Source organism: Odocoileus virginianus, chromosome 31, assembly GCF_023699985.2.
Source record: "Odocoileus virginianus isolate 20LAN1187 ecotype Illinois chromosome 31, Ovbor_1.2, whole genome shotgun sequence".
Classification (NCBI taxonomy): Eukaryota; Metazoa; Chordata; class Mammalia; order Artiodactyla; family Cervidae; genus Odocoileus; species Odocoileus virginianus.
The window spans coordinates 11056695-11200873 of NC_069704.1; the positions used below are offsets into that span (position 1 = coordinate 11056695).

The 144179-nt window shown below is 37.6% G+C and overlaps 3 protein-coding genes across 7 annotated transcripts in view; 1 reads left to right on the forward strand and 2 right to left on the reverse strand.

Annotated features, from left to right (window-relative positions):
* Positions 1–18678: 18678 nt before the first annotated feature.
* Positions 18679–109175, forward strand: SHOC1 (shortage in chiasmata 1). Of its 3 annotated transcripts, none has more exons than XM_070459287.1 (29): positions 18679–19122; positions 19637–19710; positions 22189–22268; positions 24392–24515; positions 29575–29662; positions 37277–37461; positions 49182–49344; positions 49544–49640; positions 50586–50736; positions 51429–51530; positions 52594–52702; positions 57225–57319; positions 57959–58195; positions 60828–61244; positions 64000–64125; positions 65113–65289; positions 66490–66594; positions 71075–71253; positions 75572–75644; positions 80194–80263; positions 81678–81856; positions 84817–84934; positions 86313–86424; positions 88600–88721; positions 96337–96430; positions 103632–103763; positions 105347–105496; positions 106181–107141; positions 108982–109175. In XM_070459287.1, the coding sequence occupies exons 3-29, from the start codon at positions 22224–22226 to the stop codon at positions 109080–109082; spliced, it is 4512 nt and encodes a 1503-aa protein (XP_070315388.1). In that variant the 5' UTR covers positions 18679–19122; positions 19637–19710; positions 22189–22223; the 3' UTR covers positions 109083–109175. The 3 variants fall into 3 exon arrangements, with proteins under 3 accessions (XP_070315388.1, XP_070315390.1, XP_070315389.1); XM_070459289.1 differs by having other exon boundaries at positions 52597–52702; XM_070459288.1 differs by lacking the exon at positions 18679–19122 and having other exon boundaries at positions 19129–19710.
* Positions 109176–113986: 4811 nt separating this feature from the next.
* On the reverse strand, positions 113987–120086 carry GNG10 (G protein subunit gamma 10). Of its 2 annotated transcripts, none has more exons than XM_070459294.1 (3): positions 119925–120086; positions 116192–116323; positions 113987–114935 (listed from the first exon to the last, which is right to left on the reverse strand). In XM_070459294.1, exons 1-2 carry the CDS (start codon positions 120003–120005, stop codon positions 116198–116200), a joined length of 207 nt encoding a protein of 68 aa, XP_070315395.1. In that variant the 5' UTR covers positions 120006–120086; the 3' UTR covers positions 113987–114935; positions 116192–116197. The 2 variants fall into 2 exon arrangements, with proteins under 2 accessions (XP_070315395.1, XP_070315394.1); XM_070459293.1 differs by lacking the exon at positions 113987–114935 and adding an exon at positions 115119–115496 and having other exon boundaries at positions 119925–120074.
* A 5707-nt stretch (positions 120087–125793) lies between these two features.
* Positions 125794–144179, reverse strand: part of DNAJC25 (DnaJ heat shock protein family (Hsp40) member C25) — a 21085-nt gene continuing 2699 nt past the window's right edge. The window contains exons 2-4 of one of the 2 annotated variants that reach the window (XM_070459290.1): positions 133196–133366; positions 130402–130872; positions 125794–129025 (exon numbers count right to left, since the gene is read on the reverse strand). In XM_070459290.1, the coding sequence (XP_070315391.1) occupies positions 128903–129025; positions 130402–130872; positions 133196–133366 (765 nt within the window). In that variant the 3' untranslated portion in view covers positions 125794–128902. The remainder of the gene's footprint in view (positions 129026–130401; positions 130873–133195; positions 133367–144179) is intronic. The other variant, XM_070459291.1, reaches the window with a different exon arrangement.

Sequence of the window (144179 nt, forward strand, 5' to 3'; positions counted from 1 at the left end):
CCTGGCATGATTATTAACTTTCACTTAAATTCTTTGAAGTGTCAGGTTTAGAGAAAAAACTGTATGGTCACTTTATTTATAATCTAATCTTCAACATTCTGGTTTCATGCCTATATAGTATTTTTCAACTATCAAGGATTAGAGTTCAGCAAGTCAAAATTTTAATTTACATCTAACCTTCCTCACACATGGGTGTTTATAGAAATGTTGGCACCATTCTAAGAAGATCTGACAAACATTCTAGAATTAGTTGAACTAACAGAAGGTCAACAGCTTTAGCAGAACTTTTGAGATCATGTACTGTCCTTTCATACAAAATGTTGTTTTATTAGATTGTCAGATGAAATCCACCGTCAGATTCTGTACAGGGCTATGTAAAACTCTTTTATTTTAGCCATGCCTTCACACCTAATTGGTTGAGATAGGATGATATATGAGTTGAGAATAGTCCTGTTCTTTATGATAGATATATCTACTGGCATAGAATGGGATTGGATTAAAGACCAGCCAGACACAATAGATTAGCAACAACAAAAAAGTAAGTAGTAGACAGTTGGCTTCAGCATCCTTATTAGATCAGACTTACCTGCCTGGCATCAGCCTGTTATAGTTAGGCAGTCCTCACAAGGCAGTTAAATCTTTCAGCATCCACACTGTAGCCTAAGGGGCATTGTACAGGAGACAGGGATCAAGACCGTCCCCAAGAAAAAGAAATACAAAAAAGCAAAATGGGTGTCTGAGGAGGCCTTACAAATAGCTGTGAAAAGAAGGGAAGAGAAAAGCAAAGGAGAAAAGGAAAGATATAAGCATCTGAATGCAGAGTTCCAAAGAATAGCAAGGAGAGATAAGAAAGCCTTCTTCAGTGATCAGTGAAAAGAAATAGAGGAAAACAATAGAATGGGAAAGACTAGAGATATCGTCAAGAAAATTAGAGATACCAAGGGAACATTTCATGCAAAGATGGGCTCAATAAAGGACAGAAATGGTATGGACCTAACAGAAGCAGAAGATATTAAGAGGAGGTGGCAAGAATACACAGAAGAACTGTACAAAAAAGATCTTCATGACCCAGATAATCACGATGGTGTGATCACTCACTTAGAGCCAGACACCCTGGAATGTGAAATGAAGTAGGCCTTAGGAAGCATCACTTTGAACAAAGTTGTGGAGGTGATGGAATTCCAAATGAGCTATTTCAAATCCTAAAGATGATGCTGTGAAAGTGCTGCACTCAATGTGCCAGCAAATTTGGAAAACTCAGCAGTGACCACAGGACCGAGGCCACTGAAAAGGTGGCCTTTTGAAAACTGAAAAATGAAAACTGAAAAAGGTCAGTTTTCATTCCAATCCTAAAGAAAAGCAATGCCAAAGAATGCTCAAACTACCGTACAATTGCACTCATCTCACACACTAGTAAAGTAATGCTCAAAATTCTCCAAGCCAGGCTTTAGGAATATGTGAACCGTGAACTTCCAGATGTTCAAGCTGGTTTTAGAAAAGGCAGAGGAACCAGAGATGAAATTGCCAACATCCATTGGATCATTGAAAAAGCAAGAAAATTCCAGAAAAACATCTATTTCTGCTTTATTGACTATTCCAAAGCCTTTGACTGTGTAGATCACAATAAACTGTGGAAAATTCTGAAAGACATGGGAATACCAGACCACCTGACCTGCCTCCTGAGAAATCTGTATGCAGGTCAAGAAGCAACAGTTAGAACTGGACATGGAACAATAGACTGGTTCCAAATAGGAAAAGGAGTACATCAAGGCTGTATATTGTCACCCTGCTTATTTAACTTATATGCAGAGTACATCATGAGAAACGCTGGGCTGGATGAAACACAAGCTGGAATCAAGATCACCAGGAGAAATATCAATAACCTCAGATATGCAGATGACACTATCCTTATGGTAGAAAGTGAAGAAGAACTAAAGAGCCTCTTGATGAAAGTGAAAGAGGAGAGCGAAAAATTTGGCTTAAAGCTCAACATTCAGAAAACCAAGATCATGGCATTTAGTCCCATCACTTCATGGGAAATAGATGCGGAAGCACTGGAAACAGTGGCTGACTTTATTTTGGGGGCTCCAAAATTACTGCAGATGGTGATTGCAGCCATGAAATTAAAAGATGCTTGCTCCTTGGAGGGAAAGTTGTGACCAACCTAGACAGCATATTAAAAAGGAGAGACATTACTTTGCCAACAAAGGTCTGTCTAGTCAAGGCTATGGTTTTTCCAGTGGTCATGTATGGATGTGAGAGTTGGACTACAAAGAAAGCTGAGCACCAAAGAATTGATGCTTTTGAACTGTGGTGTTGGAGAAGACTCTTGAGAGTCCCTTGGACTGCAAGGAGATCCAACCAGTCCATCCTAAAGGAGATCAGTCCTGGGTGTTCATTGGAAGGACTGATGTTGAAGCTGAAACTCCAATACTTTGGCCACCTGATGTGAAGAGCTGACTCATTGGAAAAGACCCTGATGCTGGGAGGGATTGAGGGCAGGAGGAGAAGGGGACGACAGAGGATGAGATGGTTGGATGGCATCACTGACAATGGAGTTGAGTTTGAGTAGTAGTAGTTTGATATACTTATTTATCTATAATTCATAAATGACTCATGTTAATGCACTTTGCATTAAGACATGTCTCAAAGGTAACATAAGACTTAAATGAAAATGTAGCAAAGGATTTAACATAGGGATTGAACCACTGTAGATATTTTATAAATGGAGTTTTTCATCCTTTATTTATTTACCATTTATTCTATTGTCAACTACAGATTTGCATTCCTTGAATAAAATCTGTTTGGTCATGGTACATTCAACTTTTAAAATGCTTTTAAGTTTGCTGAAAAGTGAAAGTGGAGTTGCTCAGTCGTGTCCGACTCTTTGTGACCCCATGGACTGTAGCCTACCAGACTCCTCTGTCCATGGGATTTACCAGGCAAGAGTACTGGAATGGGTTGCCATTTCCTTCTCTGGGTCTCCTACCTTGCAGGCAGACGCTTTACCATCTGAACCACCAGGGAAGCCCTAATTAAGTTTGCTAGTATTTTATTTAGGATTTTTGCATTTATTTCATTATTAAGATTGGACTGTAGTTTTTTCTTTTCTTCTGCTATTCCTCATTAATTTGGTTTCACAGAATTAGCCTCACTGAATGAGTTATCAAGTTTTCCACCTTTTTCAATTTTCTGTAAATAACAGTGTCTTAAAAGTTTTCATAGAATCCATGTTTAAAAGAATTGGACTTGATGCCTTTTTCAGAGGTAGAACTTTGGTAGTGTTTCTCATTTCTTCGGTTACTAATGAGTTCAATTTCCACCTCTTCATGTATTTTCATGATATATTTTTCTTAGATAATACTTTATTTTGTGAAAAGTTTCTCTTTATGAACAAGTTAAACTTTGAGTATTCTCACAAATTTAAAGTTTTTGGATATTCACATTTTTCTGTTAATTTCAGGGTTTGTTTGTTTGTTTATTTTTTTGTTTGCTTGTCTTTGCATTTTTCTGCTATTTTCTCTTTCATCAGTTTTGCAAGATGGCTGTTTGTTTTGTGAGTTTTCAGTGAACCATCTGAGACTTCCCTGATGGCTCAGTGGTAAAGAGTCTGCCTGCAATGCAGGAGATGCAGGAGTTGCAAGTTCAATCCCTGAGTGGGGGAGATCCCCTGGAGGAGGAAATGGCAACTCACTCCAGTTCTTGCCTGGAGAATCCCAAGAACAGAGGACTCTGGTGGGCTACAGTCCAAACGGTCACAAAGAGTTGGACATGACTGAGTACAAGCAGGCATTTAATGGATCAGCTATTGATTTTTAATCTATTTTACTTGATCTTTCAAAAGCATTAGACATATATTTTCTGTTTCATCACTTAGCTCTAAGTGACATAAAATTCTTTAAAAAGAAACTCTGGGAGCGATGAGTGGCCAATATGGTGGACACTGAGCTTACCTCCTCTCACTGGCATGTAAAAGTTATAGCTACTCTTTCCCTGGTGGCTCAGTGGTAAAGAATCTGCCTGCAATCCAGGAGATGCGGGTTCAATCCCTAGGTCAGGAAGATCCTTTGGAGAAGGAAATGGCAACCCACTCTAGTATTCTTGCCTGGAAAATTCCATGGACAAAGGAGCCTGGAGGGCTACAGGGTTCACAAGAATCAGACAAGATTTAGTGAGTAAACCACCACCACAGAGCAATTATTGATGAGAAAGATCAGAAAGCTAGCAGAAAAGATCTACAACTAGAGATATAAAGAAGAAACCATAATGAGATGGGAAGGAGGGGTGGAGACAGAGAGTCAAGATCTATATCCACAAACAGGAAGATAATAACAATAGCAGAGGTTCTCCCAAACAGACAGGGTTCCAAGCCCCATATTGAACTCCCCAGGTTGTGGGTTCTACACCAGGAAGGCAAGCCCCAAGAACATCTGGTTTTGTAGGCCAGTGGGGCTTTATTTTGGGAGAGCCAGAGGGCTGTGGAAAATAGAGTCTCCACACTTAAAGGACACACACAAAATCTCATAAGGTCTGGGATCCAGGGCAGAGGAGTAATCTAAAAGAAGCCTGGATTAGACCCATGTGCTGACCTTGGAGAGCCACCTGAAGAAGCAGGAAGCAACTGGAGCTCACTCTGGGGATATAGACTCTTGCAACAGCCATTTTGGGGAGCTTGTTCTACCACAAAGGCACTGGTGCTGGCAAGCACCATTTTAGAATCCTCTGTCTGGCTTATTAGGGCTGAGACCTGGCTCAGCCTACCAGCCTGTCAGTATGTATGGGGCAACTTAGGCCACACAACTAACACAGCCCCATCTACCAGGAGGCTGGATGGCTTAAGACTTCCTGAACTCACAGTCTCCCCAGTACTAGAGCCATCCACCAAAGGACCCAGGACACAGCCCCACATACCAATGCACAGGCATTAGCCCTAGTGCCATAGGGCCCTGCAACCAGAGATCCTTAACCTAGCATCACCCAAGAGAGTGACAGCACTAGCCCCAGAACCTGGCCTCATGCAGGCCAGAACAAATGGATAAGTTCCTTGAAATGTACAATCTCCCAAGACTAAGCCAGGAAAAAATAGAAATATGAACTGACCGATTACCAGTAATGAAATTGAATCAGTAATCAAAGACTCCCAACGAACAAACGTCTAGGACCAGACAGATTAAGAGGGACTAACATGGTGTTGTAGGTCAATTATACTTCAAAAATGAACAAACAATCACATAGAAAAAGAGAACAAATTTGTGTTTACCAGTGAGTAGCAGGGGGTAGGTGGAAAGAGAAATGGACGAAGGCGATCAAAAGACACAATCTTTTGTATATAAGATGAGTAAGTTCTAGGGATATAACATACAACATGATAAATATATTAACACTGTTTTGTGTTATATATGAACATGGTTAAGGAGTAAACCCTAAGTGTGCCCATCATAAAGAAAAATATCCAAAAAAAAGAAAAATATCTTTTTTTTATGTCTTTAATTTTATGTTTATATGAGATGATGGATGTTCACTAAAGTTATTGCAATAATTTCTTGATGTATGTAAGTCAAATCATTATGATATACAACTTAAACTTTAAAAAGAGAGAGAGAAAGAAAAAGGGAGAGAGGAAGAGGAAGGAAGGAAAATAACAGTAATTTACAAGAAAGCAGGGCCCTCTGGAGGCTAAAATTTCAGTTTAGTGTTTTATTGAGACCGTACTCTATAATCAAAACTAATAAAGTAGAAATCAAAGGAAGATAACAGGGAAAAAATATCTCATTTGTAATAACAATGTATAAAGCACTAATTTAGTATGTAACATGAAATGCATACAGTATATAAACACATAAAATACTAGGCAGTACTTATGTGGTACTTACTATGTGCTATATGCTGTTTTAAGCACTTTTAATATATTAACCCATTTCATCTTCATAATAACTCTGGGAGACACTATTATTATTGTCCCCATATTATAGGAGGAAAAAATGCGGCACACAAAGGTGAATAGGCTACGTGATAAGTTAACAGGACAGCTAAGTTTGGTACCCAGGCCATCTGATTCCCGCATCCGTACTCTAGAGCACTATGCTTTACTAAAGGCTGCATGCATATAAACACACAGAAATTGTAGAGTTGTAAAAGTACTGGGAGAAATAAGAGAAAACTTGAGTAAATGGAAACCATATCAGGGTCTCTGATTTTGAAGATTTCATTTTAAAATCTGTGAATTCCCCAAAACTAAACTATAACTTTTTATTCTATCTCAAGCACAAGTCCAGTTTTTTTTTTAAAATGTGGGATCTTGACAAAATATTTCACAAGCTCATTTTTAAGAATAAACTTTAGAGTATCCATGAATATTTTTTTAAAGAAGAGTAGTAAATGAGATTGCCAGCCAGAAATTAAAACTTTAGTAATTAAGACAATATAAATAAATAAATAGAAACAGGTCAGGAGTAAACCATCAATAGAACAAATGGCAAATGTAGAAAGTCTATATATTTATACATATATAAGAACTTGGCATATGGGAGTATATAATTTAAAATCAGAAAGGAAGATGAATAAATAACTCACTAAACTATATAAGAAAAACATTACATTAGTGCTTAATTGCTCAGTCCTGTCTGACTCTTTGCGACCCAATGGACTATAGCCCACCAGGCTCCTCTGTCCATGGGATTTCTTAGGCAAGAATTATGGTAGTGGGTTGCCATTTCCTTCTCCAGGGGAGCTTACCAGAGATTCTAAATGTAAAGGATGACATGATTAAAACAGTAGGAGAAAACACACTTGAATCTTTGGAATGGAGGTTACCTTTCTAACCATGACCCTAAAAGCAGAAACAGTAAGAAATAAAATGATAAATTTGGCTACCTAAAAATGAAAAGCAAAAACTGAAAAATTATTCTCTCAGTTTCTTCCTACCTGATGATTTTAAATAACATTTTAAAACTTGTTTGTTAAAGGTGTGTGGCACTGGTGTTTCTAAGAGGATGACACAGACTTCAACATAATGTTGCTTAAGATATATTATCAGAATGGGAGGGTTTGTTTTCCTTCTGCCTAAGTGAACAATAAATACCATGTATGGGGATGATTGACATCCTAAACTGCTCTTATTCCTGGTGGCCAATAAATCTTTCATGATTCTCAAACTGAAAGAATATGTTCTTAATAGACACTCATTCATTCAGCACATATTTAATAACTACTCAGACCAACATACAGTGCTAGACTATATGGGAGGAGCCAAACTCAGAAGCCATTGATAGTGTAGTAAAAAGAACACTTTACAGGAGACTTAACTCTTGGGCTAGTGCTTAGGACAGTTTTGTCCTTTGACAGGTCTCTTGATCTCTCCAACCCTCTGTTCACTTATCTTTCGTAAAGTAAAATAAAAATTGGTAAAATAAAATAAAATAAAAATTGGAGAACTGCTATGCAGATTAGAGTCAAAGAAACAAACATTTATTGAGCTCCTACTCTTTGCCAGGTTCTTAGCATATATAATAGAGTTTCTGTAAAATTCTACACAAAATTATATTGCTATCATAACAAGTTCCCTGCTCTAGTGGATGTAAAATTAAAGGGGGGGGGGGCAAAATAGCATATATATAATTAGTAATAGCAAAATTTGAAAGTGAGGAAAGCTCTACCAAGGAGAAAAAAGAAAGGATCAGAGAAGATTACGGAATTCATCTGGGAAGCTTGAGCTGGACTTGAAAGGTGGGTGGGTATTTGGGCCTCTAAAGTTGTATGAGAAGGATTACATAGACAGAGGATAGGATATGAGTAAGAGCAAACAGAGGAAACGAAAGCAAAGAGAATATAAAGAAGACAACAGTACTTTAACAAGAGTATGGGATAGATGAAGGTCAGCAGTGACTAGAAAAAATTTGGAGTCAGATCACACAGAATCCTGAAGGCTGAAATAAGGAGTTTGGACTTTATTCCTTAGGGAAGGAAAAGTTCAGTAAGACGTATACCTTTGACATAATACTGCTGTGGAGTTGAATCCTGGCCCTGTGCTCCCTAGCTATATAATTCTGACATCACCTCACCTCTCTAAGAGGCTTCCTGGGTGCCTCAGCAGTAAAGAATCTGCCTACCAATGCAGGAGACATGGATTCGATCCCTGGGTCAGAAAGATCCCCTGGAGGAGGATATGGCAATCCACTCCAGTATTCTTGCCTGAAAAATCCCATGGACAGAGGAGCCTGATGGGTTACAATTCAAAGGGTCACAAAGAGTCGGACATGACTTAGTGCCTAAACAACAAACAAATCTTTCTAAGCCTCAGTTTCTCATCTATATGATGGAGATATTACTAACTTAAGTCAAGTTCCAAGCACAGCATCCTGTAAATAAAAGATGCTTGATATGGCATAGTCATAATGCATAAGCACTGGTTGACTACTAAAGGGCTCTGATGGAATAGTAGACATAATCTAAATTCTACAGCACTGTGCAGCCTAGATCAGAGGCTAGGAGAACAATTAGGAGAAAACTACTGCAGTCTAGGAGTACCAGGGGATACAGAAAAGTTAAAGAAGGATTGAAATCAGTTTCAGAGAATATCTTAGGATAGAATATAATTAGGCAGATTTTGGACACAGAATGAAAATACAGTATAGTGGAGAGAATGACAGGAAATAAACTAAAAACTAAATTCTGGAGGAGGTGAGTGAGGATGAGAAAAAGAATCCAAGGGGAATAGTAGTCTTTGCCTGATTTCTTATCTGTTTTTATTCTGTGATACAGAATTCATTTTTGTATGTAGCATAACTTGGGGAATAAGGTAGGGCATAAATATTGAATGAAAATAGTCTTAAAAGAGAAATATTTATCCATAGAAAGAAGAGAGTAAGAAAATGCCAAATGAGGCTACAAAGACATTTTGAGACAAAAAGACAAAAGTAAAGGAACACAGCTTCTAATTCAAGAAGAATGTGACATCATCTGCAAGGAACACAGTAGGTTTTATATATATGACTATAAAATTGTAGAAATAGTTTAGTTAGTTTAGATCAAGATTTCTCAATTTGGGCACTATTGATATTTTGGACTGGATAATTTATTCTCTTTTAGGGAAGTGTGCGACTTACCTTTCCTTTTTAGAATATTTAGCAGCATCTTGGCTTCTGCCTATTAGATGGCTGTGGCACACCTTCCCCAAGTTGGGACAAACAAAACTGTCTCCAGACATGCTTAAACGCCCCCTGGAAGACAAAAATACCTCTGGTCTAGGTGTTGTTGGGATATGATTAGGGGCCTAAAGATATGGACATTGTCTTGTTTGAGGCTATTTCTCACATCTAGAACATTGCTGGCACATACTCTCTAGATAGGTAGGTAGATAGATAGATAGAAAATGATGGGAAATAGTAACTGATAATTGGCATTGAAACACTAGATGAAGTTGCATAGCATATATTTATATTGGAACCAATGAGATCATTTTATAGTTTTCTTATTTTTCCCTCAAATTATGGAGCGACCAAGTACAGAACAGGTGAGACAGAAGCCAAAAGAGGGAATTATTTAACGGAGAAGCTGGTCAAATAGTGTTAGCTGTTTTTTGCTTCCAGCTATTTTTCTTTTTGTTATTTCTATAAAAGGTAATACAAGTTTATTAAATGCCAATTAACTTTGTACATACTGAGCACAAAGTAGGTGTTAAAAAATTTATTTGTTAAGTTAATCTATATCCTAAAGCACAACATTGGGTCTAAAGTTATAATATGAAGTGGTATGAAAGTTAAGTTGAGGAGTAGGATAGAGATAGGTTTAAAAAGTAGACCTTAACTACATCTTCGTTACTAAAAACAAAAGAAAACCTCATTGAAATAAATGATACAAAAATTGATTATTTGCTAGTTCTGGATGGTGGGAATATCTATGAATATTAGATATTCAAATAAATAGAAAAATAAATAAACTAAAATAAGAAGTGGTGAGAACTGCTGTTTATAAAATCTTTTGACTTATGGGAAAAGCTTACCCTCAGTTTTCCATAAAATTATTTTTCCTGCATATGGAAATGTAACTATTAATATAATATCCTTTTTATCAAATCTAGTTAAATGCCTTATCTCCTCTATTTTTAAAATATACAGTATAAATACAATGAAGGATACCCCAAACAACATTCAGTTCAGTTCGGTTCACTCAGTCGTGTCCGACTCTTTGCAACCCCATAGACTGCAGCACGCCAGGCTTCCCTGTCTATCACCAATTCTCAGAGCTTGTTCAAACTCAGGTCCTTCGAGTTGGTGATGCCATCCAACCATCTCATCCTCTGTTATCCCCTTCTCCTCCCGCCTTCAATCTTTCCCAATATCAGTGTCTTTTCCAGTGAGTCAGTTCTTTGTATTAGGTGGCCAAAGTATTGGACTTTCAGCTTCAGCATCAGTCCTTCTAATGAATACTCAGGGCTGATTTCCTTTAGGATAGACTGCTTGGATCTCCTTGCAGTCCAAGGGACTCTCAAGAGTCTTCTCCAACACCACAGTTCAAAAGCATCAATTCTTTGGTGCTCAGCTTTCTTTATAGTCCAACTCTCACATCCATACATGACTACTTTAAGACTTCTTTTGGAGAGAATAAGAGAAGCAATGGTTTTCCCACCTTTTATAAGGATGACACTGACTATCATAGATATCTGTGACATTTGTTGTAACTAATTATAGCTTGAATTTGCAAATTCAGACCTTAGGAAGTTATTTATTTATAAGTTGGTTCATTTTTTGTTAGGTACATAGTAATGCTGTGATGCCTTTTGTGGTTCAAACAGCTAGATTTCCACAGTTGTGGTTAATCTGGTGAAATATCTCAATGAGTTATCTAATCAATTCTTCTTTGTTAAACTAATACAGCATTATCTCCTTTTTATATTCCCATACCTCTCAGGACATTAATTTTCTCAGGGAATAACTAGTTATCGATGTGAATGTCTTGTTTTCCCTGCTACGTTGATAGAGTAGCATCATTTTCTCTCTCCAGTTAGCATGGTTCCTCCACATAATGTGTGCTTCAAAATGGTTGATGGATAAATCAGTGACTGAACAATTACACCTCACTGGGTGGAAGACTTGTATTCTGGACCTAGCTGTGTAATTCTGGGCAAATTTTAAACTCACTGGACCATAAGATACTGTAACTAAGTAGGCTTTCCCAGGCAGATTTCTCCCCCATATCCTCTCTGAAGTACTCAGATAACAGTAGCTGATGCACATTCCCTGAGTTGTTTTATAGATGCTAAAACCACCCCCAAATGGAAGAAATTAATTACTTGATGATCATAAGCATGCAGCCCCCAAACTACTGGTGCCTAAGGATCAATAATGTTAACCCATGTGACATCACCCTGTTACCCTCAGCCAATCAGAGAACTGTGCACAAGCGGATCACATGCCTTGAGGTGTCCCTCCCGCACCTTGCCTTTTAAAATGCCTTGCTGAAACCCATGGGGGTGGGGGGAGGTGGGAGGAGTTCTGGCTTTTTTGAGCGCTAGGTGTCCTGAACAACTTGCTTGGTCACCCTGCAATAAATGCTGCACTTTTCTTCACCATAACCTGGTGTCAGTAGATAGGCTTTACTGAACTAAGGCAAGTAAGTAAGGATCCAAGTTTGGTTCGCTAACAATATGAAAGGTGTTAGGGTGAACGTTACCCAGGCATATGTTAAAGTATAGAGTTAGTTTTTTCATTTTCCCCAAGGAAATGGACACCAGCATAACTGTTTACACCGCCTGTGCCTCCTTTGGAGAGTATGGAGTCAAGTATAAGCGTGGATAAAGTTTTCATCTTGGCCTGAAACATAACTTACGTGAATTTTCAGTGTACGAAAGAGACAGGGAGCATGTGCGGTCTGAGACGGCTCATACTTAGAAAAACGTTCAGAAGTTGGATATGTGGAACAGAAAATTACTGACAGTGTCTCCAGAGACAAAGATTGCAAACATAAGCTACAATAACATTTGGCTCTATGTGAAAACAAAGTAAACTACATGAATATGAAAGGTTATATTTCTCTTCTATACTTGTGAAAATGTCTTTACATGCTGATACTACCACAGCTCTCTTCTAGCACTATTACTAGTTTAATTAGATGACATATGTTGTGCTAAAATGTTTGGTCTCTATTTATGTGAAGGAGTTCCTTACTGATCAAAAGATAGTATGTGAGGCTACACCCATAAATTTGCAAATGTGAGACAATAAGCTACTTATGCAACACATTTGTGCAATGTTATTTCATTCCATATATCCAGATTTTCTCCATGATCAGTTTCAGACTAATTTGCAATTCTGTTTCAAGATGGTTATCCGCCATATTCATACCATGCTCACTTTGGCTGGTGTGTGTGTGGCTGTAATAATTCATACACATTAGGTGCTCTTGTAAAAACACACAAAACCTAAAAATGAATAACAAACAAAATCTTGATAGCTATTATTTCAAAATAGCCTGGTGCCAGATTTTAAGTGAATTAAATATTCATTTCAGACCTTACTCCAGATGGAGCACTGTACTAGTTACAAAGTATATAATTAAGACAAGGTCCATGGTCTACCATCTCAAGAAGCCTGTGGTCTGTTGGGGAAGCAGACACAAAACAAATTTAATGCAAAGCATGAAAATTTCCTAAAGTGGGATGTTGACAACAACTCCAAGGGCAGAAAAGGTAACAACCAGTTCCAAGATTGTGCTTCCCTGTTGGCTCAGTGGTAGAGAATCCTCCTGCCAGTTCAGCAGACACAGGTTCGATCCCTGGGTTGGGAAAATACCCTGGAGAAGAAAATGGCAACCCACTCTAGGATTCTTGCCTGGGAGATTCCATGGACAGAGGAACCTGGCAGGCTACAGTCCACGGGGGTCACAAAAGAGATAGACATGACTCAGTGACTAAACAACAACAATTCCAATATTAACAGTGGGAGGTGGAAACATCTGAACTGAACCTTATAGAATAAATAGGGTTTCAACATGTGATTAGAAAACAAAATAAAAGAGCAGACTTCCCTGGTAACTCAGAAGGTAAAGCGTCTGCCTACAATGCCGAAGACCCAGGTTTGATCCCTGGGTCGAGAAGATCCTCTGGAGAAGGAAATGGCAACCCACTCCAGTACTCTTGCCTGGAAAATCCCATGGATGGAGGAGCGTGGTAAGCTACAGTCCAGGGGATCACAAAGAGTCAGACATAACAGAGCGACTTCACTTTGCTTTGCTTCAGCGTGTGATTAGAAAACAAAATGCTGGAGAGGGTGTGGAGAAAAGGGAACCCTCTTACACTGTTGGTGGGAATGCAAATTAGTACAGCCACTATGGAAAACAGTGTGGAGATTTCTTAAAAAGCTGGAAATAGAACTGCCATATGACCCAGCAATCCCACTTCTGGGCATACACACCAAGGAAACCAGATCTGAAAGAGCCACATGCACCCCAATGTTCATCGCAGCACTGTTTATAATAGCCAGGACATGGAAGCAACCTAGATGCCCATCAGCAGACGAATGGATGAGGAAGCTGTGGTACATATACACCATGGAATATTACTCAGCCATTAAAAAGAATTCATTTGAATCACTTCTAATGAGATGGATGAAACTGGAGCCCATTATACAGAGCGAAGTAAGCCAGAAAGATAAAGACCATTACAGTATACTAACACATATATATGGACTTTAGAAAGATGGTAACGATAACCCTATATGCAAAACAGAAAAAGAGACTCAGATGTATGGAACAGACTTGTGGACTCTGGGAGAAGGCGAGGGTGGGATGTTTCAGGAGAACAGCATTGAAACATGTGTATTATCTAGGGTGAAACGGATAACCAGCTCATGTTGGGTACATGAGACTAGTGCTCGGGCCTGGTGCACTGGGAAGACCCAGAGGGATCAGGTGGAGAGGGAGGTGGGAGGGGGGACTGGGATGGGGAATACATGTAAATCCATGGCTAATTCATATCAATGTATAACAAAAACTACTGTAATGATGTAAAGTAATTAGCCTCCAACTAATAAAAATTTAAAAAAAAAAAAAAAAAAAATAAAACAAAATAAAACAGCAGGAACAAAGACTTGGAAGTGGTAGGGTGTGGGGGATGTTCAGAGAATGGCCAGTGGTTCAAGGTTCCAATGTAAATGGGGTTGAGTAAATAGTTGTTCCATGCCAAGGATTTCAGATTTTATCCTGTATGTAAAAGAAAGATGAAAGAGTATATAGCAGAATGATATTCTCAGTAAGTTGTTTTAGAAATATCATCCTTGGGGACTTCCCTGGTGGTCTAGTGGTTGAGACTTTACCTTCCAATGCAGGGGTTTTGAGTTTGATCCCTGGTGGGGGAGCTAAGATCCCACATACCTAGTAGCCAAGAACAAGAAATAAAGGACCAAAACATGAAATGGAAGCAGTATTGTAACACATGCAATAAAGACTTAAAAAAAAAAAATCATCCTGGCAACAGGGTACAGAATTATCTGAAGAGATGAAAAACAACTTCAGACAAGGATTTGTGAGCTTATTAAAGATTTTTTCCTCATTTTTGCCTTTTCATTGCTTCCATACTGGGCCTGGCATATAAAGTTATGTTCTCAAAAACATTAAACATTATTGCTACAGCCTCAATAGCACAGCATGTGAATCCAACAATGAAGCTTAACATCATCACAGGAGATTTCCACAAAAGTGTGGAATTAATCTAGATAGAAGGGGAGTTCCCCCCTTCCTTTATGGCTTATCAACTTAGTTTATATTCAAGTGTGTCTAAGCATTTATTTCCTCCTAGATTCAAAATAGTAGTGGTGCAAATAAGGGTGAATTAAAACTTACAGGGAAAACTAATTGTCCTAAGATTCTCTTATATGCATAATTTTAGAAATGATGCAGAAACATTAGCAACTAAGATAAAATATAGATGATTCAGATGTAAAATCCAATGTAGATATAAAAGAAAACTTTTAGAAATTTCCAAAGATAAGCAGGGAGAAAATCTTTGCAAAACATATAGCAGACCAAGAACAAATATTCCTTCTAAAGGGTATATGGCCTAGCTAAAAGCCTGGATTCTGAACCAGAGTACTTGGGTTTGCAATTCTGTCTCATACTTTTTAGCTACTCATTCTTTTAACACTACTCATTAATAAATTAATTAGATACATAAGTTTTCAGTGTCCCAGTTTTCTTATCTGTAAATTGGGGTTTGCAATATGGCATCTAGTTTATAAAGAGTGGCAAAAAGTTTGTAAAAGTATTTGTCACATAGTGAGTGCTCAATAAAAGTCAGCTATTTTAAAATTATTATTAATGTGGCAGAGACTACTATGTATGTCCCCAAATTTGTTCTCTCCTTCTTATTTTAGTAAAAGAATCTCCAAGTTGTGACTACGCAGATGACAGTCCAGAATAAAACCTGAATTTTCTAACCTTTATTACATATAGGAATTACCATGTGACTAGGGCATGGTCAATGTAAGCAGAGATGTCACATAGCAGCTTATGGGAACCTTCCTGAAGAGACAGCTAGATACGTACCAGATTCTCAAACAGAATGAAATTGATAAGGGTCAGTGAGAATATAGGGCAACAGGAACTCTCAAATGTTGCTGGTGGAAGCATAAATTGGTACAATCATTTTGAAAAACAGTTTGGCATTATTGAATAAAAATGAAGATATACACATTTCTCAATAATCAAGAAATTCATTCCTAAATTTATATCCTAGAGAAAGGTATATACGTACTAAGATAAACATACAAGGATGTTGACAGCAGCATTATTTGTAATTTCCCAAAAATAACAATTCAAAGGCCCATCAATAGTAGAATGTATAAACAAGTGAGGTATATTTATATGATGGTAGCAATTCAACAATGAAATTTAAGTAATATATATACATACAACAACACCCACTGAACAGAAGAAGCAAGAACCAAGCTAACACAAACAGTAAGATTTGAAAAATAGGCAAAACTGTATCATTTAGAAGTATGTACTTGGGTGAAACTCTAAAGAAAAGCAAGGCAATGATTATCATAAAGTCAGGATTATAGTAATCTCTAGATCTAGGAGGAGATTTCCTGTAGGGAGAATTGTGATTAGAAAAGAAAACAGAGAGCTCCTGAAATTCTTGTAATGCTCTGTTTCTGAGTGGAGTTTGCATGGATGTTCCTTTAAAATAATTTTTAAACTATACATTGTCTTATGGATTCTTCTATATGAACATTATATTTCATGATTTGAATTACAGATTATATAAGGAAACATTGTGCCCTTGGTCTCTCCTCTTTTTCATTCCTTCCTCAATCCTGCTGCCTGAAAACACAGATACTGTCACCTGAGACCATGAAAACAAGGATCACAACCTAGGAAGTTCAGTGTAATGAGCTGGAAGGTAAGTCCCTGAAGACTTTGTGGGAACAGCTGCCATATCAGTTTTGAAACGTTTGCTTCTATATGTCATTTACGTGAAAGAGAAGTAAATTTTATATTATTTTGGAATTTTCTGTTTTTTACATAGCTAGATTTGATATTAACTAATATACCTATATTTTAGATCTTATAAAAGACAACCTACTCAATAGAAAAATTGCCTGAACCTACTGCATGACACGAGGAACTCTACTCAATGCTCTGTAATGATCTAAACAGGAAGGAAATCAACAAAAGGGGGATATATACATACATACATACATATATACACACACACACACACACACACACACCTATAGTTGATTCACTTTGCCATATAGAAGAAACTAACATAACATTGTAAAGCAATTATACTCCAATGAAAATGAATTTTTAAAAAATTGCCAGATCGCATCCACACACATAATCCTTAGGCAACTAGGTCTTGGAAGAAGAAATACAAAAGGGCTCATAAACTTCTAAAAAATACTTAATCTCAGCAGCAATCAGAGAAATGCAAATTAAAACAAGATAGTATCTTTCATGCATCAGATCAGCAAATATATTTGAAAGTGAAAGCCACTCAGTCACGTCCAAGTCTTTTAGACCCTATGGACTATAAAGTCCATGGAATTCTCCAAGCCAGAATACTGGAGTGGGTAGCCTTTCTCCAGGGGATTTGCCCAACCCAGGGATCGAACCCAGGTCTCTCGCATTGCAGGCAACTCTTTACCAGCTAAGCCACAAGGGAAGCCCAAGAATACTAGAGTGGGTAGCCTATCCCTTCTCCAGAGGATCTTCCCCACCCAGGAATTGAACAGGGATCTCCTGCACTGCAGGTGGATTCTTTACCAACTGAGCTATGAGGGAAGTCCAGCAAATAAATTTAAAGAGCAATATATTCATTTCTGTTGCATATTTAGGAAAACGGTTTCTCTCAGGCACTGTTAACATAAAATGCCACAATTTTTGGAAAGTAAACTGGCAACATCTATTAAATGTGAAATGCTGCCATTATGTGAGTCAGCAAAACAACACAAATCTATACCATAGAAATATCAGTAATAATATTCAAGATCATGTGTCCAAAAATTCTTACAGCAGCATTATTTTCACAGTAAAAAACTGGAAACAATCTGTTAAAATCCATTAGTAGTAGAATGTTTGGATAAATTATGGTATATCCTTCCTATGAAACATGTGACTGTTTAAAAATGAGTTGAATCTGTTTATCTTGAACAGGAAGGTTGTTCAAGATGTATTGTTTAGGGAGGAAAATAAGTTACCCATTTTTAAATAGTTGGCCAACCTATTTTGCATAGGTATGTCTGTATAAATTGGTATGAACATGCAGGAAAGTGTGAATATACACCCCAGATGTTAACATCATCTACCTGGGAGTTGGGGATGGTAATAAAGACTACTTTTTCTGTATCCATCTTTGGATAGTTTCACTGGCTACACTGAGTATAACTATATGTTACTTTTGTAATCTTTGCAAAATTATTCAAATTAAAATCAGTTCTAATAAAAGATATAGAGCCAAGAATGCAAATAATTAATGTATCTCAATGCCAGATGAACATCTTCACACTTTATTCTTGTTGAACATTAAAACATAATGCTGTAGCAAATTGTACCAACCTGTACAAAATAGAATTAAGGTAACCTATTGTGCCTTAACCACTCACCTTTCATTGGTATTTCAATAATAACTTAAAAAGAACTCATGTATTAGGAAAATAAACAAATGTAAATGCTTGCAGTTTTCTGGGAAGGAATCTAATGCCAAGCTATGTCACAGGAAGGAACTCAGAAGTTACGAAACAGAAAGGGTTAAGTCTTCTTCCTTCTTGGGTGGGTCTAGAAACTTCTAAAAGAGTCTGTTGGTGAAAAGGTGGCTGCTAATCGAGATATAACTATGCATGCTCAGTCGCTTCAGTCGTGTCAAACTGTGTGACTGTAGCCCGCCGGGCTTCTCTGTCCATGGGATTCTCCAGGCAAGAATACTGGAGTGGGTTGCCATGCCCTCCTCCAGGGGATCTTACAGACCCAGGGATCGAATCCGTGGTGTCTCCTGCGTCGGAGGAGGATTCTTAACCGCTGAGCCACCCCAGAATCAAGGCATACACTTTGCGTTTCCCAATTATAACTCGTCATCTTCCTGCCCTTCCCCGAATGTTGCTCGTCCACTGAGGCACGACCAACACCTAGTCAGGCATGTTTAGAGTCATGCTTGCCTCCTCCCTTTCGCTTTCCTCTTTCCCTGAATGTGGTTGCTAAATCCTCTCAATCTGCCCTCCGGGACGCTTCTGCCCTCGTGCTCATCAGGCCGTACCACCTCAGGAGCAGCCACACCAAAGAATCCCAGACTCTGAGTAGTCGCCGCAACTTCTCACACAGGCTCCATCGGGATTCCCACCACCATCTTCACTGTCACCGTTCAGCCTGTGCGGTGAAAATGTGCTCACCCTTGAAGACCTCTGCGTTAACCATGTTCCTGCTTCGGCGCTCACCTTCTGAAGCCAGGACAGCAGAAGGACCCGCTGCCCGAGTGACAGGATAAGGTGGGGCGTGGCCTGGCCTGGCTAGCCAATGGAAGCACGGAGTCCAAGGTCAGAGGTCACGCGTCCGGTGGGCGGGAATTTTCTCTTGTGAAGAACGGTAGTAGGCTATTTCCTGAGAGGCTGGAGAGAGGCGTTAGGCAAGGTATTCTTGAGCTGAGAGGAAGACAAGATCTGGATGGGGCTAGAGTATGGCAACTTTCTGGAAAGCAGATCTGTGAGGTCCGGCTCACATGGTCCTGTGGGGACAAGACAGAACAAGAGTCCACTGAACCTGACTGGGCGAGAACAGAGGATGTGAAAGGAACAGAAAGGCCAATACGCTTTCTAACCAGTAATTAGGCTGCGTAAATTAAACAACTTGAGAATATACGTGAACCTTACCTCCTCTGCCATTTGACATGGTGAAAGTGTGGTCTTTGTGCAAGGAAGTAAGGGGAGAAGTCTCCCGATGCCTGATGCTGTGGGAGATTACTCACCAGTGTGTGATCTTAAGTAGTCCTGAGAATAATATTCCACTCCATATTTGTACACTATAAATATATACAGTTTTTATTTGTCAATTCTGCTCAGTAAAGCTGGGTGGAAAAAATCTTGAAAAACCTAACTTCTCTAAGATCCTGACCTAATGATTTGCATGCATTTTCATTTTGGCCCAGTGACAGGAGGAAGCATTTTCATTTTGGCCTCCTGACAGGAGGACGCACAAGAGAGATAAAATTTTTAGAAACAGGTAAGGAAAGCTACTTCAGGAATTACTGCAATTCGAAAGATGAGTTTTTAAAATACTTTCTCTCTAACCATGATTTGCTTGTTTTCCCCCTTGTCTTGGATTTTAGAAGTAAGCCAGTTTCTCTCCCTTCCTATCCACCCACCACTATGGATGGATTCAGATATCTGTAATGCAGTGAAATACAGTTGATAGATATTTTATAAATGTAATTGGCAACGTTTTTTTTTATTAGTATATGTCTAGCATGGACTTAAATGGTTAACTTCAATACAACAGTAATTATTATTTAAGGTAGTTGATGGGAGTGATGAATCTGACATTAATGGAATATAGGCTTCATAAGAAAGGAACATTTAAGAAAAATGCCAACAATAACTTGAATGGATAAAGTAAGTAAAGTTGTGATTTTTAACTTTTTCTGGTTCAGGCACAATCAGATAACTTTTTTTTGGAAGTGTAGTATCAGGAAGTAGAAATTCTAGAATCAATATTTGCTTCAGATATCAGTGATACACTGTACGGAAAAGGTACAAAAGTACAATGGTTGGAAATATTTCCAGAGGAGTAATCACCAGTTAGAAGATGTTATGTTGGCATTGTTTAGCTAAGAGCAAAAGAGGGCACTGACACTCTATGTTCCTCACATTTGTTGATATCAGAATCTAACAGTATTTAAAATATTCAGATAGCTTATGGGGTTTGTTTTCATTGGAGCACTTACTGTAATATTCAAAATGTCTTCTGATTCATTAATGAAATGAAATAATTTTATTCTATATTAAGAAGTCAGCTCTTAGGTTTTTAATCCAGTAGTTGAGTAATTAAGGATGTTCACTTGATAATAACTGAAAATAGGAATAGTTCATAACCAATTAATATAGATGAGTCCTGGTGAGCCCTTTTACCATTAGGAAATAGGTAAACCTCAAATTTAGAATGATAATAAAACCAAGGCAAGACCATTTGAATTAAAATGATATGTTTCATTCACTGAAAGCTTATTGACAAACTACTAGTGTATGAAAACTAGTTTATATCTGAATTCCTCAATATTTTAAATGATTGATCAAAATGCTAAGAACTTTCTGATAAACTGGACTATGTCCTAGAGTAAATTTTCTAAGCTGTAATTCCTCTGATCTTGTTACCATCTTAGACTTATTCAACTTTCAAAAGCTTATTTATTGGGACTATCCAGGACTAATGGATGTATTATTACTATTACTATTATGTATAATACAGTTCAGTTGCTCAGTTGTGTCCAACTCTTTGTGGCCCCATAGACTGTAGCATGCCGGGCTTCCCTGTCCATCACCAACTCCCTGAACTTGCTCAAACTCATGCCCATTGAGTTGGGGATGCCATCCAACCATCTCATCCTCTGTCATCCCCTTTTCCTCCAGCCTTTAATCTTTCCCAGCATCAGGGTCTTTTCCAAAGAGTCAGTTTTTCACATCAGGTGGCCAAAGTATTGGAGCTTCAGCTTCAACATCAGTCCTTCCAATGAATATTCAGGACTGATTTCCTTTAGGATTGACTGGTTTATCCATCCCAAACTATTAAATAGTTTAATAGTTTAGCTATTAACTGGTTTATCCATCCTAAGCTATTAAATAATTTATTCATCCTAAACTATTATGTATATGATGGATAAACAGCAAGGTCTTACTGTATAGCACAGAGAACTATATTCAATATCCTGGGATAAACCATACTGGAAAAGAAAAGGAAAAAATTTTACTTCATTAGGTGAATTTTTTGATTTACTAATAATGACCCAATGACCTAAAATAATATACTATAGTTGCTTTATTCCAAATGGAGTAACTAATAGGGAATTTAACTTAAGGCTTTTTATTTTCTTGGGACTTCCCTGGTGTCTCAGACGGTAAAGCATCTGCCTACAATGCAGGAGACCTGGGTTTGATCCCTGGGTTGGGAAGATCCCCTGGAGAAGGAAATGGCAACCCACTCCAGTATTCTTGCCTGGAAAATCCCATGGATGGAGGAGCCTGGTAGGCTACAGCCCATGGGGTCGCAAATAGCCTGAAATAACTGAGTGATTTCACTTTTTATTTTCTTAGAGAGTGGAATTTTCCAAATTCTACTCCACTGCTTCAGCACAGTTTTGCCCTTGGTTCACTTAAGAAATGCAGTTATCATGAGAAAACCATGCTATTAGTCTTGTGAACCTCAGCCTCTTTTGCAACAAAACGATGATATTAAATATATTGCAATCCACCAACTAGGATTGTATGGATAAAATAATATGAAAAATATGTGAATAATTTTATACCAGTGTATATATTATTTTCATATTAGATTTAAATCATAGTAATGTTATTTTCATAGTTAAACTTTTATCATTCAGAGCCTTTTTAAAAAATGAATGAACCAATGTTTTGTGACTAAGAATGGTTTTCTGCTCCCAGCTTTGCTATTCTACCAAATATTTCTTTTTAATTTTTGTATTTCCAGATGTGAAATTTGTACTGCTTTCAAAGAAAGAAGATATGTTTCCAGCATTCAAATATTGTGCAATAGATTATTTGAATGAGGTAGGGTGTTATTAGGTCATGACCTGATTACTAAGAATTATGATATGAAAATGTTATCTACATGCACTGTATATTATGATCACTTTTTAATAGTCCTTAGAGTAATCCTTAGTCCTACTTTGAAATTCACTAAAAACTACTTTCCAGTTTTAATATACCTTAAAAACACTATTTGGGGAGGAAATTGTTGCCAATTTAATGTGAATTTGAAGCTGTCAATGGGAAAAAAGTGGAAACTGTTAGCAAGTTTGGGCTGCTTTTATGGATGATCTTGAGTGATTTTTCTCAGCAGGAATGGGGAAAAATAATTCCAGTTATCTCTATGATAAAATGACTGTAGCAATATGTATTAGTCCCTTACTACTTTAATTATATCATTTGATCACTTACTCTTTTGATGGATTATGTCATTTTGATGACCATAACTACTCCATGAGGAAGATACTATTATTACACAGGTTTTACAGTTTTACAGGTTAGACAAATGTGTCTAAAGAAGTTGAATACCTTGTACAAAGCTGAAATTCAAACAAGGTACATTGTTAAGAAACTAATTAGAATAATTGTCACACACCAGTTCATAGTTCTTGCCATCTCATTATTCTATCATAACAGAGAGGCAAATGTATCATTGCATGGGAGGCGTATGTACCACATACATGTTAGGGAGTCAGAGGTCATTGTTATACAGATGTATTTATGAATGTATTATCCACTTGAAAAATTAGTCTATACACAAACTTCCTCAGACTTTTATTCTTGCCCATGGTATCTTAGTTTTCCACTGGTGTACCACACCCCCATGATACAGTACAAATATACTAATCAATGGCAAATCTTGCAAAATATACAGGGTTTTGTAAAGTTCATGAAAACAGTGTTGAAGAATCACTCAAATAACAGGTAAAGCTATTATCAGATGAAAATTTGACAAAATCAGATCAGATAACAGGTAAGACAAAGAAAAAGGTTTGAATATCAAAGGAGTCAGAGATGCCTTGGGAAATTTTGATTAAATCCTCAAATATTTTCTAGAAATATCTTGTTTATGATCACAGGTGAAGTAATGACTAGTATCACACATATCATCTTATAATACAGTTTTGAGGAAAATTATAACAAAGCACTTATAAGCTAATTAGAAACAAAATTTAATTAAAATAAATTTTAATTTTTATGACTTTATTTTGTTTTTTAGGTAATGTTCCATTTGATGATGAACCTTTGACTTTTGACTATGAAACTTTGGTCCTCATTATTTATGAATTACTTAACTCATCTTTTCTTCATACTATTTATTCTTAGATAATTGGGCCTCTTATTTAGTATGTTATTAAGCCTTCGGCAAACATAAAACTCTTAGGAAATAATGAAAGAAACTATCATTTGTCCAAATACATAGAATAATGAATTCGTGAGAAGTTGGGAGTCACTAAGGAAATTTGCTTAAGATGAGCTTTGAAAGGTGAATAAAATTTTGACAGCTAGAGAAGAGTAGCAGGGCACTTTTCAAAGGCATCCTGTTGATGGGGAAGTGATCACTAAATGTTAAGAGGGTAGTGATTGCTCTATTTAAAGACTACAGTTAGTATTAAAGAGCAATGGGAAATAAAGCTGGAAAGTAAAGACAGAACCAAGCATAGAGAATTTTTATTTACATGCTTTCTTAACTGATTTAACATCCTTTTAAAATTTAATTATTAAATTGTTTTAAATTGAGTAACATATTTGCTGGATATCACAAGTGAAACAGTACAAAGATGTAGAAAACAAAATTTAAGATAGCCATATTATACTAAAAGTGAAAAACAGCACTTTGCTAAATGGTGTATAAATGATACGATCCCATTTTTTTTTTTTTTATGAAATACACACAGACATTTCAGCCTAATCTAGAAAACAAAGTATGTAGGAAAATATACCAGACTAATTGGTATCACTAGGGACCGTGACTTCCTCAGTTATGTGGTTCTGTGTTAGATATTTTATAGTGAACATGTATTACCTTTAAATGAAAATAATATAAATTTGAAACAATAGAGAATTTTAATATTATGGAATATGACAGATAAATATTTTTAATTCAATATACATTAAAATATTTCATAATCTTTCTTACACAGAGTGTGGTTAGAAAGAAGTTGTGCAAAGATGCTTTATTGCTTCGGATCCCTTCATGTTTATATCAAGATGACAATTATCCTGCAAGTGTTACTGATAATAAGTTTAGGAGGCCATGGACAAGAGGTATGTTTTATTTTTATTTTTTAAAAATCTATTTTTAAAAGTATTTCAGAGTTTAGCATAATAAATTATTAAGAAACTGCACTGTTTTCTCATTATGTAAAAATGTATTCATATCAGACTTCCAAGAAGTTTATAAATTAATATTTTTATGTGACAAAGTATTTAGGTGACAAAGCAAGGAATTGGAAAGCTTATACTAGACATGAATAAAGCAAATAAAAGATATGTAAATGATGAAGTCTTAAAATATTCTGACATTCTACTATTTGTATTACAGTAGGATCTTGCCCAGCTGTATGAAGGCTACTCTAATTTGTAGTGATACACCGACTATAAAACTATTTTTTAAATGAATATGTATGAAGTATCATCTTTTGCTTTGGAAAGTGTCGAGTAAGATGAAAATAGAATTGACCACTAGCTTAATTAAATGCAGATCGATAACCTTGATAGGAGTGGTTTCCCTGGAATATTATGTATGAAAACCTGATCAGAGTATTTTGAGAAGAGAATGCACAGTGGGATGTGAGATGGTGGACATAATGAGCTCTTTTGAAGAATTTTGCTATGACAATACATAGAAAAATGGAGATGCACTAGCTGAAGGGAGAAATGAGTTAAGAGAATTTTTTTAATATGTGAGATTAAAAATATATACATGCATGATAAGGAAAGAGACTATGAAATGTTTGTTTGCCAAAGGAAATAATCTTGGTAAAAAGAGAGAAAATGATGATGCAGGAAAGAAAAAAGCTAATAAAAGAGAATAGAACCAAGAGCACAGTTGGAGGAGTTGGTGTTAGAAGCCAGGATGGTTCTTCTACTGTGATAGAGATGAAGGCAAAGATTGTAGGTACTTATGCCAGTTAGATGTTAGAATTGGTGGTGGAAGATGAGGTTGTTCTTCTCTACTTATATTAATTTTCTGACAGAGAGTGGGTAGGGGGATGAGTATCAAAAATTTGAAGGGAGGTGTCAAATGTCTTAAAGAATGAGAAAATCCTTTTTATTAAAAGGATATTAAGATGAATTACTATTATCATCTGTCAAAGTTGGATGCCCATTTAAAATTTATGGTCATAATTTGAAGTGAGCTCATTCAGAATGTCTGGGTGAATTTTTTTTTCCAAATAATTTTTAATTGTTCTAGTGTACATATACGCATATGAGTTCCCGGTGGATCAGATGGTAAAGAATCTGCCTGCAATGCAGGAGACCCAGGTTGGATCCCTGTGTTGGGAAGATCCCCTGGAGAAGGGAATGGCCACCCACTCCAGTATTCTTGCCTGGAGAATTTAATGGACAGAGGAGCCTGGCGGGCTACCCTCCATGGGGTCACAAAGAGTCAGACATGACAGAACGACTAACATTTTCACTTTTAGTGTACATATACAAAGTGAAGACTAGGGGTTTTCTAAGTTGGTATAAGGGAAAGAGAGGCAAGGAACTTGACTCTTTGTAAGAGAGTGATTATGAGGCTGTGGAAACTAAACTGTATGAGAAAGGAAATGAGGACATGAGAGGGGATGAATATTGTAAAAATGATAGGGTCAGTGGACTGAATGTCTCGATCAGGTTGGAAACAAGATCAACAGTAGTGTGTGCTTTCATGCATGCTAGGTCGCCTCAGTCGTGTCTGACTCTTTGCAACCCTATATGCTGTAACCTGCCAGGCTCTTCTGTCCATGGGATTTTCCAGGCAAGAATACTGAAGGGGGTTGCCATGCCCTCTCCAAGGGATCTTCCTGGCCCAGGGATCGAACTCACATCTCTTATGTCTCCTGCAATGGTGGGTGGGCTTTTACCACTAGCACCACCTGGGAAGCCCCATCGATAGTAGTTTTCATCAAACTGCTTCTTTTAAAGTACAGAAGGGAAAATGAATTAATTATTTCTCTTATTTCTTTTTTCTTCTTTTTAAAAATGATAATAACAGCCAAGATTTATTAGGCATTTACACCATATCAGGCACCATTCTAAGCAATTTACATGTCTTAGCACATTTAATCTTTACAACACTATGAAAAGGTCATTATTATTCCTAATTTGCAGATAAGGAAACTGAGTTAGAAAGAGGTTAAGAGATTTACACAAGACCATACAGTTAGTAAGTAGCAGTATATGTATTAAAATCTAGTTAGGGTGATTCCACACCTGTATTCTTTTTTTTTTTTCCCCAGACCTGTATTCTTAACCACTAAACTTTTATATTTTTCAGTGAAGCACAGACTCAAATGTTCAGTGATTTGTTCAGGGTAACAAAACTAGTAAGAACCAACACTTAGGTATAATGCAAGTCCTTTGCCTCTTCACTGAGTTGCTTTTGCTGACGCAAGCATCTGACATGGTCCCTCTCCTTAAGGAACTGAGGTTCTACTTTGGGAGACAAGCTATAGATACACATAAAAATTTAAAATATGACCATATATGATTAAGTACTGAAGTGCGTGCTACTGATAATATTATGGCCCTTCAAAGGGAATGTATCCAAGTGAGCTGGTTTTATGAGGAGTCACATGAGCTGTGGAACAGGATTGTCTGGGATGGTAGTGCTGTATAAGCAAAAGAAAGGCTGTAAAAATGAGGATACTATGTTCAGGTGATATTGTTCCATGATTGAGAGGGTTGTTTCTTTGTTTGTTTGTTTGATGGGAGCTGTAAAAATCAGAGGGATCGGGTAGAGGGAGGTGGGAGGGGGATCGGGATGGGGAATACATGTAACTCCATGGCTGATTCATGTCAATGTATGACAAAACCCACTACAATATTGTAAAGTAATTAGCCTCCAACTAATAAAAATAAATGGAAAAAAAAGTATTTGGAGTCTGGTATAACTTTGAAGAGATCTCTAGTCTTTCCCATTCTATTGTTTTTCTCTATTTCTTTGCACTAATCACTGAGGAAGACTTTCTTATCTCTCCTTGCTATTCTTTGGAACTCTGCATTCAGATGGGTATATATTTCCTTTTCTTCTTTGCCTTTAGCTTCTTTTCTTTTCTCAGCTCTTTGTAGGCCTCCTCAAGACAATCATTTTGCCTTTTTGCATTTCTTTTTCTTGGGAATGGTCTTGATCACTGCCTTCTATAAATGTCACAAACTTCCATCCATAGTTATTCCAGCACTCTGACTCTGTCTATTGAATCTAATCCCTTGAATCACACTTCCACTGTATAATTGTAAGGGGTTTGATTTAGGTCATACCTGAATGGTCTAGTGGTTTTCCCTACTTTCTTCAATTCAAGTCTGAATTTTGCAATAAGATGATCTGAGCCATAGTCAGTTCCCTGTCCTGTTTTTGCTGACTGTATAGAGCTATTAAGAAGAGATGGCAAGAATACACAGAAGAACTATACAAAAAAATATCTTACTGACCCAGATAATCACAATGGTGTGATCACCCACCTAGAGCCAGACATCCTGGAATGAAAAGTCAAGTGGGCTTTAGGAAGCATCACTATAAGCAAAGCTAGTGGAGGTGATGGAATTCCAGTTGAGCTATTTCAAACCTAAATGATGATGCTGTGAAAGTGCTGCACTCAGTATGCCAGCAAATTTGGAAAACTCAGCAGTGGCCACAGGACTGGAAGAGGTCAGTTTTCATTCCAATCCCAAAGAAAGGCAAAGCCAAAGAATGTTCCAACTACCACACAGTTGCACTCATCTCACACTCTAGCAAAGTAATTGTTCAGAATTCTCCAAGTCAGGCTTCAAAAGTATGTGAACCATGAACTTCCAGATGTTCAAGCTGGATGTAGAAAGGGCAGAGGAACCAGGGATCAAATTGCAAACATTCATTGGATCATTGAAAAAGAAATAGAGTTCCAGAAAAACATCTACTTCTGCCTTATTGACTATGCCAAAGCCTTTGACTGTGTGGATCACAACACTGTGGAAAATTCTTAAAGAGAAGGGAATAACAGACCACCTTACTTGCCTTCTGAGAAATCTGTATGCAGGTCAAGAAGCAACAGTTAGAACTGGACATGCAACAACAGACTGGTTCCATATTGGGAAATGAGTACATCAAGGCTGTATATTGTCATCCTGTTTATTTAACTTATATGCAAAGTACATTATTATGCAAAATGCTGGGCTGAATGAAGCACAAGCTGAAATCAAGATTGCTGGGAGAAATATCAATAACCTCAGATATGCAGATGACACCATCCTTATGGCAGAAAGCAAAGAAGAAATAAACAGCCTCTTGATGAAAGTGAAAGAGGAGAGTGAAAAAGCTGGGTTAAAACTCAACATTCAAAAAAGGAAGATCATGGCATCTGGTCACATTATGTCATGGCAAATAGATGTGTAAACAATGAAAACAGTGACAGACTTTACTTTCCTGGGCTCCAGAATCACTGCAGATGGTGACTGCAGCCATGAAATCAAAAGATGCTTGCTGCTTGGAAGAAAACCTAAGACAAACCTAGACAGCCTATTAAAATGCAGAGACATTGCTTTGCTGACAGTGGTCCATCTAGTCAAAGCTATGGTTTTTCCAGTAGTCATGTACGGATGTGAGAGTTGGACCATAAAGAAAGCTGAGCACTGAAGAATTGATGCTTTTTAACTGTGGTGTTGGAGAAGACTCTTGAGAGTCCCTTGGGCTGCAAGGAGATCTAACCAGTCAGTCCTAAAGAAAATCAGTCCTGAATATTCATTGGAAGGACTGATGCTGAAGCTGAAGCTCTAATACTTTGGCCATCTGATGCAAAGAACTGACTCATTTTAAAAGACTCTGATGCTGGGAAAGATTGAAGGCAGGAGGAGAAGGGGATGACAGAGGATGAGATGGTTGGATGGCACCACCAACTCGATGGACTTAAGTTTGAGAAAGCTCCGGGAGTTGGTGATGGACAGGGAGGCCTGGTGTGCTGCAGTCCATGGGGCCACATAAAGTCAGACACAACAGAGCAACTGAACTGAGCTGATAACTTTAAAAAAATTACATTTGTGAACAAATAAAGGTAACACCATAATGTAAAAGGTGAATGTTTGGCTTCCTTGTGTTGTGTAAAAGAAAATTCCAGAAGCTAATATTTACCATTCTCCTTTCTAGTTTCAGCTGTTTCAATTTTGGGAAAGACAGATATCTCAGTCTTGGATCAATGGAAAGCAAGTCTCACTGTGGACGACTTCCTTGAGAAGTATGTGTCCTTAACCCCAAATTTCCCTTTTACATCTAGAAGATGAATAGTAAGTTCCTCAGTTACCTAAGAGAAAAGATCCTTTCATTTATATCCTCACAGGTTTTCTTCTTTTATCCAAAAAACAAGTCCTAGTCTGAACCACAAAGAAGAGTTTAATCAAAATTATTTACAACCTCTTTTTTTAACCTTTCCCTCATTTATCACATATTAACAGTTTTCTGTGCATTTGTTTTGCAAGAGACAGAAATAAAACCAAGATGCTATTATGCTTTTAACAATAAGTGAAATTTTGGTTGAAAGTATCTGTAGAAAATCCTTGATATTAAAATCAGTCTTTTTATCCTTGTAGTATAAATGCAGACTTAAGGCTATTTTCTAACATACTTTGTCAAAACATTATTTATTAGTAGTCTAGTCACTCATCAAATATTTATCAGATACCATGTTGTGTGCTGGATACAGGATAAAAAAAAATTAGATACAGTCACTACTCTCAAAGAACATAAGAAAATAGAGAATAAGAGATTTATAAATAAATAGTACAATAGAATGTGGGAAGTACAATGACACAGATAGGCATGCAGAGCATAATATGAGGAAGAACATCTAACCCATTGTATGTTGTTCAGGTAGACACAAAATAGAGATCTTAGTGCAAATGTAAATAATTTACTGTTGCATCACTTCATGCAGAGTTCTGATCAGACCCAAAGGATTTAGTTATTTTTCAAATTTTCAAATTTTAGTAATTTGTTTTCCTAAGTTACAATTTGAAAGAAACAAATGACCCACTTAAATGTGTCCAGACTCTAAGAGAAGCCCAATATACTATTTCTGTCATCTAGGAATTTAAAATAAGGTTAGGAGGATAATATATGAACAGAAAAAACTGACAATGTTAAGAATTAAATGATAATGTAAAATGACCCTCAAAAGGTCTATCACAAGGTATAAGGTCAATGCAAAGTATCTATCACAGGACTAAACTCTAGAGCAGGGAGGATGCAAAAAGGTGTAGTGGAAAGAGCCTTGTGCTGTGAACTAAAAGATGTGGATTTTAACTCTTCATTTGAAAAGTTAAGTACTAACTAGTCAATGAGCCGTTTTCTCTCTGACCCTCACTTTTTATTTATTTATTTTTGGCTGTACTGGGCCTTTGTACCAGTAGGCTTTCTCTAGTTACGGAGAGCAGGGACTACTATGTGTTGAGATTCGTGGCCTTCTCCTTACCGTGACTTTTCTCCTTGCAAAGCACGGGTTCTAGAGCCTTGATGCAGTAGTTGCGGCACACAGGGTTAGTTGCTCTGTGGCACGTGGAATCTTCATGGACCAGGGATCTAAGTCCGCTGCCCTGGCCCGTGGATTCTTAACTGCTGGACCACCAGGGAAGTCCCTGACCCTCATTTTCTGATTAAGTATAAAGATGATGGGTCAGTGCTTCTCAAACTTTAATTTACATATGAATCATCTGAGGATCCTGTTAAAAATGAAGATTCTGATTCTGTCAGTCTGCACTGGGGCCTGAGATTCTGCATGTCTAATACACCGTCTATGGGGACATGACTAAAGTGACTTAGCAGCAGCAGCAGCAATATGCTCCTAAGTGTGCTGATGCTACAGGTCCAAGAACCTCGTTTGAGTAACAAGATACAAGATAATCTCTAAAATCTCTCTTCTCCCTATGAGTTAGATTGGTAGAGCTGTGTGTTTATAAGCAGGAGAGATCAACTTCATAAAGAAGTGGGAATTGAGCTTGTGTTGGACAAAGGAGAAACTAACTTGAAAGAAAGCATTTCAAAGGAAATAGTACATCTGAAGATACAGAGGCAAGAACGTGCAATAAGCACCGATCAGGCTACTCTGGTGCACACACAAGACTCTTGTATGAGAGAAATTCGAGGCCCTGAAGGAATGGGCACCCTGTCATGTCTGACCCTCCATTCATTTTATAGTACCTTCAAGATAGAACCCATGGCAAAGAAGATGGAATCTGTGGCACCACCTAGGATAAAATTCACATTTCTCTGCCTCCCTACAGCCAAACGTAGCCATATGACTAAGCTCTTCCCAAAGAATAAAAGCAAAAGGGACTTACACAGTTTCTGGAGAATGGCTTAAAAGGAAGCAGCGTGTTTTTCTCCTTCACGTTTTCTCCATCCTGATGTTAGAATGCAGATGTTGGCTGCAGCAACCACCTTGGAGTAGACGTGATAAGAACTAAGTCTAGGAATGACAGAGTGGAACAAAAGGAGTCTCAGTCCCTCATAAATGGTGAAACTACCTTACTAGCCATGACCTTACAGCTTCCTTATGTGTGTGTTAGCCATCATTAGTTTCAAGTTTGTCTCATGAAATAGAATTTAATTTTTAATGAACTTTATTTTTTAGAGCAGTTTTTGGTTCAGAGCAAAACTGAGCAGAAGGTTTAACAGTCTTTCCCAAATTGAAATTTAATTTTAAATTCAGGAGCTTTGTTACATAATGGAAATTAAGATCCAATAGGTTAAGGGTTTAGCCCTATGAAACTGCCCCTGCACCCTATGCTTCAGAGGCCATTTGCAAGGTTATCACCTGTGCTTCTGACTGACCAGCTATAGATCAGAGATTCCAACAACCCCCTCCTTGGGTTCAATCAACTTGCTGGACTCATAGACTCCAGCAACTATGAATTCTAGACTCATAGAATTCACAGGAATATTTTACTTACTGAATTACCAGTTTACTATAAAAGGGTATAACTCAGAAACAGTCAGATGGAAGAGATAGATAGGGCAAGACATGGGGAAAGGTCATGGAACTTACATGTTCTCTCCCATCACCCTGCTTTCCCAGCACCTCCATGTGTTCACCAACCTGGACGTTTTCTTAACCCAGTCCTTCTGTGTTTTTACAAAGGCTTCATTACATGGGCAGGATTGATTACATGATTGGTCACTGGCAGTTGATTCAACTTCCAGCCCCTCTCCCCTTCCTGGAGGTCAGAGGAGTGGAACTGAAAGTTCCAATCTTCTAATCACATGGTTGGTTCTCCTGGCAACCAGTCACCATGCTTAGATGCTTCCCAAAAGTTACCCTATAAACATAGCAAAAGTCAAATTTAGCACTTAAGTCCAATGACCTTAGGAGCTTTGTGCAAGAAATGGGTATGAAGACCAAACATATATCTCTTATTGTAAATCTCAATATCACACACATATATGTGATCCTTTGTGACCAGCCTCTTTTACTTGGCATAATGTTTTCAAGATTCACCCCTGGATCAGAAGATCCTCCGGAGAAGGAAATGGCTGTCACTTCAGTATTCTTACTTGGAGAATTCCATGGACAAAGGAGCCTGGAAGGCTACAGTCCATGGGGTGGCAAAGAGACATGACTGAGTGACTAACACTTTTTTATTTTGTAGCATGTATCAGCACTTCACCTTTTATGATCAAATAATATTCCATTGTATGAATATACCACATTTTATTTATCCATTCATCAGTCGATGGACATTTGTTTCCACTTTTTGGCTCTTATGAATAATGCTGCTATAAACAGTTGTTTTTCGGTAAGTATGTCCAACTCTGCAACCCCATGAACTGCAACATGCCAGGCTTTCCTGTCCTTCACTATCTCCCAGAGTTTGCTCAAACTCATGTCTGTTGAGTCGGTGATGCCATCCAATCATCTCATCCTCTGTTGCTCCCTTCTGCTCTCACTCTTTCCCAGCATCAGGGTCTTTTCCAATGAGTCAGCTCTTTGCATTAGGTGGCGAAAGTATTGGAGCTTCAGCTTCACCATCAGCCCTTCCAATGAATATTCAGGGTTGATTTCCTTTAGGATTGACAATCTCCTTCAAAAGCATCACTTCTTTGGTGCTCAGCCTTCTTTATGGTCCAACTCTCACATCCATACGTGACCACTGGAAAAGCCATAGCTTTGCAGGCAGTTTCTTTACTCTCTGAACCATCAGGGAAGCCCCATAAACAGTTGTGGACAAGTTTTTATGCAGACATAAGGTTTTATCTTTCCAGTAGTGAAATTGCTAAATCGTATGGTAGCTTTGTAAATACTTGTTTTCCATGCAGATGTGCCATTTTATATTCCCACTAGCAGTGTATGAAGGTTACAATTTTTATCTTGCCAACACTTGTTATCTGTCTTTTTAATTATAACCACCCTAGTGAATAGCTCATTGCATGTCTTTGTAGTTTTGATTTTCACTTCCCTGATGGCTAATGATGTTGAACGTCTTTCCCTTTAATTATTGTCTGTTAGTATCTCTTCCTTGGAGAAATTACTATTCAAGTTCTTTGCCATTTTTAAATTATGTTATGTGCCTTTTTATTAATGAGGTTTAAGAGTTCTTTATGTATTCTAGATTCAAGTCTCTTATTAGATATGTGATTTGCTAATATTTTCTCCTGTGGATTGTTTCCCTTCCTTGATGGTATCCTTTCAAGCAGAAAATTTTTGAATTTGATGAAGCTCAATTCATCTAATTTTTCTTTTGTTATTTGTACTTTTGGTATCAAATCTAAGAAGGCTTTACCTAAACTAAAGTCACAAGAATTTGCTCCTTTATTTTCTTATAAGGGTTCGCCTGTGATTTTTTTTAAGACACAAAGCAGTTCATGAAATGTTTCAGTTATTGGTGGGTTATGCATTTCATCATTGGCATCTCATTTCACATAGAATAAAATCCGTGTTCTTACCACGTCGTCCAAGATCCAACATGATCTTGTCCTTGCCCAGCTATCTCACCTTACTCAGTTCCAGTCAGCCTGACCTTTCTGCTTTTCTTTGGCTACGTCAACCTTGGTCCTCTACTCTGAGCCTCTGTACGGCTTGCTCTTTACCATTATTTAGGTAACTGTAGCTCCTCAGAAGGCCGTTCACTATCTACTGTCTCTAAAACATACCTTTTGTTATCCCTCCGGCTATTACTTGATGTCCTAATATCTCATTTTATTTCACTCATAAGAGTTTTTCACCCCCTGAGCTTACGTTTTCACCTATGTGTTTGTTTATCATCCCATTACCATGTAAAACTTTACGAGGACAAGGACCCTGCTTTCTTCACCACTCCACTCGGCGCCTAAAACGGTGCTGGCACATTGTAGACACTCAGTAAATATTTCTTTTGAGTTAAGAAACTAGTGAACGGGAGTGGATGAATTTACCCAAAAAAGAATGACATAGAAAGAAAGCAAAGATGATGCAGACTGAAAGCCCAGGAAACATCAGGATCTACATGTTAGGCACAGGAGGAGGTACCAGTGAACAAAATATAGATAATATTGGACAAGGAGGGAGAAAGAAAACCTGGAAATACCAGACTTTACAGATCACTTGCGGTGAGGGAAAGAGAATTGACAGAATTTTCTCAAAACTTCACCAGGCTTCTGTGGTGGCTCAATGGTAAAGAATCTGCCTGCCAGTGCAGAAGACACGGGTTCAATCCCTAATCCAGGAAGATCCTGCATGCTGTGGAGCAACTAAGCCCATGTGCCACAACTGGTGAGCCCACGTGCCACAACTACTGAAGCCCACACGCCCCAGAGCCTGTGCTCCGCAACAAGAGAAGCCCGTGCACCACAACTACATAGTAACCCCTGCTCACAGTGACTAGAGAAAAGCCTGTGCAGCTGCAAACACCCAGCACAGCCAGAAATAAATAAAAAAAATTATATTTAAAAAATAAAAAAACTATAGTACCAGTTCCTATTGAGTATTGTCTCTGTCAGTCATTTTTTTTTTTAAGTAGCTGTCTAAGCACTAAATTTAGAATTCTCTAAAGATCCACATAGGAAACTGAATGAGCTAAAATATTTTCTTCTGGTACCTTGTATATTTATAAAGAATAAAGCAGAAACTCTAGAGATTTTTCTGCACATGATTTTAAGATATGGCATATTCATTATTTTCTCCAGTTCACTAGGGAATTATATTGATCTTAGTTCTTTCAGTCTGTGTAGGGTTATTAAGGCTAAATATTTTAGGATATCATAAAAATATATATTAGAATATGTAGCCAAATTGCCAATAGTATATTTATTTATTGGAAAATTCAGTAGAAAGTTCTCTTTTAAGTTCAAATATCCTGATGATATAAACAATGATGGATATATCTGGGTCAGTCAGGAAACAAGCAAGGTACAGGTAGGGTCAAGGGAACCAAAAAAAGTTCCCAGGACTCGCAATGCCTGGAAGTTATTACCACCCTAAGCTTGAAGGAGAAAGGGGACTGAAGTAGCCAACACAGTAAGAACTGCAGCTACAAGAGAGATGCTGTCTGATTAAAGAAATAGCTGTTGGTTGAAGAATGCAGCTGTCCCTCCAAACTGTGGCCCCAAAGGGAAAGATTTGGGAAGAATAATATTTCAACCTATTTATTTTCCTACTTTTGATCTTCTGCCAATGCTTCCATTGGCTAAATCCAACCAGAAGACTGGGCAAGGGAGTTTAGTTGGTTCATTGAGATCCGTCTCCTAGGATGTAGAACAGAATATAAAAGGTTGAATAATGACATGGAAAAGCAGACATTGACTATCCAGCACAAGGACATTTTGGCAATGCCTGGCAAAGTCTAAAAATCTATGTGCCTTTAACCTCATCATTTCCATTTTTAGGAATTGCATTTTGAGAAAACAGATAAGTACACAAAGATATTCCTTGCATTGTTGCTCATAATAGCAAACAAGTATAACAAATTTAAATTTCCAGTAACAGGGAACTAGTTGAAAAAATTATTTACCTATACAACAGGATCTTGTTCATCACTCAAATAATGAAGTGAATGTACATTGATTGACATGTAAATGTTCTCAGGCTTCATTGCTTAGTAGAAAAGAACAGGTTACAAAATACTATGTATATGAATCCACTTTTGTTTAAAAATATTCAAAAATAATTGAGAAAACACATTTTTTTATTTTTTTATTTTTTTTTTGTAGAGAACTGTGTTTACTTTTTTTTCCATTTATTTTTATTAGTTGGAGGCTAATTACTTTACATCATTACAGTAGTTTTTGTTATACATTGAAATGAATTAGCCATGGATTTACATGTATTCCCCATCCCAGTCCCCCCTCCCACCTCCCTCTCCACCCTATCCCTCTGGGTCTTCCCAGTGCACCAGGCCCGAGCACTTGTCTCATTTCCCCTGAAATCAGGAACAAGACAAGGGTGCCCACTCTCACCACTACTATTCAACATAGTTTTGGAAGTTTTGGCCACAGCAATCAGGGCAGAAAAAGAAGTAAAAGGAATCCAGATAGGAAAAGAAGAAGTGAAACTCTCTCTGTTTGCAGATGACATGATCCTCTACATAGAAAACCCTAAAGACTCTACCAGAAAATTACTAGAGCTAATCAATGAATACAGTAAAGTTGCAGGATATAAAATTAACACACAGAAATCTCTTGCATTCCTATACACTAACAATGAGAAAACAGAAATTGAGAAAACACATTTTTTTAGTTGATCTCTTGAATGATGGATCTGTGGGTAATGTTTCTCTATATCTGTTGGAATTTGGTAACTTTCTACAGTGAACATGTATTATTTGTTAATAAAGATGTTTTAAAATAAGACATACACAAAATCAGTAATTTTCATATATCATAGAGAAACAGTTACAGGAATGGTGACCCAGCTTAACTGTGAATTTGAGGAAATTGTCCCGAGTTCAAACCCAAACTCCCAAACTGAAGCAGAGGAAGCCAGCTTGTATACCCATAAGGAATATAAGGAATTCTTTACACTTGTCACCTGCTTAGAAAAATGTCCATCACTTCAAGCACAGAAACAAGGTAAAACATTTGTTATTTCCATTGCTATAAAACATTTCTTACTAATATATAAATTTTCATTTCAGTGATTTTTTTGTTTTACTGGATTTTTAATTTTTTTTATTTTGCTAAGGATATCCACCTGCAAAACTGAAATTCAAAGCTTTGCCTCATTAGTGAAATATTTCCTTTCGTATTAATCTCCTTTTTGTAATTTAGTTGTTTTTGGAGTTTAAGTGTGCTGGGCTTCAAAAGAGCCTCAGAGGTTTCATCATAGGTTGCTCACAACGTATTGCTATAGTGATATTAGCATCTCTGTAGCAATCTGATGACATGACAATCTGGTATAACATTAACTTATTAGATTATTAAGTGATAGTTATATTTTATTTCCCCATTTATTCTGAAGATTTTCAATCTTACCAAATTAATGTGAAATCATAATTCAATGTGGAGGTAAAATAGTTGCAGTGTTAGGTCAGGAAGTTCACTCAGTTTTTATGAATTTACTGTAAGTAATACTTAAAGATATGTTTTATCCAAATTATATTCTAAATCTGATGTTGTAAAATGTTTATCCAATGTGAGTGGCAAAAAATTATATTTTTACTTGCTTTTTTTTTTTTTTTACAAAGAACTAGTGTTTTTTTTTTTTTTCCTTTTCTTTACTGATTTTTTTTCCATTTATTTTTATTAGTTGGAGGCTAATTACTTTACAATATTGTAGTGGTTTTTGCCATACACTGATATGAATCAGCCATGGAATTTCATGTATTCCCCATTCCGATCCCCCCCTCCCACCTCCCTCTCCACCCGATCCCTCTGGGTCTTCCCAGTGCACCAGGCCTGAGCACTTGTCTCATGCACCCAACCTGGGCTGGTGATCTGTTTCACCCTAGATAATATACATGTTTCGATGCTGTTCTCTTGAAACATCCCACCCTCGCCTTCTCCCAGAGTCCACAAGTCTGTTCTATACATCTGAGTCTCTTTTTCTGTTTTGCATATAGGGTTATCGTTACCATCTTTCTAAATTCCATATATATGTGTTAATATACTGTGTTGGTCTTTATCTTTCTGGCTTACTTCGCTCTGTATAATGGGCTCCAGTTTCATCCATCTCATTAGAACTGATTCAAATGAATTCTTTTTAATGGCTGAGTAATATTCCATGGTGTATATGTACCACAGCTTCCTCATCCATTCGTCTGCTGATGGGCATCTAGGTTGCTTCCATGTCCTGGCTATTATAAACAGTGCTGAGATGAACACTGGGGTGCACGTGTCTCTTTCAGATCTGGTTTCCTTGGTGTGTATGCCCAGGAGTGGGATTGCTGGGTCATATGGCAGTTCTATTTCCAGTTTTTTAAGAAATCTCCACACTGTTCTCCATAGCGGCTGTACTAGTTTGCATTCCCACCAACAGTGTAAGAGGGTTCCCTTTTCTCCACACCCTCTCCAGCATTTATTGCTTGTAGACTTTTGGATAGCAGCCATCCTGACTGGCGTGTAATGGTACCTCATTGTGGTTTTGATTTGCATTTCTCTGATAATGAGTGATGTTGAGCATCTTTTCATGTGCTTGTTAGCCATCTGTATGTCTTCTTTGGAGAAATGTCTGTTTAGTTCTTTGGCCTGTTTTTTGATTGGGTCATTTATTTTTCTGGAATTGAGCTGGAGGAGTTGCTTGTATATTTTTGAGATTAATCCTTTGTCTGTTGCTTCATTTGCTATTATTTTCTCCCAATCTGAGGGCTGTCTTTTCACCTTGCTTATAGCTTCCTTTGTTGTGCAAAAGCTTTTAAGTTTCATTAGGTCCCATTTGTTTATTTTTGCTTTTATTTCCAATATTCTGGGAGGTGGGTCATAGAGGATCCTGCTGAGATTTATGTCGGAGAGTGTTTTGCCTATGTTCTCCTCTAGGAGTTTTATAGTTTCTGGTCTTACATTTAGGTCTTTAATCCATTTTGAGTTTATTTTTGTGTATGGTGTTAGAAAGTGTTCTAGTTTCATTCTTTTACAAGTGGTTGACCAGTTTTCCCAGCACCACTTGTTAAAGAGGTTGTCTTTTTTCCATTGTATATCCTTGCCTCCTTTGTCGAAGATAAGGTGACCGTAGGTTCATGGATTTATCTCTGGGCTTTCTATTCTGTTCCATTGATCTATATTTCTGTCTTTGTGCCAGTACCATACTGTCTTGATGACTGTGGCTTTGTAGTATAGTCTGAAGTCAGGCAGGTTGATTCCTCCAGTTCCATTCTTCTTTTTCAAGATTACTGTGGCTATTCGAGGTTTTTTGTATTTCCATACAAATTGTGAAATTATGTGTTCTAGTTCTCTGAAAAATACCATTGATAGCTTGATAGGGATTGCATTGAATCTATAGATTGCTTTGGGTAGTATAGCCATTTTGACAATATTGATTCTTCCAATCCATGAACACGGTATATTTCTCCATCTTTTTGTGTCCTCTTTGATTTCTTTCATCAGTGTTTTATAGTTTTCTATGTATAGGTCTTTTGTTTCTTTAGGTAGATATACTCTTAAGTATTTTATTGTTTTTGTTGCAATGGTGAATGGTATTGTTTCCTTAATTTCTCTTTCTAACAATTTCATTGTTAGTGTATAGGAATGCAAGGGATTTCTGTGTGTTAATTTTATATCCTGCAACTTTACTATATTCGTTGATTAGCTCTAGTAATTTTCTGGTAGTCTTTAGGGTTTTCTATGTAGAAGATCATGTCATCTGCAAACAGTGAGAGTTTCACTTCTTCTTTTCCTATCTGGATTCCTTTTACTTCTTTTTCTGCTCTGATTGCTGTGGCCAAAACTTCCAAAACTATGTTGAATAGTAGCGGTGAGAGTGGGCACCCTTGTCTTGTTCCTGATTTTAGGGGAAATGCTTTCAATTTTTCACCATTGAGGGTGATACTTGCTGTGGGTTTGTCATATATAGCTTTTATTATGCTGAGGTATTTTCCTTCTATTCCTGCTTTCTGGAGAGTTTTAATCATAAATGGATGTTGAATTTTGTCAAAGGCTTTTTCTGCATCTATTGAGATAATCATATGGTTTTTATCTTTCAATTTGTTAATGTGATGTATTGCATTGACTGATTTGCAGATATTAAAGAATCCTTGCATTCCTGGGATAAAGCCCACTTGGTCATGATGTATGATTTTTTTAATACGTTGCTAGATTCAGTTTGCTAGAATTTTGTTAAGGGTTTTTGCATCTATTTTCATCAGTGATATTGGCCTGTAGTTTTCTTTTATTGTGGCATCTTTGTCTGGTTTTGGAATTAGGGTGATGGTGGCCTCATAGAATGAGTTTGGAAGTTTACCTTCTTCTGCAATTTTCTGGAAGAGTTTGAGTAAGATAGGTATTAGCTCTTCTCTAAATTTTTGGTAGAATTCAGCTGTGAAGCCATCTGGTCCTGGGCTTTTGTCTGCTGGAAGATTTCTGATTACAGTTTTTATTTCCTTGCTTGTGATGGGTCTGTTAAGGTCTTCTATTTCTGTCTGGTTCAGTTTTGAAAAGTTATACTTTTCTGAGAATTTGTCCATTTCTTCCAAGTTGTCCATTTCTTCCAAGTTGTCCATTTTATTGGCACAGAGCTGCTGGTAGTAGTCTCTTGTGATCCTTTGTATTTCAGTGTTGTCTGTTGTGATCTCTCCATTTCCATTTCTAATTTTGTTAATTTGGTTCTTCTCTCTTTGTTTCTTAATGAGTCTTGCTAATGGTTTGTCAATTTTTTTTATTTTTTCAAACAACCAGCTTTTAGCTTGTTGATTTTTGCTATGGTCTCTTTAGTTTCTTTTGCATTTATTTCTGCCCTAATTTTTAAGATTTCTTTCCTTCTACTAACCCTGGAGTTCTTCATTTCTTCCTTCTCTAGTTGCTTTAGGTGTAGAGTTAGGTTATTTATTTGGCTTTTTTCTTGTTTCTTGAGGTAAGCCTGTAATGCTATGAACCTTCCCCTTAGCACTGCTTTTACAGTGGGTTTTGGGTTGTTGTGTTTTCATTTTCATTCGTTTCTATGCATATTTTGATTTCTTTTTTGATTTCTTCTATGATTTGTTGGTTATTCAGAAGCGTGTTATTTAGCCTCCATATGTTTGAATTTTTAGTAATTTTTTTTCCTGTAATTGACATCTAATCTTACTGCACTGTGGTCAGAAAAGATGATGGAATGATTTCAATTTTTTTGAATTTCCCAGGGCTGGATTGATGGCCCAGGATGTCATCTATTCTGGAGAAGGTTCCGTGTGCACTTGAGAAAAAGCTGAAATTTATTGTTTTGGGGTGAAATGTCCTATAGATATCAATTAGGTCTAGCTGGTTCATTGTGTCATTTCAAGTTTGTATTTCCTTGTTAATTTTCTGTTTAGTTGATCTATCCATAGTTGTGAGTGGGGTATTAAAGTCTCCCACTATTATTGTGTTACTATTAATTTCCTCTTTCATACTCGTTAGTGTTTGCCTTACATATTGCAGTGCTCCTATGTTGGGTGCATATATATTTATAATTGTTGTATCTTCTTCTTGGATTGATCCTTTGATCATTATGTAGTGTCCTTCTTTGTCTCTTTTCACAGCCTTTATTTTAAAGTCTGTTTTATCTGATATGAGTATTTCGACTCCTGCTTCCTTTTGGTCTCTGTGTGAAATATTTTTTTCCAGCCCTTCACTTTTAGTCTGTATGTGTCCCTTGTTTTGAGGTGGGTCTCTTGTAGACAGCATATATAGGGGTCTTGTTTTTGTATCCATTCATCCAGTCTTTGTCTTTTGGTTAGGGCATTCAACCCATTTACATTTAAGGTAATTATTGATAGGTATGGTCCCGTTGCCATTTACTTTGTTGTTTTGGGTTCACGTTTATACTTTTCTGTGTTTCCTGTCTAGAGAAGATCCTTTAGCATTTGTTGAAGAGCTGGTTTGGTGGTGCTGAATTCTCTCAGCTTTTGCTTGTCTGTAAAGCTTTTTAGTTCTCCTTCATATCTGAATGAGATCCTTGCTGGGTAGAGTAATCTAGGTTGTAGGTTATTCTCTTTCATTACTCTAAGTATGTCCTGCCATTCCCTTCTGGCCTTCTGGCCTGAAGGGTTTCTATTGATAGATCAGCTGTCATCCTTATGGGAATCCCTTTGTGTATTATTTGTTGTTTCTCCCTTGCTGCTTTTAATATTTGTTCTTTGTGTTTGATCTTTGTTAATTTGATTAATATGTGTCTTAGGGTGTTTCACCTTGGGTTTATCCTGTTTGGGACTCTCTGGGTTTCTTGGACCTGTGTAACTATTTCCTTCCCCATTTTAGGGAATTTTTCAGCTATTATCTCCTCAAGTATTTTCTCATGGCCTTTCTTTTTGTCTTCTTCTTCTGGGACTCCTATGATTCGAATGTTGGGGCATTTCACATTGTCCCAGAGGTCCCTGAGGTTGTCCTCATTTCTTTTCTTTTTTCTTTTTTCCTCTCTGCTTCATTTATTTCCACCATTTTATCTTCTACCTCACTTATCCTCTCTTCTGTCTCCATTATTCTACTGTTGGTTCCCTCCAGAGTGTTTTTTATCTCATTTATTGCATTATTCATTTTTAATTGACTCTTTTTTATTTCTTCTAGGTCCTTATTAAACATTTCTTGCATCTTCTCAATCTTTGTCTCCAGGCTATTTATCTGTAACTCCACTTTGTTTTCTAGATTTTGGATCATTTTTATTATCATTATTCTAAATTCTTTTTCAGGTAGATTCCCTATCTCCTCCTCTTTTGTTTGACTTGGTGGGCATTTTTCATGTTCCTTTACCTGTTGGATATTTCTCTGCCTTTTCATCTTGTTTATATTGCTGTCTGGAGTGGCCTTTCTGTATTCTGTTGGTCTGTGGTTCCTTTTTATTGTGGAGGTTTCCCCCAGTGGGTGGGGTTCAACGATTGGCTTGTCAAGGTTTCCTGGTTAGGGAAGCTTGCGTCAGTGTTCTGGTGCATGGAACTGGGTTTCTTCTCTCTGGAGTGCAATGGAATGTCCAGTAGTGAGTTTTGAGTTGGGTCTATGTGTTACGTGTGACTTTCAGCAGCCTGTATGTTGACGCTCAGGGCTATGTTCCTGCGTTCCTGGAGAATTTGCGTAGTATGTCTTGCTCTGGAACTTATTGGCTCTTGGGTGGTGGTTGGTTTCAGTGTAGGTATGGAGGCTTTTGGATGGTCTCTTATTACTTAATGTTCCTTGTAGTCAGAAGTTTTCTGGTGTTCTCAGGTTTGGGGCTTAAGTCTCCTGCCTCTGGATTTCAGTTTTATTCTTCCAGTAGTCTCAAGACTTCTCCAACTATACAGCACTGAGAATAAAACTTCTAGGTTAATGGTGAAAAGATTCTCCACCTTGAGGGACACCCAGAGAGGTTCACAGAGTTACATGAAGAAGAGGAGAGGGAGGAGGGAGATAGAGATGAGCAGGAGGAGAGAAAAGGGGGACCCAAGAGGAGAGAGACAGATCTATGCAGTTCTCTGTTCCCAAAGTGTTCTCCGTAGCCCAGACACCCACAGAGATTCACAGAATTGGATTGGGTAGAAAAGGGGGAGGGAGAAAATAGAGGTGATCTGAGGGAGAAAACGGAGAGTCAAAAGTGGGAGAGAGTAATGAACACACTCCTGAGTAAAAATGGGTACTGAATATTGGATTCTTAAATGTCCAAAATTGATATAAAATACTGAAAAACAAAGATTAAAAATCTATAGTAGCAGTTAGACTCTTAAAAATACAATATCAAAAACAAAACAAAAAAATTTTAGAAATATATATGTTCAGTTTAAAAATAGGGCCTCTTCCTTTTTTTTTTTGCAAGGTTATAGTGAAATGAAAATGAAAATTAAGGAGTAATAGAGGAGTGATAGAGGACTTTAAAAGAAAATAAGAGACAAAAAATAAAAGAAAAAAAACTTTTTCTGATTAAAAAAATAGTAAAAATATATGATAATGAAAATGAAAGTTAAGGAGTAATGGAGTTAAGGAGTAATAGGGAATTTTAAAAGAAAATAAAAGAGAAAAAATTTTTAAAAAAAGAAAAAATTTCTTTTTAATTAAAAAAAAATTAAAAATATATCTAGGAATTTCTCTGGAGCTGTTGCGGTCAGTGTGGGTTTGGTTCAGTTTCAGATAGCTCCTCATCCCAGCTTACACTTCTCGATATCTATAGGCCCCTTCCGGTGTAGTCGATGTTACCTACAGGGATTTTAATCTGTTGCACTGGTCACTTCTGTAGCAGTTCCCTTTGTTTATTTGGCTTCTGTTTGCCAGTCTCTTCAGTGTCTAATTTCCGCCCTGACACAGGCGGGCGGAGGTGGTCTCTTGTTTAGGTTCGCTTGTTCAGTCCTGCTGCGGGGAGGGAGGGGCGCTGCAGACAAATGTCACCAGCCTGTGTGGGGAGCACTCGCAGTGTTCTGGCCACATTGGGTTTGCTCCCGCTCATGGGTGTGTGCTTTCCCCATCTACACTACCCAGGCTCCCGGCTGCTCTATATGGAGCAGGCCCTGCGTTGCGTGCGGTTCCAGATTTTGGGTTCTCCACAAAAGCACGGACTCGGTTGGGCCTGTGTTTTGTGCCTTCCCCGCCCCAGCAGCTCAGGCAGCCAGGAGCTTGACGGGTGCAATCTCCCTGGTGCGATGTGCCTTCTCCCCTCCTCGGTCCCAGCCTCAGTTTCTGTGCGCACCGGTCGGGTTCGCCTTGTGTCTCTGCTGGGGAGCTGGCCTCTAGCCACGACCCTCTCGGTGGATGTCAACCATCCAGAATCTCAGGAAGTCTTTGGTTAGAAACTGGAGGCCTGTTTGCAGTTTGGTAGGGGGGTGCCGTCTCTGGGGCCGAGTTTGCCCCTTTCCCCTCCCCACTGCCTCTGGCTAGCTCTTCTCTGGAATTGCTCAGTCCCTTTGTTCTGCGAACGGCCGGCAGTGTCTTCCGGCCGGTTAATTTTTCTCTCTCTCTGTCTTGCTATCCCACAGTTTAAGTTGCTATCTCGCGTTAACTCCCTCCGATTGCCCTCAGGGCATTCGGACCCAGTCCATACCCTAAGCAATGCTGCCCGCTCCTCTCCGCTCTGCCCCCACTTGCTGGTGGCGAATGCGGGCGTCTGGGGTACTTTTCTGCTGGCAGTTGCTTTTAGACATGTAATCTGTGGGTTTTATTTATTTTTCCTCCCAGTTAGGTTGCCCTCCGAGATTCGAAAACTTCCCCCAGACCCGCCAGTGAGAGGGTTTCCTGGTGTTTGGAAACTTCCTCTATTACAACCCCCTTCCTGGGATGGGTCTCCATACCTAGCTCTTTTGTCTCTCTTTTTATCTTTTATATTTTGTCCTACCTCCTTTCGAAGACGATGGATGAGCTGCTTTTCTGGGCGCCTGATGTCTTCTGCTAGTGGTCAGAAGTTGTTTTGTGAAGTTTGCTCAGCATTCAAATGTTCTTTTGATGAATTTGTAGGGGAAAAAGTGGTCTCCCCATCCTAGTCCTCCGCCATCTTAGCTCCTCCCCCTTTACTTGCATTTTTAAAATTACTGGTGTTCAGTGTTCATTTGCATATTTTTATTTTGTGGAATGATTCTTTTTTGTCTCTTTTTCTATTCTTGTATTTTATCTTTATATATCAATGGTATCAATAACCCCGAATATATTTAACTTGAACCTAACAATTCCCTTTATGATTTCTTTCATTGTTTTTATACTTAGAAAATTCTTCCTTAGAGTAAATAAATATTTATCCATATTTTTACTTAAAGTTTCCTTTAAGATTTTATATGATTAAAAGTAAAACTTTTTAAAAATCCCAAATGTTTTGGCAGTGGTCCCAATATTATTTGGAGAATCCTCTTTGCCTTCCCCATTGATTAGAAATGTCACTTACATTATATGCCAAATCCTTATCCACATTATAGTTTGTTTCTGGATATTCTAGTATGTTTTACTGACTAGCCTATTATTGTGTCAGTATCATACAGTTTTAACTATTTAATATACGAATATATCTTGTATTAATAGTCTTCCCCCCCCCCCCACTCTCACATCTGTATTCTTCCACATTTACTTTGTGATTACAAAGTAATCTGATTAGTTTTCCAAGATTCCAAGACAGACTTCTTGAGAAATTGAAACCTTTTAGTTTTTACCGTATTTAACCTTTTTTAGCCAGGAAAATGGTTTATTTTGCCTTTTCTTCAAGTTTTGTTGTTTTTGTTTTTGTCTATTGGTAATGATCCTTGGTAACATTTTACAGTATCTTCCATATACATTCTGCACACTTCTGGTGTTTATTTCTCAATATTTGTATGTTTGTGGCCATAATGAACACGTTTTTCCATTAATTTTTGGCTAGCTTCATATATATATATATTTGAAAACCACTTTTTTATAATGTTTTATCAGTTTAGTGAACTCAATTGTTTTCATTTCATTGTATTGGGTTTTCTGCCAAGAATAACTCTATCCTCTTTCCTGTCAGTAGATCTCTGTTTTTCTTTTTTTTCATAGCTAACTAGCCAAAATTTTGTTTCCTTTTGAAACTTAACACTCCTTTACAACAAAGGAAAACAGTCTCCTCATATCTGTATTGGTACATATACCAGGGTAATAAGGTAAGAGATCCAGGGAATGCATATAGTCATAAGACTATAAGGAAGTAGCACCTCTGTTAAAACCTTTGTACAGGTAAAAAGAACACAGGTTGTGGTGTGATGCTGCCCTCAGGTGGCTCAACAAAACAGAGTGGTTGGAAAAAAAGACCTCAAAACTGATAGGGATGACCCAGAGGGATGGGATGGGGAGGGAGGTGGGAGGGGGTTTCAGGATGGGGAACACATGTAAATTCATGGCTGATTCATGTCAATGTATGGCAAAAATCACTGCAATATTGTAAAGTAATTGGAGGCTTCCAACTTAAAAAAAAAAAAAACCGATATGAGATGTCCCCATGGACTCCCGAAGTACTAGGATGAGCCTTTAGGAAGGAAAAACAGCTAGAGGATCAGTGTTTCAAAGTGGAAAGTGGAGATGGGGATATAAATGAATGATTTTTGAGTCTTTACTATTAATATGACTTCATTACTATTTACAGAATGGATGTACAAATGAATCTTCTTTAATTATTTCAGCTAAAGCCTGCTTAGACATGGTGGCATATCATGAGACATTCTCAGCCACAGGATTGTCAGGAACTTAACAAGTTCTGATAAACAATCTCTTAGGAGGCTAGTGTACCTAACAATTTCTCTTTTGGTACTTTAAGTTAGCACCAGGCAGAGGCATGGTCCTGGCCTGCCTACTGGACACTGTATATTTATTATGTACATGTGTACCAATGATGTATCAAATAGTTGGTCATGGGAGACCTCACTTCATACTATCCTTCTCTCATACCATTTAAAATTACTTAACTGAAAGGCCACTGCCGAGAACAAGAGACCACTGCTCCCCCTTCCATCCCTGGACCTAGAAACTGCTAAAGCACTGATACTGTTAGCTAAGATTCTAAAGTGACCCAAACATGACAGAGTGAGGATAGAGAGGAGAAACCCCCTTTCAGCAGTTAGGTGTTAGCAGTCGTGTTTTCTAACATGTAAGCTGTATCACACTTCTCTAGAAGATACTTTGCTATATAGCTTTCATTGTAATTAATTTTATAACAAATGTGTTTGAACGACTTTTGAGTGCTAGAATCAGAGTTGGTCTCATTTGTAGGCTTTTTAGACCATCTCCATTCCCTAGTATGAATCTCTGGAGATGAATTGGAGACCTTACGAGATAAAATCATGTAGAGAAGAAAAGACTGGGATCAGCAAAAGTCAAATGCTTTTATTTCTTTATAGTCTTGTTAAGGCTAACTGGCTAGTTTGAGGCATAAGACCACGAGGTAACTTCCTCCATTGATTACATTAATTTTACTGGGGAAAAAATCTGAGCCTTTACAACTCTTTCAGGATATCTGGTTACTACTCACTGTACTGTACTGTACTGTGCTTAATTGATTGCTCAGTTGTGTCCGACTCTTTGTGACCCCATGGACTGAAGCTCACCAGGCGCCTCTGTTCAGGGGATTCTCCAGACAAGAATGCTGGACTGTATAGCCATTTCCTTCTCCAAAAGATCTTTCCAACCCAGGGATGGAACCCGGGTCTCCTGCATTGCAGGCAGATTCTTTACCATTTGAGCTACCAGGGAAGCCCCACTCAGTGTACTGAATGTGAATTGTGAAAGTGTTAGTCACTCAGTTGTGTCTGACTCTGTGACCCCATGCACTGTGGCTCACCAGGCTTCTCTGTCCATGGAATTCTCCAGGCAAGAATACTGGAGTGAGTTGCCATGCCCTGTACTAAACCATGTTAAATTTTTTTGAGCTTCTACCTCTGTACCAGTACCATGCTACATGGTTTATTTGCACAGTACAATGAAGAATTAAAGAATTTAAAATTTGTTTGACTATTATGTATAAAATAAGCTACAATGATACATTGTACAACAGGGGGGGATATAGCCAATATTTTGTAATAACTATAGGTAGAGTATAACCTTTAAAAATTGTGAATCAGTGTATTATACACCTGTAACTTACATAATATTGTACATCAACCATTCTTTAAATAACTAACTAAATAAAATGTGTTTGTAAACCCCAACTGTATCAATGGCTGACTACAGTAATTATCTAGATCCTTTTGTATAACTTTTAGATTTGTTCTTATTCTGTTATATTTCTTATTTATTTTCAGATTTGTCTATTGATGAAGAAATAATTTTTGTAAGTTATTTGATGGCCTATAAAAGTCACCTACCAACTTTGCACACTCTGTTGAGTAGGCTAAAACTATTTTTAGTAAAGGATCCCTTGCCAGATTTCAAAGCACAGATCTCCACAGAAGCTAAATTTTTCAGGTACTTAATTGCCCAGTGTCGTAAATATTTTTAAGAGGATAAAATATTCTTTGTATGTTCACAAGTCTAGATGCTATCAATCACAGTATTTTATTATTACCTCAAGTCTAATTTTAATCACTATGTATTTTGACTAACTACATTTGGTATGTACCTTGCTTTTAGTAAACACTAATTTAATGTTTTATTTTTTGTTAAGGGAGTGTTTCTCTTTTCAAGGAGATGTAAAATGTTTTGTGAAAGAAGATTTTTACATGGATAAAGAGGACTTTTGTCAGGAGAAACTGAAAGATACAGTAGGTTTAAATGAAGCTGTAGTATTTGCTTTCAGTAATTTTTAAATTAAAGTTAGTAAGTCATACTTTTATAAGTTGTGGTAATATACATTGGCCATCTACTGTTGTCAAGTTAAAAAACTCAATAATGGGTTGAACATGTATCAGTGAAAGAGTCAAATATACTTCAGAGATAGCAGTCTAAACCTTGGCTATGCATTGAAATTACTTGATAAATTTTAATAAAATTCTGAAGCCTGGATCCTATTCAGATGTATTCTGATCTAATTGGTCTGGTGTGCATCCCAGGTATAGGGAATTTTAAAACCTCTCCCAATAATTTTAATCAATATACCTGGTATAGGACACTAAGAGGTTATATATACATGGGGCTTAAGACATTTAAACGTTTCCATTTTTTACCAACAAAAACTTTAACACACAGGGTAAAAATATTAATTCACCTGTTAGCTCCTTTTCTCCAGTCTCTTTCTTCTTCCCCTGTTAATTCTGAGAGCTATGCATATATAGTCTCACATGTTAAAGAATCCAGTTCTGTTGGAATGAGAGAAGTAAATTCTATGGAATGCAGTAAAGATCCATTCCATTCCACCTACTCCTTTTACTCCATTCACCAACTCTCATTTGCTGCAGTGATTGATTTAACTTAGAATTTTGAAATGTTATTAACACAAAAGAAAATATTTCTGTATCTAGGGATATTGTACATCACTAATGTAAACAGTGGCCATGCAGGATTTTATTCAAACAGAAAATTGCTTGTAATATATTATTTTTGGCTGCTACACTTATTTTAAAATAAAATGTCTGCAGAGCATTAAAGTTGTTGAGTGTGGATTTAGTTATTAAATTATACCAATTAAGCAAATGTATCTTTTTGTGAACTCAGAAATATTTGTTTGGAAAGCCTCACTAAAAACTTGTCTTACCTATATATTATTTTAGTCATCAACTTTGCTTGAATGTGAATTGTTAGTACCTATAAGCCACAAACAAGAAGTTGATATTCCATCACTCTCAGAACCGAATGAGTCATTAAACTTAATGCCAGAAATAATAAATTATGCAGATGAAAATGAAAACCTTTCCAAAACAGGTGAGAATTAAATGGGTATGTTTGGGTATAAAAGGGCAACATTTGGCATCGTGGTGATAGAAATGTTCTGTGTCCAACTTCAGTGTTAGTATGCTGATTGTGATGTTGTATAAAGTTTTTCAAGATGTTACCTTTTTACATGAAATCTCTGTGTATTATTTTTATAATTCCACATGAATCTGTAATTATGTCAAAATTAAAATATAATTTCAAAAGGCCTCCCCAAAATCTATTACTTGTTAGAACTTCTTAATAATGTTTGTTACAAAAGTTCTTGTTCATTAAACCTTTTCTGAACCTTCAGATTTTTAAAAAGTTTCCCTGGTGGTGATAGTTTAGTCGTTCAGTTATGTCTGGCTCTTTGCAACCCTATGGACTGTAGCCTGCCAGGCTCCACTGTCCACGGGGTTTTCGAGGCAAGAGTGCTGTTGCTGCTTCCTTCTTCAGGGAAACTTCCCGATCCAGGGATCAAATCCGGGTATCCTGTATTGCAGGCGGTCTCCTGCATTGCAGGCAGATTCTTTACCAAGTGAGCCACTAGGGAAGGGTCCTACTTGGCTCTGATGGTGACTAAATGACTCCTCAGATGAGCCACTGAGCAATGAACAGTTCACTAGGAATGAACAAGATTACAGAAAACCAGTATCATAGTATTTTTGCTGATACTAGACTTCCTTTTTTTGTCTTTTCAGATCTTACTATCAAGCATGGAGTTGACCTTGAGGATATAAAATGCAGCTCCACAGAAATTTTGACCATTCAAAATCAATATGAACCAGAGTACAGGCAACCAGGTAGAAATTTTGAATAAACCACTGAGTTTATCAGGGGATATCTATATATGATGTAAAAGTACAATACATTCACATATAAGTCTACTAAGAGACAGTTTTCATGTTTAAAACTTGATTATTGCAAACCAAGTTCTTTTATCTATCCCTTACATTTGTTCCTATCATTAACATCCTTCTAGCATCAAAACTGAATAATACATAGAACAGAGTTACAAAGATTGAAGAAGAGGAATGAAGGAAATAGCATTAATATTAAAAACAGAAATCTTACAATTTTTAGTTCAGTAATAAAATTTTACCTCAGTATTAACAATCTAGTTTTGTAAATTTAACTTTTTAATCCCCAAAGCAAGCCTATCATTATTGTTAATATTACTATCCTACCAAATTTGGAAGGTCAGAATCATCTTTTGGTCCAGTGTGATGCCAGACTATGTTGCTTTTGAACTGTGCTGACAATACTGTTATTTAGTTACATTTTTATCTGGATCAAATTAATCATCTATTTGGAAGTTTGCTGTTTTATTTATGAGAGTGATAGAAACACATTGGCTCCATATCATAAATGATGATTATTTTTTCAAACCTACCCTATAAAAATATAATTCTGTGCCAGCCCACCTAGTCTCCAGACTTTTTAAGGTGAAGAATTACTCTCTATTAATACTGTTTGCTTAACATCACCAGTATTTAGTACAGAGATAAAAATAGCACTGTGTCCTAAGTACTGACAGTATTAGTTGTCAGAATTTAAAACATTATTACACATAAAGTCTTAGAATTTATCTTAAATGTTAAATTTAATAAAGTTCAGTTATCATTGTATTTTTTAAAAATCACCATTATCATAGCTGAGACACCATGTGATATATGTGTAGTCCTTTATATAGATGGAAATCTGAAACAATTATTTTGTATTTCAAATAACCCAAATTTATTTCGGTTGAAAATGTTTATTGTAACAGAATGATTGGACATAATAGTTGCTTACAAAAGTCACGAATTATACATATTTATTCAATGTTTATATAACGTGATTTTTATTAATTTTTATATATTCCAGTAGAGTTAGAAATGCCATTAACTCCTCTAGACATAACAAACCACCATTCTTCAGTGAATTCATTATGTGCAGAACTTCAGACATTTCCATCTTCTCCTGTTTGTAAAATGTAAGTAAAGATTGTATCTAGAACTCAGATTGTAATTCAGAAGAAGCAATCTTTAATTGAATCTCTCCATATAAAGTCAGTTTCCAAAATATTTCTGTGAAAAAAGTGTAAGAGATTAAATGGTGTTTATAATAAGAAACTGATGGGAATATACAAATACATATGTACATAACTGTTTTTATATGCACAGAATATCTTTAGAAAGACACATGAAAATCAAGTAATGTTGGTTGAGCCCAGAAAGGAACTGGGCAAACTGGAAATATATAGGAGCTAGTAAATGATGGAGCTAGGCTCTTTTATACTTTAAGTATTTTGAATGTGAATATAGCACCATCAAATATAAACAACTCAAAAAATTTAATTTTAAATTTAAACCATCTGCTTAGAAAATTGCCAGTGGATGCTTACCAATGACACTGCCTCTGTTGGCACTCATTACCATGAAATACAGTGTAGTAGTATATTGATTTGCTAGGGCTGCCATAACAAATACCATAGACTGAGTGACTTAAACAATAGAAGTTTATTTCTTCATAGTCTAGAGGCTAGAAATCTGAGATCTGGATATCAGCAGGGTCGGATTCTTTCTGAGTCCTCCCTCCTTGGCTTGTAGAAAGCTGTCTTCTCCCTTTGTCTCATGTGGTCTTTCCTCCATGCTTGTCTATGTCCTGAACTCTTCTTCTTAAAAGGACACCAGTTTTACTGGATTAGGACCCACCCTAATCGCCCCATTTAACTTAATTACCTCTTTAAAGGCCTTACCTCCAAATATAGTCATTCTAAGGTACTGACAGGGCTTCAAGATATGAATTTGAGGGAGAACACAATTCAGCCCATAGTAAGTAGTTAATAGCCCTGAAGTACAGCCAGATTGTCTGGCTCTGTCATTTACTAGCTCTGTGATCTTAGTTGCCCTGTGCATCACTTCCCTATCTATTATATTGGGGTAATAATAGTACATACTCTGAGTTCTTAGTTGTGATTGGCTAATCTGCCAGAGGAAAATGCTATTGGATTACTGGAAGCAACTGGAGCATCTCATCACTAGCTGCTCAGGCTTCTACTAACGGTCTCAGGAGAGTGTCGCAGCATAAAATAAAGAGAGCTGACGTTGAGGGCACCAATTATCTTCATCTTCTGGCAAATAGGGATTTCCTTTAGGAGCAGTAAATTTGTTTTAGAGCTATGCAGAACTCTACCATGAACTGCTGCTGCTGCTGCTGCTGTCGCTTCAGTCGTGTCCGACTCAGTGTGACGCCAGAGACGGCAGCCCACCAGGCTCCCCCGTCCCTGGGATTCTCCAGGCAGAACACGAGTGGGTTGCCATTTCCTTCTCCAATGCATGAAAGTGAAAAGTGAAAGTGAAGTCTCTCAGTCATGTCCGACTCTTAGCGACCCCATGGACTGCAGCCCACCAGGCTCCTCTGTCCATGGGATTTTCCAGGCAGAGTAATGGAGTGGGGTGCCATTGCCTTCTCCGTACCATGAACTAGAACTGCCCATATCAGATATGAGCTCTAACAAAATAGCATGGGACAAATACAGAAACTCCCTGTAATTTGTTTAAATATTTTAATCCTTTTTGTTAAAGTGCAAGATGTTTATTTGCAGGGCCTATATTTCTATTTGTGTGTATTCTTTTATGCTTTTACTTACTCCATATACCCTTGTTATTGTTGTTAACTCTCTAAGTTATGTCCAATTCTTTGCAACCCTATGAACTTTAGCATACCAGTCTTCCCTGTCTTTCACTATCTCCCAGAGTTTGCTCAAACTCATGTCCATTGAGTCAGTAATGCCATCCAACCATCTCATCCTCTGTCCCCCTGCCCTCAATCTTTCCTAGCATCAGGGTCTTTTTCAATGAGTCAGCTCTTCACATCAGGTGGGCAAAGTATTGGAGCTTAAGCATCAGTCCTTCCAATGAATATTCAGGGTTGATGTCCTTTGGGACTGACTGGTTTGCATCTGTTAAGGCAGTTTGTCAACTAGAAATGAAAACTAGCTGGAATTAATATAATCTTGAATTTCTCATAATGAAAGTATTTATTTAAACTGCAGTAAACTCATTTTAATCACACATATTTTATATCTACTTATTGTTATAATTCAAACATCTAATGAGAATTTATGAAATTAAGTCTTATCTGGGCTTATGATTTGCCAGTTAGAACAAAAAGACTTTTAAATTAGCCAAAGATTTTAGGGCCTTTTGAAACATCTTTAAGAAACTGTCTCATCACTGGCAAATCATTTCCATTGGTTCATGAACATAAAAACTTAAAAATCTCTTTTTAAAAATAAATTTACACATTAACTGTGAAACTGAAAACAAAGAGAACAAATATTTTTAAAAAACAGAAAGGAAAAATAATATGTAATATTATTGTACTTTTAACTTGCTTTTATAGCCCTAATTTCCTTTGTTTCAGAACACAACATTTTGGCTAGAGATATAACCAGTTAACAAATATTTTTAGTTCCTACTACATGTAAAGCTCTATGCTAGATTTTATGGTGCTAAAAAAATGTGTGCATGGTGTTAAGCCTTTTTTCTACACTAACTGATTGCTGAATTGTGAATATATTTTGATATATGACCAAAGAAAATACCAAATTCAGACATGTCTTTAGAAAGCTCAATTAAGAATGAGGTCATTTGTCTATATTATGATCTTCTTCTGGACTTGGTTTGCCTAAATATTTATCCTTCCTTTTACTTTAAGATAATCACCTACAATCTGAGGTGTCAGGTTGTCAACCGACCTTGGCAAGGTTTAAGAACTGTCTAGTTTCTCAAATATTACCGCCACATGCAAGATTTTTGGGTTATGTGAGTAAATTGGGTGATTTAGACTTAAGATCTAGTTGTCTGCTACTACCCAGAATTGTCAATTGAACTAGCAGTACTTATAATTAGCATGTTCATGTGTGTTCTGTGGGGCTTCCCTGGTGGCTCAGATGGTGAAGAATCTACTTGCAATGCAGGAGACCTAGGTTCAATCCGTGGGTCAGGAAGATCCCCTAGAGAAGGGAATGGCTACCGGCTCCAGTATTCTTGCCTGGGAAATCCCATGGACAAAGGAGCCTAGTGGGCTACAGTCTATGGGGTCACAATATGAACGGAGAAACAGAATACAACCACTTCTTACTTAGGAGGGTGTGGGAGTTTGGGGCATAGATTAAAGGGTTTGTGAATTAATGGTCTCTTCCCTGTTGTTATTCTTGTTCCGTCGTTTAGTTGTGTCCGACTCTTTGTGACCCCTTTATTTCTACACTAACTGATTGCTGAATTGTGAGTATATTTTTATATGTGACCAAAGAAAATATCTTTGGACTGCAGCATGCCAGGCTTCCCTGTCCTTCATCGTCTCCCAGAGTTTGCTCAAACTCATGTCCGTTGAGTTGGTGATACCATCCAACCATCTTGTTCTCTGTCATTCCCTTCTCCTCCTGCCCTTAATCTTTCCCAGCATCAGGTGGCTAGAGTATTGGAGCTTCAGCTTCAGCATCAGTCCTTCCAATGAATTTTCAGGACTGATCTTTAGGATTGACTAATTTGATCTCCTTGCAGTCCAAGGGACTCTGAAGAGTCATCTCCAACATCACAGTTCAGAAGCATCAATTCTTCAGTGCTCAGCCTTCTTTATGGTCCAACTGTCATATCCACACATGACTACTGGAAAAACCATAGCTTTGACTAGATGGACCTTTGTTGGCAATGTCTCTGCTCTTTAATACACTGCCTAGGTTTGTCATAGCTCTTCTTCCAAGGAGCAATCGTCTTTTAATTTCATGGCTGCAGTCACTGTCCACAGTGATTTTGGAGCCCAAGAAAATAAAGTCTGTCACTGTTTTCATTGCTTCCCCATCTATTTGCCATGAAGTGATGGGACTGGATGCCATGATCTTTGTTTTTTGAATGTTGAATTTTAAGCCAGCTTTTTAACTCTCTGCTTTCACCTTCACAAGAAGCTCTTAAGTTCCTCTCCACTTTCTGCCGTAAGAGTGGTGTCATCTGCATATCTGAGGTTATTGATATTTCTTCTAGCAATCTTGATTCCAGCTTGTGCTTCATCCAGCCTGTGCTTCATCCAGGCGTTTTGCATGATGTGCTCTTCATATAAGTTAAATAAGCATGGTGACAATATACAGCCTTGACATACTCTTTTCCCAATTTTGAACCAGTCCATTGTTCCTACTACCTACTAATTTTTGACCTCATACCTACTAATGAGATGTATTTACTGATTTACACTGCTTGTCATACATACTTCCTTCTCTCCTCAATACCAAAAATGCACAGACACATCATTCATGTACCCACAAAACTAAAGGACCTGAACTAAACATTAGGATCTTTTACTTCCTGAAAAGGTAAAGGAGACAGAAATTTTTTATAGTTCTGGTCCTCAGCCACTAGAAGCTCCAGAAATTCTGTTTAGAATGGACTTGGGTCCATTGTTATATTGTATATATATATATTATCTAATATTAAACTTTAACTCTTGTTTTTCAGTAATTTGCTTACTGCTGAAGAATCAGCTAACAAATACCATATGCTATTGCAGTTAGAAAGCTGCCGAAGCTCTCTGAACTCATTTTTCATTAGAGGTAAAAATTGATTTTGAATGATAAATAAAAAGTATAGATGAAAAGGTACAATCAGTAGAAATGTATTGTTGTTGGACATGCTCCTCTGTCCATGGGATTCTCCAGGCAAGAATACTGGAGTGGGTTGCCATTTCCTTCTCCAACTCTGTCCCTACTTAAGCTATAAAGTAATGGAAAGCTCTGTGCCACAATATCTAAAATGATAATTATCATAAAATCTGATAAAACATATCTTATTTAGGCTCATTATTATGAGAAAATTTCTGATTTAGTAAATCTTACATTAATCCTTCAAAATATTATTGAATGTATTAATTTAGTAATTACTAAAATGGTCAAACAAAACAAAGTTTTATTTCCTGCTAAATAGTAGAATAATTTTAACTTCATGATATTTCCATAGATTGAAATAAACCTTTATGTGACTTCTGTTGCTATAATATTTTAGACTTTTACAAATATTAGCATCTTGAAAATGAAATACTAGATATGTTTGTTTTATTTCTACTCTAATTTGTAAAAATCTACTTTATAAGAAATTTCTAGTGTGGCTCTGTTTTTTTGTTTTTTTGTTTTTCATTTTTTTGCCCTGTGGATTGTTTCTCATATTTGTTGTTTGGTTTGTTTTGATTTTTTAAGTGCCAAGAACTGAAGAGCCCAACAATCGATATTCACCCACAGATTTGAAAAAGATATTTTCTGTTGAAGAAGAAAAACTTGTGGTTAATCCTATAAATGCAGAGTGGTGGAAAGAAGCAAGACTAAATCTGACAGAAACTTTGGAACCTCTAAGTACATATTTGTGTCATAATAATTTATCTTCTGATGATACTAAACTGGAGGAATTTTTACCTACAAGTGTGCCTCAATTAGAATGTAAGTATAATAGTAAATATCACTTCTGTAAATATTTTCAGAATGAGAAAATGTTAGATATTGGCTTTCCAGGAGGCAATTGGGAAAATACAACTAAATTCCAACATTTAATATAGCTCTGGCTCTGCCAGAATTTATAAATTTGACCTTCACTAAGCTCCATTTTATTCCTTGAAAAAATGATGAAGTTTGACAAACTAATCCTTAAGTCTCTTTCTGTTCTAAAATTCTGTAGTCTCCGCTTTAAATCTCTAGACATTTTCAGTTAAAGAGACCTTATTTCCTTTTATAAATGATAATTTCTAGCCCATTTTCTGTTTACATCAGCCTAGGTGTAAACCAGCACCATTATTTTTCAACCTGACAGCTGAGTTTTAAGTGTTCATTAATGTCTAGTAATCTCTTTTCAACAATAGAAATTATCCTTTGATACCAAAAGGTTTAGTCATTAGGCATTTTTAAACTTGATACAATTTAAGTATTTTATTTAGGAATTTTATATCTATGGATTTTTTAAAAGATTTTATTCAGGAACTTTTTCTAGTATTTTATTTAGGAACTTTATGTCTATGTTCTCCCAAATTCCTGGAGCATATTTATGATCATTACCTTGAACTCTTTACTGAGTAGATTGCTTATCTTCACTTAGTTTTTTCTGGGGTTTTATCTTTTTCCTTCCTTGGGAACATAATCTTCTGTCTCTTCTTTTTGCCTAATTCACAGTTTTTATTTCTATGTGTGGGGTAGTTTGGTTATGTTTCCTAGTTTTGGAGAAGTGGTCTTTTGGAGCAGTTGTATATGTCCCAGCAGTGCACTCCCTTCTGGCCACTAGAGCTCTATGCGCTAGCTATATGCACTAAAGCTATATGCGGTATATGCACTATGCACAGCCCTCTGTGGGCTGTGTAGGCACTTCTGTTGTGGCAGATTGACTAACGTGAGTGGTCTGTTAGGTGTGGCTGACCCCTTGTCCAGTTGGTTGCCAAACCCTGCTTTTGTGTGGAGTCTACTGGCCACTAGTGGGTGGGGCTGGGTCACAAAGTGGCTGGCTGTGGACCTGGGGACCCCAGGATTACTGTTGACCTACTCATGGGTGGAGCCAGGTCCCAGAATGACTAGTGGCAAAGCTGGGAGTCCTGGATCTAGTGTCAGCCTGCTGGTAGGTGGAACTGGTTTTCGACACGGTTAGCTGTAGGGTTTGAGGCTGGGATCAGCCAGATAGTGGGTGGGTTTTATACTCTCAGGTGGCTGGCTGAAGAGCCCAAAGTGTCCCAGAGCTGATGTTAGCCTACTGATGGGCTGTGGTAGGGCTCAGATGATCCAGGACTAGTGCCCACCCACTGGCAGATGGAGCCAGGTCCTGGGGTCTCATAGCTGACAATGGCCTCCTGGTGGGCAGGGTTGAGGCCTAAGAGATCCTTGGCTGTTGTCCAGCCACTGGTGGGCAGGTATGGTTCCTTGGCCTTCTGGTAGACAGAACCACATCCCAGGGTGGCTGGGGGCTTGGGGGGCCTGCTGGTAGGTGGTACTGTGTCCCCACACAGCTAGCTCCTGGGCCTGAGGAATCTCAGTACTAATGCCCAAAAGCTGGTGGGTGGGGCCTGACCCAGTGCTAATAAGCTAGAGGGAGGATTTCAAAATGGCACTTATCAGCACTAGAATCCTCATGGCAGAACAAGTGTCCAAAAGACAGCTACTGCCAACATCTGTGTCCCGGGGGTGAGCTCCAGTTGCCCCTGCCTTCTTGGAAATCTTGCCAAGATCAGCTGGTAGGTCTGACTCAGGCTCCTTTCAAAGTATTGCCTCTGCCCTGGGTCTCAGGGCGAGTGAGATTTTGTGTGCCTCTTTTGAGAGTGGGGACCGTTTCTTACAGCTCTCCTGAAAGAAAGCCTTAAGCCTTCAAAGTCAACTATTCTGGGGACTCGCCTTCCTGGTACATGACCCCAACTATGGAAGCCAGATGTGGGGCTCTGTAAATGAAATTCTGGTTCATCCCCTAAAAGGAATCTCATACCCATTAGCAGTCACTCCCATTCCCTGTCTTATAGATTTGTCTATTCTGGATGTTCTATAGAAATGGAATCATGAAATATGTGGTCTTTTGTGACTGACTTCATTTAGCATGTTTTCAAGATGTTTCCATATTATAGCATGTGCATACCTTAAAATTAAGTGTTAATCAAGTATCTTTTCAAATTTTTAATTGGTCTTTTAAAATGTTAAGTTATAAGAGTTCTTTATATATATTGGAAATAGTCTTTTTTAAAGTGTGTGTATGGAAAGTATTTTCTTCTGGTCTGTGGCTTTCTTGGTACATAAGTTTTTGACCCTTACCTTTGAATAACTGTTACCTCTAGGGCTGTGAGTAGCTGTAAGCCTATTAGCAATGGTCTGGAATTATTTCTTGGCTCAGTAACCTTAGTTCCAGTAGTAGGAAAAGAGGTGCTGAATTTTTATCCTTTAAAAAATTATTTTATTCAGAGAAAGCATTGATTTTAAAAGCAGTAAACAAAGTCCTCTTAAGGATCACATTATATTAATAAGAACCTAGAACTAAAGGTTATCTTAATACCCTAGTAGAACACCCATTTGGGCATGAAAATCATTGGATATTTTTATTTTCCATCTTCAGCATGGTTAGAACATGAAGATTGTTCCTTTCCTCTTACACTTATTAATGAGCAATCTACAAATGATCATTTATCACCTCCACAAAAGACTCCATCTCCAACTAACGAAGTGTCAGACTTGCATCTTTCTGATGAATGTGTCTCTGTTGAAAGACCAAGAAAAGAAGAAAAACCAAAGAATGACCTAGAACTAGGTTATGGAATAATCCAAAATAAAGAAAATAAAGATCACTTGGAACTTGACAGCCCAGTACCATCTACTGAATCATCTTCCTCTTCAAAAGTTGAAAAAGCATCTTTTAAACATGGTAAAAAATGGGAGAATAATTTGGACCTTTTGAGTGACTTTATTATGCTGCGAAATAAGTATCCGACTTGTACCTCAAAGACTGAAGTCACAGACAATGATGGAAAAGATGGTGGGTAACTTAGTTATAATTTGGTGTATGTATGATAGTTTCAAGGATTAAACAGATAATTTATTATAGAAAGTAAAGAAATAAAGTTCTTCAGGTAAAACATGTTATTCTTCAAAGAAAATATCATTGATTCATCACACATTGTATAAAGAGATGGATATAGTATATACAGGTATAAATGTAGATATGTATTTTCCAAAAAATTTAAAAGCACATTTGAACTTGTAAGAAAAGCCACTATTTGTAAAAAACACTTTCTACAACTTAGTCATACAGATTCATAGTATTTCTAACTTTTGCTGATCTTTCTGCCATTCTTTTTTCTCTTTTAGCTCACAGTTCTACATCAATGTTTTAACTTATATTTTAATAAGTACTTAAGAATCTTTTGTGCATTTGATTGCTTATTACTCCTTTTAACTTTACCAAAGAGTTTCTGTTTGACTTGTAACTGTTTTGCATTAGTTGCTTATACACATATCCAAGTAGTGTATGTCATATCATTTCACTCCTGGTTAAAAAAAAAAAATTCTAGAATTCTAATACTCTAGAATGTGTTTGACATAGGTTACCCAAGTGAAACAAGTACAAAACTATTTATGAAAGTTAGAGTATACATAGGTATAGCTGTCCTATGTACTATTTATGTACACAAGGTCTTGCCCCTGAATAAACCAGAAGTAAAATATATACCAAAAATTAGTTTGAGGGTCCAGTGAGCTTGCTAACTGAACACCAGAATTGTGGAGAGTAGCTTCCCAGCCCCAGGCTATGCTGGACTGGGCCAAGATTCCCCATGATTGGGGAACTGCTTAGGATTCAAGACATAGAAAAACAGAAAAGAATGCTTGTTCCTTGTGTACAGCGTGATATGAAAGCCTTTTATAGATCTATTTAAAGTTACAATACTTAGTACATTTGCACAACGAAAAATTCAATGAAAATGCAGGAAGGTACTTAAAATCCCAGAATTTTATGACCCTTTATGTTGATATATATTCACTGTAAAGTTTCTTTTTATATAACTTGACCACCTTATAACCTCCCTTCCTAGGAGACAACTCTATATGTAACAGATCTTTCTAACCAATTTGCACCATAATTCAGAGCATAATTTCTATACATTGAAAGCAAAATAGAAAGAATTATCCTAGGAATGTAATACATAAATAGGAATTTTTATAAGATTTTTTTATTCCAGGCTCATGAATGTTTTCAGTTTCTATTCATATTTGAGGCAAAGAAAAAAGAACTCAATCCAAAATTAGCACTGACATCCTTTTCTGGTTGTCATACTTGTGATGATATCTTCTAATAAGGGATGTTGGCAACAGAGAGAGGAAGCAATAAGAAAGGAGAAAAAGATAAAGAGAATGTTTTCTTATTAAAAAGTTAGCCATTAATTAAACACTTAAAAGAATATTCATGGCAGGTGGGAATGCTTCTGCAGTCTTGATGTTTCCTCAGTTAGTTTTATGTTCCTGGCCTCTTTGTCCTTTAATGTGTTCTCCCTAGAGGACCTGGAATGAATTATGTATATTGTAAATTTGAAAAAGAGTAAGTTGGCATAAGCCTACAGGAACGAGTTGCCCCACGAGTAGCAGGCCTTCTCGTCTGCTTCTCTATGTCATGCATCTTTTCCAAGCAGGTCCCCAGCCATGCAGAACACTGGCCATGCAGAACACAGTATAATCTGGGGCAGGGTAGGTACTCTGCCGAATTCAGGTGTTTATTTAACAAGCTCACCTGACTCTCAGACCAAGCTTCTTTTTCCAACTTAGTTTTAATAACAGAGGTAATGTTTTGGTATGTATTTTTATTTCTTATCTTATTTTACAGTTGATGCCAGTGCAGGGAAGAATGTTAGAATTTATTAGACCCCCTCAAAGACTCTGATTTTTTTAATAAAAAAAAGATTCTTTAATCATAGCTACTTACATTATTTATACTTGCAAATAGTAACAATTTAGTTTAGGATATTTTACTCTCTTTTTTTCTACTGTGTATTTAAAGCTCATAGAAGAAAAGTACAGTTATTGAACATTGTGTGCCAGGCACTAAATAACTTTTTAGAGAAAAATATGATACTGTCACTGACCTTGAGAAGCTTCCAGTATAATAGAGTGTACCAGATTTGCAGATAATTTCAGTATAATGCTGTCAGTGCCAGGAGAGTATGCCGAGTGCTGAGGAAACAAAAAGGAGAGACACTTTGCTGGCCTGGAAGTAGAGTGTGCAGTTACATAAAGCTTGTTATAGAAAATGCCTGAGAGCTAAAAGGTAAGTAGCAAGAAATGAGTTGAACATTGACTTAGCAACTGAACGGCAACAACAAAGTAAGAAGTGATCTTATTAAGAAAGGATGGAGACAGGTAGGGTTTGGGGCCTAGGAGAGGATTAGTAGTAGGGGAGGGGTATGTGGGCAGTCACAGAGAAATGAAGTAGAATGGAATGTCCGGTGTTTATAACACCTTATAACAATATTCAAAGTAGATGTATTAATCCATATTTTACACATGAGAAAACTGAAGCTTCATCAGAGTTGGGATTGAAACACTGATTTGATGCCAAAGTTCTTTCCTTTATTACCATTCAGCTTCCTACCCAGCACCATGTTAAGTCCAATGACCAGGATAGTTGTTCAGTTTAGTACTGATGCATTTCAAAGAACTTTAACAGTTATGATCATATTACAAGAAGGCATTTTAATCAACATTAAGTTGCCCTGAACAATGCAAATTAATGTTTTCATTAGAACTTCAAAACGAAGAACTTTCTTTGACTCTTCAAGAAGAAAGCCCTATTGTTTGTAATAATAAAACCCTAGAGAGAACAAGTCAGGAAAAGAGAGCAGATAATGTCATCGAAATTCCAGCATCAGGTATATATTATGCTTTTTTAAATGCCTTCAAATTAAGTAAATTTGAAAGCTCATGTATTAAAATGTTTCAAGATGGTAATGTTTCTCAAATTTAGGTATTTAGAATATACCTTATTTTCCATGTAATTTTCTTCACTTGTTTCAGATATTTCTTCATTCAAGTCTTACTTTCAAATTATTTCCAAACTCAGAATTTCTTATTTACTGCCTCTGCCCTCCCTGACTTGCCCTACTCTGGTCCTCTAAGTATTATTTCTTCCTTCATTTAACTTGCTGATTTCCTGCATTCATCAGAGAAGAGCAAACTGCAGCTCCTCAAACTCTGACTCTTCTGCCCAGTCTGGAAAAATAAACCATTAATGGTTGCTTTCTCTGTTCTCTTACCCACCATCAGAGTGGTGTTATTGATTCCTATACTGATTTAAATGACTTGTTCTGCTGTAAAGAAAACTGTTCTTTACATTGACTCCCAAAGAACAGCCTGCTTAAGAACATCATGCTCATTGTGAAAATCAATAAGGAAATAGATGCTAGTTCTTTAGTATCATTTCATCTCTCAGTTAAATTTCATTTATGACCTTTATATGATAATACAAATATTTAAATACTGGTCTGGTGAAAACTAAAAATAATTTGTCACTGTTATAAATGTGTTCAGCTTAAGGTTTTAAACTAGTAGTGGAGGGAAAAGAAAAAATATTATGTGACTCTCTATATGGCTCCTCATACCTCCCCTGCCAAATTAATTCAAATAAACAAGATAGCCACAACATTATACTTATTCTACAGAGGTGTTTTTTGTTTTGTTGTTGCTAGTTTATTTAGAATAAATATCCTAAAATAAGCTGTTATACAGTCTCATGATTTTTAACTCATGGGACTTTGGATGGAGTTCAGGTTTCCATGAAGTACCATGCATAACTGGTTTGTCAAAAAGAACATACCATCCTTATAAAAACACTACCTTTAATGTTTTTATTTTTGCAGATAGCCAGTGCCAAGCATATTGTCTCCTGGAAGCAGCAGCTTCTCCTATCTTAGAAAAACTTGTATGCCTCTGTACTCTTCCTGCTGCTAACTGGAAATTTGCTACTGTCATTTTTGACCAAACAAGGTTCCTCTTGAAAGAACAAGAAAAAATAATAAGTGATGCTATTCATGAAGGTGAGTGCAAATAAAAGTCACACTGTTTAAAAGAATATGAATTTATGGATTATTAGAAAATGCAGAAATTAGTCACAGATGGAGGCATAACTATAGTTCAGCATATGGCACCCACAATCCAATGCTGTAAGATCAGCTAAGCAAGGATAAAAAGGTAAAAAATACAAGTATTCCCTGCTTTTCATGTTTGCACTATGCCACTTTGATTTTATGAAAGACCTGCATAAGTATATGTTTTCACTAGCTGAAAGAAATCAAAGAGGATTTTCATTTTTATGAAAAAAGGTATTTGCTTCTATACTCCATTTCAGTGTATGAAAGTTTTCATAGCAACGCCCTGTTTTCAGACAGTGGGGGAAACCTGTATCTAGGATAGACTACCTGTAACTGTTCTCCTGTTGCTCCTGATTCTCAGTGATCAAAGTTTATTTGCTTTGATCTACATTGATTAGATCAGTAGTTTTCAAACTTTCTAGCAGAACTCTTTGTTCAATGACTATTTCATGGCATTCCATTATATAAAACAGAGAAAAGCAGAGTTTCTCTGATTAACTTGTGCCTAGAATCCTGTCTTCTTGGCCCCACTTTTGCATGCAGTCTATCCAAAATCCAATCTATCCAATCAATAAGGTCTGGAACTACTTTCATGAAACATATTTATTAGAAAATTCACCTGTCCCCATGAGTACATGTCTTGTTGAAATCATATCTTAGGGCAAATATTCTCAGGTGTCCACCTCCAGGTCAAGGTATTGCTTTGTGTTATGATCCCCCACCTTTATCTAAACCAGTTGGCAAATTATGAGTAGTTTAATTTTCTTCTTGTTTCACAACTGGGAGTCATTGACCATTTTCCCACCAGGAGTAGAAATAATTGAACATTCTTTGGGACCAACAAGAGTATGAGTTCTAAGATTAGCTGTCTGGGTTGAAATACCAGCTCCATCATTTATTCACAGATTGACCTTGGACAGTTACTTAAATATGTTAAGACTGTTTTCTCATCCATAAAATTAAAATCATAATGAACTTGTCTAATAGGGTTATTGTTATAAGTTCAATGAAATAAACAGATTATATATAGCTTGGCACCTAATAGGCACACAATAATAAACAACATTTATTATTGTTAAGCATTCTGATATATAGCCTAAAATTCTAATGTATATCCTGTTTTTAAACATGTTTTTGCTGACCTAGGTAAAAATGACGAAAGAGAAATGACATTCAAGTATGCTGCTCTCTTACACCTTTTGGTAACAATTAGAGATGTCCTTTTAACCTGTAACTTGGACACAGCATTGGGTTGGTGTGAAAATTTTTTATTTCCTCTTTTCTTCTTATTAAAATGTTTACTTTTCTGAAAAAGATGCTTTGTAAGAAATTATGTAGCTTCTCTATTCTGCATTAAACATTATATACATCTTGACAAAATATAATGGATTATATATTTAATTCTCTTTATGTTCTTTGAAAGAAATTTTTGATAACAACTACCATCACCTAGAAAAATAGGTTTAGGATTCTCTATTCTAGGCCTGAATTATAGACTCTTAATAGATTTGATTGTGTAATTATTATCATACATTTGCTTTCTAATGTAAGATGACACTTTGCCATATTCATTTTAGGTCCTCATTGAATGTTTGTGACTTTGAATATTTGCTAGATGAAATATAGCTAAATTATTAATACTAAGATCTTTTGCAGTTATTTTCACTTGTGCATGTAAATTAGGATATGAATTACTTCAGTATTAAAAATCAACCTATTTTGAATGTTTTGAAAATTTTAAAGATTTTGAAAATTTTTTCTAAACTATTAAAATCCTTAAAGTATCTGTCTTACTACATTACTGCTCTCTAGACCCCTTACTGCAAGCTGCTTGGACTTGTTTAGTAATGATGTATTTATAGGATTATGTTTTATAACTTAAGTTTCTAGAATCCATTGGCAGTCCAGTGGTTGAGACTCTGCTTCAACTGCAGGGAGCACAGGTTCAATACCTGGTTGAAAGATCTAGAATCCTACATGCACATGCCCTGCAGTATGGCCCTCTGTACCCCCAAAAAAACCATTATACATAATGTGAAAATAATTTTTCTCTGATCTGTGACCCAGATGTTTTCTCTTATATATGACCCAGACAAATAGTATTTCTCCAAACCAAGGTTTTGTTAAGTATTGGGCAGCAGCAAGTTATAACTGTACTCCCTCTACAATACTGGGAGTTATAATACTTGGCCAAATATTAGTACAACAAACTGTGGGAAATGCTTAAAGAGACGGGAGTGCCAGACCGTCTTACCTCTCTCCTGAGAAACCTGTATGCGAGTCAAGAAACGGTGCTCAGGGCCGGTACACTGGGATGACCCTGAGGGATGGGATGGGGAGGGAGGTGGGAGGGGGGTTCAGGATGGGGAACATATGTACACCCATGACTGATTCATGTCTATGTATGGCAAAAACCACTACAATACTGTAACATAATTATCCTCCAATTAAAATAAATAATTTAAAAAATAGCCTTACATGGAACAACTGACTGGTTCAAAACTGGGAAAAGAGTACAACAAGGCTGTGTATTGTCACCCTAATTATTTAACTTTTATGCAGAGTACATCATGCAAATTGCTAGGCTAGATGAATCACAAGCTGGAGTCAAGATTGCTGGGAGAAATATCCACAACCTCAGATATGCAGATGATACCATTCTAATGGTAGAAAGTGAGCAGGAACTAAAGAACCTCTTGATGAGGGTAAAAGAGTGAAAAATCTGGCTTGAAATTCAACATTAAAAAAACTAAGACTATGACATCTGGTCCCATCACTTCATAGCAAATAAAAGGGGAAAAAGTGGAAGCAGTGACAGATTTTACTTTCTTGGATTTCAAAATCACTGCACATGGTGACTGCAGCCATGAAATTAAAAGTTGCTTGCTCCTTGGAAGGAAAGCTATGACAAACCTAGACAGCATATTAAAAAACAGACACATCACTTTGCCAACAAAGTCTGCATAGCCAAAGCTATGGTTTTTCCAGTAGTCATGTACAGATGTGAGAGTTGGTCCATAAAGAAGGTTGAGTGCTGAAGAATTGATGTTTTCGAATTGCGGTGCTGGAGAAGACTCTTAAGGAGTCTTCTTCTGCAAGGAGATCAAACCAGTCAATCCTAAAGAAAATCAACCTTGAATGTTCATTGGAAGGACTGATACTGAAGCTGAAGCTCCAATACTTTAGCCAACTGATGCAAAGAGCTGACTCTTTGGGAAAGACCCTAATGCTGGGAAAGATTGAGGGCAGGAGGAGAAAGGAGAGGATGAGATAGTTAGATGGCATCACTAAATCAATAGACATGAATTTGAGCAAACTTTGGAAGATAGTGGAGGACAGAGGAGCCTGGTGTGCTGCAGTTTATGGAGCTGCAGAGTCGGATATAACTTAGTAACTGAACAATAACCTTTAGAAAGCCCAGCATGACACTCTCCCTTTCTTCTCCAGTTAAAGCATTTGAATGTTGATGCTGGGTCAAGTTGTCTTGTCTCTATTCTCAGACAGCGACAGCCCTAGTTTACAGAACCTGAAACTAATATAATGGTATAGTGTCACATGCCCTTCTGTTTAGTCTCCTGTCTTCATTATACTTTTCAGCTTCCATAAAAGATTGTTAGTCCTACCAACAGCTAGGCTAACTATTAAAGCAAAATAGTAAGACAAAATATCAGAATCTAGAATATCTGGGCTCCCAGGGAGAGTACAGAGAAAGGCATGGCAACCCACTCCAGTATTCTTGCCTGGAGAATCCCCATGGACAGAGGAGCCTGGTGGGCTACAATCCATAGCGTAGCAAAGAGTCAGACACAACTGAAGCAACTTAGCATGCAAGCACACAGGGAGAGTACAGTTGTGACACTCCTGGTCAATACTTAGCAAAATCTTGAATTAGAGAAACAATAGTTATGGAGGCTTGGTTAAAGTATATTCACCTTTAAGTACTCTACATTTTGCCCTAAGATTAAGTGAGACCGTTGAGAGCTATATACTCTGAAATTGTTTTTGTTTCTCAAAGAAATTCATTTACAAAATCAAACTTTGGCATTACTATTTGGCTACCTTGAAGAATACTCATAAAAGTAAAATTTTTGTTGGAAAAATGACTTCTTAAACCCTACCTACCAAGCCATGATGAATAACTTGCTGCCTTGGATATTTTTAGTGGAAGGCTTTCTCACTCTTCTAAACCTCTCAAAATCAAAGAGCAAGTTAGTGTGACCTCCTTTCGTCTCTGTGAATAGTGGCAGCAGAAGAAAGGTCCATGTGGTCTGGCTGCCTACCCTGGACCCAGATTCTGTATTTTCTCTCAACTTCCAGTTTGTGTGTCTCTCTCAAGCTAGCAAGGTAATGAGTTTTAAGGTTAAAGGTTTAAAGTTTCACTTCTGGGCTTTAACCCAGAAATAAATTTGGTATTGTGTAATGGGTACCGTAATAGAGATCCATAGTAACAGCACAAAGGATGGTGGTGACGGTTATGCTTTCAAGGGGAATATTTTCTTTAAATGAGTGAGAGTTTGCCAAGTAAATAAAGTATGAAAAGGTATTGTTGGCAGAATTAAGAGCCCAGAAAAATGATTCAGTGAGTGTGTGACAAACAGTTCCATGTGGCTTAATTGAAGAGTACAAGGTGGAAAACCATGAAAGCTAAAGCCTCGAGAAGTAAGAAAGAGTCAAATCATGCAAAGCCTTTTCAGCTACAAAAAAGACTTCAGTCACTATTCTGTAAATGATAGGAAACCACTGGAACAGAGAAGCAACTGGACTGTTTGTCCTTCAGGTTACATCTATTGGCAGTACAGGGAATCAGTGGAAAGCTTTGAGATTAGGAAGCAGAAAGAACATAAGTCAATCTCTAAATTGCCCATTATTCTAGCTGTGTTCGTGTAAAATTAGAATTAATATGTACATAATATAAAAATAAAAACAGGAGCTTTATACTTTTTATTTGTTATTGTATGTATTGCCCAAATATTCACTGAATAGCTGATCTACATAAGTTACTCGACCAGGTCTCTACTCCAGTAATCCACAAAATTCATTGTGCAACAGAATCACTAGGAGAAGTCTTTAGACATCGGAACCCCTGGGACTCAATCTAGAGTTCTTGGATATGAAGTTTCAAGTGTCGGTCTCAAGACTCTGTGCTGACAGTTGCTTTTAGAGAGTTTGAATTTAGGCACTGCTGTTTTAGCAGCTACATAAATTGATTATCATATATAAATATGGATTATGAGAGTTTATAGACTAGTGAGGTGGTTAATCCATATACACAAATAACCAGAAATCAAGTGCAAAAGCTGTATAGATGCCATACCAAGAAAATCTCAGTGAAATGTATTACCATAGGACTTCTTGGCAAGTAAGTGTAGATTCTAGGGTTTAAGAAGAAGGCAGTAGCATTTAATAAGTCAGAAAGCAGAAAAGGATGGGGAATATTCGAAGAATCTGTAGAGTATATCTAGTGATATTGGTATCATATAGCTTAAAAATAGACATTTGGTATACATTTCTCAGCTTTGCTTAATTTTAAGGGGATCATTCCGACCCAGAAACTGAACCTGGGTCTTCTGCATTGTGTTCAGATTCTTTACCATCCAAGCCACCAGGGAAGCCCAGTAAAGGAAAATTTAACTGTCTCTGCTATGACCCTTATTTCCCTTTTAGATTTTTACCATGGAGTTTCTAAAAGAACAAAAAGACATGCTTTTTTCCCTACTTTTGTTTTTAACAGGATATTTGTCAAATGCAAAAGATATCTACAAAAGTGTTTTTGGTTCCTGTTTGTATGATATTTGGCGACAACTGGAGATAGTACAGTTTATAAGGGGGAAAAAGCCTGAAACCAACTATAAGATACGAGAACTGCAATGTCAGATACTAAATTGGATGCAAAGTGAACAGCAAATTAAGGTAAGTATTGAAATAAAGCAGATTACAACAATCAGCTCATATAAGAATTGGATGTAAGATAAATTTTTGCATTTAATTTGAAATTATGAAATAATGTAGTGTATACAATTTGGTCCCTTGACAGTTTTCTCCTTAAGTAAGTTCATCAGACAGAATCAAACCCAGAGAAAGGATCATTTGTATCGTTATTCATATGTCTTGAATTTTAAAAATACTTTCATTTTTATTATACATAGTTTACTATGGATTGATTATTCCTTCAAATCTCAAAAATTTTTGTTTTCTGCTTGTAAGTTCATGAACATATACCTAATAACAGACCTCTGATAATTAATTTTTAAATATTGAGCCATAATCTCCCATAATTCTTTTTAAAAGCATTTTGTTTATTTCTTGGATTATATTGGAAATTTTTGCCCATTCTGCCTCAAGCATTGGACAGAAAATTTGCATAAATAAAGATTTAAGAGAAAATACCTTAAAAAAAATCTTTTCAAGCAGTAAAACATCTACGTATGGCTGATTCATGTTGATATTTGACAGAAAATGCTGAAATCCTGTAAAGCGAGTATCCTTCAATTAAAAAATAAATATTAAAAAAAAAACTTTACACTAAATCTGGAAATAAATGTGGCCTTTTTCTTTGTTTTCCTGTATATCCCTACTGTATCTTTATATTCCCAACCCTATGGTTATTGGATAGCATAACCAACTCAGTGGACATGAATTTGTGCAAACTGGGAGATAGTGAAGGACAGGGAAGCCGGGAGTGTGGCAGTCCATGGGGTCACAAAGAGTCGGATACCTTTTAGCCACTGGACAACAACAAGAAGTTTAAAATTGGGAGTGATAGCATCATGGCAGGACAAGGTGCTCTTTTGGTCTCTCCCCTTCAATCTACGACCAGGAAAACATCCACAACTCAACACAGGGGCGTCTGCCTGACACACCAAGGCACTCCAGTGTTCCACACACCTGTGCATCTAAGGCGGGTGGAGTGGAACGCGTGGAAGAGGTAGAACTGGAGGATCAGCATAGGCAGCGCCTGCACTTTTGGTCCCTGAACCGCAGCAGCCGAGCCCACAGGCCCCGAGAACCCAGCAGCAGCAAGGGAGGCATCGCACCTGACTCCAGCCTCCCACTTGCCGTGGCACCCACCGCCTCAGATAACTGGGCAGCAGGGGCACTGAGGCCTGGCGCCTTGTCCCTCCAGCTGGCTGCAGAAACACCCAGAGCTCTGACGCCGCACCCTCCACCTGCAGTGGGTGAGCCCAGAAACCTGAGAATGCTGGACAAGGCAGAGCCGCACATGACCCCGGTTCCTCCTCCTGGCCGCCCCCCTCCTCCTGCAGTGGCGGAGCGTGTGACTCAGGGGATACCAGATGAGACCACCATCCTAGTAGCCCAGGCAGTGAAGTCAGTAACACCAGAAACAGCAGGCATCACAACCCCAGAGGCGCAAGCAGTGTAACAAATGCACTGGGTGACAGCTCTGACACAGACATTACAGGCTCAGTTCAGTTCAGTCGCTCCGTCATGTCCGACTCTTCGCGACCCCATGGACTGCAGCACGCCAGGCCTCCCTGTCCATCACCAACTCCCGGAGTTTACCCAAACTCACGTCCATCGAGTCGGTGATGCCATCCAACCATCTCATCCTCTGTCGGCCCCTTCTCCTCCTGCCTTCAGTCTTTCCCAGCATCAGGGTCTTTTCAAATGAGTCAGTTCTTCGCACCAGGTGGCCAAAGTATTGGAGTTGCAGCTTGAGCATCAGTCCTTCCAATGATTATTCTGGACTGATTTCCTTTAGGATGGACTGGTTAGATCTCCTTGCATTCCAAGGGGTCTCTCAAGCGTCTTCTCCAACACCAAGGTAACCAGTGCCAATACCCAACCACAACCAGCAGCAGTGAGGGTAAGGGAAACCAAAAGACTTGTGCTGTAGTGCCACCTGCTGGAAAAGAAGAGAAAGACTTCTATATACAGAGAGAAATGACAGCCTCTTCAGTAAGTGGCGCTAGAAAAACTGGACAGCTACATGTAAAAGAATGAAATTAGAACACTCCTGACACTATATAAAGAATGAGATAGTTGAATTGCATCGCCAACTCAATGGACATGAGTTTGAGTAAGCTCTGAGAGTTGGTGATGGACAGGGAAGCCTGGCGTGCTGCAGTCCATGGGGTCGCGAAGAGTCGGACACAACGGAGCGACTGAACCGAACTAAACTGAACACCATATACAAAAATAAACTCAAAATGGATTAAATACCTAAACGTAAGGCTGAAAACTATAAAAATCTTAAAGGAAAACATAGAACATTCTGACATAAATCACAGCAAGATCTTTTCTGATCCACTTCCTAGAGTGATGAAAATAAAAACAAAAATAAATGGGATCAAATTAAACTTAGACGCTTTTACACACCTAAGGAAACTATAAATAAAAAGAAAACCCACAGAATGTGAGGAAATATTTGCAAATGAAGTGACCGACAAGGGATTAATCTCCAAAATATATAAGCAACTCATGCAGCTGAGTATTTTTTAAAAAAAATTATCTGAGAAGAAGAAATACAGAAGGTAGCAGAGTGTTTATTAAAAAAAAAAAATAACAGCTGAGAACTTCCCAAACTTGGGGAAGGAACTGGGTTTACAAGTCCATGAAGCTAAGAGAATACCTAATTACCTCAATGCAAAAAGATATTCTCCAAGATACTGTCAAAAGTCAATGAAAAGGAATTTTAAATACAGCAGTGAGAAAAGAATGGCAACCCACCAAGGAACCCCTGTTAGCTATCAGCAGATTTCTTAGCAGAAACTCCACAGATCAGGAGGGAGTAGAATAACAGCCTCAAAATACTGAAAGATAAAAACTGGCATCCAAGAATATTTTATCCAACAAACTTATCATTCAGACATAAAGGAGCAATAAGGGCTTTCCCCTACAAACAAAAGCTGAGGGATTTCATCAACACTTGCCCTGCCTTACAAGAAATATTGAAAGGACCTCTTCTATCAGAAACAAAAAGGCAGAAGTACACAAAACTTTGAGTAAGGTGATGAATAGACAAACAATTGGAAAATTGCAACTCTATATCAGAATAGGTTTTTAAACACTTTGTATAACAATGGTTAAAAGGGGAAATATCAGAAAAAAAAAACAATAGCTACTTCAATTTGGTAACAAACACAATATAAAAAGGAATGAATTTGAGAAAACAAAAACATAAAAGGGGAAGAAGAACAGAATCCATATAGGCAAATGAAGATAAGATGCTATCAGCAGAAAAAGTACTATTTTACCTATGACATATCTTACACAAACATCACGGTAACCACCAAGCATAAATCCAGAATGGAGACACAAAACGTAAAAGAGGAAACTGAGAAAAACATTATAGAAAACCATCAAACCAAAATGAAACATGAAGAAACATTGGAAACATAAGACAACCAGAAAACAAAAGATAGAATGGCGGTACTAATTCCCCATGTATCAGTAATCACCCTATGTGTAAACGGAGTGAGTTCACCAGTCCAAAGACACAAAGTGCTGGATGGATTTAAAAACAAGAGCAATTCAAACCTGTCTGGTTTAAATTTAACACTTACAATATGGGCAGAGACTACTTATATAGTCATCTATATTAGAATTCTTGAAGAATTGATAAGAATGCCCTGCCCCCAAATGTTTTCCTCACTGATATTTGATCTTCAGTTCAGTTCAGTCACCCAGTCATGTCCAACTCTTTGCGACCCCATGGACTGCAGCACGCCAGGCCTCCCTGTCCATCACCAACTCCTGGAGTTTACTCAAAATCATGTCCATTGAGCCGGTGATGCCATCCAACCATCTCATCTGTTGTCCCCTTCTCCTCCCGCCTTCAATCTATGCCAGCATCAGAGTCTTTTCCAATGAGTCAGTTCTTCGCATCAGGTGGCCAAAGAATTGGAGTTTCAGATTCAACATCAGTCCTTCCAATGGATATTCAGGACTGATTTCCTTTAGGATGGACTGACTGGATCTCCTTGCCAACCAAGGGACTCTCAAGAGTCTTCTCCAACACCACAGTTCAAAAGCGTCAATTCTTTGGTGCTCAGCTTTCTTTATAGCCCAACTCTCACATCCATTTGATCTTACCAGAGTGTATTCCTTTGTGTTTAAGCATTGATATCTTTTACAATACAAATGTTTACTTTGCCAACTTATTGTCATTAGTTTCATGTAACCAGTTGTTTGTTATTTTTGTCACTGTAGCAAAAGAATATTACAAAGAATATTCAGATATGTATATGAAATTCTTATTTTTGATCAGGTGCTGATTATAATAAGAATGGATTCAGATGGTGAAAAGCATTTACTCATTAAAATCCTTAACAAAATAGAAGGTAGGGAGTTTTAAATTATGCTTAATTTAATAACAAATGCTTGAACATATAAAAATGTATTGATCTAGCCAAGTTTTTAATTAAGGTATGGGTAACATACTATAAAATTCACACTTTAAAATGTATAGTTTGGTGGGATCTAATCTGTGTTTAAATCAATGTGGACTGTAAGTCTGAAATATAAATATTCTATAAAATACTTATGTATATATTATCATGATTATTATTATTATTAATTGATACCTTTTATTGTTAAAGTTACTAATATTACAGACTATTTACAAACCTATGTAGGTTTGTAACTACATTTCAAAGTAGGTTTCATTAACTCAGCTTTTACAAATGAAGAGACTAAAATTCATAAAGTTGATGTATCATGCCAAAATCACAAGTAGTAAGTGAGGGAATCAGGATTTGAACCTAAGTCTCTCTTGTTCCAGGGTCATTTTTCAACTCTTCTACTAACTATTGCCCCCTCTGTCAACCCTTTCCATCTTGTGGTGTGGGACCCATTGCTAAAATATAAACTCTTCTCCTTCTTCACCTCCTTGTTTTAAGTGAAACTCAACTTTCCCTAGATGATAATGCTTTCCCTGTATGCCTTTCATATAGAAGCTGATACTTTTCTCTCTATGTATATAAGAATGAGAAGGCCATTTTGTGCTTTCCATTATCCTTTCCAAAACTTTATTCCTCCATCCTTTGAGGCTATGCCATATTGCCATGTCATTCTCTACTACCCCACAATCACCCATGAACAGTTTTGAACTTGGCTCATGGTACTCTCTTTATTCCTGGTCTTGCCATTGAACTAGATGTCTTTAATGTGACTGATTCATTCAACACCCTGACCTTATAGTTTCATTGGTCTTCATAACAAATATACTCATTCCTTGGCTTTGCTATCAGCCTTTTGATAATGCAGAACTATCCTGCCTCTAAACTTGAAACTCTCTGTCTATAGCTACCTCGGGCTGTTTCATGATCTTCAGCATTCTAAAGATTATAAACTTTCAACTCCTTTTTTCATTTCTTTCTTCTTCCATATTTGGTGATGGCCATCACTTTAAGCAGTCTTGTCCTTCTATTGTACCTTCCATTTAAACTTCAGCTCTGAATCAATCAAGATTTCACCTCTCTATCCCTACACCCAAGATGTTGTGCATTATTGGAAAATCAAGTAGATTGGTACCACTACAAAATCAGGCTCCCTGAACTTATATGGGCTTTTAATACTTCTCAATAATCTTTGTATATGTTTTTAGCTTCCCTACCTATCATACTAATGGCTATACCATACACGCCTACCATGCCACTCATCCCCTCATTCTGAGAGGGGAATTATGCCTTCTAATGACCTTTAATTGAGTAATACTCCTCCTCAGTTCATCTTCCCCACCATCTACAAACTTACATTCATTTCTTCTATTCTTTTATCTTTCCTCCCTTCTCTATAGAGAAGGTGACTCTCCACCCTTAAAAAGTCAATCTTTCACTTGTGCTGTGGATCCCATCACTTCCAGGAGTCTCGAACACTTTGTTCCATCAATTATTTCCCAGCCAGCCTTCTCTAATAACTCTCTTAATCTTTAAGTTTTCCAGTCTTAAAAATAAAATACCACCCTCAACCTGTGTCACCCTTGATTTATTCTCTTCCCTCTATAAACTGCATCTTGTGCCATCTTCTAAAATACTTCTTTGCTCTACTCCTACCAAACTAGTTATCATGCTGTTTCCGATCTCCATGCCTTACTCCTCCTGTTTCTGCTATCATTAATACTCTTCTCTCTTCTTCAGGAAGCTAACTCCTACATATCCTTTAAAAATGAGTTAAAACATTTGGTTAGGAAACCTTAATTTGAATATGTTCCCTCTCTATTCTCAGGGTAATATGTGCATCCTTCTAAGGCACTTCTTACCATCCTGGGCTATAATAACTGATGCTCTTGTTGGTTTTCTTCACTACAATTTCAGCTTCTAAGGGTAATGACCATGTCCTGATTTGTATTTCCAGCACCCACAAAAATGCCTGGAACATGAAAGGCACTTCATAAAGATTTTTTGAATAAATGAATGAGCTAATGAATACCTCCCCATGTGCCCTATTTAGACTAAGACTAGTGGAAAAGATTTAACTGAAATACATGCAAATATTGCGACTAATATCTGCTTCTCAGAGCAGTTAATAAGCTATTAAATTATAGTGATCTGAGAATGGAAGTCTCTTTTAAGGAGAGCCTTATATGGTGCTATTTTTTTTATTATGTTATCATGTGCTAGAATCCAAATTTTCATGCTTGGATCTTATTGTTTCATTCAATTTTCTAATCTTGGGGAAATGAGTTCATATTTACCAAATTCACAAGATCCTTACTAGTACCAAACTGTTCAGTTCAGCTCAGTTCAGTTCAGTCACTCAGTCGTGTCTGACTCTTTGCGACCCGATGGACTGCAGCACACCAAGCCTCTCCGTTCATCACTAACTCCTGGAGTCCACCCAAACCCATGTCCATTGAGTCCGTGATGCCATCCAACCACCTCATCCTCTGTCGTCCCCTTCTCCTCCTGTCTTCAATCTTTCCCAGCATCAGGGTCTTTTCAGATGAGTCAGTTCTTCACATCAGGTGGCCAAAGTATTGGAGTTTCAGCTTCAACACTCAGGACTGATTTCCTTCAGGATGGACTGGTTGGATATACTTTCAGTCCAACACCACAGTTCAAAAGCATCAATTCTGTGGCACTCAGCTTTCTTTATAGTCCAACTCTCACATCCATACATGACTACTGGAAAAACCATAGCCTTGGCTAGACGGACCTTTGTTGGCAAAGTAATGTCTCTGCTTTTTAATATGCTGTCTAGGTTGGTCATAACTTTCCTTCCAAGGAGTAAGCATCTTTTAATTTCATGGCTGCAGTCACCATCTGCAGTGATTTTGGAGCCCCCAAAAATAAAGTCTGCCACTGTTTTCACTGCTTTCCCATCTATTTGCCATGAAGTGATGTGCTAGAGCAATACTTAACCATTGTGGAGCTGCAGCCACCACAGTTGTGTGGACAATCAGGGTAACTGGAAACTTTAAAAAATATATTTATTTATGGCTGCATCAGGTTTCAGTTGCAGAGCATGGGTTCAGTAGTTGAGGCATGCAGGCTTAGGTGACCCACAGCATGTGGCATCTTAGTTCCCCAACATTGGAAGGTGGATTCTTAACCACTGGGTTACCAGGGAAGTCCAGAAGCATTTTTTAAAGTTAGCGAAGTGCTGACCAATGCTAGCATTATTAAAACAAAAGCATTTGAATAACCAGAGGAATATTTCTGTGAAGAGCTGAGGACATATTCCTGCCACACAGAAAAGAAGCTCTAAATCTACTTAATGGGGCACCTTTTCCTTTGATGTCAAGTAAAATAAATTGACAAATTATTAAAAATGTATATATATCAACTCTAGGCTTCAGGCTGAACATTCCTATTTCTTTTGACATTTGGGATTATATCACTAATACTCTTACTATTTTGTTTCAACAAGGTCTAATGACACAAAAATATTAACTCTACATATTGAAAAATGTTTTTACTCCCTTTGCAGTTATTCTCTGTATCTAGGAATTAGGCCTTTTTCTGTCTAGTATTAGAAATAAAGATGTGGGTCCATATTCCATGTGTTTGAAAGATCCTAGTAACAAGCTTAGCAAGTAATCTGCTTTGGGGTCAAAGCTAGTACAAATCACTTAAAGAGATTAGGTTTTAAATAATATGACCTTACAAATTATAAAAGAGAAATAATACTAACTCCTGTCTTATGATCACCAAAACTACTGTCATATCAAGTCGAGCAAACAAAAACATGAACTTATTAAACATTACTATGTCATTATTATATCACACCTTTGAGAACTCTACAGTTGACAAAAGTTCACGAATAGAGTGTAGAATTTATATGAACTGGAATTAGCTATTCTTAAACCAACTGTGTCTACCAAAAATAAACTGTACATGTGAGTATAATAAATTTGATTATATTTTTTTAAAAAATAACATAAATAATGTAAGTAACTTAAATATAATTTTTTGAGAAGCATGAGTGAATCTATGAAACAGGTAGTGTACAATAAGACTTCTTTTTCTTACATAGAAAACAGAAAGGAAAAAAATTCCTATCATAGTGAAATATCATCTCTTGTTGTTTAGTTATATACTTAAAATTTTGGCTAAAGGAAAGGTAAAATCTACCATAATTATTCACAAAATAAAATGAACTACACGGAGCTGGTGTGTTTCGTTACTTTAACATTAAGTTTTTGATCCATTTTATTATTTTACATAATAAATTCAGAATTTCCTTGCTTATAATTACCCAGCATACACACACACCAGAAATAGTGCCCATGGCTGAAACTTTCTGATTTCCTAGACTTAGAAAAATAATCCTTGTTCTTGGACCTTTAATTCATTTTTATGGTAGTAAAACATATGACACACCTAAAAATAGATATGAAAATATACTGAAAAAAAAAAAACTTCATATTTCTCTTTTTTTCCCCAACAGGTTTGACACTGACTGTCTTACATTCAAACAAAAGAAAAGACTTTCTGGAATCTGAAGGTGTTTTAAACAGGTGAAAATGTACTTGTTCATCTATGGGTAACAGACATACCAGTTCCATAGGAAAAGCACAATTTCTCCTAGAACTTTTTTTAAAAAAGTTTAATAACACCTGAAATTAATGTATGCTTTTACCCTCTTCCTGAAAAATTCTTTAACTAAGTTCATTGCCTTATGTATTATTGTTGCCCAGAATTTTTGTTTAATCTTGTTTTAATATCTCCAGATTATCATTTCTATTGTTAGTGTCGGTACAAGGAGTATCTCTTTAAACTTACCCTTATTTTTAGCCAGTGTTTTCTTTTTTTCTGGATCAAGCATTCTGTTTCCATTTATTTTTATAAATACTCAACTAAAATGATTGGTTTTATTTTTCATTCTAGTTCAATTTAAATGTTAGCCAATCCATTAATGACTAGCCTAAGTACACATATTTATCTTATCCTTTTACAATGAGTTAAAGGGAGAAAATTGTTAGCTATAAATATTACTAAAACATTATTGAATGCTAATGATAGTTCAGGTACTGTTTTAAACTCTACATGCATTACCTGTTTAATCGTAATAACCTGTCACTCAGTCGTGTCCAACTCTTTGGGACCCCATGGACTGTAGCTTACCAGGCTCCTCCGTCTATGGGATTTTCCAGGCAAGAATACTGGAGTGGGTTGCCATTTCCTTCTCCATAGCCAGTGTTTTCATTCAGCATTACTTCTTACATTTTCTTCTTTCTTCCTGAGTTTCCTTTTTCCTGTAGTGCATCTTTTAGAAATTCTTGCAGTGAAAGCCTGCTAATAATAAATTTAGTGTTGACTTGTCTAAAAATGTTTTTACTTTGCCTTATTTTATGTAGAAATTATTTCTATATAGAAAGCAGCAGTAGAGAATTTTAATTATAGTAAATGCTATGTTGTATGAAATTTGAAGATGGGAACGATAAACTTAAGATATTTAAGTATCCATCATTTTGTTGTTGTTAAACCATTTATGAAGCCAGCCCATTGAGGAAAAAAAAACATTTCAAAGTTGTCAGGTAATATTCTACTATTAATATATGGATTATCAAAGATTAGAATCTCCCATCTGTAAGGAAATGAGATTGATTTCTCATGGTGGTTTGTGTATTATTGATAAGAATCAGGTAATAAAATAGGGTCCTTTGCATTTGAGGATGTGAAACAAGTCCACGGTTTTTTTTATATTCTAGTTGTTTTTTTTTTAAGTATTACCATCAAAAAGAAATATGAAAAGACATTAGCACAATTGGAGAACAAATCAACAGGAAGTACACCAGTGTCTTTCCAAGATAAGTGGGCATAGATTAGAGAAGAATTTCCATAAAATAGCCAAAGCAGTCATCTTTTAGCATTCCAAGGGTATTATGATACAAGTCTAATTCTCTTTTCTCGACTTTCTTTTGTCTTTAGTACAAGTTTCTGTGTAGTTGTACCCAATCAATACATTGGAGCAGATTTCCCGTGGAGTAATTTCTCATTTGTGGTGGAATACAATTTTGTAGAAAACTCTTGTTGGACTGAACATTGTGAAAAATTGAATATTCCTTACATGGCCTTTAAAGTGATTCTTCCAGACACAATTTTAAAGAGTAAGAATATAATTTAAATTCTTTTCTTGCTCCATGAACATAAAAATTTTCTGGTTTTTTTATTTCTGATCTATGGAAAGAGAATAAGCTATAGCATTAGAAGCCTAGAGTTCAAGCTCTAACTTCACCATCATCTTTGTGACCTTGAACAAAGACTTTAACTATCTCTTATTTCATATTCCTCTTTTGAAACTAGCCTTTACTGAGTCTATTTGTCTTCATCACTTTTAACTTCTAAATTTTACTTATAATAACACAATTTAATTATATCTAAGCTTAATCTGACTTTTATGCAACAGTATTTTTACTGAATTTCAGGGAAAATATGTAATAGTATGTTGACTGACACAGAGAACTTTTAATATGCAATAAAAATTGTGCACAAATGCTTGGAAAAGAGTCTAAACCACTTTACATAGCATTAGGTTTCTTTGTATTTCTCAGTAACGCTTCACATGACTAAGGTTGTGAATTCTCAGATCCACTAAATTAAAATCCCTATATGTGTTTAGTCACAGTGCACCACTCTTCCAAAACTTGCCATAAGTTACTTTCCATCCACCTCAAGTAGGAAGTTTTAATTCTGAGACATTCCAATTCAATTCTAAAAATACAGTCACCATAATTATTACTTTGGAATCTTTGATATATAGAATTAAGTGTTGCTGTTCAGTCGCTAAGTCATGTCCTACTCTTTTAGAATTGTGTTAACATCATTAAATGATTAAAACATGGGTCCAAGAAAGGATAATACATAAACATTCACCTTTGAACTTAAATTATTCAAACAATTCCTTATTTGGGTCATTTACAACGCTTTGATTTTCTACTATTATACCACAAGATTTATAGGAATTTATGTATCTTATATATCTCTATGTATTTGTTCTCAGAAGTAAAAACTCCAAGGTAAAATGAGTTTCTGGGTCAAAGGTGTGCACACGTTTATATATTGCTAATATCTTTGCAGAAATTCTATCCCAATTTATATCTATGCAGAAAGTGTAAGATCTTTTCCCTCATGTTTTTACTTTGAGTAGGTATTATTAATCTTTTACATTTCTGAGAGGATTAGAGACAGATAATATTTTTCAGTTGTGTTAATTTGCATTTCTTTGACTGCATCATCTTTGACTGTGGAAAATTCTGAAGGAGATGGGAATACCAGACCACCTGACCTGCCTCTTGAGAAACCTGTATGCAGGTCAGGAAGCAACAGTTAGAACTGGACATGGAACAACAAACTGGTTCCAAATAGGAAAGGAATACGTCAAGGCTGTATATTGTCACCCTGCTTATTTAACTTCTATGGAGAGTACATCATGAGAAATGCTGGGCTGGAAGAAGCACAAGCTGGAATTAAGATTGCCGGGAGTACTATCAATAACCTCAGATATGCAAATGACACCACCCTTGTGGCAGAAAGTGAAGAGGAACTAAAAAGCCTCTTGATGAAAGTGAAAGAGGAGAGTGAAAAAGCTAGCTTAAAGCTCAACATTCAGAAAACTAAGATCATGGCATCTGGTCCCATCACCTCATGGGAAATAGATGGGGAGACAGTGGAAACAGTGTCAGACTTTATTTTGGTGGGCTCCAAAATCACAGCAGATGGTGACTGTAGCCATGAAATTAAAAGATGCTTACTCCTTGGAAGGAAAATTGTGACCAAACTTGATAGCCTATTAAAAAGCAGAGACATTACTTTGCCAACAAAGGTCCATCTGGTCAAGGCTATTGTTTTTCCAGTAGTCATGTATGGATGTGAGAGTTGGACTGTTAAGAAAGCTGAGCGCCGAAAAATTGATGCTTTTGAACTGTGGTGTTGGAGAAGACTCTTGAGAGTCCCTTGGACTGCAAGGAGATCCAACCAGTCCATCCTGAAAGAGATAAGTCCTGGGTGTTTATTGGAAGGACTGATGCTGAAGGTGAAACTCCAATACTTTGGCCACCTGATGCAAAGAGTTGACTCGTTGGAAAAGACCCTGATGCTGGGAGGGATTGGGGGCAGGAGGAGAAGGGGATGACAGAGGATGAGATGGCTGGATGGCATCACCGACTCGATGGGCATGAGTTTGAGTAAACTCTGGGAGTTTGTGATGGACAGGGAGGCCTGGCATGCTGCGATTCATGGGATCGCAAAGAGTGGGACATGACTGAGCGACTGAACTGAACTGAACTGACTGTATCATTTCATAAGTGAATTGATCTTGCATAGCCATTCTTTTGTAAACTGCCTGTTTATGTCCTTATCCACTTATCTATTGAGGCATATAATTTTTGTCCTATTGATCTATAACACTCCGTATGGATTATTGTACATAACTTTAAATTTTGATATAAATCAGTATATATATTTATACAGGAAATGTCCAATAAATACTAATTGAATAAAGCAGATATTAACATTCAGGTAGAGTATGATCTTATTTTTTCCTTTATTTTTTCAAGTGCATGTACATGTGTAAGTATAGACAAATAAACATGTAGGAAAATAGTGTGGAAGTATATATTGAACTCTGTTCTTAGTATGTAGTAGTTTTAATAAGTAATAAATGTTTTATTTCTGGGTAGTAGAATAACATGGAGAAGGAAATCACAACCCACTCCAGTATTTTTGCCTAGAGAATCCCATGGACAACCCACTCCAGTATTTTTGCCTAGAGAATCCCATGGACAGAGGAGCCTGGTGGGCTGCTGTCCATGGGGTCGCGCAGAGTTGGACCTGACTGAAGTGACTTAGCAGCAGCAGCAGCAGTAGAATAACATGTGGTTTTTATTTTATTCTTCAGCCCTTTATTCTGAATTCATATTTTTTCAATGTTTTATTTTTTATTTTTATACTACTATGTTTTATTTTTATACTACTTGAATATACATCTGTTATTCTCATGTTTAGTAAAAAGAGGATGAACTGAGGGGTGAGAAAAAAGAGGCATATTGATAATTTTTTTCATATTTAGGAAGCACCTTGCTGGATAGTTTTGGTGGCTTTCTCTTGGAAATTCAGATTCCATATATGTTTTTTGCATCTGAAGGACTTCTTAATACTCCACAAATACTACAGTTGTTAGAATCCAAGTAAGTTATTGATTTCATAACTTTAGCAGAGATATATATATACCCCAATGGACTAAATATTATGTTATAATGTGGCACTATTTCTTTCTGATTCAAGCCTGGAATTATATCACACAGGATAGTTTTCCATAGAGTTTATGTCAATTTATACTTCTCTCCCTAAAGCACACCATCGTACGTATTGAATATTGTCTTTTTTGGTATATATCAATTTTGTAGAGAAATAATATTTAATTATTTCAATTCATATTTTAATTGCATTTCTACTATTACCAACAAATATGAACATTTTATGTTGGGGGTGGTTTTTGTGAACTGCATAGTCGTATCTTTGGGTCACTGATATTGAGAATGAGTATTCTTATTTAGAGGACTTTAAATACTGCCTAGGGACTCCCCTGGTGGTCAGAACTTTGCCTTCCAATGCAAGGGGTATGGGTTCAATCCCTAGTTGGGGAGCTAAGATCCTGCATATCTCACAGCTAAAAAAAGCAAAGCAAAAAACAGAAGTAAAATTGTAACCAATTCAATAAAGACTTTAAAAAAAATATTGCCTTGGAAACAAGATTATGCAGTTCTGCATGAATTCTCAAGTTTTTAAGCCTTTAGTTCTAAGGTCATGCCAACACTGAGAATTTTCAACTGATATAAAAACTATCATAGCATACAAGCTGTCACAGAAGACACTGGCTGTGACATTAGACATTGGGCTCTCTATATCAAGGAAGGATAATTATGCTGTGACCTTAGTTAAAATGCAGAACTATTTTCCATGCTTTTATTTTTGTATCTTAAGACTGCAGGGCATTCACAGAAAACTGTGAGCTTATAAAAGTTAGTTAAAATCTAGATCACTTTTCAGGAGAAAGAAAAGAGAATTCTGATAAATGTAGAATGTTTTGTTTAATGAATTATTATCTACAGAGCCAGAATAAATTGATCAAGATGTTTATAATAGGGGGATTCCCTGGTGGTCCGTGGTTAGGACTCCCTGCTCTCACTGCCCAGGGCTGGGTTCAGTCCTTAGTGGGAGAACTAAAATCCCACAAGCTGTTCAGGCACTGACAAAGGCAAAGCCCCTAAAAACCCCCAAACCAAGCAAACACAAAAGATATTTATAATAGTATCATATATGGTAATATTTAGCAAAATACATAAGGCAGCACATATCTCAACTAATCTGTCATAGACTGAATAATTCATAGTCTGTATAATTCATAGTCTATGAATTATTCAGACTCAAGTTTATAAAGTAGAATAAATTGATGTATGAAATTTGCAAAGTCATTCAAATAGTTTAATATGCCAGAGAACAGTCTAGTTTTTCTTAAAGAATTTTTCTTAGCCATATGTCACCCCAAAATACTGTATTTTACAGCTATAATATCACACTAGTGGAGAGATGCTGCAGCGAGTCACTGAAACTCTTTGGAGGTACAGAGCATTATGTGGTGATGACAATTGATGAGCACACTGCTGTAATTTTGCAGGTAAAACTATAGAGTAAAAAAATGTAAATCAAATGCATTAAAATGTATGTGTAACCATGTAATCTATTATTAGAGATTATAGTTTAAAGAGCTTAACTACACTGTATTCATGATTTCTTCCAAAACTTTGCAAAAGGGTCATAAGTGCTAAAATCATCACTATGGAAAATGGCTATTACCAACCTTTTTCAATACCTTATAATTTTTAACATGCTTTAAGAAGACAGAGCAAATATAAAATCTTTAATATTATGTCAGTTCAGTTCAGTTGCTTAGTCATGTCTGACTTTTTGTGACCCCATGGACTGCAGCACTACAGGCTTCCTTGTCTGTAACCAACTCCCAGAGCTTGCTCAAACTCATGTCCATCGAGTCAGTGACGCCATTCAACCATCTCATCCTCTGTTGTCCCCTTCTCCTCCTGCCCTCAATCTTTCCCAGTACCAGAGTCTTTTTCAATGAGTCAGTTCTTTGCATCAGGTGGCCAAAGTAATGGAGCTTCACCTTCAGCTTTAGTCCTTCCAATGAATATTCAGGACTGATCTCCTTTAGGATGGACTGGTTGGATCTCCTTGCAGTCCAAGGGACTCTCAAGAGTCTTCTCCAACACCACAGTTCAAAAGCAACAATTCTTCAGTGCTCAGCTTTCGTTATGGTCCAACTCTCACATCCATACATGACTACTGGAAAAACCATAGCTTTGACTAGATGGACCATTGTCAACAAAGTAATGTCTCTGCTTTTTAATATGCTGTCTAGGTTTGTCATAGCTTTTCTTCCAAGGAGCAAGCATCTTTTAACTGCATGGTTGCAGGCACCATCTGCAGTGATTTTGGAGCCCAAAAAAATAAAGTCTGTTGCTGTTTCCACTATTTCCCCATCTATTTGCCATGAAGTGATGGGACCAGGTGCCATGATCTTAGTTTTCTGAATGTTGAGTTTTAAGCCAGCTTTTTCACTATCCTCTATCACTTTCACCAAGAGGCTGTTTAGTTCCTCTTTGCTTTCTGCCATAAGGATGGTATCATCTGCATATCTGAGGTCATTGATATTTCTCCCTGCAATCTTGATATTAGCTTTTTTTTTTAACATACTTTAAAAAGATAGAACAAATATAAAATCTTTAATATTATGCACTGACCTACTTTTAAATACATTTATAGAATAATTATAGTGTTAAAACTTTTAAAAATCAAATTCTAAATAAATAAATAAATAAATAAATAAAAATCAAATTCTAGCCACTGTTTCTTAAAAGGGAGTAACATACTAATTGTGATTGATAATATGAGATTTCCTCTAAAGTGTAAGTGGGGATTGCCTATGAATAAGGCAGTTTTTAAAAGAGAGAGAAGGTCTCTTCAAAAATTCATATATGTTAAAGTTTAAGGTATATGAATCTCCCTGATATGTTTGCTTGATTGGAATACAAATTACAATTAATTTAATAGTGTGGGAGTGGAGAGCAGAAATCAGTTTGATGGTATGAGGTATACATTAAGGTAGAAGTCTGATTTGACAAGCAAATATAATAATGTAAGAATTATATGACAGAAACAAAAAACTGCTAGAAAAGTCCTTATGGGATACTGTGTCTTACATATTTAAATTTCTTAAATAACAATTATTTGTGGAAGGGATATCCTGTTTGGGAAAACTTTTAATCCTTGCTTACATTACATAATTTACTGTTAGAATAAAACACTTTCTGAATTATTCATTCTATCAAAAATTAATTTTGTTAAAGGAGATAAGGAATTTGAGATCATTAGAGAGAGATTCCAATGAATCTATTAACAGCTGCTTTTTCATCTTCCTTAAATAAATATTTAGTGCAGATCATTCCACAGGGTTTTGTCCTTAAGAGTAGTCAGATCCCAGTCTACAAAGGATTTTGCCCAAATAGGAGCACTCTGTAGGCTGCTTTCTTCCTGTCTAGGATTTTGGAAGTTTCATGAACCCTCCTGGCTGAGGCTCTCATTAAGGGTTTGACATCTACTGTAACTTTTCCCCTACTGCTTTCAGTGTGACTTTCATTTTTCCATAAAAATCCCATACCAATGCTTCTTCTCAAGTTATAATGTATATATCATAGATTCTTGAAATATAATAACAATAATTTCATAACAACTGGTCAACCTAGTGAATCTGTTTATTTTATTTATTTTCTGGTAGGACCTAGAAGAATTAAACTATGAGAAGGCATCAGACAATATCATTATGAGACTGATGGCATTATCATTCCAGTACAGCTATTGTTGGATAATTTTATATGCCAAAAAGCCATTAAACTCAGAGTAAGTAAACACTTCTCCATCCAAAGTCACATATATATCTGTTAAGTTATTCAGTCTTATTCTTTGAACAAAAGTAGCTATGTCAATTTTCCTCTTGTTCACCTAGTTTGCTTTAAGTAAGAGATTCTCAAGGTGGAAGCAAGTCCATAGGAAGACAAATCAGAATTTGGGAGATAATCTATTTCCCCTGGAAATAAAGCAAAATCATCTTCCCCTCCTTTTCCTCACTAAGAATTGTTGCCTTAAGTGTTTCACTTTTTGTTCATTTTTAATTCTGGGTTCATCTGTTATTAGGTTGGTGCAAAAGTAAAATTGCAGTTGGTGCAACAGTAATTGAAGTTCAAAAATAATTGCCAGTGACTTTTGCACCAACCTCAATTACTTTTGTCCCAGATGCAATTATTATCACTTTTGAACCAACCGCAATTACTTTTTTTCCCATTTATTTTTATTAGCTGGAGGCTTATTACTTTACAATATTGTAGTGGTTTTTGCCATACATTGACATGAATCACCCATGGATTTACATGTATTCCCCATCCTGATCTCCCCTCCCACCTCCCTCTCTACCTGATCCCTCTGGGTCTTCCCAGTGCACCAGGCCCGAGCACTTGTCTCATGCACCCAACCTGGGCTGGTGATCTGTTTCACCCTAGATAATATACATGTTTCGAAGCTGTTCTCTCGAAACATCCCACCCTCGCCTTCTCCCAGAGTCCACAAGTCTGTTCTGTATATCTGTGTCTCTTTTTCTGCTTTGCATACAGGGTTATTGTTACCATCTTTCTAAATTCCATATATATGTGTTAGTATACTGTAATGGTCTTTATCTTTCTGGCTTACTTCATTCTGTATAATGGGCTCCAGTTTCATCCATCTCATTAGAACTGATTCAAATGAATTCTTTTTAATGGCTGAGTAATATTCCATGGTGTATATGTACCACAGCTTCCTTATCCATTCATCTGCTGATGGGCATCTAGGTTGCTTCCATGTCCTGGCTATTATAAACAGTGCTGTGATGAACATTGGGGTGCACGTGTCTCTTTCAGATCTGGTTTCCTCAGTGTGTATGCCCAGAAGTGGGATTGCTGGGTCATTTGGCAGTTCTATTTCCAGTTTTTTAAGAAATCTCCACACTGTTCTCCATAGAGGCTGTACTAGTTTGCATTCCCACCAACAGTGTAAGAGGGTTCCCTTTTCTCCACACCCTCTCCAGCATTTATTGCTTGTAGACTTTTGGATAGCAGCCATCCTGACTGGCGTGTAATTAAGAAACAAAGGGAGAAGAACCAAATTAACAAAATTATAAATGAAAATGGAGAGATCACAACAGACAACACTGAAATACAAAGGATCATAAGAGACTATTACCAGCAGCTCTATGCCAATAAAATGGACAACTTGGAAGAAATGGACAAATTCTTAGAAAAGTATAACTTTCCAAAACTGAACCAGACAGAAATAGAAGATCTTAACAGACCCATCACAAGCAAGGAAATCGAAACTGTAATCAGAAATCTTCCAGCAGACAAAAGCCCAGGACCAGATGGCTTCACAGCTGAATTCTACCAAAAATTTAGAGAAGAGATAACACCTATCTTACTCAAACTCTTCCAGAAAATTGCAAAAGAAGGTAAACTTCCAAACTCATTCTATGAGGCCACCATCACCCTAATTCCAAAACCAGAAAAAGATGCCACAATAAAAGAAAACTACAGGCCAATATTACTGATGAACATAGATGCAAAAACCCTTAACAAAATTCTAGCAAGCAGAATCCAGCAACATATTAAAAAAATCATACACCATGACCAAGTGGGCTTTATCCCAGGAATGCAAGGATTCTTTAATATCCGCAAATCAATCAATGTAATACACCACATTAACAAATTGAAAGATAAAAACCATATGATTATCTCAATAGATGCAGAAAAAGCCTTTGACAAAATTCAACATCCATTTATGATTAAAACTCTCCAGAAAGCAGGAATAGAAGGAACATACCTCAACATAATAAAAGCTATATATGACAAACCCACAGCAAGCATCACCCTCAATGGTGAAAAATTGAAAGCATTTCCCCTGAAATCAGGAACAAGACAAGGGTGCCCACTCTCACCACTACTATTCAACATAGTTTTGGAAGTTTTGGCCACAGCAATCAGAGCAGAAAAAGAAGTAAAAGGAATCCAGATAGGAAAAGAAGAAGTGAAACTCTCACTGTTTGCAGATGACATGATCCTCTACATAGAAAACCCTAAAGACTCTACCAGAAAATTACTAGAGCTAATCAACGAATATAGTAAAGTTGCAGGATATAAAATTAACACACAGAAATCCCTTACATTCCTATACACTAACAATGAAATTGTTAGAAAGAGAAATTAAGGAAACAATACCATTCACCATTGCAACAAAAAGAATAAAATACTTAGGAGTATATCTACCTAAAGAAACAAAAGACCTATACATAGAAAACTATAAAACACTGATGAAAGAAATCAAAGAGGACACAAACAGATGGAGAAACATACCGTGTTCATGGATTGGAAGAATCAATATTGTCAAAATGACTATACTACCCAAAGCAATCTATAGATTCAATGCAATCCCTATCAAGCTATCAACGATATTTTTCACAGAACTAGAACAAATAATTTCACAATTTGTATGGAAATACAAAAAAACCTCAAATAGCCACAGTAATCTTGAAAAAGAAGAATGGAACTGGAGGAATCAACCTGCCTGACTTCAGACTATACTACAAAGCCACAGTCATCAAGACAGTATGGTACTGGCACAAAGACAGAAATATAGATCAATGGAACAGAATAGAAAGCCCAGAGATAAATCCATGAACCTATGGTCACCTTATCTTCGACAAAGGAGGCAAGGATATACAATGGAGAAAAGACAACCTCTTTAACACGTGGTGCTGGGAAAACTGGTCAACCACTTGTAAAAGGATGAAACTAGAACACTTTCTAACACTATACACAAAAGTAAACTCAAAATGGATTAAAGACCTAAATGTAAGACCAGAAACTATCAAACTCCTAGAGGAGAACAGAGGCAAAACACTCTGTGACATAAATCACAGCAGGATCCTCTATGACCCACATCCCAGAATATTGGAAATAAAAGCAAAAATAAACAAATGGGACCTAATGAAACTTAAAAGCTTTTGCACAACAAAGGAAGCTATAAGCAAGGTGAAAAGACAGCCCTCAGATTGGGAGAAAATAATGGCAAACAAAGCAACAGACAAAGGATTAATCTCAAAAATATACAAGCAACTCCTGCAGCTCAATTCCAGAAAAATAAATGACCCAATCAAAAAATGGGCCAAAGAACTAAACAGACATTTCTCTGAAGAAGACATACAGATGACTAACAAACACATGAAAAGATGCTCAACATCACTCATTATCACTCATTATCAGAGAAATGCAAATCAAAACCACTATGAGGTACCATTACATGCCAGTCAGATGGCTGCTATCCAAAAGTCCGCAATTACTTTTGCACCACAGTTACCTTTGCACCAACTGCTTAACCTCAATTTCTTTTGCACCAACAGCAATTACTTTTGCACCAATCTATTAAGTCATTCTTAAATCATTCCTCTCTAAAAATCGTGTGAAATACACTAACTAACTAGCATCTTACTATACTTTCTTCCACTGATGCTCTTAACTGAAAAATTACCCCCCAAACCCATGCCAAGACACTGGCTAAAGTTATCATCATGTGTCTCTCCTTGCCCTCATTCTGAGTTTTATGAATGTACTGCTTTCACTTTCTCCTTTTACTCTTTGAAATCCGGCTTTTGTCTCTGCCTTTATACTGATCTCTCTCTCTCTCAGAGGTCACTTGTCATTTGTGGCTTTTTGATGATCAGCTCCAAAAATATTTTCACTTCATTGCCCTGAAGTATTTAAGACTATTGGTTAGTGCCTTCTGTCTTGAAACTCTTCAGTTCCATGGCACTTGCATGTTTTTGACCTTCTATCTCACCATTTCTTCTCTGACTTTACCTCTTCTTTTTTCTTGTTCCAGTCTTGAAATAGATCTGAAATCTCTTTTTTCCTTCTGTTTTGTCCATTAGAAATCTTATCCTCTCAATAGCTTCAGTCAACATCTTTCTGCATATGATTATTGTATTTATGTATCTGCAGCCGCAGTCTCTCTTTGAAATCTCTGACATACGTCTCTAACTTTACATATGATATTTCCATTCTGATATTCTACAGGCTCTCAAACTTAACATAGTATGAATTCACTATATTCTCTATTCCTGCCCAAAACCTATCTGCTCTTTTCTTTCCTTTAGCTATTTATGACCATTGCCTCCCTTTCAGTCACCAAGACTGGAAAACAAATATTATAGATTCAACCAGTGTACTTTCTCTTTCATCTGTCTCCTCACTCTGTCTATATTACCAACATTTTGATTCAGATTCTCATTATTTTATGTGGACTATTATAACAAACTACCAATGGTTTCCCCACCTCCAGATGGCTCTCAATGTTACTCTCCATAACCCGTCATATACACAATTAATATTCCCAAAACCAGGCTCATATTATTTCACTCCGATAAAATACCTTCACTGACTTCCCCATTATTTACTGAATACATAGGCCATTCACCCTAATATTCAAAATCTTCAGAATATAATCCCAACCTATATTTTCAGGCGTACTTTTCACTGCTTTCTATTTCAACCAGAAGTTCTGCTCATTGGCTTGCAAACAGGCTCCTTGCTTTCCTACTTCTAGTTTTGCTCATACAGTTCTGTCTTTCTACAATATTCCCTGTGTATGCATGCACATTCCATCCTGTCCAACTCTTTGTGACCCCATGGACTTTAGCCAGCCAGGTTCCTCTATCCATGGAATTTTCCAGACAGGAATACTGAAGCAGGTTGCCATTTCCTTCTCCAGGGGATCTTCCCAGCCTAGGGATCAAACCTGTGTGTCTTGCAACTCCTGCTTGGCAGACGGGTTCTTTACCAGCTTAGTCACTGGGGAAACCCCAACCATCTGCCCTACTTCCTCCAACTATTTCACCTGGTGAAACTGCACCTGTTTTTTAGGGCCAATCTCCTTTTTCTATTCAACCTTTCTTCAATATCTTCCACTCACGCATACAGATCAATATTTAGTTGTAAACTTTCCATCCTTCAAAATCCTTAGCTCCGTGTTTTTTCCTCATCTTTGATATTTATCATGTTTAGTTTTATATTATCATTTTGGAGCCCTTGCCCTATAGCACTAACCACATTGCTTTCATGTGATAGATTCTTGGTAAATACTTCTTTATTGAATGAATGAATCTTTCCAAATAAATTGCACACTAGTCATTCACTTTTTTAATCTCTACAATACTACATAACCCATACCACATCAGTCATAGTAGAAGTTTCAAAAATATTCTTTAGTTATTAGATAAGGCACAGATATCTTATTTAGCATTCTTGTTTGACTCCATTTTTGCTTGTCTTACTGAATCAAGCTCTTCATATACAATTATCATGTGGGGAGAAGTGTAAGTCAGAATGTAAGCGTATGAACAACTTGATTCTTATTCCTTCTTCTATTAACAATAATCTCTGCTGCTGCTAAGTCACTTCATCTCTAGCACTCATTTAACCTAGTTTTTCCTTTCTACCAGAAAATAAAAATTAAAATAATTATTCAGGTCTCAAATCTTCACTTTGAAGATTAATAAAGGCTAGAAAGCATTTTAAGCTTTATCAAGAACTTGGAAGTATTCTGGATAAACAATTGATTTGAAATTTTTAAAGTTGTTTTTAGATTGGTATCCACCTAGAGGTACAAATGTAATACAAGAAATAATAAGAGGAGATTTTCACTTATTTTTATCCAGATTTTCATGAAAAAAATTAATATTCTGAGATAGATTTATGTTCAGGATGTGAAGAATTATCATTTATTCACAATAATATATTATTCTAAAATGTAATTCTTCCCAAACTTCTAGGCATCTCAGTTCCCTATTTCTAGAAGATTGGAACATTTTAAAAGTATCTTAATTAACTGACCAAATGAGGAAAATTGAAACTACAAAATAAATTGTTCCAGTTATGATCTTAGTCATTCATGCCATTAGTTCTTGTTTGAGAAAAAGTGCTAGGAATCCCCAAGACAACTCCCAAGTTTGGTGCTTTGTTAGGAGTATTCATAACACTGAGCATATTCTTGTGCTCATGGCTATGATTTATTATAGTGAACAGTTACAAAGCAAATTCAGCAAAGGGAAAAAGGGCATGGAGCAACTTCCAGAATAAACTAGGAGGAAGCTTCCGAGAGTTCTCTCCTAGTAGAGTCACACAGAACAGGCTTAATTTTCCCAGCAACGAGTTGTGCCCAGACTTGTGAAATGTTGTCTATCAGGAAACTCACCAGACACTCAGTGCCCAGGACATTTATTAAGAGCTAGTCACAAATCAAAACTCTAGACTCCAAAAAGAAAGCAAGTGTTCAATAGAAACCACATTTTTCATACAAAGAGTTTAGGTACAGTGAGTCTCTCTTATCAGCCACTCTTATGAAAACAGCTTGTCTGAGAAAGAAGACAGCAGACGAAAGAAGAGGCAGGAAATTAAGAAAGCCATTGTCTCAGTGATGTGGTTTGAATTCCTTTGTCCAACAACGTCTTCTCCTGGACCCATAGTGATGTGAACCAATAAATTTCTTTTTTGTTGTTTGGAGTACTTAAAGTGGATAAAGGTAATAGAAATATTCACTCACAGCTCAAGAGCCACATCTGACCTGCTTAATAACTATAGAAGGAAAAAAGGGGTGTTTTTCATAATTATTGAGATATAACTGATTTATAAGATTGTGTAAGTTTAAGGAGTACAGTCTGTTGATTTGATATATTTATATGTTGTTGTTTAGTCATTGAGTCGTGCCTGACTTTTTGCAACCCAATGGACTGTAGCCTGACAGGCTCCTCTGTCAGTGGGATTCTCCAGGCAAGAATACTGCAGTGGGTAGCCATTCCCTTCTCCAGGGTATCTTCCCAACCCAGAGATCAAACCTAGGTCTCCCGCACTGCAGGCAGATTCCTTGCCATCTGAGCCACTGGGGAAGCCCCTGTATTTATATACTGCAATATGATTATAATTATCATCACAGTGTTAGTTAACACCTCTATCACGTCACATAATGATCATTTTAAAGAGTGTTTTTTTTTTTTTTCCCCAACAGTTCAGGGAAAAGCCTCAGGGAGAATTCTAGTTATTCTTACTTTGGTCATGTGTTCATATCTGAACCTGATACTTTGGCCAGGAAGATGAAGTATTCTAGTTGGCTAGGTTTCAATCACATAGCCATCCCTAGGGCCTGTAAGAGGATAAGTTAAACTTCTCCCTACCCCGCCCCCACCCCCCACACAGAGCATTCTCTAGGTTTAACAGTACTGTTGAAGAAAGGAGGTGGAATTGTTTTTACAAAAGAGTGCTAAGTGGACAAAAATATGACATTATGAAATGTGGAAAATAAGATTTTTAATAAGTACAATCAGACATCAAATGAGTAGAATATAATAAACATATATATATATATATATTTTTTTTTTTAGGTACCATCTTACAGAAAAGACTCTTCATCACCTAGCACTGATTTATGCAGCTTTGGTTTCATCTGGGCTAAAATCAGAAGAACTGGATGTAAAGGTATTCTTTTCCTATATGTTTGTTCATGAGTATTTTTCGTAAACCAAAATTATAATGAAACTCAACTGCCCTGTGAGAAGAAACATTAAATGGGTAAACTAAAAAAATATCAAAAGCCGTATAAAGAACGGTTTTCAAAGTAACATATATTCTTTCCACTTAAATTTCTTCTCTAAAAGCTTTTAATGAATTTAAATTCATAATTTGTCTCTACTACTGAGATTTTTTAAAAAACATGTCAGAATATTAATAAAAATAAATATCCCTTGATTAATAATAATCACTTATGGAAGATAAACTGGGTTTTTTTCCATTTATTTTTATTAGTTGGAGGCTAATTACTTTACAATATTGTAGTGGTTTTTGTCATACATTGACATGAATCAGCCATGGATTTACATGTATTCCCCATCCCAATCCCCCCTCCCACCTCCCTCTCCACCCGATTCCCTCTGGGTCTTCCCAGTGCACCAGCCCCGAGCACTTGTCTCATGCATCCAACCTGGGCTGGTGATCTGTTTCACCCTTGATAATATACATGTTTTGATGCTGTTCTCTCGAAACATCCCAACCTCGCCTTCTCCCACAGAGTCCAAAAGTCTGTTCTGTATATCTGTGTCTCTTTTTCTGTTTTGCATATAGGGTTATTGTTACCATCTTTACTGTTTTTATCTACTATAAAATAGAAATCTTATGACATATGAATAAAGCAGTACTTAGGTGATCTCTAATCAGTCTCCTTTCTTGGCTTTTTTCAGTGTCCCACTCTGATGTTTAGATAGTTTCTCCAAATGGAGGGATCAGTTCTTTACTGTTATCACTTTATATTCTTTCTTTGATAAACTCAGACGTATCCCACAAATTTAGCTTTCATGTCTAAGAAAATCCTTAAAATTTTCCTAACTTTTCTTAAAGTCTGCCCCAATATTCTAGAATTCTACTTGGAAATGCCTACATGAATATCCCACAGGTACCCCAAACTCTGCATATCCAAAACACAACTTCTTATCCTCCCCCAAATTTGTGTTGACCTAAAACAAATAGATGGCCAGTTATTTGTGCAGTAAAAAATGGGTTTGTACGAGATCAACAAATAATTGCAATTCAGGGTCTGCAACCATGAGAAACCATGGGAAATATGGGAAACCATATACAGGTCCAGGCACAGCAAGGAGAGAGGAACTCTTTTAAAGAGGGAAAAAGAAAGTTGGAGAGTTATAATAAACAAAGAGTCCACTGGAGGAGTTGAGAGTTCAAAGTATAGTGACTTTTCATCAGTGGAGTTGTGACAGTCTCTCACTATCTGAACTCTTGCCAGGAAAGAAGAGGAAGGCTTTCTTCTTACTGGACTCTGCTATCATGGTAGGACATGAGAGCTCCTCCTTCTGGTCTCCTGGCTCTATTTTAATTAACATTTCTGTTAATTGTTACACCTAGTTTATGGCATTACTATTCTACGCTGATCAGTAGCAAAATCTTCCCTTTAACTCTGCAGGTCTCTAGATTATGCCTCTCCTCGCTATTTCCATTGCTATTTTCCTAAAGGCAGGCTTTCACCTCTCACTTGGAGTTTTAAGGTGACTTCCTAATTAATCTCCTTGTTTCTACTCTTTTCCCACTCCCATGCATCATGTATATTGACACCAATTACATTTCTGAAATACAGATGTGATACTTCACTACCTAGACTGCAAGCTCCTAAAGGAAACGGAATATGTTTTTTCATTTTTGTCTTCTTAGCACTCAGCACAGAGCCTACATAGCAAGCTCTTGAAAAATATGCTGTTGAGTTCAACTGTCTTGCTCAAAAGATCTTCTATAGCTTCCTACATCATAAAAATAGTGTTCACCTCAGGTGATTCAAGCTCCTCCACAATTTGACCCATAGCTTAGTTGTTCTATCTCTTTGGGACCCCATGGACTGTACCCATCACCAGGCTCTTCTGTCCATGGAATTCTCTAGGCAGGACTATTGGAGTGGGTTGCCGTTTCCTTCTCCAGGGGATCTTCCTGACTCATGGATCAAATCCTGTCTCCTGCATTGCAGGCAGGTTCGTTACCATCTGAGTTACCAGGGAAGCCCTAGTAATCCTAGAATCCTTAAAGATATTCTACTCACTATTTCCTGAATATGCCTCCACACTATCACCTCTCAGCCATGTGATTCTGTCCTGTCTTTCCCCGGAAATACTACTCCTTTAAACACTATCTCCTTTAAAAAAATTTGCCCCAATTATACTCTCTCAAGGTAAATTTCTCCTCCCATCCTCCCAATAATATTTCATATCTTTATTATATTATGAGGTTTTATTCATATATCCTCCACCCTGGACCATAAGAACTGGGCCCTTTTCCTTGTAAAACCTATAGCATTCTAGCACAGTGTTTTGTACACAATAAAAATATTCCACAAACATCCACTGAAATCAGTGAAAGCAGAACCTGTTAAAAAATCATCAAATGATCTATTTGAAATAAAATCCAGATAATTTTGATCCTATGATGCATTTTTAACAAAGAAATACAATTCTTAGAAAAGTTATCTAAATAAATGTAAATTTCTCATTTATTCATTCAAGGGAGATTTCATCACTTAATCAGCCTCTTTTCTCTTCACTTAATAGTGAGCAGTCATATGCAAAACATGCTTTAGAAAATCATTTTATTCCTCTCTACATGAGGTATCTGATACCAGTAAGTGACACTCTTCAGGTACACTGACAAGGCCTACAGAGTATATGTTCCAAGGAAGGCATTGGGGATGAAATAGGAATTACTGCTCAGGCACAATCCATTCCAAATAAAAGTCTGTTCCTACCTGACTCCAGCTATTCCAAAAGCTTTTCAAGTTTTCCTAACGCTCTTAAAAGTAGGTCCATTTTTCCATGAAAGTTGAGAAACAAGTATGATCAATTTGCTCTAATTCTGTTATCAATATATCACCAATACTCAAGTCTCCCATTCTCCTACTTGATGACATTGTTACATTAAAGAGGGTTACCTAGACATATTATTTTAGAATAATTTGGTAATATGGCTTTTGGCTTTTCAGTTCAGTTCAGTCACTCAGTCATGTCCAACTTTTTGCAACCCCATGGACTGCAGCACACCAGGCCTCCCTGTCCATCACCAACTCCCACAGTTTACCCAAACTCACGTCCATTGAGGTGGTGATGCCATCCAACCATCTCATCCTCTGTCATCCCCTTCTCTTCCTGCCTTTAATCTTTCCCAGCATCAGAGTCTTTTCAAATCAGTAAATTCTTCGCATCAGGTGGCCAAAGTATTGGAGTTTCAGCTTCAACATCAGTCCTTCCACTCAACACTCAGGACTGATTTCCTTTAGGATGGACTGGTTGAATCTCCTTGCAGTCCAAGGGACTCTCAAGAGTCTTCTCCAATACCACAGTTCAAAAGCACCAATTCTTCGACACTCAGCTTTCTTTATAGTCCAACTCTCCCATCCATACATGACTACTGGAAAAACCATAGCCTTGACTAGACGGACCTTTGTTGGCAAAGTAATGTCTCTGCTTTTTAATATGCTGTCTAGGTTGGTCATAACTTTTCTTCCAAGGAGTAAGCATCTTTTAATTTCATGGCTGCAGTCACCATCTGCAGTGATTTTGGAGCCCCAAATTATAAAGTCTGCCACTATTTCCACTATTTCCCCATCTATTTGCCATAAAGTGATGGGGCCGGATGCTATGATCTTAGTTTTCTGAATGTTGAGCTTTAAGCCAACTTTTTCACTCTCCTCTTTCACTTTCATCAAGAGGCTCTTTAGTTCTTCACTTTCTGCCATAAGGATGGTGTCATCTGCATATTTGAGGTTGTTGATATTTCTCCCGGCAATCTTGATTTCACCTTGTGCCTCATCCAGCCCAGCGTTTCTCATGATGTACTCTGCATATAAGTTAAATAAGAAGGGTGACAATATACAGCCTTGATGTACTCCTTTTCCTATTTGGAACCAGTCTGTTGTTCCATGTCCAGTTCTGACCGTTGCTTCCTGACCTGAATACAGATTTCTCAAAAGGCAGGTCAGGTGGTCTGATATTCCCATCTCTTTCAGGATTTTCCACAGTTTATTGTGATCTACACAGTCAAAGGCTTTGGCATAGTCAGTAAAGCAGAAATAGATGTTTTTCTGGAACTCTCTTGCTTTTTTGATGATCCAACAGATGCTGGCAATTTCATCTCTGGTTCCTCTACCTTTTCTAAAACCAGCTTGAACATCTGGAAGTTCACGGTTCACATATTGCTGAAGACTGGCTTGGAGAATTTTTGAGCATTACTTTGCTAGCATGTAAGATGAGTGCAATTGTGCAGCAGTTTGAGCATTCTTTGGTATTGCCTTTCTTAGGGATTGGAAAGAAAACTGACCTTTTCCAGTCCTGTGGCCACTACTGAGTTTTCCAAATTTGCTGGCATATTGAGTGCAGCACTTTCACAGCATCATCTTTTACAATTTGAAATAGCTCAACTGGAATTCCATCACTTCCACTAGCTTTGTTCATAGTGATGCTTCCTAAAGCCCACTTGACTTTGTATTCTAGGATGTCTGGCTCTAGGTGAGTGATCACACCATCATGATTATCTGGATCGTGAAGATCTTTTTTGTATAGTTCTTCTGTGTGTTCTTGCCACTTCTTGTTAATATCTTCTGCTTCTGTTAGGTCCATACCATTTCTGTCCTTTATTGAGCCCATCTTTGCATGAAAAGTTTCCTTGGTATCTCTAATTTTCTTGACGAGATCTCTAGTGTTTCCCATTCTATTGTTTTCCTCTATTTTTTGCACTGATCACTGAGGAAGGCTTTCTTATCTCTCCTTGCTATTCTTTGTAACTCTGCATTCAAATGGGTATATCTTAAGTTGCATCCTCGTTAGTATAGTGGTGAGTATCCCCACCTGTCAAATGGGTATATCTTTGTTCTTCTCATTTGCTTTTCTCTTCTCTTCTTTTCAAGTTATTTGTAAGGCCTCCTCAGACAGCCATTTTGCTTTTTTGCATTTCTTGGCCTTTTGCATTTTTGGCCTTTAGGGCTGAAAAAAAATCCATCAGGTTGGATTACTTTTTTATTTCCAAGCATGTGGAAAGCCTAGCCATAAAAGGAGTATTGGGAAATTTAAATATATTTTCTTAAACTAAAAGAAAATACTTCTAATATTTTACTTTTAGTATATCATGCCATATTATACTCTAAAGTCCAAAAAACATTCTATAAATTTCTTAAGAACTCTCTTTGCAGAAAAATGTATAGATACACACATGCAAATTTTTGAAAACAATGTTAGGCAGAGGTTCTTGAATCTCCCAAAGTCTAGCTAGGAGCTCCAGAATTCTCACCCTAGAGTGAGTATAGGTAAAATTCATTACCATTATAAAATTAGGCCCTTTAAAATAAAATTTGTATTTAAATGTTAGATCTTCTCAAAACATCTAAAACTTTTAATAAAATAAATCTGGAACCAAACAGTGTATTTCTGTGTACTCTGTATATTTAATATAAAGAAAGTCCTTTTTTAGCATGCATATGTTACTGTTCAGTCACTAAGTCATATCTAACTCTTTGTGACCCCATGGACTGCAGCATGCCAGGCTTCCCCGTCCTTCACTATTTCCAGGAATTTGCTCGAACTCATGTCCATTACTTTGTATTTGTTATTCTTGCGAAAGAAAAGAAAATGTCATAATTATTTTTGTGAGGTTGGTACAGTCTTTGTTTCTTAAGTTTCCACCACTGGACAGAATATTTTTATTATTAAGATATGATTGTTTAGGGCAGTATTCTCCATCTGCTTTAAACTGCTAACCCATGAATTAGTTATCTTTCTGTAAACAAAATCCAAAAGATGAAGAAGATAAAAATAGAAATGAAAGTGGAAGGAAAAGGCTGGCATTTCAGAAGAGAGAAGGACATGGAGGAAAACTTAAATGACAGACAGGAAGTAGGGGATATTTAAAAACTCCTTTTAGAGTTAAGTTTAACATTTCCCAGGTGGCTCAGTGGTGAAGAATCCACCTGCCAATGCAGGAGATGCAGATTCCATCTCTGGGTCAGGAAGATCCCCTGGAGGAGGAAATGGCAACCCACTCCAGTATTCTTGCCTGGAGAATCCCATGGACAGAGGAGCCTGGCGGGCTACAGTCCATAGTGTCACAAAGAGTCAGACACGACTGAGTGACTGATCGTGCAGTTTTAACACACACACATTGGCAGGGGTATCTTACCATCAGGTGAGCCATGATTGGATGAACAATTCCAAAAAACATTCTGAATCAAAACATATTTTTCTTTTTGAATACAACATCAAATTAAGCTGTAAACATCCTTATTTTTCAATTTTGTTTTTAAACAATCTTGCACTGTATCTTTCATTCTTATTTTTACTTGAGAACTATTAGGTTTAACCTACAAAAAAGCAAAATATTAAATATTACTAGTGACATCCAAATTGCTTTTTCTTCTAATACAGATGAAACAAAACACCAAATATGTTTAAAAGACTATACTAATAAATGCCAAATGGAAGTGAAGAAAAACAATGTAGTTCCCAAAATTAGAAACTATAAGGATATCATATTTAAGGAAGGAAAATAAATTGTTTATCCTCACAAATGAAGCATCCTGAATTTTACATAAATAAATTAGTAAATTATATCTAAGTTCAGTTCAGTTCAGTCGCTCGGTTGTGTCCGACTCTTTGCGACCCCATGAACCGCAGCACGCCAGGCCTCCCTGTCCATCACCAACTCCCGGAGTTTACTCAAACTCATGTCCATTGAGTCAGTGATGCCATCCAAGCATCTCATCCTCTGTTGTCCCCTTCTCCTCCCGCCTTCAATCTTTCCCAGCATCAGGGTCTTTTCAAATGAATCAGCTCTTCGCATCAGGTGGCCAAAGTATTGGAGTTTCATCTTCAACATCAGTCCTTCCAGTGAACACTTAGAACCAATCTCCCTTAGGATAGACTAGTTGGATCCCCTTGCAGTCCAAGGGATTCTCAAGAGTCTTCTCCAACCTCACAGTTCAAAAGCATCAATTCTTCGGCACTCAGCTTTCTTTATAGTCCAAAATAGTGTTCAAAGATTAGAATCTACTGGGGTTTTGTTTCTTCAAATTGTAAACAATTTTTGAATGATATATTTTGCTTCCTAGTATTCCCTGTAATCTAACATAAAAAATATATTTTAGCTTATAATTGCCCCAGGAGTGGAAGAGACTGCACTGATGATTCGACAAATTGCTGACCACAATTTAATGACCTCGAAGAGAGATCCTCGTGAATGGTTGGATAAGTCCTGGCTTAAAGTTGCACCATCTAAGGTTTATTTCCTAACATATAAATTAGAGATTTGCAGAGCAAATATAAATATATGTACTTGAATTCTCTTTCTGGTAGCATTTTCTTGTTCTATCATGTTTGCATTAGCATATGTGACAATATGCCATAATGTACAACATTTATTTAGACAATTTTCCACAACTATGAGTATTTTTCAACTTCATAGAACTATTGTAATAGGATCTTATTTCATGAACTTTCAAAATGAACTTGTTATAGGGTGACCTAATGGCTTCAATGTCTAATATTTTAAGAATATAATAATTTTTCTAATTCCTACGTTTAAACATTCAAGAATAGTAGATATGAGAATTGCACAATTCTATCATTCCATGTGTCATCAACAATTCAATTATATAATTCAAAATGAAAGTAGAGTTATGAAATAGTTATAAGATTAAGTAGTTAATCTTTAAAAATTCCTTTTGCTTAAGCATAAATATTTCCAGGTTCTCATACCAACCTAGTGTTTCTGTTGCCTTATTTTTAAATATATTCAAATCCTAAAATCATGGAAAGAGGATGGAGATCATTATGTATTAACATGGAATGACTTTCAAAATATATTAAATGAAATGTAAAAGTTGCAGTGCAGAGCATCCAGTACACTACCATTTGTGTAAGAAAGGGGGAAATTAATATTTACATGTATTCATTTATAAATGAATAAAATATCTCTGGAAAGATACCACAAAATGATATCATTGATTATCTCTACAGAAAACTGAGGTAGTGGAGTAGGAATGGGACTTTTTACTATATACCTTTTAGTCCTTTTGAATTTTGAACTGTGTGACTGTTTTACCTACTCAAAAAATTAAATTATAAAACAAATACAATATTCATATATATTAAATCACAGGACTTTTATATGCATAAACAGAAATAGTACTATCAGCAAGTATGGATATGATTAGAACATTTTTGTGTGTATGTATATGCAATTTCCTTCCTACCAAGCCATGTCCAATCTACTAACATGTTTGTCATTTGATAAAATCAAAGAAGGTACAAAAAGTCAATGTAACCCAGAAAAAAAAGGAATTTAGTAATAAATGTGGCTGCTACATTTCTAGACATTTTTGAGATCTTTCTGAAAACATATACTTTTAGTCTTAGATAGAAGTTCTTCCTATACTCTTCACAATAAGCCTTTTCTGAAATTATAATATCTGTTAGACATCATACACATGGTTTATCTTAACCAAACTATGATGGCATACAGTCTACAAAGAAAGAGCTGAAAAAATCTTGAGCTATATAATGAAGTCTCCTAAAAGGTTTCTCATTAGAAGAGCTATCGTTAGATAACAATTGTCATTTGAAGGATATGAACTATAATGAATCACTTTGGATGAGTGGTTAGACTGAATGAACTTTAAGATCCTTCCCAATTCTGGTTGTTAGAATCTTTACTGACAGACAAATTTCTTTCCCTCCTGGCCATACTATTTTCCCCAAGCATCTCAAATTGAGTGGTAGGTGCAATGACATCAATTTTAATCTACTGGAGAGAGCAGAGTAAAAAGACCACTTCTGATTATTCCTTAAACTTTTTTTCTAGGAAGAAATGTACTTACTTGATTTTCCAAGTATTACTCCATTGGTGGCTCAGCTCATGTTAAATAAAGGACCTTCACTGAACTGGATATTGTTAGCAACTCTTTGTCAACTTCAGGAACTCCTACCTGAAGTTCCAGAAAAAGTGTTAAAGGTTAGTTATTTGAAATACATATTCTCCTATGAGTCTATTTCCTTTGCATTTGAGTATCTATTTTCACCATAATGGTTTTCAAAATGAAGGTACCAAGTTTGTTTTGGACTTCAGAGAGCGAAGAAATAATCTACTTAAGCTAAATTTCATACAGAATTTTCACTGGTTGTCAAGTACATTATACATTTTAAAGTTATAATTCTGTACAAATCGTTTATCACTTTTCAGATCATTTTGAAGTGTTATTATGCCCACAGATATTCAATTACACACTCTAACGTGTTTACATCATCTCTTCCAAACAGTTCTGATTCCTTCATTATAGTAGTTAAAGAGAGTAGTTAAAGTTTAAAGTAGTTAAAGTTAAAGAGAACTTTAGACCTATCAGTAAAGTCTCTTTAATTTTTATGAAGGAAATGGTATTCATGGATAACTTGTGTAACTAAAAATTCTATCTTAATTGATTAGGAAATAGATGCAAATTACAATAAGTTTTTCTTTTAATGGGAGCCAAATTATGTTCTGTTCTCATAGATTAATATAATATCTTTGAATGGACTACTTATTTATATTTTTCCTTATTTCCATATAGTTAAGCATCATTATTTATATTTACTTTATATTTACTTGATGGATTTTTATGTTGCATATTTATTATATTAATTAACTTTATAAATTTTGTAGCATTTTTGTGGCATCACTTCCTTATTCAAGATTAGTCCTTCCATAAAAAAATCACCTCAAATTTCATCACCTCGGGAAAACAGGGATCAGACTAGAACCTTTACTTCTCAGAGTTCAGCTTCTGCACCTTCAGATTCTGTCATTCAAGAACATAATAATTATCAATATTCAGATTTAGGAGAGAGAGTACATGAAGACACCAACAGCACTTCAAATTATAACTCTTCCCTTATGGAATTAAAAGAAATGCCAGGCATTTTACCATCTGTAAGTTCTTATAATCAGACCAGCCATTGGAAAGAGTCTAGTTGTAACCCTAACATGGTACAGAATAATTCTTTTCTGATGAATATAGAAGCAAGGAATCTGTCTGGTAATTCTTTTCTGAACCAGAATGATTCAGAGTCAGATGTCTTTTCTTTGGGTCTAACAGAAATGAATTATGAAACTATAATATCACCAATTGACACTCAGGAGAGAGTCACCCCTCACTTTATAAATTATCAGAAAAAGGGAACACATGAAAAAAAAGGACCTATAAAAAAAGAATTGTCAGCTCCTGTCTTTTCAATTGAGGGTTCTCAATCTCCTCTTCATTGGAACTTTAAGAGAAATGTATGGGAACAACAGAATCATTCATTCAACTTACAGTGTGGAGCAGAGCAAAGTACATGTGACAAATGGTACTCTCAAAAAGATAATTTATTCATTAATCAGCAAAAATATCAGTTGGATGAGTTAGAAGGCTTCATCTGTAAAAGTTCAAATGCTGGGACTAAAAAGACTTTCTGGAAAGAATTACCATCTGTCCCCAGTTTGGATTTATCCTGTGCTTCTGATTCTAATGTAAATCAAAAAGAATTCAACAGTCTTTATTTCTACCAAAGAGCTGGAAAATGTTTAGGACAGAAAACGTGCTCTGAGTCTTCATCTAACTCAGGAGACAACAACTCATTAACAGGTAATATGATTCAATAGCTAATAAAACTACTCTCTAAATTTTAAAAGACAGAATCATCTCCAAATTTTAAAAAAATTGTTTTAATTACTACACTTAAGAATCTTCAATAACTTTGGCAGCAAAAAAATAAAAATTCTAATTATAGACTTTTAAGAAAATAAATGCAAAGAAATTATGTCAAAATCTTGTAGCTTTAGATGAACTAAGCATTTAACTGAAGAAGTTATGGCTGATTCATGTTGAGGTTTGACAGAAAACAGCAAAATTCTGTAAAGCAAATATCCTTCAATAAAAATAAATAAATTTAAAAAAATAAAAACACAGAACAAATCTAAGTCAAGCTGAAGGCTTAAAGTAACAAAAATTAAGTAAAGAAATTAGCCAATTAGAAAAGTGGCCTCTTTGTGAACCTGGGATATTTTATGAGCTAATATTTATTAAAAGTTTATTACAGTCCCTTTATGTGGATTATTTAATTCTGTTAGTCCTATTAAATAAATACTACTATTGGCTCTCTATTTTCCAATTGACGTTTTTGAACATTTAATCATATCAGTTTTTAAAAGGACAATTTTATTTTCCCATTTTTGGTTATTATACCTTTTGTGTACTTCTTATTGCATCGGTCTGAGCATTTAAAACAAAATATTAAGTTCTGATGGCTATACAAAGATGGCCTTACTATGATGGGAAAAAAACAAAAAGAAAGGAGAAGCTGGAAGTTTCAAAACTCCTCTTTTGCACAGACCATTTTGTGAGGCCAAAGGGTGCCAAAGAATCTTAAATTCCTTGTTTTATTAAAAGAGAATCCCCAAACCATATAAGTTCTAGAATTCCCAAAATTTAGATTTGGTCCCATAAATAGTCATAATTTGATTTTAAGGGAAAATATTCTTTCCCTAGTTTTGTAAGAACTTTTGCAAGAAATAAATGCTGAATTTTATTCAAACATTTTTTGATTCCTATTGGGGAAAATCAAAATGTTTTCTCTCTTGACATTAATATCAATCAACATTTACAGGTATACTAATAATCAATCATTTATGTCATGTGTCTGATAAACCTAATTGGCTTTTAAGGAATGATTTTTTAAAATATGCTATTGAATATGGTTACTATTTATTATTTGATTTTCATATCTACATTCAAATGAAATTAACTTATTGTGTTCTTTATTTTTACTGTGTCAAGTTCTGACATAAATTTGTCCAGAGCTATTGGTATAACATCAAGATAATTTTCCATTTGTCTTGAATGTATATTTGTGGTCTCTGTGATAATAATTATCTACTGCATTGCCTTTTAAATTTGCTCAAAAGGTATCCAGCACTTGCAATTATGAAATTACATTGCTGGGAATAACTACTACCATTCTAAATATTTTAGTCTCTCTTTTTATTAATTTAATCAATCAACCTCTGCAAGTATCCAAATCTAAAATATTTCAAATTATGTCATATCTAACACAGTCATGAAAGGTGAGTCTATACATGATCAGAGCTCAGGATAAATTCCTCAACATTACAGATATGCACTAAGAAACAGACTTAATGAAGGAAAACTTAAAAGCAAGAGTCTTAAATCCAGGGAGATTTAATTATTTGTGCAAGGCATGAACGTACATACATGTATCTTACACTAATTATTATCAGGCTTTTAAGAATAGGCACATTTATGCTAAAAATTTAATTTTTAATAGTCAATTTTTATCTCAGTTTGGAAATTTCAACACTGTAAATAGATGATAAAGAGAGAAGATCCACCTGAGCATTTGAGAAAAAAATAGCTACACTTACTATTATCAGAAATAAAACGGTTTTCTTTTTTTTCCTTTTAACAGATATCACGTGCTTACAACAACCGCAATCCAAAAAACAACGTCTTGTGTATGAAAAAGTCCCTGGTAGACTTGACGGACAAACTCGTCTGAGGTTTTTTTGAAAGAAAGAATAGTGCTGCATGCCACATTTCATTGTTTTTTTAATGATAAACCAGTAATAAAATTATTTAGATTTGATCACATATCAAAGAAAATGCAATTGTTCTTAGATGTTCTTGATGTTCCTATATTAAATTTTCATAATATATATTCTACTTTATAGTTTATAAGTATTCTAATTAGCAAAATATTATTATAAGATCCAAATATCTCCCCAGTTCACCTAAGTATCTTGAACCTTTTTTTAAAAGAGAGGCAGAAAACCTTACTGGATGTATAATCAAAGGGTTATTTTGCTGTCTCCTCAAAGGCATGCTGCCTCCAGCAAGTATTTGAAAGGAGCTTCCATCTCAGTCTGACCTTCTGAGTTCAGAAGTGAAGATCACCACAGCCCACCCACCACCACCACCTTAAAACCTAGGGCAGAATTGAAGTTAGAGAACTTCCAATCAAAATGTTGTCTTCACAAACGAAATATTCAAACAAATCACTAAGAGAAAACATTTGCTACCCACACGATAGCACAAGGGCTTACATTCCTAATATACAACGAATTCCTACAAATTGATAGGCAAAAGACAACGTAATAGAAAACTGGGCAAAATTTGAATAGATATTTCACGGAAGAAACAAAAATAGCCAGGAACGTATTTGAAACCGTATTTGAAACCGATAAATAGCTTCATTATTTATCAGACAAATGCATATTAAAACAATAAGCTACTATTTTTTCACCTATCAGATCAGCAAAATTTTTGAGAATTCATAATATCAAGTGTCAGTATATGGGATAAATAATGCTTCCCTGTATGATTGGAGAGGATAGTTGGTATATTTTTAAATGGATGACTATAGGTTTCTAATTACTGTAGTAATTATATTCCATTGAATACATTTAAGAGAAAGATATTTTAATTTTATTTTAAAATGTCAACATTTCTAATAAAATTTTATTCTTGGCAGCTACTTAGAGTTATAATGAAACTTTTATATGTCTCTAAAATGGAGGTATGGAAATCTCTGGTGGCTCAGTGGTAAAGAATCCACCAGCTATATGAGCAATGTGGGTTCGATCCCTGGATCCAGTAGATCCCCTGGAGAAGGAAACAGCAACCCACTCCAGTTTTCTTGCCTGGGAAATCCTATGGATAGAGGAGCCTGGCAGGCTACAGTCCATGGGGTCACCAAGAGTTGGACATGACTTAGCGACTAAGCCACCACCACCAGCAAGATGGAGGTACATGGATTTTGAACATTATTTTAGCAAAAATGGTTGAAGACCATAGGCATACTCTTCCTGTCTCTTTCCTGGCTTCTGAAATGGTCACCCTGTTACTACCAAAACTGATTTCTACCTTCTGAGATCCAATGGACATTCAGACATCACCTCACTTGATTTCTCTTCAGTGTTTGATACACATCCTCCTTTTTGAAACAGGCTCGACTTTAAATCAACTCTCTTACTCTTTTACTACACTTTTATTTATATATAGGATGTTTAATTTTGCTTGAGTATGTGGAGGGTAGAGACTTCAGAGAGAAACTATTTCTGGAAATTTTATTCGAATTTCTATTGTACTTTCTTAAAGTTTCAGCAGGTTTGCTCCTAAACCAAGGTAAGGCTGTCTTCCCAACTTGCAGATCTCCTTGATCCCGTCTTTAATCAGCTTGCAGAGGAAAGGACTTTCTTCAGCACCCTAGACTGAGGCAAGCTCAGGCCAAGCTATCAACACACACCCCTCTGCCTCCTCACCAAACGCAGTGAAAGCACCTGAGCCCGTCCGCCTGCATTTCTCAGTGATGCTTGGAGTTTAAGGACACATTCACTCTGCCTGGGCCTGGAGCAGCCTCCTGTGCTGTTGCCCATCAGAGGCAGGAATTCTGGAGCAGGTAGCCATTTCCTCCTTCAGGGAATCTTCCTGACCCAGGGATCTAACCCGAGCCTCCGGCATTGGCAGGTGGATTCTTCACCACTGCGCCACCTGGGAAGCCCATTATCAGAGGTATTATTAAGAGGCAGGTCTTGTGATGACCCTAGGAACAGAGAATAAAGTAAATGAACTCTGCTTCAGCACCGTCTGAAGCAGTTGGGTTGGTCCATAGAAGCCTGAAGGGTCTGGAAAGGCCCTTGTTAGGGGCTTACAAGTGTCAGTCCAGCCTCCAAGGTCCTCTCCCAAACACCACATCACATGAAATTATTTAGAATAGTCCCAACCTCCCAGTTTCTTACCATGGAAACCTCCATTCTTTCTCTGAGAGCATTTCCCCATGAGGTTTTTTTTTTTATGTTTGAAGGGGAGTTACTTGCCCAAACTTAGATCTATGACTGGTAGTTGTGATGTTCACTCCTGAGGACCTTTGAGTGGCTTTACCCCCAGGTTCCCAGGCCCAGCCCAAACTTTGTTAGACTCATCAGAACATCAGCTGCCCCTTGCAATTGTAGGGGGAGGTAAGATACTCCTTCCCTTGCCACTGAGACTCTGCATATAACTGGGCATAAACACCAGGGTGTCCCACCCTGCCCCTCACAGTAAGAGCCTGGTTTTTCTCCTCCAATAATAAGCCTGCCTAAAGCAAACAATCCAACAATTTTAAGTGGGAGTAGCCTGGGTTGGTGGGGATGGGGAGTGCAAACTGTAGCAATCCAAAATGAAAGCTGAAAAATATGTCTTCTGCTTTTGCTTTTTTATTTGGTTTATTGTTTTTACTGTACAAGGATTTTAGATTTCATACTTATCTATTTAAAATGCTTGTTTATTTAAATTGTTTAAATTTAATTTGATCAAGTATACACCTCTTCTCGTTTTTGATTTCTGGGTTTCCTGCTTTTTTTAGGAAGCTCTCTTTTACCCTGAAGTTACACAACTATTCTAACTTTTCTTCTGATGCCTTTGTATCACCTTTCTTTGACCTATGTGGAATTTTTTTACAGAGTATAATACAGGCCCAATTTTTATTTCCTTCTGAATGGATAGCCAGTAATGTCAGCACCATTTGTTTAATTATACTTTCCCTTGAATAGGAAAAAGAAAAAAGAGTCAGGCCTACTTCTGTACTATTATGATCAATTCAATCATCTAGTTGTCTATTCCTAGGACCACAATAATATTGTTTATTTTGAATTTTTTTTTTTTAAGTCATATCATTTTGATTCAGCAGTTTCAGAGTAAGCTAGTACCTGGTAAGGGAAGTTTTACCCTCCCACGTTTTATACACACTCACACACACACAGAGTTTTAAAAGCTATTCTTGGACACTTGATTTTACATATAAACTTTCAGTTATTTTAACCAGCTTCCCTTAAAAGATAAAAAAGGAATTCCAATAAATCTACATAAATTTTAGTAAGATTGCATTTTAATGACATTGTCCTATAATCCTGAAATTTTAGATTCCGTTCTATAAACATTGGTAAAATTTTTGTTTTTCTTGCACTTTTGTTAAATGTATTCTCAAGTATTTTTTATAGCTTTGTCATTAAAATAGAAATGGGATACATTTAAGACACAACTATATTCATATGTGAGATGTCTATATTTTTCTTGTACTATCTTACCAAGTTTTTGCCAAAGGGAAAGTGAAATCAAGAGGTGTTTTTTGTTTTTGTTTTTTCTTCCAACACATCAAAAGCTGTACATAATTAATGTATACAACTTAATGAGTTTGGAGATAAGTATATACCTATGAAACCACAACACAATCTATGCCATAAACTTACCCATCACTTCCAAAAGTTTCCTTCTGCCTTATTATTTTTGTGATAAGAACAATTAACATAAAATTTACCCTCTTAGCAAATTTTAAAGTATATAGTACAGCAGTTAACTATAGGCACTGTGCTGAACAGTAGATCTCTAAGGCTAACTCATCTTATAACTGAAAATGTGTTTTTTAATGGAGACTTTTTCTAAATGCTTATTGTTGTTAAGATGGAGAACAGAAAATGTTTAAATGCTAATAAAAGGAATCCAACAGAGAAGTTGAAGATAAAGGAAAGAAAGGACAACTGATAATATGACACTTCAGAGAAGATGAACAGATCCACAGAATAAGTAAGTGGGTTAGAAAAGGGACATCTGAATTTTGATCCAATGGAAGGGATTTAGATCACTTAGATTAGGAAGTTTAGTGACTGGAAGTTAAAGGAGTTCCAACTATTGACTTCTACATTCTCTACTGTAACACTACTTATGTTCAAAGATATCCCCATTTACCTATGGATTTATCCATAGCTAGACAGTGTATTAAAAAGCAAAGACCACTTTGCCAACAAAGGTCCATATAGTCAAAGCTTTGGTTTTTCCAGTATGGATATGAGAGCTGAACCATAAAGAAGGCTGAGCACTGAAAAACTGATGCCTTTGAATTGTGATGCTGGAGAAGACTCTTGAAAGTCCCTTGGACAGCAAGGAGATTAAACCACTCAATCCTAAAGGAAATCAATGCTGAATATTCACTGGAAGGACTGATGCTGAAGCTGAAGCTCCAATACTTTAGCCACCTGATTCGAAGAGCCGACTCATTGGAAAAGACCCTGATGATGGGAAAGATTGAAGGCAGGAGGAGAAGGGGACCAAAGAGGATGAGATGGTTGGATGGCTCCACTGACTCAATGGACATTGAGCAAACTTAGGAGATAGTGAAGGACAGGGAAGCCAGGCCATGCTGCAGTCCATGGGGTTCCAGAGTTGGACATGACTTAGCGAGTGAACAAGAATACATAGCTATCTCAAAGAGCAAATGTTGCCAGTAATTGAGATATTTCTGCATATTATACCTATTTTTCACAAAATTCTACAAGGACTTATAAACAAAAACTTCACTTCCCACTTCCAGCACTCAATCGCCCAAGCAAACAAAATCTATGAAGCCTTAAAACAAAATCAGACATAAAATATTGCTGTCATTAGTAGAAATTAAGCAGAAATTTTATTTCCAGGTTCTTCAAAGATTAAAACAAACACAAATAAAGTATTCTTTTAAGTGTCCCAAATTAAATCAAAGACACATCATCAAAATAATACACCTGTGACATTAAAAATTCATTTAGGTTGTCATATTTTCACATTACTTTTTAAAAATCATTTGCGATGCTCTGTAGATCACATTTAAATATGAAATAATTTAGTATATTTTTTTTTAAGTAAAACCACCCCTATAAAGTAGAGGAACTTAAAAAGACGAAGATCAAATCTGCTTCATATACAGGATGGGGCAGTCTCATACAGAAAACAACATTCATCTTTTCAAACAAGGTTGCTAAGAAAGAGATCCCATGCTTAGTGTTGAAAATAAAACAACCTCCTCATTTAGAAAAATCAAGACATCATTTGATTAACAAAGCCCATTCTTCCCCCAATTTACACTTGCATGTCTTCATTTAGAAATTATAAATTCATGAGAAAAGAACAAATTTTGTTATGGTATAAAGATCTTAGTTGGGAACAGCAAATTACAAATATTCAATTTTTTTAACAAAGAATACTGTTTTCCTTCCCAAAATGTAAACATCTAGTAAATAAAACATACATAACATTCCAGGCATAGAAACACTAGTAATTCACTTAATGAAAGAAGTGTATTTTGGTATATTTGGTGGTAAGGTTTTTGTTTAAGTATAAAGCACTTCAACAAAGAATCAGGCCATTATTATTTAAAATCTACACCTTCACCCAGTTTCCTTATTTGAGTAGAAACATCAATTTCTGTAGAATGTTGGCTAAAAGACCAGGTCACAGGAAAGGTCCTGTGAAATATCTAGAAGTCATGTGGTTAGAGAAGTATTTTCTTGAAATTTGGAGGCAGTCATTCATCAGTTTGTGCTTGAAAGCATTCTTCAGCGAACTTCTTCTCTACTGTAAAGAAAATTTGGTAGGTTTTCACTTAGTAAGATTTATACATAAAATTAACTAGTCATTATTTCATAGGTCACTTTAGGGTTCTCAAAGTAGAAAGTAACAGGTTAATATCAGAAAATCCAAACCTCACCATTGAATGAGTAACACCCGTGAAAGTGCTTTGTAAAAAGACAAATGCTATGCCAACATAAGACTATTATTTTAATATCATAAATGTAGACATTTTCCATTAAAAGATACAATAGCACCTAATAGTATTATTACTTCCTTTTTGTTAACATGAATAATTTCCTTTTCAAGTATATGAAAAAAGATCTAAGATGATTACTTCCTGTATAAACACCCCTTGTGTATGTGTGTGCGCTCAGTCACTCAGTTGTGTCTGACTCTTTGCGAGTCCATGGACTGTAGCCTGCCAGGCTCCTCTGTCTGTTCATGGAATTTTCCAGGCAAGAACATTGGAGCGATTGCCATTTCCTACTCCAGGGGGTCTTCCCAGATCAGGGATCGAAACTGCATCTCCTGCACTGGCAGACGAATTCTTTACCACTGCGCCACCTGGAGAACCCATAAACACTCCTGAGAATATGTAACTTGAAATATATTGGCCCCAAAAGACTAATAATTTATGCCTTGACCTCTTTAAAAAAAAAAAGTGAAAATATGAATTGAGACCCCGTAATACAACACATTAGAACCCAGGAAATGTAGGCTACCCTTTAAAGAGGTGTTTTCATTTCAAGAATACATTTTTAAGGCTCTTTTAACCCTACTCACACTTGGCCCAGTTACTACATTTGTTCCTCCATTAATACACAGAAATACATTCTGAAAGCCTCTAGGAAAGAAATCACAGCTGGTGGCAGGAATGAGTCTCTGCAGAGTCCTTAGTCCCAAGAGTAACAAGTCAGTTGACAGCACCAAGCAACATCACAAGTCCAGGATGGTGTAAGGACAGGGGAGATGGTGTTAAGGACAAGAAATTACTGTTGGCCACGTCAGTTCAAAAGCTTAAGTACATAAGGATATTATCATCTGGTGAGTTCGTACAAGGGGATTGAGGCTCTCCTAATTAGATGTATTCCACAAGCAGGCAGATTAGAGTCACCCTCCAGGTAAAGCTGTGCATTTTGCTGGGATTTATTTTAATTCCCTGAAGAACAGCAGAAATGTAAAACTCAGGTGCCCAAGTCCTTTGGGAATCCCCAGGATAATCCCATGGCCCCAAGATGGCCTGGGGTATCACTACTCACCAGTCTTCAGAGTAAAGCACAGGATCTGGGCTCCCGAAAGGGATTGCTTCCAGCTGGAACACCCACCAGCAGGGCATCCTTGCAGGCATTCTGCATGCAGTATTGCTGAAGCTCTGCAGCTGCCTGAGAGACCTGGAACAAAGGGACAAGAGCTCCTGACGTGCTGCTCACAGCCAGGTCCATCCAGCAGCCACGTGAAACTCCGAAAACTGATTGTACAACCTGATAAAGGTCACACTTTCCACAACCTCCAAGAGTCTCTTTTTGCTGCAAGTTCTAATAACTGAACTCCAAAGAGGGAAAGTTACAACTCCTGTGAACTTTGATTTAGGGCCTTTTTGTTTCAGCGGCTTATTCAACCAAGGAAAGATAAAACATATTTTTCACCCATATAGAATCCTGGTTTTGAGACAAAGTATAAAGAAGTAGCTTATCCTAATGTGCCCTTTACAAATTTTCACTTATAAACCACACATTGATACATCCAGATTTGCCATGTGAACAGACTGTTTTAATATTTACAAGGCTTGGTGGAGCCTTATCCAGTCTGCTCAAAGCAAGTGATGAGGTTCCTCCATCATGCTTTTGAAGCAGAATAGCTTACTGGTCAAGAGTGCAGCCTCCGGCACATTACTTCTCACCTGGGAAATGCATTTGTAATAGTGCCTACCTCAGTGAGTTGATGTAATAATTAAATGAGTTAATGCACATAAAGCACTTTTCCAATGAGTCAGCTCTTTGCATCAGGTGGCCAAAATAATGGAATTTCAGTATCAATCCTTCCAATGAATATTCAGGATAGATTTCCTTTAGGACTGACTGGTTTGATTTCCCTGCTGTCCAAGGAACTCTCATAAGTTGTTAATTCAAAAGAAATCTGGAACCAATTATGCTCATGCTAATTATGCCTCCTTCAGAGAGAACAGGGGAACTCTACACATGATGGGTGGAAAGAGACAATCTCCTAAGACCCCCAGAAAAGTGGGACTAACTAGGTGCTAGCCTAAAGAATATAGTCAAAAAGTTAAGGTGGAGGATATGCAAAGAAAATAAGAGAAGAATTAAGTGGTATTTCTCTTGCACTTTCAAGGGGCAGAGACTCTGGCCTGGGAGAGTGTAAGCCCAACCCTTAGAAATTGTATCCTCTCAGTTGAAGTGGGCTAATCCCCACTCAAATCATATCCCTTTCCTTGGTCTGAGCCCAGGCTGACCCATCAACTTCTGAGAGACTTCTGCAAGGCAAGTAGAGTCCTTGGAAGGATACTGAGCATTCCAATCAATGGCAAGGGGTACCTTCCATCAAATGCTACGAAACCAGTATTCTGCTTCATTTACCAGTTAGCAAGTCTGCGAAAGAGGAGACATCTCTGGACGTGCTGAGAAAATCCGTCACTGAGCCCTGAAATGAGGCAGACCGGAGACCCTGGATGGTTGTGACCCCCTAAGGTGCTGCCTGAGAAAAATGCTGCCAAGCACCTTAAACCTTACTCCCATGAGGACACCCCACAAAGAAGCTGCGTGACTTTGAGCAACTCATTTGACTTCTCCAGGCCTTATAGTTTCATCACCTGCAACTATTTTTAAAATGTAGATAAGAATACCTCCCCCAGCTATTTCCCAGGATAGGCAGACATCTGGCTCACAGTTTTTCTTTCCATCTCAGGCCCCAACATCATCCTCAACATTTCCAGCAATCCTAGTTTCCGTTTCCTGAGCTCCTCTCCTCAAACAACCTTCTCAACACCAACAGTTACAGCCAACACTGCTCCGCATCTGAAATTTCACACTCCAACATCCTACCTTCTGATCACAATCTCTCCCGCTGCTTCCTGCCTTCTCACTACACCTGCTCTTTGATCTCAAGGGGAACATCTCTTCCTTTTTCATCTGGCCCATCTTAGGGAGGCTGGCTCTGTTCCTTCTCGGGTCAGCCTTCTTCTAGCCAGACCCTTGGACTCCTTGCTCTCCACTCCCATTTCTATCTTTCTGGCAAAACTCCCTTGCTAACTCACTACTTGGATCAACCACCATTCACCACAGATGCCTGGGTGGCCAAAATGCTGCTGGAGACAAAAGAAGAAAAAGAAGGAAAATAAGACAATCAATCTCACAGCAGCTAGGTCTTCGGAATCTCCGAATGTGTCTGCTGGGGTCCTCTGGCATTCCCCACAGTGCTCTCTCCCCCATCCTCAGCTCTTGTGACTCCATTAGTTCCCCTTTTTTCTGCCCTAGAAGAAAACTCGGCCTCCTATTCCACAAAGACATTTGTCATCATACAAGTTTCTTAGGCCTCTATCTGGAAATACATATGTTTACACATATCCTTCCTCCTTTCTTATCTCAGAAGGTGTCCCTCCAATCCCAGGCACCCTTAGGCTCCTTGTCTCTACCTCCAGCTCTCCTCCATTTGTTTCTTCCCCTGACCTAAAAATACAGTGTGTTCCTTCCTCTCAACCTCTAAATACAGCTTTTCATTTCCTAAATTTAAAAAAAAAGTTTCCTCTTTAAAACCAGATTTTTTTTTTCCCAAAAAGTGTCAGAAGTGTCTGCCTAACCTACTATAATTTAGATTTGGCTTCTAAAACTGTATGTCACTGAAGCCTCCTTTGTATTCCACAACTGCCTCTTTATCTTGTATATAATCTTCACATCACTTTCTGAAGTTTTTTTAATTAACTGGTTAATATGTTTATTATTTACCTTCCCCCAGGGAATCACCATATTATCAGCACACAAAACAGGGCGTGGTCCAGAGTAAAGGCTCAATCAGGTCCACCGAGTGCCACAGTAGTGTTCATTCATTCACACACACATTCTACAAATAATGCTATATGCTAGTTGCTAAACACAATTACACACCAGAGGCTTTTTATCAAGTGACTAAACACTGGACACGTTGGACTAAGGCGCCAGTTTTTGATAACCTCCCTTCCTCGCTCCAGTACCCTGGCCTTCCCTCGCTTCTCTTGTCACAACCATCTCCTTCAGCCGGTCCCTGGGCTCCACGCTCGGGTAACTTCAGTTTCCACCCCCCTACAGTCTTTCAGCTTTGTTCTCTGAGCTTCGGCCAAGGCAGTCAAACACCTCCCGGGCATCCCTGCAAGGTCCACGTATCCGAAACTGAACGCACCATCTCTCCCCGCTACCGGGGCAAATGGCCACGCCATCCATCCCGTTAACAGGCCAGGAGCCCGAGCAGCGCCCGCCTCCCTCGCATCCTATCAACCCATCACCGAGGCCCGTCCATTCAGTCGCCTCCGCAGCTCTAGACCCCATCCTCCCGCACCAGCCGAGTTCGGGGAGGGGAGGCCACCGGCCAGTCGCCCCCATTCCTGGTGTCCTGGCGTCTGTCCCGCACCCCGAGTCATTGTCCGCATCACTGAAAACTTGACCGCCCCGGGGCGTTCGGTCCCGGACAGCTCGCACGGAGACAGGAGCTTCTCCTCGGCGCCCCCAGACCCGGCCTCCCTCTCGGGTCCCCGCGCCGCCGCCTCTCCCGGGCGTTGGGGTCCGGGCCCGGCCCTGCGCAGACTCCCACCCACAGAGGCCGGGCCGCGCGAGCCAGGCCGGGCGCCGTCCTCGGGGCCGCCCACCGCGGCAGGCTCCCCGGCTAGCGCGGGGGTCGGCTCCGCAGCCCTCCGCCCAGGAGCGGCCTGCTCCTCTCCCGCCCGCGGACGGCGGGGCGGGGCGGGAGCGGGAGGCCCCCGCGCCCGAGGCCAGGCGCCGGCCTCACCTTAATCCTCTCCACGCCGGCCTCCAGCTTGAGCTGCTCCACCAGGCGCTGCAAGGCGCTCACGCTGGCCCCGGAAGACATGGCGGCGGCCTGGGCTCCGAGAGGGCGGGCGGCCGGCTGGGAGACGCGCGGCCGGGAGGCGCGGCACCGCCCCGAGGCGGGGAAGCCGCTGTGCCCGCCCTGCCGCCCGCCCCCCGCGCCCGGCCTCGCCACGCGGCCGCTCTCCGAGATGACAGAACCACGGGTACGCGACACCTCGGGGTCCCGAGTTGACGGACACCAACTCTGCCTTCTAAGCCGAGAGGGTACCTGCGTCCCCACCGGTCCCCCAAGCCGCGCCGCGGGGCCCACACAGGGGCGCCCCCTTCCACCTCGACGTCTAGGGCTTCCTTCTAGGCGGAGCAGGAGTGGGTGTGGGGCGTGGGGGATGAAGAAGGCGAGGACGCCTTCCTGGAGAAGCGGAGCTGGGACTGTGTGTGGCTAGAGCGAGGTGTGCAGTGAGTGGGAGAAACAAGGGACCCGGTGTGAAGGTTTCTAAGCGTCAGAGGTGTCGTTCTCCGGAGGTGTGGGACGGCGGGTGGGGTTCGATGGAACGGAAACAAGATTCCATTTTTATTTTGGGGATCCTAGTCTCCCCACCAGGAGTTGAACCTGCACCCCCTGCAGTGGAAGCGCGGAGTCTTAATCACTGGATCCCCAGCTGCTGCTGCTGCTAAATCGCGTCAGTCGTATCCGGCTCTGTGCGACCCCGTAGACGGCAGCCCACCAGGCTCCTCTGTCCCTGGGATTCTCCAGGCAAGAATACTGGATTGCCTGGTGGGTTGCCATTTCCTTCTCCCCTGGATCCCCAGGGAAGTCCTCAAAACATGTTTCTACAATACTCTGTAGCTGTTTTTGACCGGAATCCAACCAGTTGACTTGGTAGGGTCAGTAGGGTAAGTAGCATAAAATCCAAGACCCTGACTTCTTCGCCGAACACACAGAAAAAAATTCAGTTCAGCTCGCCTCATTCCCATCTCGTCGTTTAACTGTAACTATTGTTTCTGTTGTGCTGCATTTTCTTTCTTTACAGTAATTAGTTTTACAAAACCGGCATCATTACTTATATGTAAAATGTTTTGATTTTTTTCACTTAATGTATTATGAATGTTTCCTTATTATTCTTGTGTGCCATTGGATTTGTCAGAACCCACTTAAACTGAGTAATCCAAAAAGGTAGTATGCTAGTTTGAGTAACTGAAAAGCTCAGGGACTTTAATGGGTTTAATTGCCCAAATAATAGCTGTAAGGCTCTCATTCTCCCATCTTTTCACTCTGCTTTTTCTGAGTGTTGGCCTTGTTTTCTTCAATGGTAAATAGACTCCCTGTAGTGCTGTGAAGAAAGTTCCATGCTTCCATTGTCCCAGCTTAGGAAACCCAAGGGCAATAAAGCATCTTTTCTAATCGCTCCAGCAAAAATCCCCATAATGGATCTCACTGACCTTACTGAGTCATGGGTCCACTCCTGAACCAGTCACTATTTGAAGGCAAGGGTTGTGTGGTATTGGAATGCTCAGATTAGCTGCACCTGGCCAAGAGCAGGATGTGGGGTGGGGTCAGCCCCACCTCTAGTGGGTCCTGTGGGGTACCACCCAACTTCCCATTTAGGACCAAGGCACTGGTTCCCTCATCTGCTGGGAGTAGTAGCAGCTGCTGCCTTTCAGCTGAGTCACTCTGGAAACTGCCCTGAACCAGAGCCACCGCTCCCCTTGTCAGACTGATGTGGGATGTAGGAGATCTGAACTCCAGCCCCCTCAGCTGGAGTTAGCAGTGGCGGCTGCAGCTTCCCTGGTGGCTCAGATGGTGAAGAGTCTGCCTGCAATGTGGGAGACCCAGGTTCGATCCCTGGGTCGGGAGGATACCGTGGAGAAGGAAATGGCAACCCCCTCCAGAATTCTTGCCTGGGGAATTCCATGAACAGAGGATCCTGGCCAGCTACAGTCACGGGATCCCAGAGAATTGGACATGACTGAGCAGCTGACACTTTCACTTTCACTTGAAGGACGAGTCCAGGCTCCTGGCTGGGGTCATCTGAGGCCTTAATGACAGTTGCTTCACAGTTCAGCTCTTCTCTCTGCTTCATTTCCAGTCCCTGGACCAACCCACCCTGCCACCTAGCTGTTGATTTTGACACTCCCCAACAAAGTTGCCCAAGGTGGCTCAGTGGTGAAGAATCTGTCTGCCAATGTAGGAGATGCAGGTTTGATCCCTGGGTCGGGAAGATCCCCTGGAGAAGGAAATGGCAGTGCACTCCTATATTCTTGTGGGGAAAATCCCATGGACAGAGGAGCCTGGCAGTCTACAGTCTATGGTGTCGCAAGAGTCAGACATGACTTAGCGACTAAACAACAAACTTTCTGCATGAAAATCTCCATCTGAGTCTGTTTCTCTGGGGAACCCAAACTGACGGTTTCTCAGTCCATTCAAACTATATAGACTGAAAGAGGAAGATCAGTTTCCCAAAGGAAAACCAGGATGCTGATACTAGAAACGATCCAGGGGCAGTCAAAAAAGATATGCTCTTCATTTATTATTTTTAATGACTGTGTGGTATTCCATTATGCAACTGGATCAGAATTTATTCAGCTAGTGCCCTATATTCTTTTTTTTTTTCATCTATTTTTATTAGTTGGAGGTTAATTACTTTACAATATTGTAGTGGTATTTGCCATACACTGATATGAATCAGCCATGGATTTACATGTGTTCCCCATCCCGATCCCCTCTCCCGCCTCCCTCTCCATCCCATCCTTCTGAGTCTTCCCAGTGCACCAGCCCTGAACACTTGTCTCATGCATCCAACCTGGGCTGGTGATCTGTTTCACCCTAGATAATATATATGTTTCGATGCTGTTCTCTTGAAACATCCCACCCTCGCCTTCTCCCACAGAGTCCCAAAGTCTGTTCTGTACATCTGTGTCTCTTTTTCTGTTTTGCATATAGGGTTATCGTTACCATCTTTTTAAATTCCATATACATGCGTTAGTATACTGTATTGGTCTTTATCTTTCTGGCTTACTTCATTCTGTATAATAGGCTCCAGTTTCATCCATCTCATTAGAACTGATTCAAATGAATTCTTTTTAATGGCTGAGTAATATTCCATGGTGTATATGTACCACAGCTTCCTTATCCATTCGTCTGCTGATGGGCATCTAGGTTGCTTCCATGTCCTGGCTATGATAAACAGTGCTGCGATGAACACTAGGGTGCACGTGTCTCTTTCAGATCTGGTTTCCTCGGTGTGTATGCCCAGGAGTGGGATTGCTGTGTCATATGGCAGTTCTATTTCCAGTTTTTTAAGAAATCTCCACACTGTTCTCCATAGCGGCTGTACTAGTTTGCATTCCCACCAACCGTGTAAGAGGGTTCCCTTTTCTCCACACCCTCTCCAGCATTTATTGCTTGTAGACTTTTGGATAGCAGCCATCCTGACTGGCGTGTAATGTACTGCCCTATTCTTTAACACTGTGGTGGCCACCTTAAACAAACAGCTTTTTGCATGTCTTTTATTTCCTCAGGATGCATTCCTAAAAGTGGAATTAGTGGATCAAAGAATATATAAGTTTTTCAAACTTTTTGCCACTTTATCTATCATCCAGAAGGTGACAGCAATTGTTATTCCCACCAGAAGGCTATTTCTTTGTACCCACAAATCTATATTGTGGTTCTTTATTTCTACTGACCTAACAGATGGAAAATGATGCCTTAAGTCTTTTAGATGTCTTAACTGTTGCAGTTGAACATTTTTTTCTGTTCATCTTGTTAGCTATGTGCTCAGTCTCTGGGGTGTTAAGAAGAATTTCTCTCCTCTCCTGACAAATTTTAAAGCCCTCTAGTGGCAAGCTCTCTCACCACAAGGAACCTAACATACTCCAGTCAAAAAATGAAAGTACATGTTGGAAACATGACTAAATTGTTGACAGAAAAGTTGTGTTTAAAAACGATGTGGCAAAGAATTCAAAGATACAGACTGGAAGGACTAGGAAAAGCTCATCTTAGATGGTGAGACCTAGACTTTGGATACGTGTGTGACAGATGGAAAGCAAAAAGGGGAAAGCATTCCAATATGGAGAACGGGAGGCCATGGAATGAATCAGTTAATGAATGAAGAAGGCTCTAGTGAGTAATACAGGATACAAAGCTGTTAGGACTACAAGTCACAGGAGACCTCAAGAGAAACAGAACTCTGTGGCAGTGGGGCAGCCACATGGTAAGATATTTTAGGAATATTAATCTGGGATGAAGACACAAAACGAACTGAAGTGGGGAGACAAGACTTCAGTAAAAGGTCACCAGTATGTTAGAGACTGTTACATATTTTTTCCCCCTTGGTTAAGATAAAAATTTCCACTGTTTCTAAGAACCTCAGTACCAGAAAAGAGGCTTTAAATCACTCTTCTCCAATAAATGATAAAATGAGGTGTTTTCTTTCTGCTACCTTCAGTTTTCTAGAAAGCAACAGGAAAACATTAACAACTATATTTAATGTGACACAATATAATGTACCATAAAAATCTGTATCACTTCCTTATACCCACTGCATTATTTTTAGACCTTAGAATAATGAATCAGGAGTGAAGGATTCACCAACAGGTTTATAGATTCAGCTTCTCTGGAGAGATTTTTACAGGCTGCTTAAGACTTCGGGAGGCAGTGTAACTTAGGGCTACTTGATGTCCTTTTGAGCAACCATTCCAGGCATGCCTCTGTATTTTGCTGGAAGTATCCCTTCCATAAATGTAGGCCTTGAACTAGTGAGCAGATTGTTTGCTCTGAAAGTTCATTCTTTTCTGAGCTGTCATCTCAGCTGTTTCACCTTGTGCCCCAGGGGCAACAAGGGGCGGGCAGCTGATTTTAAGACACAAATCCTAACCCTAAGGAGTGTCACTTTTTCACTCTAGCACAGTACTCTGCACAAAGTAAGGAATTCAAATACCTATTAAAATAGTAAAGAAACAACAGTTTTGTAATCACTGAATAGTATTACCATGGATTTTTAACAAAAAAGACTGTCTTGTTCTCTCTGAAAGGCAGAGGAACTCATTTATTGAACATTTAATATAGGTCAGGCATTTTACCCCATCTTGTTTAATTCTCATAAGCATCCTATGAAGTTAGTATCACTATCAGAGATGAAAAAAATGGGGTTCAGAGGTTAACCTGTCCAAAGTCAAGCTGTTAATCATTTGTAGGGCCAGGAGCTAAACTTTGGTCTGTGCTCGGTCCCTCCCAACTCTTTGCAACTCCATGGACTGTAGCCCACCAGGATCCTCCATCAGTGGAATTTTCCAGGCAAGAATACGGGAGCAGGCTGCCACTTCCTATTTCAGGGGACCTTCCCGACCCAGGGATCGAACCTGCATCTCTTGTGGCCCCTGCATTGGCACCACTGTGCCATCTAGGAAGTCCCCATCCTAAACTTGATCTTAGCCGAATGGCCAAGAAGCTCAACTTTGATCTGGCTGCAGAGCCTGAACCATGCGACTGCATTCTGCTCACTCGTCTTGAGGTCACAAAAGAAGACACAGTGAAATGGGAGGAGGTTCTTCATCCCTAATGAAGTTGGGGAGGAGTCTGTAAGAAATCCCATATGTCTCTGACCTAAGGTCATGTGACCCATTATATACACCACTGTCAAGGATAAGAAGCTGATTAAGTTTATGACAAATTATGTAGGTTTTTTACTTAAATGATGTGTAACATTTCTCAATTGCAAGCCATCTAAGGTACTTAAGACCCTAAACCTATGTAAGTTTTCAGGCTTATAGATTAAGTCCTGATTCTCTAAAAAGATCCCCTCATTTCACAGATGAGGAAACCAGAAAGGTTAATTTCTTTAGCAAATTTTATTTAGTTGTTAGGGTTCAGATTTGGCCTTAGTACATATTTAAATGTGAAGAGTATTGCATTTTGTAAATAAAATTGTAATTCATCCATACACAACTATTTTGTATCGGTATCAACATTTATCTGCCTCAAGGGCACAATTATAACTCCAGAGACCATGTCCAATATAGTCTTTAAGTAGCTAGACCTAGTCATACTAATGTCTAATAAAAGCCATTTCTCTTTAATTTCCACAGAACTTTCAGTTTGGGGCTAACACACTGGTTTATAACATTAGCAGAATGTAAGCTTACCAGTTGGCTTCCACTCAGGGAAAATATTTCCAAGGCATGGGTGTTAAAAGTTTACTGCCCTTTCTGTCCAAAAAATAAAGAATCTTAAAGGAAATAAACTACAATTTTCTAAACATAATTCAATAGTACTAAAATAGTTGTCAATTCTGTAAACTGAACTATTTTTGCATGTAATATTTTAAATTTCTGTATACCACTTGTATTTTAAATTTCTACATACCACTTGTAGTGTTTAAAATTCTAGTCATGGTCCCTACTTGATAGATGTGTTATGAAACTGCAACCTACAATCTGTAGAACTTGGAGAATTCATAAAGAAATAAGACCAATGAAGGAAGGATCAGTTTTGAAATCTGCTATGAGGATATTTGATGTGAATGTAGCTCTAAGGGTAGTTTTAGCACAGACCTCAATTACATGAAGTCATAATAAACAGAAACCAATAAGCAACTATGCTTTGTAAACTCCTGAATTTCAAGTAAAAAGGAAATGGTGATAGCTCTAAAATGAAGCTCAAGAAAGGTTTTCTAACTATAGTGGGGTTCTGGGATCCCCTACTCAAGATTCTTCTCCAGATGTTTCTAAAATGGAGAAGCTGTTGGGTTTTTGGTGGGGATGGGCAGAGTAAGGTGACTACTAGTAAAGAAACCCAGGATACTTGAATGACACTTGTGATACAACTAGTTGCCCTTCCTTTCCTCCAGGATTTTGAAGCATAAAGCCATTTTGCTAAAGAAAGGGGAGAGAAGAATCACTGTCCTGTTAAGGAAAGTCCATTCATCTTATCCATTCATCTTACCCATTCAATGGCCATGATTCCAAAAGACAGACCAAACTTTTACCAAGTAAGCAGGTCGCCAGGAACAGAAATGAGAGTCCTATATAAAGACCAAAAGAAATACAGCAATCTAGCATATATGCAAAATAATATCCAAAGATACACTGTTTTCAACAGTCAACCTTTATGAATGCTAACACATTCAGTCCTTTTATTTTTCCTTATCACCAGGTTTTAAAAAAAAAAATACAGTTAATCATTAACGTATTTGAAATTTTAACCGAAGGGCAAGTACCTACATTTCTTTCTGGTCTTTGTAACATACGGTACACACTTTCATTCTTAGATAATACTGTGGTGTGTCAAATGTATGATAACACGTTCACTGAGATAGGGATTACTGACTCTAGACAACTGCAGCACCTTTAAAAGGCATTTATCTACGGTTAAGAGTGGGGTATTTGGGGTTTGAAACACAGCTTCCTATAATTTAGGGTTGTGACTTCCACACCCTCCCAAAAAAGAATGGATGCATAAAACACTTTCATCTGAAGTCTACAAAAATAGAAATATTATATAATTTTAGAGCTGCAAAAGGACCTTAGTGGTAATCTAGCCAGACTGCTCCCCTGATTTTCTAATGAGGTAACTGGGGCCCTCACTCACAGAAATATATAATCCACCTCAGGTCTTTCGCTATATTAACAGGTTTGGTGAACTCTTCCCTCCTCTATCCCTGTATGTGTCAGATGTTTGGGCTGAGCTCTTGAAAGGCCGAGTTTCCTTGGAGGAGAAACTGATGCTGCCTATCTACTATACTATACTTTTATGCTACATCTTTTAAAATAATACAGAAGCAATATGTTAATCTTTGACTTAAAATGGCATACCAACAAACCTGGGATATATTGCAACCATTTTATTAAAATGATGGGCTGGGATATACCTTTGAACAGGAGCACTGACCAGCTACCATGAATGTGTTTTGGTACTCTGTTGCAGTATGATACTCAAGTCAGTCAAATTACGTGTGAATTACTTTCACTTCCACACGCATAAAACATTTACATTTCATTGTCTGACAGAACAGCACACACCCATGCACTTCTTCTTTCTGGTTTAAATGCATGTAAAGATGCTCACATAAAATAGATTTTTCACTAATCAAGGACTTCATAATATATGAACTTTTCATTACACTACTTTCGCTCTGTCCATTTTTGTGTTTTGCTTTTTTTTTAATTGAAGGGAAGATTAAGAAAGCAATGCTGTGTTACAAAAAGACCTTCTTATGAGGTCCTCTTCTGGAGAAATGTTTGCGAGCACAGTTATAGTCTTATAATGACTGTAATCAAGACCATCCCACAAGGACAGGAAGGTACATTCACTCTCCTGGAGAGTTTCTGATCTTATTAACAATATTATGACTGGGGGGAGATAGTATAAAGACAGCCCAGCAGAAGACTCTCCCAGAGAGATATTTTGAACTTATTTCAATCCTATAATGACTGTCATGAAGATGACATGATAGTTGAATTCGTTTTGCTGAAGAAGTTTGTGTCTAGAAAGACAAGCTCAATCATGTAATTAAATGGTGTTATAATTACGTTCTGTGAAACTATCAGAGGTCACAAAAGCAGAAAAATGTAGCACTTAACAAAGAATAAGGAAACACTTTTGAAGAATAAACACTTAACACGTAATATTTTTAAATGGTATCTAATAAATTTTCATGTCAAATTTTTAACTAAAGATATAAAACTTTTAAATGGCAACTAATAAATCTTCCTGTCAAGTCTTTTAACAAAATCCACAAATCGATTATAAAAATTGAACAATCATAAATGTCTTATGTATAAAGTTTGAAGGGAAAGTTTAAATGTCTACATTATTCTGTTTAATCTAATTCTTGAGGAATTTTAGTTACTGCTGAGGTGCAGTCGATACATTGCTAAAATAATTCAGTTATGAAAATAGTATCACAGTTAAGGTTTGGCATAGCAGCATTCCAGTGGTCTTCAGTCATCCACAAACGTCAACCGTCCAGGCCCTTCATTCTTCATCCATCTCCTATATCTTTTCCATCTAGGGTCATTTGCCAGTCTTTTCTTTAGTTCCTCTTCTTGCTCTTGTTTGTAGACCTATAAGTATAAATAACACGAACTGACTTGACAATCCAAAGAGAAACATTTTCATTAGCTTTATGACATGTTTTCCTGATGCTGATAACGATTGAGGGCAAAAGGAAAAGAGGGCGGCAGGGGATGAGAAGGCTGGACGGCATCACCGACTCAACGGACATGAACTTGGGCAAACTCCGGGAGATAGTGAGGGACAGGGAGGCCTGGTGTGCGCTGCAGTCCATGGGCTCGCAAAGAGTTGGACACAACAACTGAACCACAATAGCATGTTTATATTTTTCAAATATAATTTTAGGTAAAAGTTCCCAATGAATGTATTGGTTTGTCTTCTGAAAACCATGCACCAAAAAATACTAAGCAATTAAGCAGTTTAACATTCAGTGTTAAATCAAAAAATAAAAAAGAACAACTCATGCAAGATCTAGTGTTTTTTCCCACTGATTTCTATAACCTGGAAATACACTCTTTTCTTCCTTGAAATTATATGTAAGGTGAGTTTAAAGGGTTTAAACATTTCCTCTCTACAACTAATATCCAACATTGAAGAATCAACATAAATTTTCTTAACATGATACTCAGTAAATTTAACAGATGACTTTAAGTATATGTTGATTCTAGCCAAGGAACAAAGTGACCTTATAAAAACTTCGGTCTCCAAACTGAACTTACAACTTCTTTTATCTTCAAAGATAATTATTGGTTTTTCAAAATATTTTTAAAGTTCCCAAAGAAGGTTAAATAAACCACAGAGGTTAAAAACAAAGAACAGCTTTCATTTCTATAATCTTTAGTGGATGTCAGTTAAAGTTAAATGGACAAGTTTTCATAACCAATTTCACAGCCATATCAAATTTTAGAAGGAAATTACGTTACTTCCAAATTTCAGGAAGTAATGACTAAGATAATTTCACCTAATACCATAATTTAGCCCAGGATAGCACTCCATGACAGACAGTTCATTGTATAGTGGGCTGCTTAAACTACTTAAAAGTGAAAGCTTTTCATATATTGGGTCAGCCATAAAATTAGTTCAGGTCATACGATGTTACGATCAAAGTTTAGTTGGTGCAATTAATAGAAAATGGTGACATCCTTGCAAATATACATTCTATCCCAGTGCAATTTAACATAACAAATTAGACCATTCTTTTTAAATTTTTAGCATTAGTGAATTAAAGTATTTGAATTTCATCTTTTAAAAGGACAAATTACAGGTTAAAAACTCACTGTTCAACTACTAGTCGTACTGTCAACAGAAGATCTTTATCCATACTGAACTATTCGATTTCAGAAATTAGAGCACACTTCTGTGATCCTTTAGTTTTAAGTTGGTAAGGAAGAGAAACAGTAAAAATCACAGCAGAGTCATTACTCACCTCATAATTCTCCTTTATCCAAAGCTCACGTTTAAGAAAAGTTTCTTTCTGATGATCTTCTAGACTATCAAACTGAGACTTTGACATCTTCATAGATTTACGTATGATATATAGTCTTTCTTCTTCCCCGTATTCTTTGCCTTTGATGTTAAAATTATAGATCCATCGGCAATACCACACTATATACGAGCACAAGTGAAAAGGAGCTAAGAGAATCTGAAACAGGAGAAGGTCACGTATCTGGGGCTTCTGATAGCCCCCCTTTATGTCTATTTTACTTTTTATAATGTTCTTTATGATGTTCTCCTCCTCATCACGAACCTCCTCTTTGGACTTTCTGTTTCTGCCCTTCTCTTTGGCTTTTCTCAGCAATCCCTGCTGCTTGGCAATCTCCATGGCTTGGATACGGTACTTGGGCACTGTGGCCAGGTAGCTGATCGTCTTGTCATAGCTATTCCACCAGCTGAAAAACTAGAATATTTAACAAAGACAAACGGATCACTTTTATTACCAAAATTCATCTTGGTGAACACAATCCTGCCCACAAAAAACCCATTCTGATTAAAAACAGGGGACCTCAAAAACCTTACTTTGTAGGTTAAAGATACAGTTCAATAATAGCTGTGTGGACATGGGAATCTTCAGGACTGATAAGTCAGATGTCAGCTGAGCCAAAAAGTCACTGATTCTCCATAGGAGACACCCAGGATCAGAGGATGGCTCAGGGGAATCACACCGTACCTGTTGATTCCACATCTTTACCATCTGACTCCTCCTTAGATCGCAATTAAGAAATCCCTCTTCTTTCTTTAAGGTTGCAATCTACTTACTGGAGGAGTCGTCAAATGGCAAAACTAGGTCATAAGGAGTTTCTTTCAAACAATCACAGGGTAGACTCAGGCAACGATATTTATCTGTTTCCTAAACCATCTGCACATACCACAGTAATGTTCATCATACTATGAACTGAAAGATTCAAGTATGTTTGAATCTTTACTTATTTGGGCAAGAAAACATTAAATTATTTCTTAAATATATTCAACCACAAAGGGTTTTATTATCAGAAAAAGTACTACTCCTCATATAGTACCTCCACACATTTCAGCTATTTTACTGAATAAAACAGCAATTATACCAGTATCCTGAAATATCATAGAAGCAATCTATTAATAGCAACAATAACAAAAAAGTGACTAGAGTATTATGTTATCTAAAACAGAAAAGTAAAATTGCCCTTCCTCTCCCTGTTGAAAAGGCAATACTACAAAAGCGGAAACATTTAAAATACACAATTTTAGTTTTCAATAGGAATTCTTTTGTCATATAAATTGAATTTCATTTCTGGGAATTAAACTGGAGAAGTAATTTTGAAACTAGCAAATTGCTTCATTCTAGTCTTTTTTTTTTTTTTTGCCTCTAGAGGAGGAGGATATGATAGGTATGGTTAGTTTAGGAATTAATAGTAGGGAAAGCTCATTTCAGCCTGAACTTATATTTCTGTGATATATTAAAACAACATGAAGTTACTGTAGCACTTTTACTCTATTTCAGTGGTTTTTAAACTGGAGCAGGAGTGCCCTTAGCTGTCACGTGGAGATGTGTGAGATTTCTGTTTATTAAATGGTGGCAAGCACTATACTTCCGGCATTCAGTAGGCAGATGCCAGGACTTGTTGCGCCATATTAAGGAATTTGGATTTTTCCCCAAGTTTAATGAGAAATCATTGAAAAGTCCTATGAAAGTACAGTTTGGTCCTTCAACACACGAGGGGGCCCCACTCTCTGCAAAATCTGAGTGTAACTCATAGTTGGCCCTCCGTAGGTGCCAACTGTGCATATACATGGTCCCTCCCTATCCTCCAACTCAGCCAGCCTCAACTGTGTGGTTCTGTGGTGCAGGGCCGCGTTTGGTGAAAAGAATCCCGAGTCTAAGTGGACCCGGGCAATTCAAACCCATGCTGCTCAAGGGTCACCAGTAGATCAGATGGATCTAGTTGACAGTCACTCTGGCTGTCAGAGCAGGCAATGAGGAAGAGATCTGGGTTTTCTGTTTGGTAATTAGTTTTAGTAGTTATATAATGACATGCACAATTTCTTAAGACTTCCTGCCATCAAAGATTCCACTACTATTAACTGATTAAATATTTTTCTAACATAAAAAGTTAATCTGAACTGGAAGTAAAACTGCACAAAAGCATACTTCTAGTTCAGTTTTAATGACGAGCAGCAGGCAATGTGCACACCTTCACCTACACAGAGACATATATGTCCCAGGCAATGTGCACGCCTTCACACATACACAGACATGTATGTCCCAGGCAATGTGCACACCTTCACATACACACAGACATATATATCCCAGGCAATGTGCACACCTTCACATACACAGACATATATGTCCCAGGCAATGTGCACGCCTTCACACACACACAGACATATATGTCCCAGGCAATGTGCACGCCTTCACACACACAGACATATATGTCCCAGGCAGTGTGCACGCCTTCACACACACACAGACATATATGTCCCAGGCAGTGTGCACGCCTTCACACACACACAGACATATATGTCCCAGGCAGTGTGCACGCCTTCACACACACACAGACATGTATGTCCCAGGCAGTGTGCACGCCTTCACACACACAGAGACATGTATGTCCCAGGCAGTGTGCACGCCTTCACACACACACAGACATGTATGTCCCAGGCAGTGTGCACGCCTTCACACACACAGAGACATGTATGTCCCAGGCAGTGTGCACGCCTTCACACACACACACACACAGACTCACCCGCGCATCAGCACACACCTGAAACGCTGAGACGGCGCACACGCTGACCAGGATCACAGCGCGCACGTCCACCTGGGGGGCCAGGCGCCTGCTATAGTAGTGGTAGTAGTGTCTGTAGTACTCCTCCGGGTGGTCCAGCATGTAGTCATAATCCTTCCGAGTCTCTTCATCCTGTGAACAAAAGAACGGGGTACCCAGGTTCTTATGGCAGCTCATAAAAGGGCCTTAGTAAGCTGTTATAGTCAGACCTAGATTTTATAATTATGTAGTCAATCTGAGTAAAAGAACACATTGTCAAAAAAAATTCCCGTAATTCCTCAAAGGCACACACAAATTTGTTTCCAGAACTTTAATATTAGGTATAAAGCAGAATTTAAATTTTTTCCTCAAATTCTTGAGAACTATTAGGCCTCCTGGAAAACATAAAAACACTTCAATAGCAAAGAACTATGCTTACTTAGCCAGTGCTGCGGTGCTAATAAGGATATAGATTTGTTCTTATACTTTGAGAGCATGTTGACACCTACTCTCAGTAACTGTTGACAGAAAAAAAGAATGTTTATTTCTGTTGTATATATTCACAATCATTTCCCAGCCTTGTATAGTACGTTTTCTTCTGGAAGCAAAGATTAAGATAACAAAAAAATAGACAAAACCAGTCTATGCCCTCAAAACTGAATTATGTCCATCTCAAGGAAACACTGAAACACTGATGGAGTAGAACGGTCAAAATCTACCTCTGTGACTTTAGGCAAAACTTTTAGCCTCTCTGAGCCTCACTCTTCTCCACTTGTAAAACAGAGATATTAATAGCTGCCCTACTAATTTTACAGGGCTGTTTTGAATATCAAATGACGTATATCATATAAAAACATGTTAAAAATGTGTTCTTCTTTACTATTATAACACGTTTTCACAGCCCAGTTCATAGATAAGGTAATATACAGCTCTTTCTTGATCATGTAAACATGTTGAAAAAATTATAGCCTTCTGAAATGCTGCTCAAATGTTTACAAATAAAACATTTTTTAAAACCTTCTGTAATTTGAGTCAGTTTGTAACGGGTAAAAATGCCAACCCTTTACTGAGTTACATAGGTTAAAAAGCTATTAAATTATGATTTGCTTTTTTTTAAATCCCACAAAAACCTGTTTTTCAGCTTGTCTTGTTTCCAGAAAAAATGTTAAGCACCAAAACCACAGCAAATTCTTTTATCTATAAGTGAGTACAACAGAAATCATTATGAAAACAAACATCTTTTTTAAACCTAGAGGACTTCTTTCTATAATAAATTAATTATTCAACATTCATAAAACTGCAGATTATTAGCAAAACCATTTCAAAATCTACATTTAGTGCTTTGTAACCATAGGGGCACTTGGATCTGTTCAGGGCCTCCTCCTGAGTCCTCCAATATGCAGTTTCTTAGATTTAAAATAAAAAGTTTGCTAATGACAAAATCTTTCCTGTACCCATTAAAATTATTATATATTTCCTATGAAGAATTCTGAATTTGGAAAAAAAATAAGAATTCTGAATTTGAGCACATTCTCGGTAAGAGTTCTTACATTCATTACATTCAAAATATTTTTTACTTCTGACTAGAATTTGAAGCTAGATGAAGTAGTATCTAGTATAATTAGATGTAAATATATTTAAAGTATATTCCATGGCACTATATGGAGAGCCGATATGAGAGGAAAGCTGAGCCGATATACAAGGAAAGCTGAGCTCAGGCTGCTATTTTCAAATTCACTTCTTGTACATCCTCTTTCATCAGAAAAGATTTTCTCAGGAGTTCCCTGGTGGCCTAGTGATTCTATTCCAGGCTTTCACTGTGACCACCCAGGTTCAATCCCTTGTCGGGGAACTGAGACCCTGCAAGCCACACGCCTCAACTGTCAGTGCATTATTCCTTCTATAAGCCGTCATCATATTCTAGAGCTTCTAACCTAAAGAGGGTAAAACGTTGCAGGTCATACAGAGAGCTCTGAAGACGAAAGCCTATCTGATGTACCTCATTTTGAGTACTTCAAGACATCTTTGGAGAATTTTTCCATCCTCCCTCCATTTTTTTGCTTTTTGGACTAACTTTATAGATACGCTCTGTGTCTGGCCTGAAATTATTGCCTTTTTTAAATTCAGCCTCCCAGTCTTGGCAGATGCTTTTTGAAATGTATTTCTTCAAACATGATTCTTCTCCTTGCTCCAACTAGATGACAAGTAGTTTAGAAGCTAACTGCCTCCTAGGTGAGATTCCTACGGCCCTCCGGCGTCATCATCTCTGCAGCGCCCTCAGCCAGGCCTGACTGTCTGCACTCCTCCTGGCTGCAGTATACAGAGATCTGAGCGTCTCTGAAATGCGCTCTGTGAATACCATGCGTATACGCCCGGGGGCTATGCTTTCTTCTTTGTTCTCTTATCTTAGTGAAGGTCATAATCCATAGAATGCAGATATCCTTCTTCAAGCATTTCACCCGTGTCTTACCCCCGAGTCACCATCTTCTCACTGGTCCCTAGGTCTGTGACTTCATCAAGCCCAGAGCTTCATTAACAAGATGGTCAGCTAATGCTCGAGCACCAGCAACTTCACAATTTATACCTTATGTCTGGCCTCTCTACTGTCACCAGAGCCTGTGGGGTCTATTCAGGTCCCTCTATAATGAGTCCTCAAACTACCTCATCCCTGTAAATGGTTTCAGGGTCAAGCCTGACTTCTCTTAGAATGGTTTTCTTTTCCTTGGGGCCCATAATTTCAGGACCCTGTTTTGGTCATGATTAGAGACAAGAAGGCCTGTGTTGCCCTTGTTATAGCATTTATTCAGCCACAATCTTCTTTCTTTACTGGGCTTATAGCTTTCTCTCCAGAATGAAGAAAATGGATTTTAAGCTGATCCATGCATAATACACTTTACAATGTCGTTTCAAGGTTGGCACAAATTGAAGAGTTAGGGAGCCTCAACAATCTAAGTCAAAGTCCTACTCTTCAGTAACCTACTAAGTTTAGAGTCAACCTAATAAGAACACAGGACACCAGGAATATTAGGGAAAAAGAAAAGACAAACTGGGACCCAATTAAAGAGTTTCACGTACATTCTTATTTTAATATTATATATCTATCTTTTCTCCTACCCATCTTGGGACCTAAGTAGCCTCACAGTTTATTTGTTTGTTATCTCCAGTGCTTCCCAGTGGCTAGTAAGTTAAGTTCAATCTTCCTTGGCGTGCAACAAGGCCTCCAAAACTGGCCTAAGTTTACCTCCTTAGCAACATCTCATCAATCTCTCTTCTTTTGCCCACAGCAAACATTCAGATAGCAGCTTCTGGAATTTGGTGTGTTCTTAAGTATAGCATGCTCTTTTATATCTATGTCTGAACAGATAATTCACTTTAACTCAAATGCTCTTTCCTTTTATCCAACCTCATGAGCTTCTATTAACCCTTAGGACATAAACAATAGTAGACAGATTCAGGCCACTCTTACTACAGTTATTACCTATTTATTATAGCACTTATCACATTGTAATCATCAGGGTTTTTTTCTTTGCCTTGAATGAGAACTTGTAGAAGGCAGGTAGGGTGATCCATTAATCTCTGTATATCCAAGGCCTAGCACAGTGCCTGGCATTCAATAAATATCATTTCAAAACTGAATGAAATTTTGTAAAGGCTCTCCCTCACTGCAGACATCTCCCCAGCCACCCAGGTCTCCACCTCACCATGAAGGTGGGATGGGTTATCACAAAAACCTGGGCTTGGCAAGAAATGACTGCTTGATTTCATAGCTTATGAAGATATGCCAATGTGGCTATGAGAGCTTAAACCTTAAAACAGTGTTAATATCTTACCTTTCAATAAGGTAGTACTTTTTCTTTCAGCAATTTTGTGGATCTTAAGGTCCCAGGGTCAGGAGATTCCAACTTCTTTCCAAAGCCAAAACCTTTTTACTTGTTTCTTCCTCTCTGTCCTGAGCCTTGACAAGCAGGGCAATAAGCTCCTTGTCTCTAATCTCTACAGGAAAAAATGGTGCTTCTGCTGGTGTTCACTCCACTCCCAATCCTCTTGGGCATATGCAGGAGGACTGGAACATAACCACCAATATCTAGATCAAAAGTGAACAAGAGGAGACCCACAGGCAAAGCAAGCACTGAACGCTTCCTTCTCTTGTGAAAATGATCATCCCCCCCCTCCCCAGAGGCAAAAATATATTATGTTCTTGTCCTTGGAAGAAATAAGGAGTTGTTTGATCTCAACAGATGTAAACTGCAATAATTTGATACTGCAACCAGTTTCACATTAAAAATTTTCAATTACACAAATAATAGAAACCATTTAGGATGGTAAAGGCCAAGAATCAATAATATATGAAAATATAGTAATAGTTGTTCATTCTTAAAAATATATATATTCATCCTATTTTTGAGAGAAATTCACACACAAATGATCCTTTAAAAAAAAAACTCTGATTTTTTCTTCCAGACTATTACACCCTACTAAAGAGGAAGAAAGTTAACTGCTCTGAGTTCCCATTTCTCTTCCTGTTCCCTGCCCAGCAGCCACTCAGGCAACTGTCCTCTTAAACATCTTTTCTCAGTCTGCATGTGCTCACAGTAATTTCCACCATTTGCAGTATCACCTCTATACCACTAAGAGTGACACTCAGATCTGTTTTTCCTGCTTCTCGTATTTTGAGATAGCTCTTGAACATTTCCTAAATGTAACATAAATATCTCAAGTTCAGCATGGTCAAAATATAGATCTGTTCCAGTGTTTCAGTTTGTTAACCATCTATTTGGTTACCTGAGCTTTAAAAAACCTTAGTTATTTTCAGCTCAGCAAATAGCTACGCAAGGCATTTAAGCCATGTGCTGAACACAAAGGGGGATAAGAAGACGAACTACAGTCCTGGCCTCAAGAGCTCCCCGCACGCAGGGAGAATCCAGCGAGCGAGAGAAGCCATGAACCAAGCACGGACTTCCCTGCCTGAGACCACTGGCAACAGGATTCACGGAAGGCACGAAAGGAGTGCTCGATCTTGAGAAGTAAATAAGATGCAGCAAAATTTGTTCCAGGCAAAGGGAGCAGCAAGTGTCAAGGTACAGAAGCATAGTGAAGAGAACAGATTCGGTGAAGCTTAGGCACTGGGCAAGTTTAGGGGAGAAAGGGGTAGCGAATGTGGCCAGAAGACAGGTTTGCTAAGAACTGCAGGGGCTCTTATATGCCATGCTCAAGGGTTAAGAGTGTGAACTGTCTGCGCTATTCAAACATAAAAGGGTTTCCAGTATGAGACTAACAGCACTGGGGAGAAGTGTGCATTTTTGGAAGCTAACTCTGACAGTATTATAAAGAATGGGATGAGGGAGAAATGGATTTTAGAGACTAGGAAGCAGAAAAAATAAGACTTCTCGTGATTAAAGGGGTACACGAATCAATCATGTTGAGAACAGTGATGTTTCTAATTATAGTCACTCTGCGAACCATTTTATTCTAAGAATAAAAGAAGAGGGTATCAAGTGTGGAGAAGGTGCAGGGGGAAACTGTGGAAGATTTTGAAATGGGGAGGGAAAAAAATTACTGGACAGCTTTTCAAAGCCTGGAGCCTCCAGGGATTACCTATTCCTGTAGGAGGGGCGTGCTTTTATTTATATTTGAAAAGTCTTTTATTTCATTTAGTTATATTTATATTTATTTATATATATATATTATATATTATATATATTTATTTATATATTTATATTTGTTTATATATTTATATTATTTATATATTTATTTATATTTGCTTTTATTTATATTTGAAAAGTTACTTTGTAGGAAAGTAACTTGTGGAAAACTGGGAGTAATGCAAATAATTCTTGTTCACACAAACTGTGTCCAGTAGAATTAAGGGAACTGATGACTGCCTTGTCATGCCGACCAGTATTATAGGCATTTCAACACTCCTTGTCTTGACTGTAAAGGGTCTGGAACTTTTTCTTTCAGGCTTCCCTGGTGGCTCAGCTGGTAAAGAAACCGCCTGAAATGCAAGAGATCTGGGTTCCATCCCTGAGTTGGGAAGATCCCCTGGAGAAGGGAATGGCTACCCACTCCAGTATTCTGGCCTGGAGAATTCCATGGACTATTCCACGGGGTCGAAAAGAGTTGCACACGACTGAGAGACTTTCACTTTAATATCTTATTGGTTTGCACATTAATGAGTTAAATAAAATCTTTGACACATGTTCATTTTGTATGACAGTCATCCTCTTTTAAAATTTATGCTTTTGACAAAGATAATAGAATTGGTTTCATGTTTAATTTTGGGTACCTGTGCTACAAATGAGAGACAATTTAAAAATATGAACCCAGAGAATGCACAAATTTCAGGACTGTCGAGGATGCGGTTGAGTTTCATCAGGAAGAGCTTAGAAAATAAAAAGGAAAGAGTACCCAAAGGATAAGACTCTAAGGAAATGCAATGTTTAAGGTGAAAGCAGAGGGAAAAGAAGTCTATACACTGAAAGAAATGGCTAGAAAGCTCAGAGCAGAGGGGGAGAATTACATCAAGGCAGTCAAAGGAGAACAGCTTAAAGAACTACATGGTGGACATCAAATGCCACAAACAGTTTCAAAAGGAAGAGCAGCCCTCTGATCTGAGGCTGGAACATCACTGTTCATCTTGGGAAGAACAGTTCCAGGATGTGTACTGATGCACATGTCCATCTGTGACAGTTTAAACGACGGGGTATAAGGAAGTAAGGACAGCCAACAGTGAAGAAAGAAGAAAAATGTGACCACAGTTTCAAAATTAAGGAATGAGAGATGAACCAATTAAGAGATTCCCAAGTTATCAAAGAGGAATGATAAGATTCCAGAAGACTAAGGTGGAAGTAAAATGAGCTCAGTCAGGAATACCTTCCTGTCTTCCCCAATCCATCCTCAATTTCGTTCCCAGAAATTTCTTTCTGAAACAAACATCAGACTTGTGTTACTTATCCACTTTCAAACCTCTGGTAACTCGCCAATACATAAAGTTCAACACATAGTTTAAAGGGGTCATCCCAAACTATTTCCAGTCCTGAAACATTCTCCCTACCATGCACCTGAGAGGCTTCTAACCTAGAAACAGTAGATCCCCTACAATCTCTAAAAATACACTGAGGGTCTTTGTGCTGGAAATATCTCAAAATATTCCATTTACCTACACAAGCAAAATTAGTTTCTGCCTAGAATTACATCAACTCAGTAGTTTTTGTGTTATTCAAAAGCTCTGATGGGCTGTTGATAACATCATTGTCAGGCAGTCACAGCACTAGAATTAAGCACATCTGGTGTGTAATCAACCTTGGCCATAAGTAGGGAGCAACATGTGACATTAACATGTAACATGTGAAAAATAAACACTTAGGGGTTTACAGCAGAAATAGCAAATGTGGCACAAAAGGTACCACATCCTTCTTCTGGGCCAGTGGCAGAACTGTTCAACATGTCATCTTTTCCACTAAACCCAGAAAAGGCCCCCCAAACGCGTGTTACATGAAGCTGTGACCAATCAGAGTTTCTATGAAATGAAAATGATCTGCCATCAAGCTTACTTAACTTGGCTGTTTATCAGCATCGCAACAGTAATACAAATTCACATCATTTCTATTATTTTTATGAATACACATTTATTATGAATGACTGATTAAAATCTGGATCGATGCTGAAAAAAAAAAAAATACCAATAGGATAGTAATACCAATAAGTGCGGCTAATTTTCTTCCTCCAAAACAGAGTCCCTGGGAAAAGCATAAAAGTGATTGTACATCTCATTGCTGCAACAAGCCTTGCACACTCACAACTCCATGTTTTCATGGATCAAGAATTTTCTCTACCAGAAATGTCCCTTCACAGTCAACCGTGGTGACTGTTCTAGATCCAGATCAAAGAGTACATTCTTCTCCAGTCCTCCAAGAATAATTGTGCCCTCTCAGTGTTGCAATATAAGCTGCATATTTTAATTATGTAACTTAAATAAACAATAACTGAACAATAAGTATCTGTCTCCTTATTATATTAAAAGCTTAAAGGCAGGAATTGTGCCTTTTTCATTGCTATGGTCTCCTCCTTCAGAACTTACGTCAGTACCAGTTAGGAGACAGGGTTGATTAAGAGAATATACAAAGGGAGAACAATAAACAGTAACATAACAGGGCAGGAAGTTCAGAATCCCCTTTTTGCCAAATCATTCTTAACTGCCAAAGTCCTGCCACATCAACCAGACCGATAAAGAGAAACTGAAGTGTTCCTGTGACTTCCCTGCCAAGACAAGGCTGGAGCAGAAGGCACTCTCTACACATCCCTTCAAAGTATCAGATAACCTGCATGCCAGTAATACCTCCAAGACCTTTTCTGTGTTCTTCTCCTGTGATCTTGCAAAATGCTATCAAACTCTACCCCTGTCTACCAATTATAGGTTTTATAAATGCATCCTTCCTTACCACCTATTTCCTCACCTGCTTATTTCTATGCCAGTCTTCTCATTTTATCTAGTTCATCCAATTCTTATGTATATTCAGAATTAATGTTCTCACTTTAAAACCCTTGAGAAAATAATTTCTCCTTAAAAATAGAAATGTGATCTTTCACATCAGAATTTTTCATTCATAACTATCCAATTTATTTTATCTGTACCACTTTTTCAAACTACAGTTAATTTGGGGTAAAATGTCAGCTTCATATACTCGTGTCAAAACACCAGAAGTTCACTTTCAATTGCCATCCTATCTGAATCTCTCTCCAGATAGGAGGATGCATTTAACAAACTTTCATTATCTATTTGCCAGACACTGTGCTAGTTGCCACAGATATATATGCAAAAAGAAGGTTTGGTGGAGAGGGGAGATGGGCTACTCAGTATTTAGTGCAGTGTGATAAGTGCTATATCCACAGAAAAAGATCCAACGTTGACACAGTGAGAGTCTGTTTACTTAACTTCCAAAGTCCATGAGTCCCCCTGAACCTCTAGTAGTCAAATACACTAAATAGTTATTTCATCATCCTAACTCATGTTATGAAACAAATATAAAGCAGCGTGTGAAATCATAATGGTTCCAAGCCCTGCTGAGATCTGGAAGTTTAAGTTATTTGAGAACATGAACTAAGCATGACTTGGTAAAAGCATCTGGCAAGTTCCCTTTGCCCTGCATTATTACTATCCTTCTTTTTCTGGTTTTTTTCCATTCTCTCTATTCACAGGAAGAATCTCTGTTGCTATAAAAACAATGACCAACTGTGATATCTCTTTGTCTGACCAACTACATTTAAATCACATTAGTATCATCTTTTTAAACAGTCTCCATCTAAAAAAACTCTCTCAAAGAGGTGTTTATTCAACCAAGACCAACGTCAGAGTCATAAACCCACCGTATCTTACACAAATATAAATCTCATTTTGGTGAGTCAGAGATGCTTGGTTGTTACAAGTTTTGATGGAACACCACTGTAAGGTTGCAACGAGGATATAATATAGCTTCTTTAAATAAGACAATTTTTTTATGTTAAAAAAAAATTAAGAGGCTTGAACACACCAAGAATAGGAAATTAGGGAGGTTATCAAAAAATTATGGGGAAGAGAAAAAAAGGCTCCTGGCTCCAGTGAATTTATAACTTGAGTTATTTTGAATTTCACAAAAGAAACAATTTCTGTCACATACATTGCTCAGGAGATGGAATCTACCTGAGCATTCTACAAAGCAAATACAGAATCAACTTTTCCGGCCATATGCCGGCAATGACTGAACACGGCTGTGAAGGAGAACACAGTCTTCCCAAGGCCCTATCAAGATCCTCCCTCCTTTTCCACTCACAGGGTTTATTGCTAGTCTTTATGGAGAAATATGTGGGCTTCCCTGGTGGTTCAGAGGTTAAAGCGTCTGCCTGGAATGCCGGAGACCTGGGTTCACTCCCTGATTTGGGAAGATCCCCTGGAGAAGGAAATGGCAACCCACTCCAGTACTCCTGCCTGGAGAATCCCATGGAGGGAGAAGCCTTGTAGGCTACAGTCCATGGGGTTGCAAAGAATCGGACAAGACTGAGCAACTTCACTTTCTTTCTTTCTTTATGGAGAAATATATAGTGTGTATCAAAAAGAGAAAATAGAAAGGAAATGTGGTCCCAAGTAGGCAGTGCTGCTTCCATGAGGTGATATATGGAATTCCAGGCAGGCGTCTGTGGTTATCTTTATTCCAGAGCCTCTGAACTGATCAACTTCTCCCACCATTTTGTCTGACCTGCTGGAAAAGCCAGATGGACCTCTTAGCCCTCACAAGCCCTCCTTCCAGGCTGTGAATGTAATCCAAGTGCAACATGCAGCAGATGTAACAGTGGCTGATATGTAACAGATATCAGATATAGCAGATGTAACAGTGGCTGATATGTAACAGATATCAGATATAGCAGATGTAACAGTGGCTGATATGTAACAGACATCAGATGTAACAGACGTAACAGGGGTTACATCTCCGTTGCCTCCGGCTTCCCAGGCAGCACAGTGGTCAAGAATCTGCCTGCCAATGCAGCAGAAGCGGGTTCAATTCCTGGGTCCGGAAGATCCCCTTCAGTAGGAAATGGCAACCCACTCCAGGATTCTTGCCTGGAAAATCCCATGGTCAGAGGAGCCTGGTCCATGGGGTCCATGGGGTCACAAACAGTCGGACACAACTGAACATGCACATCGTGCCACACACTGTTGCCTAGACGGGATGACGTCAGTTTATCAGATCACTGAATTCTCCAGAAATTATATCTTCTGACAACTTTCTCACAATATGTAAAATTAACATGAACGTTTTCACAGAGCTCAGCAAGGGTCCGAACTAAGTCCAGACACCCCTTTTCTCTCACAGATAATTTCCGTTCTCCTGAGTAATAATGTGTGGAGTTGGGGAAACTATAGAACACTCTCTTACTCCCTCCATCACCGCAATTCTAATTCTAGTTCCCTGTTTGGAGGCACCTGCAGCTA

Excerpts from the sequence above, each read along its gene's own strand:
- SHOC1 (XM_070459287.1), top strand. The coding sequence starts at position 22,224 with ATGTTTCCAGCATTCAAATATTGTGCAATAGATTATTTGAATGAG. Across the intron at positions 24,516-29,574 it reads TAGGAGGCCATGGACAAGAG|TTTCAGCTGTTTCAATTTTG; the intron begins GTATGTTTTATT and ends TCTCCTTTCTAG. Across the intron at positions 49,345-49,543 it reads ACAGAAGCTAAATTTTTCAG|GGAGTGTTTCTCTTTTCAAG; the intron begins GTACTTAATTGC and ends TTTTTTGTTAAG.
- GNG10 (XM_070459294.1), bottom strand. The coding sequence starts at position 120,005 with ATGTCTTCCGGGGCCAGCGTGAGCGCCTTGCAGCGCCTGGTGGAGCAG. Across the intron at positions 116,324-119,924 it reads CCGGCGTGGAGAGGATTAAG|GTCTCTCAGGCAGCTGCAGA; the intron begins GTGAGGCCGGCG and ends CCTTTGTTCCAG.